Source organism: Ischnura elegans, assembly GCF_921293095.1.
Source record: "Ischnura elegans chromosome 13 unlocalized genomic scaffold, ioIscEleg1.1 SUPER_13_unloc_4, whole genome shotgun sequence".
NCBI lineage: Eukaryota > Metazoa > Arthropoda > Insecta > Odonata > Coenagrionidae > Ischnura > Ischnura elegans.
The window spans coordinates 2042238-2158946 of NW_025791660.1; the positions used below are offsets into that span (position 1 = coordinate 2042238).

The 116709-nt window shown below is 37.0% G+C and overlaps 3 protein-coding genes and 2 long non-coding RNA genes across 9 annotated transcripts; 3 read left to right on the plus strand and 2 right to left on the minus strand.

The window, feature by feature from the left end:
- Positions 1–16303: 16303 nt before the first annotated feature.
- Positions 16304–40576, plus strand: LOC124173022. Of its 4 annotated transcripts, XM_046552546.1 has the most exons (7): positions 16305–16471; positions 18759–18846; positions 21283–21372; positions 26333–26438; positions 29426–29505; positions 36964–38425; positions 39248–40576. In XM_046552546.1, the coding sequence occupies exons 6-7, from the start codon at positions 37103–37105 to the stop codon at positions 39251–39253; spliced, it is 1329 nt and encodes a 442-aa protein (XP_046408502.1). In that variant the 5' UTR covers positions 16305–16471; positions 18759–18846; positions 21283–21372; positions 26333–26438; positions 29426–29505; positions 36964–37102; the 3' UTR covers positions 39254–40576. The 4 variants fall into 4 exon arrangements, with proteins under 4 accessions (XP_046408499.1, XP_046408502.1, XP_046408501.1 ...); XM_046552543.1 differs by lacking the exon at positions 39248–40576 and having other exon boundaries at positions 16304–16471; positions 36964–39220; XM_046552545.1 differs by lacking the exons at positions 16305–16471; positions 39248–40576 and adding an exon at positions 16962–17023 and having other exon boundaries at positions 36964–39220.
- A 23095-nt stretch (positions 40577–63671) lies between these two features.
- LOC124173034 lies at positions 63672–70077 on the minus strand. Its single transcript, XR_006868340.1, has 4 exons — positions 69578–70077; positions 68961–69182; positions 64123–64630; positions 63672–63982 (listed from the first exon to the last, which is right to left on the minus strand). It is a non-coding gene; the product is annotated as an uncharacterized LOC124173034 (long non-coding RNA).
- A 9-nt stretch (positions 70078–70086) lies between these two features.
- Positions 70087–75876, minus strand: LOC124173039. The gene is made up of 4 exons (XR_006868350.1): positions 75664–75876; positions 73561–73667; positions 71229–71308; positions 70087–70121 (listed from the first exon to the last, which is right to left on the minus strand). It is a non-coding gene; the product is annotated as an uncharacterized LOC124173039 (long non-coding RNA).
- A 2122-nt stretch (positions 75877–77998) lies between these two features.
- Positions 77999–104794, plus strand: LOC124173025. Of its 2 annotated transcripts, XM_046552549.1 has the most exons (5): positions 77999–78081; positions 79382–79427; positions 88362–88441; positions 94725–94804; positions 102936–104794. In XM_046552549.1, the coding sequence occupies exon 5, from the start codon at positions 103078–103080 to the stop codon at positions 104455–104457; it is 1380 nt and encodes a 459-aa protein (XP_046408505.1). In that variant the 5' UTR covers positions 77999–78081; positions 79382–79427; positions 88362–88441; positions 94725–94804; positions 102936–103077; the 3' UTR covers positions 104458–104794. The 2 variants fall into 2 exon arrangements, with proteins under 2 accessions (XP_046408505.1, XP_046408506.1); XM_046552550.1 differs by lacking the exons at positions 77999–78081; positions 79382–79427; positions 88362–88441 and adding an exon at positions 94263–94454.
- Positions 104795–106587: 1793 nt separating this feature from the next.
- LOC124173238 (trihelix transcription factor ASIL1-like) lies at positions 106588–107882 on the plus strand. Its single transcript, XM_046552765.1, has 3 exons — positions 106588–107197; positions 107475–107734; positions 107814–107882. The coding sequence occupies exons 1-3, from the start codon at positions 107140–107142 to the stop codon at positions 107844–107846; spliced, it is 351 nt and encodes a 116-aa protein (XP_046408721.1). The 5' UTR covers positions 106588–107139; the 3' UTR covers positions 107847–107882.
- Positions 107883–116709: the final 8827 nt, after the last annotated feature.

Genomic DNA, 116709 nt, shown 5'->3' on the forward strand with positions numbered 1-116709 from the left:
AATGTTATCTACGGAAGGTTATGCCATTGTCACTGTAGCAGGCGAAAATAACATACCATGGAACGTGAACGTAGGATTCAAATGTAAATGTCATATTAGAGGAACAAGTTAGGATATTGTTATAAAAATATGGAGCTGGGTGTAATTAAAAGAAGTGTAATGACGAGGAAGTAAAAAATTGTGATTGGGTGAAATACATATGTATAAGTGCGCATTCCAAGTGAGAGAGATAATATTGCGGTAAACCTCATACTTATTAACAAATATCTTCTTTTATCGTCAAGGGAATCAATGGCTGACGATGAAATGAAATATAGTTGCCTGTTACAAATGAAAGAAACTGATACCGTTGTGGCGAAATTCATACTTAAATAAAAAGATCTTATTTCTATGCCGAGAGAAACGCCAAATGATGATTGAGTGAAATAATAGTTGCCTTTTCAGAGTGAGATAAAGTGATAACATTGCGGAAAAACTCATATTTAATCAAAATTATCTTTTTTATGTCAAAGGAGCAAATAAATGACGATAGAGTGAAAGAAATCCTATTACAAGCGAGTGAAAGTGGTAGCATAAATGAGAGAAAGTCATTATATAGTGGCAAACCTCATGTTTATTAACCAATATCTTATATTTATGTCAAGGTAATCAATATAGATGATGATACAGTGAATTATAGTGGCCTATTCGAAGGGGCAGAAAAAGATAACATTGCAGCAAACCTCATTATTTACTCGGTGATGAGATAAAAACAAAATAAAACGTACAATGCGCACCGGGGAGTTGATGAAACCCACTAGTCGGTGGCCGCACCGACACCTTTTTGCTGTCGGTACGGGTACCGACGATCTCCCGTCCTCTCGTCGGTGCCGCACCGACCGGGTTCGTACAGAATCGCACGACTTCTTACCGGGAGTCGGTGTGACGTCGCACCCGACGAATCGGTGCCGCACCGATCGGTTTGGAGTTACAGAATACGGCCCCAGATCAGAAGCTGGAAGAGTGCTTAGGACGCGAACGAATTGCCACGCAAAGAAAACTTTTGGTCGGTGTAATATTCATACGAAATAATGGCAATTATTAATCCGTTGATGATAGCCTTCAAATGATATTGCAACTGAAGTTCGATCACATCCTGATATAAATAAAAACCAAATGATATTTTTCCTATCTTAATTACCCTTTAATGATCTGTGACGTTAACCATGGCTTAATTACCTTACGACGGTCAGATCTTAACAATGAAAACCTATAAAATTCTTCCAATTTGATTTTCTGTGGATGTAATAAATTTTATTTTAGTGGGCTTAAGTTACTCACTTCCTAGGAAATTAATTCAAGCCATCCTTCCCCTGGTCTTCCTGAGGTGTTGACCTGTGCCTTGACGAGACGAGCGCGAGAATTTGGGGAAGTCTGCGGGTAGACACGAGAGCGACGAGGTGTGCCTGCCCGTCGCAGTTACACGTGTAATATCATCACCAACCTCAGTCAATGAAACTTCTCTGAGATGTGATTGGCGTGGATTTCAATTCCTTTTTCGGGAGACGATTTGCCACTCGAGTCTCCCTCCATGGTCGTGACGATCACGACAGAATGCTGCTACGAGGGTGGTACTACGACCTGGAGTACCAAGGGATTTTTAAAGCATTTTTCTAGTGTTCCTGAGACCAAATGCATCCACTCTTGTTGAAAATTCAATAGCATTAGCGAAAATAAATTTCTAGGCATAAATGGATTAATCAGAAACGAACTCTCCCGCCAGACACGTTCCAAACATAGAGGACAGCGAGATGAGGATCAGATGAGAAGCTGGAAGAGGGATTAGGACGCGAACGTATTGCCACGCAAAGAAAACTTTTGGTCGGTGCAATATTTATACGTAAATTTGGCAGTTATTAATCCGTTGATGGTAGACTTCTAATGATATTTGAAACTGATGTTCAATCACTACCTGATAAACATTAAATAAGATGTTATTTTTCCTATCCTAATTACCATTTAATGATTTTGTGACGTTAACCTTGGTTTAATTACTTTACGACGTTCAGATCGTTACGATAGAAACCTATAAATGTCTGCTAGTTTGAAATTTCTTTGGATGTAATAAATCTTTATGGGTTTACATTTCTATCTCAAATCCTCTTCTATTCTACTTTCTAGTATAGTTTCACAATCATTAGCCTTCACCTGATGAAGAGGATATTTGTCCGATGTTCAGCAACCTTTTTTTTCTTTCATTACTTCATCTACAACTTCATAATACCTTTTTCTTGCATGCTGCATGTTGGTGATTTGTCACCCCCTGCCAAACACCCTAGAGGTGGCTCGCAAGGTATTATGTAGGTAATACCTTGCAAGTAACGTCAAAGGTGTTTTGCAGGGGGTCACCTAGCAGCTTGTAAGAGGACCGCCACATGCACCCTGTACGGTCATGGAAATATTATGCTTATTACAAATAAAGTCGTGTACAGTCATGCAGATACAAAACCATCCAATGGTTATGTATTGCCATAAGAATCCATGCAAGGTTATACTAATGGATAGATTTTAATAATCCCCTTCGTAGAATCCATGTAATTGCAATGAAGGCAGATGGCCGCTGTATTCCGATCCACAACTTCTCTCAATTGTATTGTTGTTGACAGGACAAAGGAAGGAATGAATGGAGGGGAGGTGAAGAGGAGAACAAGGCCTTTTCAATGCTTTCATAGTTTCTCTCATCTACATCTACATTTACATAATAGCGTGCGAGCCACCACTAGGGTGTTTGGCAGGGGGTGATCGATCACCAGCATGCAATAAGACTCCCACATGCACACCATACGGTGCAAAAAGCGTCACTAACAAATTATACTACCATATGCTGTTAGAAATAATAATAATATTTAGAAAAATTCATAAAGTTTCACATAGATTGATAAAATATCCCTCAGAAAGTAGTCAATTTCACTACTTTGAAACATTTATCTTTAAAATTCCGCAATTAATTAATCTCGCACTTACCGCTTATCCTGGTGAGTATTTCATGACACTCCACACCTTGGTATTAGTTGCATCCCCCCAGCCTTAATTCCTAGCTGCACCCTTGTAAGTTAGTAAGCTACACCACAAGTCAAGCAATCTATTTATGAGTTCTATCGCTGCCGTTATAATCTCGTATTGATCGTGGAAAAAAGACATCCTGAACCTGTCTGTTCTGCAATCTATGTCTCTTATTTTATTTATATCATCTGATCCTCCGTAGCAAGTTGGCGTCCGCAAAATATGGATATCTTCGTAAGAAAAGACAATGAAAGAAGAAGCTGACTAGATTCTCCGTTGCGGAGCAAATTCTTTTCGTGATCCCTAGTTGAACGTCTTTTATTTGGAGACGGTGGTATATCAATTCACTGACTTTCTGACTTTACGCATGTTTTCAGGGGCAGAACAAGGATTTTTCTGGGGGGGGACAAGCAAGGCCTTATCAAAGGATTTTTTTCAGGGGGGGTCAAAGGAATACCTCGTAATACAACAGGAACGCAATGTTAATTGGACCTTCTTAAAAAACTTGCATATTTTTAAGTGTTAGGGGGGCACATGCCCCCGTGTATTCCCACCCCTAGATCCGCCTATGCATGTTGTAGTAGCAAATGTATTGAATCTATCGCTATTTTTTCCATCCCGAGTAAGTAAGTGAATTAATGGGATATAAAAGATATATATGTCCAACATTGTCTTTAAACGGGTAAGTACAGCATATTGGGGAGATATTAGCATCTAAACAATAGACACACGAGCAATGAAGATACAATGACGCATATTGTAGTTATCGTCAACAGTATAATGTAGCTCTTATAAGGAATATGTCGTTTTAATGAAAACATTTTGATTTATTTACGATAAAAATTTTGCTCAAATGTTGCTAATTGTAATAGTCAATACCGTATGAATAACACATTCTCCGCAAATTACTCCTCTGGTTTCACCTAAATATGAGATCTGAGGTTCTCATGTCTATTTATTGAAGTGTGCCGTCTATGAAAAAATATTCTCTCAACTCGGGTTATGATCTTTGGCTAGTATGATTAGTTTGATGATGGTGGGGCTTTGCTCAGCTTCATTTGTCCGCGCTTTCTATATAAATTCAAGGAACAAATATCATACTCTTATATTCTGTATCTGGTGTCGTCAAGTGAGTACAAAGAATTGCATTAGAAGATCGCTCCCTGAGTTTACGGATTGAGACGCGACCAGGCGATGAGGATGTTATTACTAGGAGTCTGCTTCCGATTACGCGGCCCCCTCCGCCATGATGGCCACCCTCAGTCTACATTAACCAGATAAGAACCGAGCCATTGCGATGATAGCAATTAGGAGACGCAGCATTCCTACGCTTTATCTCAATGGAGTTCTTGGTGAGTCAAAACTCGCGTCTGCACTCATCACGGCTGGCCAGTGGTCGTCCCTGCCACGATGAAGTTCTTTGTTTCAGAATTGGCCTCATAGGTGGAGCGGAAATTCTCAATTTGGAGTCTATAGGTTACGCGATACATTTACACGATTTATTTAATGCCTATGAGTATGAAAGGGAGAATGAACGCCGATATATACCATCTGATATAATGTTGTGCGAATGCATGAAGAGGTAATGGAATCTGTTGCTGCTTGATTAATGCATTCGTACATGTTGCATTCCATTCCATGGGCGTACTCAGCGAGGGAAAGGGGGGGAAGAGCTATAACCTCAAAAGTCCTTAAGGAAAATCAGTACTGAATTTAAAAGAAAGTGTTCAACGAGTTTTCTTTAAACCCGCGAAAAATGATGTGCATGGTATAAGATATGCAACTAAAATAAAACTATTTTTTCAAATGTCACAACTTGGCTTACCTCCCCCTGTACCATGGCTTCCCACCCCTAGGTATGATCCTGGGTACGTATTTGTTCCAGTCCACAAATATCATTCACTCAAACAAATTCACCAAACTCGCACAACAAATCTATCATGTAAACAGGCCAAGATATATGTTCACTTACTTCCGTTGGGTAGTATTTTACATTATTTTAATTTAATATATAACGTGAATTGATAACATAACTGCGGTATATTTCTTAAGCTACTAGTTTACATGGGCGTAGAGAAAAAAAGAGTCGATTCCGATGAATACTGACCAAGTGCCTAAAAAAATAGTCTGCAAATAAGCTTTTTCATTGTGAATCCGGAGTCAATTCCTTCACACTCTCGAGACAACTAACTTAAAATGTTTTTTTGTCGAGAAATCTCGGGCCGGCCAACCTGAAGGGGAGGTGGAGAAAGGTGTTACATTTCCGTTATTACATTATAAAGAAAGTGAAATTAATCTCACCGCCCATAAGAATTACAAGTGCAAACCAGTAATGGGTTCATTACAGAAATTTGAAATTGTTAGCCATCAATTCCAGCAACTTGTACAATGCCACAGCAAATACCTCAATTATGAGTCTTCCCTCTGTCTTCACTTATTATTAGTTTTTAATTGTCAATTATATTAAGATGCTTAATGTTCCAGTACCATGTGCAAAATATAGTTAAACGGAAAACCAAAAAATAAAATATACAAAATTATTTAATTCTACTTTCATTACGAAAAGAGGCCAAAAATAATAAAAAATACAAAAGCAATAAAAACAACAATCAATATCAATTAATTCTTTTGCGCCGGAGCCTCGTTGAGGTAAATTCTTCCACGATACGAGTCCCTTGAAGATATTTATCCCTCTCCTGTAGGAAGCTCTCTTGCATGAACGAAAGGCAGAAACTTGAAGCCGTCCCAAGGCAAGGACCCGATTCAGAGGGACGCCAATCCCTTTCCTCTGCCGCTGAACGAGAACATTAAAGAAGGATTTAAAGATTCCTTCACGGCGCGAGTCCACGATCAACTGACTGAAACAGCCGCGTTTTATAGGATCATAAATTTGTTGTTACCGTAGATTTAAAAACACATAAAATGAAATCCCTGCGTTTTTCTCAGCGTGACCACATTTTAAACGAAGTTCGGATTTAGTATATTTATATATTCCATATTAACTGATATAAAACTTAACTGGCATCAGTTGATATTAACGCTAAAACTCCTCTTGAAATTTCCATCTGATAGGCGAAAAAATAGAATTCGTTTCTATCTTCATTAGATACTTGATTTATAAGATAAGCAACAAATATTAAAAAAAACACTGCAAATAGCATTGTTTGACATCGTGGAGGGGATGGGGTATGGTAGACCTTAGCGGCCGAGGAAGGACATTAGGCCCATTGGCAAAGCTGCGTCTATAGGGTCGAACAAGTAGATATTGGTCTATTGTGGTGATTGGCAGGGGGTGATCAATCACCAGCATGCAGAACGAAATAGCATTCTCACATGCACAACTATACGGTCCAAATATCGTCACGGACACTAGCAAATTTTAATACCTCTTTAATGCAAAGGCAATATTTTTTATCTATTCATAACGGTTATCTGCCAAAAAAAGGTGGAACACACAAAACACACCGATAGAAATAATAAAAAAATTCAGAAACGTGCATTAAGGTATACGTAAGATAACAATCTACAATACATTTACATCTACAAAGTACCCTGCGAGCCACCTGTAGGATGTTTGGCAGGGAGTGATCAATTACCATCATGCAGAATGAAATTGGATTCCCACATGCACACCACACGGTACATAAAACATTACGCATAATTACAAATTATTTAACCACATGCAGTTGGAGATAATAACAAAAGTCGAAAACGTGCATTAAGGTACACATAAGTTTCAAGTGGCGCAGCGAGGGGGGGTTTTAGGGGATAAACCCCCCCCCCAGAGCTCAGATAATTTTTTAAGTTTAATCCATTTTACTTAATTGGATTTATATTACTAACATAATAGAATAAGGATGAATAAAATAACCCTCAAAAAGCCGTAAAGCTCACTATTATCAACCATATATCTTTAAAATTGGCAGGGGGTGATCAATCACCACCATGCAGCATGCAATTAGACTCCCACATGCACACCACACGGTACAAAAAGCGTCACGTGTACTAACAAATTATACTACTATTTGCTGTTAGAAATAATAACAAAATTTAGAAACATGCATTAAGTTTCACATAGATTAATAACATATCCCTCAGAAAGTAGTCAATTTCACTATTTTTATCATTAAAATTCCGCAATTCATTAATTTCGCACTTACCGCTTATCCTGGTGGATACTCCATCCCACCACACACCTTGGTATTAGTTGCACCCCTCCCAGCCTTAATTCCTGGCTGCACCCATGTAAGTTAGTAGGCTACACCAAAAGTCATTTAATCTTTTTTGAGTTGTAACGCTAACGTTATAATCTCTCATTGATCATGGAAGAAAAGACATTCTGAATCAATCTGTTCTACAGTCTATCTCTCTAATTTTATTTATATGATCTTATCTACCGTAGTATGTTGGCGTTCGTAGAATATACCTTACTTCGTCAGAAAACACACTGCTCTTGAATTTACCTATAGATGTAGTCTATTTTTCAACATATGGTTTGACCTAGGTTCCCACCCGAGTTTATCTAAAAATTAATTCGTTGGAAAATTGAAGACGCAAAAAGGCGAAGCAAGGCACGCGATATCTCCCTGTACGACATGTTTAGCAGGAATTCTTCATAGCTTGCTAATTATTAGATCAAAATCCTCTCTTGCATTCTATCATTCAATAATAGCAATTTTATGTTTAGTTACATCTCATGCCCAGTCTGCCGTAATGTGCGCATATCTGAATGCTCTGCGAAGCAATTATAATCCTTTGATTACAGCCAGGATAGGGACAAGGGGGGGCTGAGATTATGATTCTATAAATTGTGTAATCAGTGTAAATTGGATACCCAAGGGGGAGTACAGGCCCCCATGAAACAAGGATGCCAACTTGCAAAAAAATATTGGGGGGCCCAAACCGGGGATCTTGCCGCGGGAAATTTTATGTGTAGTGAGTTTGAAGATTTTTTTTGAGAATTTTAGAAGAGTCATATGATCAACATTAGAACCATGATAACTCGAATCTCGACACTCCAGTGAAAATTGACAAGCCTGACACATTTACTCCTCACACCCTTGCAGAATTTTTGAGGGGGCTCGGGCCCCCTCAGACTCCATGGAGTCGGTGCCACTGAGAACATGTCTGCATCTATAACTCGATTGTAGAATACCAACAGCAAGTAAAATGGGTTCTAGTAAGTAGTAAGTCCTCCTAAGTAACTTTGGAGCTAATTAGTAGTATTTCAATTCGTTAACGTTGGTAAATATGAAGGAAGATATGAAGAAATATGTCTGTACCAAGTGGTAAACCCTACTGAGTGTTTCGACCCAATGGGGGTGCTATTGCCCCCTTTACCACCCCCCGCAGATCCGCCACCGAATACAGCCTCCCATTACTTATTATTATGGATTTATGGGCTTCTCTTGTCATTTAATTGTTTACAGATCTCCGTCTACCTCTGCATCGATTTACATTAATTGACATCATTCTCCCGTGATAAACCTTGATAACCTACACTTTGAGCTTCCTCTTGGAGAAATATATTTCAAGATTTCTCATTTTAAAGAAATGAATACATTTTACTGTCTCATAATTATTGTGGCAGCTACATATTCCGCCATTAAACTTAGCAGCACAAAATAACATGTAGTTTCAATTTTTACTGAAGAGAGTTGATTACAATAAAAGCAAAGGATAACATTTTTTGGAAAGTGCGGTTTGCCTGTAAGAATCCAATTGCATGCTTCATGCTGGTAATTGATCATGCCCTGCCAAACACCCTAGAGGTGCATCGCAGGGTATCATGTAGCGTAGATGATAATGAATATATTTTGATGTTACTTCAGTCCTTTTTCACGGGGCACGTACTTGCACAATCTGAAGTGCGTACCAAGGCGCAGTCATGATAGCGTCGTGTAAAGCGGTGAATTGCTACAACACATGCGATAATGCGTGGACGTGAGATGGCAAAATAGCCCCTGCTTTAATTTCATTCATGCATTCGCGCAATTCCACGACATTTTAGAAATAAATGCAGGTCTAACCTTCGCAAATCCGAGCCCCGTGTAAAACGACCCTTAGAAACAGCAATGGGTTAACCTGTATTCTTATGTCTTCTCATCGTCTCTTAGCTAAATTTCCCTTGCTGCTGAGTACATCATAACATCTCCAAGCGATATTTAAACTTTTTCCTCCGGCATCCAAGCTTAAATTTCCAACAGCAGTCAGGGAGATTACCTTTACTAAATACCATAGTGGTTTCGTCTGACGTCCACGGGGTTACCTCCGTTTCTCTTTTTCCTGGGTAATTGAGCTTTGAGGTAATAATTATTCTCTGACATCTGGGGGTATCTATCCTCCAAATCCTCCCATAGCTATGTCATTGATTAGAATAAATTTTGAATAATATGAGTCATTCAAGACAACTAAAGACGTATTTTCTACACGAAAACGGAAGGCTTGTTTACTTAAAAGATTAAAAAGTATATGGAACATGCATGAAAGATTTCCGTGGACCGGAGCATGTAGGAATTTATGAATCAAATTAGAATAGGTTATATTTTCAAGTCTTGCATTCGCACAAGTTGGGCATACCATGGCCCATTTTGGCGTACATTCTGAATGTCATACGCACAGACATTTACTATTGCATGTTAATGTGTTAGATGACCAAAACTTTGGACTTCAAATTTATATTATTCCGCTCCACCTACGACGCCGATTCTAAAACGAAGAACTTCATCGTGTCAGGGACAATCACTGGCCAGCCGTGATGAATGCAGACGCGAGATTTGACTCATCAAGAACTCCATTGAGATAAAGCGTAGGAATGCTGCGTCTCCTAACTGCTATCATCCCAACGGCTTCGCTCTTATCTGGTTAATGTGGACTGAGGGTGGCCATCATGGCGGAGGGGGCCGTGTAATCGGAAGCACACCCCCATTAACATCCTTATCACCCGATCGCGTCTCAATCCGCAACCAGGGAGCGATTCTCCCACTCATATGCTTTGTACTCACTTGAGCAGCTTGATGGCACCAGATACAGAATACTAGAGTATGGTATTTGATCCATGAGATATTGCAGAAAATCGGGGACAAAGGAAGTGGAAGTAAATAGCTTGCATCTCCAATTATCTTCAGCTAGGTATACATAAGTACTTGTAATGGATGGATTATGTACATCTTTGTTTTAATTCTAAGAAAACGAGTAAAATACTAATGCAGCACATTGGTAGAAGTGTTCCTTCGTGAAACTAATCATTATAACCAAAGGCGACAACCTGAGATGAGAAAATTTTGCTACATTCCATGATACAGCAGCGAAATTCAGCCCGAAAAATTTGGCAGCGCAGCAGACTTCATGAAGATCGTCTTATTTATAATGCCCTTCGAAACAAGGTTCAGCGTGCCATCAAAGAACTGCGAAAAAACAACTGGAATAAAAAAATTGAATCCCTCCGTAGTGAAGACGGCTCCATTTGGCCGATGGCTAAAGTCCTCAAAAAACCTCGCCGACCAACGCCTGCTCTCAAAACCTCTTCGGGACTGGCAGTTACAAACGAAGAAAAGGCGCAAATATTCGCTGATTTACTTGAAAAACGCTTTCGCAATGATCTCCCGTCACCGCGCGAAGAAGAATGCTGCGAATCTTGGCTCAGTTTACTCCAATGCCCGATATCAGAACCAGATTTCACTACGCCGGCTGAAATCATCGCCATCATCAAGCAGCTAAAGAGAAAATCAGCGCCCGGCCCTGACGGCATCGGCAACCGCCTGTTACGCAATCTTCCAAATCCAATCTTTAAAATTCTGGCCCGGCTCTTCAATAGTTTACTGAAAATTTCATATTTCCCAACTGCATGGAAATTGGCAAAAGTCATCATGATTCCAAAACCTAATAAACCGCCTTCTCAACCGTCCTCATATCGTCCGATCAGCTTACTAAATACTTTATCCAAATTATTCGAATCAATTATTCACATCCGTCTACGCAACTTCGTTCATGACAACAATACTTTGCGTCCTGAGCAAACTGGCTTTCGAAACAACACGTCTACAACTCATCAAGTGCTGCGACTAGTTGAAGACATCACTACTGGCTTCAATTCTAAGCTAATCTCGCACTGTGTATTGCTTGACCTTGAAGCTGCTTTTGATCGAGTATGGACCTTGGGCCTAATCAAAAAACTTATTGATCTCAACCTTCCTCCTTACCTTACCAAAATCATTCAATCCTTTACCTCAGACCGCTCATTCTTTGTCCAAATTCATTCCTCAGCATCCTTTTTCCAACCCATCTCTTCCGGTGTCCCTCAAGGCGCAATCCTTTCACCAATCCTATTTAACCTTTATGTAAATGATACCCCTTCCCTTCCTCAAACCCACTTGTACCAATACGCCGACGATACCACTCTACTGGCCCAAGGATCCGATCCATACAAAACGGCAGACATACTTCAAGATCACCTGGACGACTATGAGGACTGGGCATCAGAATGGAAGCTGAGCGTCAATGCGCAAAAATGCAACCACATCATCTTCAGCCGAAGACCAAGAGCCGGCGATGGCCATGAAGTATACTACGGAAACAAACGCATTCCAAAATGCACCACAGCTAAATACTTAGGCGTTCTGCTTGATAAACGACTCACCTGGGCTAACCATATCAACTCCAGCATTAAAAAATCAAATGGAATATACGCTGCCCTACTCCCGTTGCTGAAATCTAATTCACCGCTGGCGCTAAAAACGAAACTTCTGCTTTACAATTCATCAATAAAACCACTTTTAACGTATGCCTCTCCAGTATGGCTCCACGCAGCCGCCACTCATCTAAAACGCATACAAACTTGCGAAAACAAAATTATCAGAAAAATTATCGGAGCCCCGTGGTTCATCAGCAATAGACAAATCAGACGTGACTTACGAATTACCCCTATTCTAGCCTTCCTCAAATCTGCAATAGAAAAATTTCAACACTCATTCGGCAAAACCAATAATGAACTACTTATGAATCTCTGGGATTACATCGTTCCGAACAAACCAAAACATAAAACTCCTAAATTTGCCCTCAATCCTTCCCACATCCCTCTACCTTAACCTTATGCAATGCATGGATTGAAACTTCGAAAGAAAATGCAAAGTATAGTATATAAACCAACCCAGTTCGTGATTCGCTAAGAAGACAGCTGATTGGCTGGGAGCTTAGAGGAACATATATAAGAAAACTCCGTAGCGTAGCGTAAGATCGCTATTCAGTATATGGGTATGAGAACCTCAAATCTAAATTTTTGGTTCAAGTATTTTGAGGTTAATTTGTTACTCATACATTACTGACTGATTTCAACATTTGAGTGACATTATTTATCGTAGAATAGATTTCATTTAGGCATCGAGTCTTTGAATTGATTTTCCGCTGTTTTGTTGGACAAAAGAAATTCGACTGGCGGTAAAAAAAACAATATCCTCTGCAAGGGAGAATTTAGTCAGCGTTCTCTTTGCGTGCGTCGCCGTGATCGATAGCGAAGTGTGGTCGGAGAGGGGATGAGAATAATCTCACACTTGCACGTCACAGCGGGCGAATAAACTATAAAATGCGTAGAAAGAATTTGTTCTCCTCTACACCTCTTCTCCATCCCCTCCTTCTTTTGTGCCATCAACAATAATATTACGGAGAGAACTGATTTATTTATTCCCTGTATCGGCCATTTTCTTGTCATTGCAGTCACATGGAAACTACGGAGAGAATTGACACCAGAAAAAAAGAAATGAAGTGGTTGATGAACATTGGACCAATACCCTCTTTGTCGAGCAAAAGAAAATGTTTATGCGACAACACTTGGGAGAGACAACTGATGATGAGTCAAAATACACCAGTGGGGTAGCCAGGAATTTCGGGGGGTCCAAAACCAGGGGGGGGGGGATTTTTTAAAAGGGTGTAGCTGGTAGATGGTTTAAACCAAAACTTTACACATTTAATTATCGAAAGAAACTTCTTCGGTCAAATAATTCTTTCGAAAATGAATGATTTTTCGATATTTTGATTTCTTTTATGAAGCGAAGTGATAGGGTTTTTATATTTTTGGGGGGTCCGGATGCCCCCTCCCTCGCTACGCCGCTACCATTTGCTCATCATAGCAGTTGCATGGAAACAGCGAAGAGCATTGACATACGAAACCAAAAGAAAATATAGAGGTTGATGAATAATGGACGAATATCATCTTAGTCAAGCAAAAGAATATGTTGGTGACGAAAGCAGATTCGGATAGGATTTAGGATAGAAAAAAATGGTATCAAGGATTTACTAAATAGACGAAAATTTCAAATCGGAGGTAATTTATAGCTTTTGAAAGTGAATTCCTGACGGTTGTAAAGAAAATAAGCCATGCTAAGATCACTTAAAATTATAAATGGGTAATTATCATAGAACAGAGGCTGATACAGATGGGGGGCGCAGGGGGCGCGCGTCCCCCCTTTGCGGGGCCGCTCAAATTGCCGAACATTGTAGAATCACAGTTGTAACTTTTTTGTATCGTATATATTGACTTCTATATACTATAGTATATAATAATGTAATGCGTATAATGAGTTTAAATAAAACTTAATTCAACTTCGCACGTGGCTTGATTAATTTTTTATTTCGATGAAAGTAAAGGTAGCTCAAGATATCTTTTGCGCCCCCCCATTGAGTTTTTTCTGTATCCGCCATTGTCATAGAATAAATATGATTTTATTTTGAATGAATATCATGGTCGTAATTTCCGTTCCAATTTCATTAGCCGGCTCCTACCAAGGAATTAATAATTCCTAACCCTTCATTTAAATATAGTTAACTAGTAGTTTTATGGTTTGCATGGTAGCATGTTCGTGTCTTGAATACTATCCCCGTTTCTGCCAAGAGCGCTCCTCACTGTCCTGTGTGTTTGGCCTGTGTCTGGCGAAAGACTGCGTTTCATTTTAAAGCTAGGATGAGTGCTGCTTGCCTCGTGTGGAACCACCCCGTCCACTTATAGGGGGCGCGTCCCCCTCTAGCGGGGCCGCCCGCATTGGCTAACATTGCTGAAACACCAATGTAACTTTTTATTATCATATTATGGCATTGTCTTGGGCATGAGTATTGTCAATAAAACTTTCTTAGACTTTATAAGTGACTTAATTATTTGTCTTTACTACAAAAGCGACAATAGCTCAAGATATCATTTGCACCTTCCCCTTGAGTTTTTTCTCTATAAGCAACTGCCATGGGCGACAATGGCTGGGGCGTGGATGGGCACAATACACAGAAATTCTTGTGAAAGTTGATATGTACGCCCTCAAATTCGCGTGGTAAGGCGCGATTCGGAGACAAATTTAAAATCCCTAAAATAATGTGAAAAGATAGGCAGATCTAAGGGGAAAATGGGGGCTTGGGGCCGCCCAGACCAGGAAAAAATATGCAAGATTTTTAATATGGCCCCATAATCATTGTGGTCGTTTTGTATTACGGGGTATCCTTGTGCCCCCCAAAACAAAATCCTGGATACGGCCTTGCTTATGCCCCCCCAGAAAGAAATCCTGAATCCGCCCGTGGGAAAATAAAGAAATCCTTAATAATTAAATAAAACGAATGTGGATGAGCTTCAACAACGTTTTCAAAAATTTTAAGAGAGAAAGAATTTAGGATTGCAATGAGACTAATCTGTGTCCCACGAACAAAGGCACGGGAATGAAGAGCCTTTATCCACTCGACTACCATATGGTATTTGAGAGGGAGGGATTATTCAAGGGAAGTCATGGCGCGCGAAATCTTTACATAAGAAAATCTCTCGAACCCGGGCCTATGTGGAGGAAAGGCGTGATGCTTTTTATGCCTTACCTACATAGTTTCAGAAAATGATATCGACACTCTTGTCATTTTCAACATTTGCTCACTAAATATGGAATCCTCTCCCGATATCAGTCAGTTACATTTTTTATCGATCGGATTGATAATTCAATTGTTTTTCTTAAGTTTTATTGCCATATTGTCGTAATTTTCCAAAATATCTTATCCGGAACATCACTCTCGCGATGTCTCCCGTGTGTAAATTTAACTTGGAAAGGTAGAACAAATATGAATACGCAATGATTTTTCCTCATGAATGACGCAATCAATTTATTAATGAAGACACCACGCCTACTTCTTTTATTACGAGAAATAATGGAATTTTAGATATCTCAGTTTAGAAGTGTGTTTTTTATTTTCGTCTCATAATCCCGTATTCATTAGTGTGACCGAAATCGCTTATAGTCCACACTACGCTTGTGTAGAGATTCCCTTCCTAACTCGTTTGAAATATCGGAAACACTGCAATTTCTTTATATCAACTCATCTCAAATTTGTTCGCACTGCGCTGTGATGCGTTGATTTCATCTTCCGGTCCCACCTCGTACGAGTACCACACTTAAGTGACGTACACAATGTGCGATCTTTCTATAGTCAGGTTATTCTCCATTGCCATGAAGCTTTGCTTGCTTGTTATTGCTTACTCTTCCGTCATCCACCAAGGAAGTCATGGTCGTCATTGGTGAGCTAGGCATTCAAACGAATAAATGAGAATCACAAGAAAGATGTGATTGAATCAGTGGACCGAATCACCCAATTGATTTGATTCATAAATCCGGAATCTTTGAGAAGAACTGTAAAGAAAATCGGATGGGTCGCCAGTATGTAAGGAGAAGGAGTTGTTCGCAAATGCTGGCCCCGCCTGCAGCAAACAGACTGCTTTTGTGGGAAACTGCGTCGTCGCCGTTCCCAAGCACTGATCCAAGGGGGGTTAGAGAAGGAAGGTGTTGGGGTGGGAGGTTGCTCGTGACCCTGAGTGAGTCATTCCCACGAGGACGGAGAGGGACTTGGTTTTGGCAGTAGAGGGGGGAGGATTATAGAAGAAGGGGCGGGGCTCTCATCTCGGAGCTTCGAATTTGGTGTATTAGTTCACGTTTATGGCGCTGGGAACTGTATGAAAATATTCTAACTATCTAAAATAAATTCCTTTCGTTAATATTATGATGCGACTAATTACAACTGCTGCTAATTACAGCTCTAGGTTTAGCAGTCGCTGGACTCCGAACATAGAATGATTGAACTCTCATCTGAATTAATGGTGACGTCCATGACCAAGGGCGGATCCAAGATTTCTTTCTGGGGGGCAGAAGAAAGGTAGTAGGCCTGTGGGAGGGCGAGCTAAGCTGAGGTGGGGGAAATTTGAATTTGTCCGCCATCTAGCGGAATATTATGGAAACTCGTTCTGACTAGCGCCAGCGCCCTGCGCGCCAATAGTAGATCATTTCTTGCTCGTCGTTCGGGGTGACACCATCGAGAGAGCCGTCCTCTTCTGAGGATTTATTGCATTCTTATCGCTGGGCCTTATATTCTTCATCTTCCACCGCAATCAGAGCTTGTAGGAGTGCGCATCCCAACCTGAGTGAGTTTAAGTTGTCATTTGTATGTTGCGGTTTTGATCAGAGGTCATAGAACTAAGATTTTGGCGCCACTACTCCTGCTCCAGGAAATTTAGAATGGTTATGCTCTGCCCGGGTACTTGCTCCAAATGAATTTTTGCTCGCAATGAGAGAAGTTGCTTTGTATTTGCTAATTTATCACTTTCTTTTGATTTATGTTGTATCGTATTATGACTTCGTTTGCATTTACAGCGTACTTGCTTTCACCGTTCAATTCTACCGTGTGTAAAGCCCTGTTTACACGGTACATTAACACGTACGGGTTAATGTCTAAATGTATGAACGCCCAAAATGCACCGTGTAACCACCCAACTTGTGCGAATGCATGCACAGAAAATAGAACCTGTTCTAATTTGGTTCATGCATTCGTACATGTTCCGTTCCGGTCCACAAAAATCATTCACGCAAACGTACATTAACTCGTACGGGTTAATGTATCGTGTAAACAGGCCTTAAGAATACGTACTTTGCAAGGGCCTGAGTTGTGTGCTTCTCGTTTAAGCCAGATGGATCAGGTACGTCGTGTGATACTTACTCATAATTTCTTCGACTAGATCACTCCTTTTGTAGTTTCCTAATCACTGTAAATGCGCCACAATTATTTCATTAACTATTTGATTGGTCATGATTCATGTGATATTTAGTTGTACAAGGGCAAAGGCCGGAGGTATGTGTTTATGAATTTCAAAAGTGAAAGGCTCGAAATGAATAACGCATGTCTCTCTATTAGTTCCTTTTCGGTGTCGATTTATGTTGGTGCTAGCAATTCGCCGGCATTTTTGTAATTCCTTCATGATTCGGTTTAATTTCTATGTAGTGTTATACCATTTAAGGAAAAAATCCATGTCTATACATGTAGTTGCATTTGTTTGTCAACACGGCGTCACCTTATTTTGTCAATCGAGCTCGTTTCTACTCTTCGGCGAGAGCTATGATTCCGATGTTTTTCGTCGAGTACAAATTAGAATAGCTACGAAATTTTAATCTGTTTTTTTTTGTATGTAGCTGCCGGTTAGTAGTCAAATCGTTACTTCGAGGCATGTGAAATAAGTAATGGGACAAAGAACTCCTTGTAGATTTATCGTTTGTGTAACCCATGTAAGGAGTGTTTTTGTTATTGGCTTGTGCCTGAACTAAAAGGCTTTTAGGAGTCGTGAACAAACTTATTCTTGCCATTTATTAGATATTTTGTTTTGGCTTATTATTCTTCTTCCGGAGGGCTACAGTTATCGACCTTCAATGACGAATGTAATCGTATTTGGTGGGGTAATTTGATGTGGTAAGGATCTGTCTACTGTGGATCCAACGTATTCAGTTGACGTTTCGTCGGCAGTTGGAAGGTTTGTAATATTTCTGAGCTGCGAGCATCAGTAACTTCGTACTTATGAATGCTATAATAGGTAATATTTGACAGCTGTTCAACTGCATGGTTTCCAACAAATGAATTGCGGTTATTTTATGTTTGTATTTGGGAAGGGAGTGCTTTTATGATTGTTACAATTTTCCTCTGTACATTTTATCTCTTGGTGAACCATGTTTCGTCCGTTATTTATAATCTTTTGGTTTTCACAACCTAGGCGTAATTGACGCTGGAAGTCTGGATTTTTATATTTTACGATTGTCTTACGTTTGTTACACTTATGCCGTTGGTGCTAATTAGTCGTAAAATCATTTCAGCCTGTTTTTGCCAACTATTTCAATCGATTTTCGCCAGTATTAAGACAGTATTCTAGTTTTAATGTTCCGCCTGCTACAATGATTTATTAATGGGGTAAATGTTTTCGTGTCATGATGAAATTTTAGGAATTGATGAGTAGGCAATCGTGTGTATCATCAATCTGCTATTATTTCATGTTGGCAATTTTGTCTCTGTGATAATATGGAAACGCTACAAATTTTGTCTCCGATATTGGGCGGTAATTAACTGAAGTTTCTGCTTAGATTCTAAAAATGGCATTATGTTTTTCCAGCGGTGTAAATATAACAAATTTTTTAGCATAGCTGCACACAAGTTAAATTCGTTACATTATGATCCCAACCTTATTGATTTTGAATTAGTACCTAAACAATAGTTTGCCTAGATGAAATTGTAGTTAATGGTTTATTTCAACGTTACCATTTGTCCTACCTTAGGACGGGTGCATATTACTCAGACGTATCTGCAATTAATATGAGGAATGGTACTGCCTTTGTGAATGTTTTTTGATACACCATTTTATTAATATACGGTGACCTTCTTTCCTTTTCAAGATTCTCCTGTGGTGGCTGAGCTGTGGATATCTAGCCATACCAACTGCTTTAACTTAACTCCCCTGAACCGAACCATCACAATCTCCAAGTGGGTACACTTATCAATTTCTTATGACTTTGTTTTTTGTATCTCACAGTGTTATCTTGTCAGTGTATAGAACAGGTTGATTTTTTAGCCTTAATTTCTATGTAGAAGTAGAACATCTTACCTACTTTGTGCCCTTAACGTGTAATGGGGGAAATGTTACCATATGTTGATGTTGCCTTGTGAATGTTTTAGTGTGTCAATAGCTTCTTTTTTCTCTCTCTTGGTGAAGTTACCTGATTTATTATTGCGAATAAATGCAGCCTAAATCTAATTTTATTATACACATGTAAAAAGCATGTTATTGCTGTCACTTATCAGAGTGGGAGGTTGGAAGTTAGTAATTTGTTGCAATTGTGTTCTCTCGTATTATGAGGCTTTTGACAGGCAGTTGAGGATCTCATTAGAAATTTCTCTCATCTGTATATCAGCCATTCAGCAGTGTGAGGCAAAACTCGAATCCACCTGTAAGAAGTTTGATGTAGATAATTTGTCACAACCAAACCAGTTACAATTAAATTCATTCGTTGGATGTGATGGTTGTTAAAGTTTTGACAGTGGTTGAGGATAAAGGATTTACATTAGTTGTTAATTAGTTTGTAAGTAATTGAATAGATAGGTATCCTTTACCTCACTTTTATATGATGGTTTGAATTCAGGCTTGGAGTTCAAATGCAAAGTTGTTTGCTAACATTTTGATTTATTTCTTATATTGCCACAATGGCTATGGTAGAAAAAGGTTACAATAAATGAATATGTGGAGGCATGAAGGATTGCTACAATTTCTTTTATAGTAGTGACATGAAAAATATGAAAATAATTCAATTGTTCGTACCTGCAAAAGAAACCCGGGGCAAGAATTATATACTTAGTTAAATCAGGTTTCATTTATGTTAGTGATCATTGTAGTGATATATCACAATTTCCATCAATTAGATGTTATTGAATTAGTAGAGATATCACTCATTCCTTAAGTTTTTGGTTAGTTATGATGAAATAAAAAAATTTCAGTATTGTTTAAGCCAAAGTTATCAGCCATTCCATACTATACATGGGTTCACATTAAAATTCCATTACTTATGCACTATTAGTGCTGTACAATTCGGTTCCTTAAACAATTTAATGTGTGTGCTGTGCTGCAATTTTCACTATTGAGATGTGACATTTAATATATTGGAATACTTGTTAGATTTTCAGGGGCTTGTGGTTTATTTGTGTGCAAGGAAGCGTGTTCAGAGTCTAATTATGTCATTAAGTCTTATATGTGAGTTAAAAATCTGTTGTTAAAAGTATAAAAAAATATTTTCTTAGTTTTTTTAAAAAATACTAATGTGAGTATTTAACTGTTTTGTAGTGGAATTAATGTGATCTTCTGCATGCACACACAACTGTTTGTTTCGTACAATAGGATAGCCCATGACGTTTGATCCATGGCAATTTATTATCAGCCGTTCCTGTGTGTTAGTGGTTATATAAAAAGCATTTTTTTGGGAAATGATTCCTTTTATGTCTACTTTGATCTTCGTCTTGAGCTGAGATTTATATTTTATATATACCATGGGCATCACTTTTGCCCGTAATGTATCATCCTGTGGTTTGTAGAACTTCAGCATAGTTAATGTTGGAAGGTAATAATAGTATTTAATGGTCCTACTTACAGTGTTTCTCTGAATATAGTCCCCCCCTAGTTTTGAGGCTTGAGTTTCAGGAAAAAATGAAAAAAAAAGGGTTTGAATATAGTCCCCTCTTTACTTTTACCATGGGTATTTTTGGAAAAGAAGAGGAGACTATATTCAGACAAATATGGTATATTACTTTGCCGTTGTGCTATTTAGTCATGTCTTCATTTCAGTTTGTTTTTCATTGAGGATTTTAATGATTTTGGCTAGTTTAATGTCAGTACTTTGGTTTACATGTAACATGTGCTGTGATAACTTCTTGATGGGTTGAAAGTTTTTGTATTATAATGAAGTATTGGAAGTCACGAGTAGGTTGTCATATGTACCATAAATCAGCTATCATTTTCTGTTGGCATATTTGGCTCTTCTGTGATGACATGAAAATGTTTTAAATATATTAGCCAATATTGGTCTGTGGTTTGCTGTAAGTGTTCTGTGTAGATTCAAAATAAGGTATTATCTGTTGCCTGTGGTGTTACCCATTTTGGATTAGGGTGGAATCGCTGAAATGAAATTTTTTTTGGTCATAATCCTAACGTTATTCCTTAGAATTATTACTGCAATGACTACTTGTCTGCCCTGATGACATTGCTATCTAGATTTCATCTTAATTTTCCAATTTATCTTGCCATAGGATGACAACATATTACACAGTTGAAGCTGTATGTACTGTTTTTGTATGGTGAGGAAAGGTACTGCCAACGTGTTTTTTTGTGATACTCTGTTGTATGAATATACGGTTGCTTTCTTTCCTTTTCAGGATTCTGTCCTGGTGATTGAGCTGTGACGATCTAGCCATCCCTTTCTACTTTAACTTAGCTTCCCTGGACTGAACCTCCACAATCTCTAAGTGAGTATCATTATCAATTTATTATGAGTATGGTTTTTGTGTTATAAGGTATGGAACTGTTTATTAGCACTCATTATTTGTCTTGGTTTTTATTTGTTAAAGAAGAATAATGTTGACTCCTTAATTTTTTAGTGTGGATGGCTTCTATTCTAACTCTCTCTTGGCCAAATTCATTGCATTAATAATGGGAGAAAAATTCATCCAAAGTCTAGATTATTTAAATGCCACCATCACATTGTGGCTTTGACTAACTGCAGTGGCAAGATGGAAGTCCAATGTAAGGTTGCGATATTGTTTATAAGAGAAATGGTGCTTATGACTGCAAGTTGATTAGCTGGGTGGAAAATTTCTCCCATCTATATAATGTTCATTCAGAAGTTTGATGGCCTAATGGAAGTTCTTGTGACAAGTGTGATGTGGATTTTTTGTGTCCTCCAATATAGATAGTTTTGAATTCATGTGGGAGGTGAAAGTAATAGAAATGAGTTCTACATTTGAAAGTGGTTTAGTATAAATAGTTGACTTGATTATTTTACCTCCGCAATTACAATCTCCATGTGAGTATCATTATCAATTTATTATGAATATGGTTTTTGTGATGCAGTGTATGGCACTGGTTAATTGCACTTATTGTTTTGCCTTGAGTTTTATTTGAAGATTAAGTCTTAGCTTCGTGTTTGCTTTAATTTTTGGCAATCGAAATGCTAGAGTGTATTGAGGTGGCCTGATGAATGTTTCGGTTTGAGAATAATTTCTGTTCTTTCTCTTTGCCAAGTTCATTGAATTAATAATGGAAAAAATCCACCGTGCGTTGTTTAAATGTCATAATTAGGTATATTATAGCATTTTTTGCCATATAGAGTGGTTTGAAGTCTATTGCGTAGTTGCAATTTGTTCACAATGATGATGGGGCTTGTGACAGGCAGTTAAGTAGCTTAGTAACTGACAGGGATACTCTTTGTAAGTGAAGTCAATAAAGAAGATGAAAACTTTTATTTGAAAGGAATACTGTTGAAGGGTTAGTTCAAGGGGTTTGTCCATATATGCCCTGGTTTGAGAGAAAAAAGCATGAAAAATATGGTTACGTTGAATTAAAAGAAAAAATTTGCCTTTAAGGTCGATTTGGCCTAGTGGTGGCATTTCGCGTTTTTGCTTTGAAAGGCCGGGGTTTGAGATGGTAATATTTTTCTAGTCTGCCACTTTATCTTTTTTTTTGTATTATATTCCATCTTCAGATATGTTGATTACAGATGTTTTGCATTTTTATGAATTAAATGAACATTCATGTCACTTGTTAACCCTATCTTCGAATTACTCACCCCGTCACCAAGATTTATCCAAGTGGGAGTGATAACGTTGTGTAGCTCGCATCAAAGTATAGGGAACTCATTTCCAAACCAAATATTTAGAACATACATTGTGTTAGAAAATTTCTCGGGTTCCTCCTGAGGGAAGATTTTTACCCATCTACCTATATGATCAAGGTTGAGCATTCCAAGTTTTAATCATTGCTATTGCTGTTTTTACATTTATTTCTGTCCAGTGGTCTATTTAACTTGGGAATTGTTTGGAAATGCCCTTTTAACTTTATTTATGTTGCTTAATAACTTTTCCCCATGTATTTTGTTTCCAAGAACCTATTGAAGCAGATTGGATAGACCAGAGATATTGAGTTCGATGTTAAAAGGCTAAGATTTTGTGCGTAATAGGATTTTGGAAAGGAAGAAAGGAATGTTGTTCTCAACACTTAAATAGTTGAAGAGCTAGATGAATAGATTGAAGCTCTTTTAACTTGTAATAGCTTGGACAGGAGGTTGAAGTTCTGTCTTTATGCTTTGTTGGAATTTTTAGTTTCCAAATAGCCATTTTCGGCTACCCTGCCAACCATTATTCCCTATTCCGACCAATAGGTGAAGTATGCTTTCCTCCCTCAAACTTAATCTTCTCTCTTTGTGAGAGTCCTTCTTTCCTCATATTTATGTGCCTAGAGCTTTCAAACAAGCTGTAAACGTTAGGGAACGAATTGAAGATACATGTGAACTTTCAATTACCTGTACTTTGCTACTTGTCCAACTCAAAATGGTTCATAGCCCGCACTGGTTGACGTCTATGTTCATTTGATGGTCCTGTATTTAGTTTTGCTTGTCAGCTAGTCCCTTTTCTTTTTCCATGGCCTCCACAGACTCCCACTTTCTCCACTTTCTTTGCTTTTTCCTGCAGCAATATTATTTGGTTTTCTCTTCCTATCTTCAGACCTTATGCCCACGTGTAGTTGTTGTTGCATGAAAGGTCATTAATTGGAGTACATACCTCCATAATATAATGCACCATAGTATAAAATTAAACAATACTGAAAAAGGCTCTGCCTTCTTCAATTTTTCATTATTCATTTATTATTTAGCCTCTTCAATTCATTCAAAGCATTTGAATGAGAATTGTCATGAAAAACGAAAAGCACAAATTGAAAAGCAACATGGTCATTATATAAAACTGCCACCTGAGCACTAGCATTTGTGTTTCTTAAAGTCTTTAGGGAAACCTATTTTCCTCACACGAGGAAATCTCTTTTCTCTCGAAAGAGGAAGATTTCTGGATTTGTGCAATAAACAGCCTTACTTGTGTGTAATAATATGCATCGCACGGTTGGCACACGGATGTGCACTTCGGTATTATGATTTTTTTGCTGCTTATCGGTTCTCCTTCCTCATCGATAAATAGTTCATCATAAATGGAAAGTTTTGTTTGTCCCCCAGGAATCAATATGCAATAAAAATGTATTGTTGTAAACGTATGGCTTGAGAACATATTTTATACAACTTGAAATGCAACCTTTTCGTAAGTTTTCAAGATTTAGAATGCACAAAAAACGTTTTACAATGCACTCTCCAGTTTCTTAACACACTCATGGACTAAAATCACCTCCAGGTTCTGGCATGGACAATAAAAACTTAAGGAAGCAGTTTTTCTGAGGCTGCAATGGCATATTGCGCTGTGTATGAGTGTGTTACTTAGGTCACTCTCCGAAGAGCCTCCTGAACAATTTTCTCATTTCTGGTGTGTGTTCCCTTATATCCTCCTCTACAAACACCCGGTCTGATCAATTTTTATTATGAAATCCCTGTTATATTTAGAGACCCGGCTTTTTGTTTGCTGCTGAAAGGTCATTACTGATTGCAATATTTCTTCAGCTGACACTTGCTTGCTCACTGACATGTATATTTTATTTTAAATTGCACGATTAGGTATCTCCTCTTGAAATATGCAGCCCATGAAGTACTGGCAGGGAATTCAAATCCTGGAGATGTGTGCTGAAATTACGCTGAAATAGCCTATTCTTGTAAAGTCCAGGTCATCACTCCTGTTCCTGGCTTCCGCAAAGTGATATTATACCCCTCTGTCATTCATTCCAAGCTTGTAGAGTTTTGTGCCTCCTGATTTTATATCTCTCTCTCCCATATGGAGCCTGGGAAACTCTTGGAAGACAGTATGTTTAAAATCATTTGCTTTGGAAATGAGTTGCTGTCACTTTGATGACAGCATCACAGTTTCATCACTCCAGCTTGGGTGAATCAATGGGAAGAAAAATTCGAAGCAAGGGTTAGCCAGTGGCATAAATGTTGATGTAGTTAAATAAATGTAAAACATCCGAAATCAAGAAATCTGAAGAAGATGGAACAAATTTAAAAGAATGTAGAAAATGGAAGACTGGAAGAAATTTACTCGGGGGCTTGAACCCTTGTCTTTCAAAACAAAAATGCGTTACGTGACCACTAGGCCAAAACAACTGTGTAACAATAGGCAAAAGTTTTTAATTGAATTCCATGTGAGTGTATTTTTAAATTATTAAATGTTTTTCTCTCTCAAACCCAGGCATATGTGGACAAAACCCAACAGTATTCCTACCAAGGTATCTACTTTCAAATGAAAGATATTTCATCTTTTTTCTTGACATCACTTACGCAAAGTCTCCTTGTTAGTGTGCATTGTTGTTGTAAGAGTTATAACTGTCACAAGTTGAGAGAGTAGATCATTGGTGGTGTGGTTAATAAGGAGGGGTTAATGATTATTCACTATTTAAATGAAGACATTTTTAGTTATATTAAGATATATGATATGTGAGGGACAATCTGAGAACCACGTTTGCAAACAGTAATCAGTGAGAGGAAGAACACATTAAGAACAGACACATTTTAGATATAAGGACTATGTATTTCTGTAAATGTGTGTAAAAATAAATAGCAGTACAAGTTGCATGAGAAATGTCAATTTGAAGAGGATATTTTTCTTATTAGAGTGTGTAATAAGTGGTCGAAAGTAAATGTTGAGATTTCATGTTCGAATTTGGCATTAACCCCTTAGTGCCCAAAGGATTTTTTAACAATAATTTTAATTTTTTAGCCTCAATTACTTTATATGAACTCATTGAAACAAAAAAATGATTTTTTAAATTTTATGCATTTTTCAATCTAGAAATATTTACATGAAACTCCAGTTGTTTTTGGTCACTTGAGTGAACTACGTTCAGGGTTTTCATCAGTGAGAAAGATACTTTTTTAAATGTTGTATGTTAGTCATTTTATTTTTTTTTATATCTTCAATTTGGATGCGTCATAGATTAAATGAGTTACATTTTTTTTCAAGAGTTTTTACCGGGTGTGTCCACCATGACACTTTTTCTATCTTACCTATATAGTTTTAGTAAGTAACATCGGCATCCAGATCCCGAGCATCACTTTGGCGGTCTCCTTGTTAGTGTAGGTAGCGGAGAGTATCATCAAATCTATTCCTTCTCATTGTGTCTCTGACAATAGTGACATATCAGTCATCATCTGTTCCTAAAGAGGCATTTTCTGGGTAAAAAATATTTTTCAGAGAATAGCAATATGCCAAGAAATGCATATATTTCTTCCCTTACAACGCTGATTCCATAATTTTCTCTCAATTTTGCATGCATATTTAGGTATTTGTTCTACTGTGTGAAACACGAAATCCTCAAAAGAAAACCCTCAAGAAACCAAAGGGGGACTTATTGATTGAGGATCTACTTGGAGTTAGCATAAACTCAGGTAATTTAAAATTTAACTCAGTAAAATCGTGCAACCATTTTTTGGTTGAATCTCTTAACTTGTATTCATTGGCCATCCTCTTGCATCCTTTGGCTGTCCACGGTTGCTTTGACTGTGATTCTTCAGGCTGCGTTTCCCTCGAATGAATCTGTCCCTCTGCATCCAAAACACGTCGTGGTAGATGCGTTGGTTCCCCAATCACTTCAGCATCTGATTCATCACTATCTTCATCCATAATAGCCTCAGTACCTTCCTCCGCTCCAGTTATAATTATTGTTTTTGACCTGTGTTTGTCACCCTCTTCCTCTAGTGTATATATATAGTATATGGAAAGTCATCATGAAAAATCATATGATATAAATAATGTGTTAAACGAACTTACATTTTAAAATAATGCCTCAATGGACAAATAGTCTCAGCAAAAACAGCCCTCACTGCAAATCACACGGCACCTACAAATGCTAATAGCAAAAAAGTTCATAAACGTCATAGACGTTAAAAGCGTGGAATTTATCAGTATCACATAAAATCATTTAGTAATAATAAATACCTTTTTTCAGCTTGTTGAATGCGTGGGAAGAACTTAAACTGGTATTCAATCTTTCAAGGCAAAGGAGGCAAAGGGAACTGCAAAAATTAGTACTACTGCGTGTCCACAGGCAACTCAAAAGTTTGATGATCAGTAAAAAATTATTTTCTAGCCAAATTTTTATAAAATATTTTACTCAAAGGGAATTACACATTTACTCGCCATTTTGCAGTATTCAAATCTAATATGCATTTTGCGGAGCAGATTGTATATACTCCCGAGCAGCACAGGGTCAGAAGCACAATTGGCGGTGACGGACCATAAAAGGGTCGGTGTAGCAATGCACCGTAACTCTCTTTGTCCGGTTGCTTTCTTAAAATAACCTAGTTAAAAGAAAAAAAAACAACCCTTAAAAAATTCACTCTCCAGCATATTTGTGAGCTTCCAGGAGGGTAGGAGAATTTTTTTCCTTGATGCAACTTAAGTAGCTCGTTGGCTTTAATAGGTTAATAAAGGCTTCTATTTTATGGAAGTATTTACAGCAGACCTTCAAGGAGATCTATGGTAATGCTTAAAGTATTGAATGATGTGGCAAACAGGCATTACTATCACTCATAGGTGGTGAGTAATGATGTTTCCTTGCCATAATAGTCCTTTTGGAAGAATTAATGTAAGTCATGAAATGTGTTGAAGCATTGGAATAGCATTAGGTAAGCTGCAAAGAATGATGAGAATGGGACTTGCACACTTCCAGCATGGAAAGCAGAGAAATCTGATCTCAAGCATTGATAACCCCATTATAGTGTGAGTCCACAATCAACTTCTTGCATTACAAGTGTTTCTAGAGCAAATATTGCTTCTGATTTTCAATAATTTACTCTGGCTATGAATGTTTAAGCATTGTGGAATTGCAAAGTTAGTGAACAGAAGAGGAGAAAACTTTATATTCATAAGTCTACTTTAATGACATTTAAGTTATAGTTTAAACTTATTTACTCAGAGAAAAAAACGAATTCATCACTTCGAAGTACAAATCACCTTTAAATAACCCTCACCGCATCTTCCGTGGGGGTTACTGGGAGGCAACCCAATATTCGGTATAGAATTCATTTCCTTCATCTTCATCTCGTGATCCTACATCTCAATAATCTCTCAAAGGTGTAGGTGATCATTTGAGACACATCGTTTAACAATCCTAAGAAAAGGAGTAAGAAAACGATATTTATCCTTCGTATCCATTATATCCAGTTGAGAGTATTGAAATTATTTTTGCTCAAACAATGACTGGCAGTATCGAAAATGGGTAATCCCTTAACTTTCATTTTTTATGACACAAAAGATTAGGTAAGCCTACTCTCGGTGTGCATGAAGGCCTCTTCCTATTTAAATGCCATAACTGTATGCATTTTGAGTTGTTCATTATTGTGTGATTGCCTTGCTTTAAATAAGCATGTCAGTCAAGTGCATGATTATATCTAATGCGATTGACCAACAGACTTGGAACGTAAAGTATGGTAAGGATGGCTAGTGAATATTTCTTGTTTTATATCCATAAACAGTTCTTAACGGTGTATGAGGTACTCATTGAAAATAATACTGTCATTCCTAATTAGCTATTCCAAAACCCTGCTTCAAGTGAAATTTCTAGTTTTATTTTCATGGAGATATAGTCATATTGCAACATTAATGCATACAAAATAGCTTGTGGGCGATCTAGATCTCCTTGATCAGAGTCCATCATTAGTCAATTCTTATGAGGGCATAAGTGTGCTCAGGTTAGATTTCCGTGCATTAGTTTTTGTTTGGACATGAGATTGTATGTTATGACATTATAACTCAATACTGATGTAAAAATATATATATCAGATACTCATGGATACAGATTGACACTTACTTGTGGGGTATGCTGGTTAGTGCGTGGCATGTATCCCAGGAGCAATACAACTGTGCACTCCAATGCCACCAAGTGACAGACTGATTAACTAGCGGCCCACCAAGGCACCCATTATGAACCTAACAGTCTTCATCACCTGAACCCATATCTCAATCTCGCAAACAATCTGAAGAAAAATTGATATATATCTTTCCTATCCTTGAAAGTCAGGTGAGAGAATTGCAATTATTTTTGCCCAAGCAATGACTGGCCGTGTCGTAAATTGGCAATTCCTTAACTTACAATTTTTACAAGGCAATAATGATTAGATAAGTTGGCTCTCTGTGGGTACAAAGGCTCCTTCCTGAGGCACAGGATGAGCGGACGTCGTGCGACAAATGTTCCATGTGACAAATTGTGATCTGCCATATTTTTCTTCAAATCCTGTTATCTGAGAAGTATTTTTCAATAATTTTGGATTGAGATTTCTGTAAGTTTAAAAAAGCGTTGAATAAAGAGGTTTGCTTTACATGAGTATGATACTGTTCGCATCTAAGTAAGAGAATATTTTATTTTACATTTCAGGATTGCCTTTTCTGTATCGGGAATAGGGAATCCAGGGAAGGAGCAAATACCTATTCAAACCAGATTTCCCAACCTATTGAGTAAGTATTTGCGAATACATTACATATATGCTTTTCTATAACTCATTCATTTTTGCGTGTTTGACTTTTTTTAAATAAGCATACCTTCCAAGCAGAAGATATTATCTACTTCAATCGACAATTAGATTTTGAACATAATGTGGGGTAAGATTGGAGAGCAAATATTTCTTTTGTTATGTCCAGTAAAAGATTTTCGACAGGATATACCCTGTACTTATTCCACAGCTGCAAAGCTCCATTCCGAAAATCTAATTCAAATGAAATCCGCCAATTTCAATTCCACGAGGTGTAGTCCTATCACTAACAAGGGATATCACCGAAGTGATGTTTGGGATCTGGATGCGGCTGTTATTAACTGAAACTATATAGGTAAGGTAGAAAAAGTGTCACGGCTTTCTTCCACATAGGCCCGGGTTCGAGAGGTATTCGCATGTAAAGATTTTGCGCAGCATGACGTCCCTTGAGTAATTACTACCTCTCAACTACGGCCATGGTGGTGCGGTCTAGGGTGCTACTCCTCTAACCTGTGTTAGGTGTCCGGGGTGTGAGTCACAGGGTCGTCAATATTTTTTTCTCTTTTCTTATTTTTGAAATCATTGTTTCATGTTATCCTCATTTGTTTTATTTAGTTGCTTTTTGGTTTTTCATATTTTTATATCAATTTATAAATTTTAAGTGAAACTCCAAATTGTGCCTTACAACGCAAATTAGAGGACCTATGTAACGTATTATAAGCTAATTTTCGGGGAATTTGATCATCCTTGCCCCAGCCATTGCTCCCACATCCTCTTCGTATATTTCTTATCTCAAGTTTTCTTCTCAACAAATAAACACCATTGACTATCCTTACATTCAATCACTGATCCTAGCCAGTTCCTCCTCCCACCCTTCCAGTACAGTACAGACCCTGCTTTCCAGCAGCGTACTCAAGCCTTTCACGATGACTTATTTGGTTAGCTTTCGCAACAGTTTTAACACAGTTTGGCCTCATCGCCTCCTTCAGGGATTGTCGAGGGTCAGCTGTGAAGGGAGTGTTGTTGGGACGTATGTCTTTGAATGACGCTAGAAGGCAGGTCATAATGGAGGCATGGTGAGTGGAAGGATACTATGTCGAGAAAATAAAATGAAATGTAATATAAATCCACAATTTTTCAATCTTTTGTTTCCTTTTATGAAGGAAGGTAATTGTGTTTTTATATTTTGGGGGTCCAGACCCCCCCAAAATCATACGATTTCCCCCTTTCGCTACTCCACTGGTCAGCAGTTTATCCTAAAATTTTCCTATTTTCCTTTCCAAACCTATGCGTAACAGTTAAGGTCCTATGCATGTAAAGATGTTTAAAAAAAACAACTTGAAAGCCTGTTAAAATGATTTTTAATTTATGAAAATATTAAAAGCATTCCTTTGATTGTATGTACCCATGATACACTTGAATAATTACTTTGTTTAATGGCAGGAATTTGAAGATGCATTTGGATCCGAAAATATCCGAGCTGAAAGATATGGCTCCGAAAAAAAAGAATCCGATCTGGATCCGCAAAAAATCCTAGATCCGTCCATCCCTATATAAAACTTGAATCGAACCTATTTATTTTATTTACCTTATTTTCCTTCAAATTTTACTTTGTGGCATGAGACAATGTCTCTAAATATGTTCCTATAATGGTGTCTACGACTGGACACCCCTTTTAATAATTATGTTGCCTCCTGTGTGCAAATGATGCTTCCAGGGGCATTTGAGTGTATTTTAGGGGAGAAAAGAAAATCTGCATGGAAAGGTAGTGCTTGCTTTATTTTCATTTAAATCACAGTTAAATTAATATCCTACCTGTGAGTGCCAGTGTCTTGTTATTATTGGGATTATGAACAACGTACGACAATTAATGTACCAAAATATTCTCTTTATTATTAATATGATATTTTATGATTGATACACAAACCAAAACAAATGCAATGATAACCGTACTTAAAATCTTGTCTATTTTCAAAGAATCAGGGGCACCACGTGAACCGGTACCCCTTCCCAATATCTGCATCTGTTCTGTATTGTCTGAGCATTGTGCAACTAATAAATTTTACTCTTCAATTGATGACAGAATAGTTCTTATTTTTAGGGAAAAATATTTAATGTCTACCGAGTTAAAGGTAGAAAAGTAGTGCTCCAATGTAATAAATGTAATATGAGGCCGCCTCTAATATCTGTGTAGACTTTTTTACTGAAGAAACTGAATGAGATCATGTACTATAGGGGAAAAAAGTATCCCAACAAAGTTTGTGCCGCCACCATCGCTTCACAGGAGAATGGGTTCCCTTTCTAACAGTACATAATCCTTGGAAAGAGACTAGGGAAATTCAAATACGGTCTTTTTTCAGCCACCACTGTCGTGACAGTGAATTTTCCTGCCTCGAACCGAGGCTCGAACGTATTTCGTACTCCTCTCTACAATGATGGCGCATTCGATATCCCTAGGAAAAGTGCCTTACTTTTACCCGCTATCTCACTCTAACCCTCATTTCCTTTCCTTCTTCGCTCCTACTCCGGCACTCGTAATAAAATTCACTGAAAGCCCATCTCCACTTCCTCTTTTTCTCGTCTCTGAAAATTTACGGGATAAATGTTCGCTAGACGTAATCTGCAAGGCAGCAATGGCACGGAGCGATTTTGAGCATCAGAAATTACTCTAAATACAGTGTTCTACAAAACCTTTTCTATGCTAGAGATGTTGTTGGATGATCCTTGAGGTGCTTTTCGTCCTGTTTTTAAATCTCGGCTCGGTTATTTTCTATCACGTCTACTTTCTTTAAGACAACCGAACTAAATAAGGGTTCAAGAATATTTAAGCAAATAAATCGTGATTTTAAAAATGTGAAAAATAGGTACTTTTGTAGGATTTTATTATATATTTAGCATCTGGTAAGATCCTATTCAGTGTCAATCAGTAATCTGATAACATGTTGCTGAAATTTCCTTGGTTCTATTTTTTCAAATGTAAAATATCTTGTTCGAAACCCTCTCTTTGTTCATCTCTAAAAGCACTTAGGTTTGGTGGAAAAAGGCAGGGTTTGAGTCGAGAAAATAGATTTTAAAATTCATATTGCAGTCCATATTATGGTACGATTTAATTATATTAACATAGCCACCAGATCATGATAATTTTCTGCCATGATATTTCCTAAAAAATGTCCCGATACATTTTTAAATGCATTCCACGCACTTTTCTCCATTGATCTCACTTGCTATTGAAATTCTGTATCCTTCAATTCCTAATCTGTGGCCCAATACATATTCCTTATTTGATCTCACTTAATTGAACGACTTTTTGTTTCAAGTAAGTAAAACCAGCACCAATTTTGTCCATGGCTTCAACAAAATTAAAAAAAGTCCATATTTAATAGGAGGACGAAAAAGAATATTTTTTTGGATCAACCAAAGGCTGAAAAAGGTCATTTTAAGATCTAGGGACGACTTCTTAACGTTCCGGACAAATTGTTTTCAAGCAACAATTTTTTCTGTCCCTGATATCCCATTCGGAGATGAAGCAAAAACATTATATATAGCCATTATCGTATAGCCAAGCTGTAATCCTAGTAACATTGCAATTACTTTAATTGGCCACTAATTTTCCACGTATATTTTTGGTAGAGATTCTTTCTACAAGTAACTGCATATTCTCGTAAGATTCTTTTATTTCAGTTTCATGAGTTGACAGTATTGATGGGAGGTCAATGCCATTACGTAAGAGATTAGCCTTTAAAATAAGCTAGGAGGAATAAATGAGCAAACGCTAATCATCTGTGTTCAATTCAAAATGAAGAGTATCCATAACAGAGAGAACATCATTGCAAAAAGCCAATGTTTTGGTGAAGAAACTAAATCAAATTCGTCATGGCGAGAGCGGGATATCAAAAGTTTCGAACTTGGATCCAACAATTTTCAACCCTTAAATCCTGATCCTAATATTTTACCATGCTTTCAGGATAAAATTTGAATCGTGAAGTAGATCATTTAAATCCTCTTTCGTCATAAAATGAGGTACAGCAGATTTACTCGAACCAAAATTTGGGTCCTTCGAGTTTCCGAATCCTTCATTATCATGTTCTTGATTACTTTCTGAAAATTTTCTAGGATTAACATACTCCATTGGTTTCGGCACTTGTAAATTATCGGAGTGAGGGAACGGTAGTATCGCTGATTCAAAGTTGTCAGGATTTTTTACAGTGTGTTTTGACTTCGTTGTAATTCCTTTCATTTTTTCAACAAAAATAACAGTCTGAACAATGATCTGCCAAATTACGGGGACGGCAAATTCCTTATGACATTTTCCATTCGACCAACCAGTAAGAAGCTCTACATTGGTGCCGCACAACACATGGGGATCCCATTCTTTATCTTAGCCACCCAACAGGCCGTCAAAATAAAGTTTATAGCCCTGTCTGAAAAAGGGAGTAATTTTCCACCTTTGAGCCTTAAAAGTAATTTCACCGTATACGTAATAAAAGTCATTAGGATGGTTCACGCACTATCTATGCCTAAATTCTGATTAAAGCTAAGCCACTTCTCAGCGATTACGTTGTAACAAGCTGTAATTTCTTGCGAGCAACAAAAGTCTATCTTCTATTATCTTCAGAGAAATCAAACATCTTCTCGCTCCTACAGATGGTCACATGCTGATGTGAAGTTGTAGGTGAGGCAGCATTGCTTTGAACAAAACGATTAGATAGTACAATTTTAAACATAGTTTGACAGAATAGGAACGCATGACATCGTAGGACAACATGTTTTGGCTGGAAAGTTTTATTTACACTTTCTCACACACACTCACTTTCTCACGATACATAAATGTATTAAACTACTACGTTGGTAAAAGCAAAAACATATATTAAGCTGTTCTAAAGAAGCTAAATGTGATAGAAAGAATCTAAGCACAGATTCGGAATCAGCGCAAAAAATACGCCTAAGATAATTATCACTTTAAAATGAGAGCGTTTAAGATTTTTGATTAGGCTACACTGCCTTGCAATGTTTCCCTGAGGAACGAATTTGCGCTATATCGAAATTGCGTTAATCGAAATTGCGCTAATCGAAATTGCGCTATACGAGACATGGGTGTATCTTATTTTCCTTCATGTTTTATTTTATGGCATGAGATGATGTGTCTAAGTATGTTCTTATAATTGTTTCCACTACTACATGTCCCTCTTCATATTTCTTTGTCCTTCTGTATGTAAAGGATGCTTCAAGAGGCATTTGAGTTTGTTTTGGGGGAGATAGTAGAATTTGCACGGAGAGAAAGTGCTTGCTTTATTATCATATAAATCATAGTTAAATTAATATATTACCTGTGAATGCCAGTTTCTTATTATAATTGGGATTATGAACAACATACGATAATTATTGTACCAAAATATTATCTTTATCGTTAATATGATATTTTATGACTGATACTCAAACCAACACAAACGCAATGATAACCGTATTAAAAAACTGGTATAAGAATGTGAACCTGTACCCCTCCCCAATATCTACATCTGTACTCTAGTTGTCTGAGCGTTGTTCATCCAATAAATTTTACTCTTTAATTGATGACAGAATACTTTATTCTTATTCTCAAGTAAAAATATTCATCGAGCGCTGAGTGAAAGATAGAAAAGTTGTTCTCCAATATAATATGAGGCCGCCTCTAATATCTGTAGGGACTTATTTTTTACTGAAGAAACTGGACGAGATCGAGTATGTGAGTAGGGCCAATATCGTGAAGAATTTAAATCATAATTTATGCTTGAAAAAGCAGATAACTTAAATTTCCAACGGTGTTATACATAGCTTTGATTTTGGTTTCAATTCATGTACACTAAGACTCTGGCAATGAGAAATTTCGAAGATACATTAATAGGATATCAGAGGGAGATAACAAGTTGACGGGAAGAGCATGAATGGAATATAAGCATGGGCGGTGTGGGGTGATAGTGGCCCTTGGATGGGGTTCAAGATCATCGTTGCGGCGCCCTGCCTTGGAATATTTAGGATATCCCTTGCTAAGAAATGGATTTTATAGGGTTCTGCTTTTCAATAACTGGATATAAGTTTATAAAAAAATAACGATTTCATAAGATAAAGTTCTGTGAAAGGTGGGAATATCACAGATCATAAAATTCAATAGTGTAGTAGGGCTGTTTTTCTTCAACTTCCGATATGAACAGAAGACAAAGTGATTGATTAGGAATTATTCCATTGCTAAACATTGAGCACACTTGTGGTGTTCTTTAGACATGATTGTCTCGGTGATTGAGGAATTTGTCGTGCCTGTAGATGTGATTTGCTACACCTTCTGCATAGGATGTTTCCCCTAATGACTTCCATTAATTTTGGCTTTGTCCTGAAGCTCATCACCCTTTTGAAAATGCCTCCATCCTAGCCACATCTTCACTTCAGCGTAAAGATGGAATGATTGATGGATGGAGATAAGAGGATCACCAATTGTGCATGTCAGATGGAATCTTTTAAAATGAGCTATTGTCCATTTTCAACATATTTCAAGGTTACGCAGTCGATTCGGTGGTCCCATGATTAAGTTAAGTAACATAATATAAGCGATGGTGTGTATGGGGAAGGCAATTGAGAGCTATGGTAGTTAACATTTCTTAGAGGAGATAAGGAAGTGAGGAGGAAAACCTGGCGTAAGAATGCTTTCAATATAATAATTCTCCAAAGGGAATAAGATTGCGCTTCATTTGACGAAATAAATATTACTCTTGAATTGCCCTTCAGAAAGTAACAAAGCAAATATGTATAATTTTTTTATGTATTTCCATTCATGGCATCTGCTATTAAGTTGTTACTCAGGAACATTTTTTCTATTTGAATACAAGAGGGCAGCACATTTCTACAGCATTTCAATGCGTATGATGCATTTCGGCTCACAGAGTTATCATCCGGTACAAGAATTGTACATTAAATACTGTGGAAAAGACTTACCATCTGTAATTTAAACATTTCGATTTTCCACCATGTTGCACCTGCATCTGTTGATTTGCATCTATTGTTCTTATTTCTTTTTTCTGTTTTTTTCAGCGGCCTATTTTCCCATCTTATCATGTCACATAATAGATTTTCGAGCATAATATCTCTATTTTCATCCTAATCTCACTTCCCTCATTATTATAGGTTCCGTAAGAAACGATCGGTACTCCTGCTTGGTAGAAAACTGTCCCGACATGTTCAGCGTAGATATGTCTGTTTTGGTCTCCAACGGAATTTTTATTTCCTCATAAAACGGTGGTTGTAAGTGATTGAATTTCAAAAATGCCATTCCAGAGCATTTTACTTTTTAATTAATGTTGCATAGTAAGCGAGATATTTTTTCTCAAGTCACGCTTGTGCTTTAGTTGTTATGTTCCCCATGTGCTATTGACATCTTTTAAGGTAATAATTTCATATTATTTCTTTTTCTTTGCAGTCAACATTTCATCCTTTCGTAGCATCACTGAGATCGTGTTACTCCTCGCTGACCAACGCCATCACGCCTGGTTCCCATTGGAATCTTCTTGTATTCTGAATCCAACACTCTTAAATAATTATTTCATTATTTCGAAAGAATGGCAAGGAACATTTCTGCTAGCTGCGCTGAGCAATTTGTTGAGGAGAGGCTTTTAAATGGATTGTTTACTGGTCCATTGCTTCAGCATAAAGAGCTGTTGAACATGTTGGAAGATGTCGATGTTAGGTACATACGTCAAAAAACACTCTTGCATGTCGGTGTGGGACTTGGAAAAACTGACTGGGTGCAGGAGTTATTGGCGAGAGGGGCCAACACAGACATTACAGATGACAGTCAACAGAATGCATTGTCTTCGGCTGAGGAGATGGTGCGGCAGTTCCCTGATGACGTAGAACGCTCAAAAGTGCTGAATTTGGTGAGGTTGGTTCACAGTAGAGACCAAGTTATTTTGCGTCGTCTGGAAGCATCATCGAGTAGGTGCACTGACAATGTAACACCCGTGGCTAGCCCAGAATGTGATATTGCATCTCTCAAGTCCTCTGTGGACTCATTGAGGCGAGAGATGAAATCTATTGTGCGACAGCTGAGCTCATCGTTGGAGGAACTGAAAGCGCAAGTGTGTGGACGCGATGCACTGTTGCGTTGTCTGGAAGAATCCGTGACGTCAACAGCGGAGGATGTGACGTGTATCAAGTGTGGTCTTATTGGGGAGGCATCTTTAAGTCAACCTACATCCGATCCGGTCGTAGCAAGGCAGGAGTGTGTGGATGCCATGATGCAAAAGACTAGGATAGTGTATGGAACTGGAGTTGATAAAATGCGTAGATTGTATGAGAGACTGTATGATGGAGATGAATTTACTGCTTGCATAATTAAATATTTGTGTGGGGATGATCGGGTGAAGGTGATAGTGGACATGAAATCTTGGAACATTGGAAGGATGAAGGAGAAGGTTGTGGATTTGGATGGGACTCAGTGGAATGGGAGTAATAGTCATACATTTTGTGATTTTGAGAGTGAGACTGTATATTTGGGTGCAGAGGATTGTTCTGGTGTTCTGGAGAAATTCGTATGTGCTAGGTTAGCTTGGGCCCTCTCGCAATTATCCCTGAAATTAGTTTTTGGTAATGAGGGGAGGCCGTATAGCAAGGGAGATGTGGAACAAGAGCGTGAGTGGAAGAGGGCTATAGAGGAGTTGGAGGAGAGGAGGAAGAGGGGAGGGAGTTTACATGGATGGATCCAACGTGCAGTGATTGGGGAGACACTGAAGGCAAAGGTATGTTGGCTTGCGGCAGCTGTCCCTCCAATCATCACTTATTATGGATCCACAGAAGGAAGAGCTATTCTGCAGAAGAATTTCCCCCTCCTCTTCTCTCTCTATTCTAACAATGTGATGGGAACACTTCTAGCCAGTGCAAAGGTGGGTCCTGTGTCTATTTCTTACGGTTTTTTCTTCACGTCATGGTCTTCATTAAAACATTGAAATCATTATTTGAAGCTGTTTTAACCAATCAATCGGTAATTTATAAATGTAAATGTAAACAAACTTTTCAATTAATGAGAGCTTTGTTCGTAAGTTAATTTTCCATGATTTCCCAAAAGTGGGCAACTCAATGGTTTTGCAAGTAGAGGTGAAATGAAACTTCAGGTACATTGGTTGGCATGTAGAGGTGAAATGAAATTTCTAGTACGTTAAAGTTCATCCTCTCATGTGTTCTATGAGTCGTTTGATTTAATGAGTGTCGGGTTTTGTAGTATTAGAATATTTAAATGCAATTCATTTTAGGCAAACATTCTACTTCTCAATATTCCAAGATGAAGATTTCTTGTAATAAGGTAACTTGTTTTTAAGATCTTATATGTCATAAGTTTAAGAAAGTGGCTTCAAAACTAACAAACTCTAATCTAATGGATAAATATCGAAATTAAAGATAAAATAATATAAGGAAATTGAAGAGTCCATAAATTCAAATCTATGATATATGAATCTAGTGATTTTTATGTGAATTCCAAACAATAGTGAAAGTCTTCCAATATTTTTCACTTATAAAATGAATGATTCTTGTAGAACATGGGTTTGTTCGAGGATGTTTAATAATTGTTGCTTATGGAGACTGCCATTGCATTCTTGTAAATGGAAGTAATATTTTATCTCACTATGAATATTGACCTAATTTTGACATTGCATTTTGTTAGTGATTGCACTACTTTTCATTCCATTAATTTATATTTTCTGTTTCAGAGATAAATTTGGCCTGGTATACATAGGAGATTGTGATGGAGCCAGTCCTGAAGATGAAATTTTCTTCATATTCATTTATTTACTTTAAGCCTCTCAGTTTTTATTGGGTTATTTGAATAACTTGTGTATTTAGTGCAATCGTAAAACCTATTTTATGATTATACTCAGACATTTATGTTGATTTCTTGCTTGCTACATGGCACTTTTTCGTTCGGTAGGTAATCACATTTTGAGATGCATATTGTTTTAATCTTCTGGGCACACAATTTAGTCCGTCTTTTCCTAGTCATGTCGTTGGGATATTTGTATTTTTGATAATATATCATATTGCATCGCATTTGCGCTATTAGTAAATGGAAGGAATGGACCATTTTAGCTTACCAATGTAATGCTACAATTTATCTGAAAGCCATTGTGCACATAAATCTATTTGGAACATATACAGCTCTTTCCAGATTTATAATCATATTTTGCCGGATGTACTCATGTTTGTTTAGCCCATTGATAAACATCAGTTTGTTTTGGTTCATTGCTCTGACCTTGTTTGGCCTAATTCACTTGTGAGACATTTCCCTGTAGTTTGCAATTATAATGATGTAGGCATAACATTGTGTAGTAGGCAAAACACTATATTTGTCAAAGACTATTAATTTCAAAGATATGCTATACAATTTAAATGTGATGTAGAATATCAATTTACAATCTTGTCATATTTGACATACAATAGTTTAGATGGGATTTTTTTCAGTTTTTACAAGTTGTAAGGCATTTATGAAATGTCGTAATTAAGTAATTAGGTTCTGAAATTCATTCTCCTACATGTTTGTGACCTTAGTCCATTTATATTCTTGCTGGTCTTTTTCAAACATTCACTGACGTTAGAGAAGATCATTGCAATCATTCATGCACGTATATATTTCCAACATTCACATATCCTTTGTATAGTATTCAGTTGACTGGAAATGTGCATTTGCTTATTTATAAGCAAACAGTAAATGTCTCGAAATCCTCAGGATTGCTGCTTGGTTTTCAAGGATTTAAGTGAATATAATGGTTGAACATGTTACCAGTTATCTTCATAAGAAACATATCTATTCCTATTTCATGGCTTTGTGATACCTCCTTTCTTTGAGTTTCATCGTATGTCTAGTTTTTTTTTCTTAAATGGCTCTTCATTTGTCCAATCTCCATTTGGTAAATGAGTTTGGGTTTTTTTTTATTACTTTTCATGTTTCACAATTTTACTTTTTCTATTTTTTGCATTAGTATTTGTTGCTCATTCGTGTCTGTAATTATATAATTTGGTGTTATTTTATTGTCTCTCTGCTACCTGGTGGCAACAGAAATGTGGTTGTTATGATGTGTAGTTGTTTCCAAAAGAAAATCCATTTACAATTATTGATTTTTTCTAAGGTATTTCTGAATTGATAATTTTACCTGTGCTACACCACTCTAGTTGGTAAGGTAAGATTAACCATCCAGATTTTGTAAATATGATCCATTAGATATGAATATAATATATTTATGTCGTTAACTAATCTGCAGTAGTGTCATTATATGTGGATTTAAAAAAAAATTTTATAATCATATCTGATGGTAAATAATTTACATGTAAATTGCTTTATGATTATTACTTGTAATTGATAATCTAGGATAATGAATGCATATCTATGAGAAAAACAATGCATTTCTGAATAATTCTCTTTTTAATTTTTCTCAGTTGGCTTATCTCTGAAGAGGAATCGCAAGATATCCTCACTTGAGGTATTGCTTGTTCTAATTTATTTTGCATTATTTTTCATCACATTTATTTTTCTTTTTTAAAATGTCATGATACCATGAGGAAGTAATGTATTTATTTTTTAAATAATCAAATGGATTATCATGTAGTTGTAAATGTATGCATATTGTTTCTATAATTAAATTACTTATGTGGTATCACACTATATTCTGTATGATGACATTCAAGGCACATTTGTAGAAATAGCATTTCATTGAATGTGATATGATTAAACCGGTTTTTTTTATTTTTGCTGCAAACTGTTATGGACCTTTATCCAATATTGCATTTCATGCTCCACACAGATCAAATAAATTTTGTAATGCTCAAAGTTTCAGTGATTTGTTTTGGTTTGAAATGAGTATATCCCGTAAGGTGTATCAGATTCAATAATGACAAATTTTGTAAGAAGGTGCAGAAGGACTTCCTGATGTTCACCTCGTATTTGCCATGCTTTTTAGTGCTGTGCTCCATAACCCACCTTATCCTTAAATTTTTTAATCTAATCGCCTATCAAAGGTATTATTATACTCTTCAATTTTGTTATGCATATGATATGAATCCATTTTAAGAGTAAAAGTAATAATTACCCAGCTCAACCCGCAGTTATTGTAACTACATTGCATTTACTACCAATCATGAGTTTATAAACTAGGACCTCCTTTCCCAACGAATTTTAATGTGGTATTTTGAATTTGCATTATCATTTATGTACAGACCTTTTATCTATTTACTACACTCCCCAATAACTCGAGGCAGTGGAATAGTATTTTTGTCTGCTGAAACGTTTCCCTTTTGCCCAATGTAAGCACAGAACGTGTATTGCTGTCTACAGTGACATTCGAGTTATCATTCCATCAAACAATACTGACCTACAGCTTCATCAAATGCTAGTTTTCACGTTTCCCTCGGTTTTATACCGATTTTTTCACTAAATTATATCAGGCACCCCCTATCTATTTTCACGTATGAAGGCAGTGTAAAAAATCCTTTTTCTTTCAAAACAAATGTAGTTCTTTAAGATGTAAGGAAGTTATTGAAAAACATATGCTGATTTGTGGGATCAGGGAAAAAATTGAGAAATTTGCTTCATTAAAAAAATTGCTTATTTTCATGTTTCTCTCGGTTTTATGTCGACGTATTTACTATATTCTATTAGACAATTCCGCATTCCAGTGCCAAAAATCCTTTTTCTTCCAAAACAATAAATAGTATGCGCGATATAACGAAGTCATTGAAAAACATGCGATTGTTAGTAGGTTCAGGGAAAACCTTGAGAAATTCCAGAATAACACTTGCTCCCTAGCCTTACTTTCGATCAAAGTCGTTTACCATCGCCTGGTTGAATCCTGATGTCGTCTAAAAAACATAATCACCGAAGCTTAAAGCCAAATCTAAACGGCTTGTTTTTTAAAAAAATGTTTGCACTGCGGCGAAGTGATGTATCATTTGCTCATCAATTGACAAATGAGGCGCAAGTATTCCGAATGTAAAAAATTTAAAATTCAAGTCATCAAATATAGGCCATGATTTATAAATCTGTCTTTTTTGTCCAGACAGGATGTGTTTGAAAAGTGTATTTTTTCAAAAATATAAATATGCTTTGGCTCAATGATTTCCTAACTAAATCCACGCCTTATCGTCGTCTTTCGACCAACATATTGTTGTGAAAGTCAGTGATAACTTAAATCACACAAAAAAACGGAAATTTTCTGATATATTTTATTGACAGACGCAAAATATGCCTACTGTGGTCAATAGAATATCTACTTGAGAAATACGTAATTTTTCTTACACTAAATCATTAAAAGACCTGGTGAAATTTTTTAATTGAAGGGTGTCAACTCATTTCTTTTTTAATTTCTTTCCGCACATTACGATTAAAGAATTAGGAGAAATAATTAATGCAATATTTTAGTTCTTCCTCTACTCAGGACACAACTCCGATTTTTGAAAATGAGTTAAATGAAAAGTACTAATACCTTTTCGTAATTGTTTAGAAAGAGGACCGCCATGATGCACTACACCACATGTCTCTTCCTTTATTTCAAAGGCTCCGTCAATATCAGCATCTATATGTACGTCACCAACCTCATTTTCAAAATTGATATGAATGTACAAATTTTGTGTTCCATTGCCCTTAAAAGCATTCATGTATTTCATAAATACATGTCGCGCGTTCGAAGTGCGAAGCGCTTCGTTCGCGTGGTCAACTCAAAGGTTGTTTTGGCGCTCTTACTTCGCAGTCCTAGAGATTTTCCGCGTTGAAACATTACCTTCGATGAAGTATGGATTCATCAGTATACTACGTAGGCAAATGAACAGGTAAAACAAGGGATTTTTTGAAGATAAGGGCTACTTAGCAGGCGAAGATGGAAAAATGGGCCAGTTAGGTCATGGCAACGACGATTTGGATGCATATGGAATAATCTACATCGAATACGTGGAAAAAGGAAAAACGGATACAGGGGAGTTTTATGATCGTTTTTCGCATTGGTGCAGCGAGAGGGGGATATGGGGGATACATCCCCTCCCCCCAAGGCTCAGAGAAATTTTTAATATTAATCCATTTTACTTACTCGGATCGCTATTACTTATAGAATAGTGTTAGGGTTAATCAAACATCCCTCAGAAAGCCGTAAAACACGCAAATTCGAACCACTTTTCATAAAAAGTTTTGGAGGAGAGCCCCCTAAACTCCTGTTTATCCTGGCGGGTATGCTTTACCTCCTTTCCCCTAAGTATTAGTTATGCCTAAACCACCCCTAGCCTTAATTATTAGCTGCGCCCCTGCAACGCTTAAAATCGTTGGCAATTTGAGTTATCTGCTCATAACAGCATAAATCGTAGCTTTTTTTCCTAACATCCGTGATCTCGGTCATATATATTCATCCATGAAAGGTCTTGTTTCGGACTTAAAGGAGAGATTTTATAGAATAATATAAAAAAATTCTAATCTATTACAGGTATGTAATTCGAGTCCGTGCGTGGAAATGTCTACTGAGGTATTTTTTTAATATTACTTAAAAATATCCTGCTATCCAGCAACCACGTAATATTTCTTGTCAATGGTAAACCTACCACGGCTGGCAATGAATTATAAGGAGAAAAAAATTTTAGAGAGTAAGAAAATTTTCAAAGGGGCAGAAAAAGAGTAAACGTATTTTAAATAAGAGTGGTCCAAACAGATTGCTCTAAGTTCTGTGATCAATAGTAATAAAAGTTCAGCGTAAAGAGTACTCTTACTACACTTTTCGCAGAGATTGATCTGACTTCTTCTTTGCCAATTTCACTTGGTTAGAATTTCTCGGAGTTTAGCATTTCATATCTTTTGTTCGAAAAATTGTACAGGGCCAGTGCTATGGAAATGTAGTCCTAAATTATCAAGGCTTTCATGCAATGAGTTAAGTTGACCACAAACGAGAACCCTTGTGACGTCATCGACTCATGGTAGGTGGGCAGCAGCCTTTGGGTTTTCTTGATTTTCGCTTGCAAGAAAATGGCTGCAGAGGGAAGACTTTTATTCGTTGGAACTTATCTCTGCCCATATAGCTATTGTTTCTGTAGCTATACCTGTTGTTTAATGCTTCCACATGAAAAGGGTATTTTTCCCATCATTCCTAGAGAGCGGCCTTTGAACGAAAGAGAAAATGGGAATTATTTCATCTTAACACGTTCCCTACCGCTGATTTTTAAACGAATTCACCCATTGCGCCGACGTTCTTTTTCTCTTCTTCCTTTCCTTTCAATAATTGGATACTTTCCATTTGAGTTTCGTGTGCATTCGCCTATGTGCGCCGTGTCGGTCAAATCATATACTGAAGCAGCCATGATCAACCCCGTACTACGAGAGGCTAAAAGAAAGTGACTCACTCTTCAATCGTAATGACCGAAACGGTGCGAAGAAGATGAAGTACGTGTTTCGGTCATTATGACCGAATCGGCAGCGAACTTGTTAAGAGACAAAAGACAGGTGAAGGCAGAGTGAATGTGGTGGGGAGATAAGATATCAGGAATGGAGAGATATCCGAATCACGACCTCAGTGCTTCTTCATTTATCTTTGGACGCTGAGTTTAGCCACGAGAGGTGATATACTCGCAGTGCGATGAGAATTTGGAAGATGGGCTAGAAAATAACTTCCTGGATGACTTCATACCAACCAAAAACTACATAGATAAGAAAATCTCATCAGCGTTTCAAATACAATATAGATAAGGATTACGGTCAGGTCTTTTTTATGCTCTTTTTACGGCGTAGTATAAGAAATCTTCCATCATTCACGGTTGGCATAAAATCATCGATGATCGTCTAAAGGAGCAAATACTTACGACCCTACGCACTCGATACTTTTCGGTGGATTTCAAATCGACCGAATCGTACGGCAATTTTCCTCTTTCTTAAAACAGCTTTCATGCTAATTTTTTCGATGCTTAAACAAACTGCCATAGTAATTTTTCCTATGAACGTTGGTCCATCGTTGATCCCGCGCAAAGTAATCTTTGCGAATAATTAATGGCCTTTTCCTCAAGGACTAAGAACTCAGACTCATGTGCAATTGACAGAAATTTTAATTAAAACTATGAATACTCTTACTTAATATTCGAGCCACTTATATGTATGTTCCGTTCGACGTGTATACCACAGATTTTTGCATGTTGGCGTAGTAAATTTTTTTAAATATTCCTCTCTAATATTCGAAGGTGACTAGGCAGGGTCAAATATTATGCGATTACGCAGAAGGTCATTGAGTTTATAATTTTCTAGTATAACTAAATGAAATCATAAATTCGCATTTGCGAATTTTCTAAATTGATTTTGTTGAGACAACTCTTCCTGTGTACGTTTTAATTCTCAGTACAATACTGTAAAATGTAATTAAATGTATAACATTAGAATTAAGTATTTGCGCAGTTGTAGTGAGCTCTTAGCAATCATGTTTCGCTCCATCCAATCAGGGGCGCAGCTAGAAATTAAGTCTAGGGGGGTTTAGGTGCAACTAATACTAAGGGGTGTGTGGTTGTATGGAATACCCACCAGGATAAGCGATAATCTTTACAATATTCTTAAAATATCCTTACATATTATAATATAATATGCATTAAACTGTGGCATGTTTTTAGGCCTTAGTATTGGATTTGGAGTGAGAAGTATTACCATTGTCCTATCACAACTCTGTCTCCCTCCAACACCTCACCCCAGTATCTCCCTCCCCTCCATGTGTTCCAATGAACTATCCCTCTGTTTCCTCTGATGTCTCCAACCCAGAAGTTGAGGGCAAAATTCTGGGTGCAGTGCTGTTGTCTCAAAACCAGGGGAAGGCTGATTTTTTGTGGAGCGGCCGTCCTATGCAGAGTGGCGCCGTAGTTGAATTCGCCTGCCTACCCCTCCACTCCCTGGAAGAATCCCTCCCCTCAAAATACTGTTTGTCCTGAAATGGGGAGCTCTCTTTCTGGTCGTGACCTTCTGGGAGTCACATGTCTTGTGAGGCATGAGATTTTTAGAGCAATTTTTTGCTGGTATTTAGCTGGTAATGTTTCCTTTGGGATCATGAATTTACTATCATTGTTTTCTGTAATACTTCTGATTTTTTGAATACTCTACTTTTGAATAGATATCGAACGGTAATAACTCGTAAATTATTTTTGGGTACCTTTTCTTGTGAGCTGTTTTTCTTGTTTTTGGAGTTTTTCCCTGATCCAGCATGTGACCGACGGTTGGAGTATTTCCCTTGTCTGGACTTACGTGAAAAATCAAAGAGATTTACGACGTAATGTTACACATTGGTAGCAGAGCGTGGTTCGATTTCCTGTCCTCTCGTCGAGGTCTCCGAGTGCTGGACAATGGTGACAATTCTCCACTATTTCTCCACTTTTTGCAGTTTCTGGTTGTTTCTCCTCTTAAAAGTGAGTTATTTTATGTTCCATTAAGTGCTTTTTGGTTCGTGTGGGATTACGTGACTAGTGTTGCCGACTTTTCCTCGTGGTCTTATGCCATTTGACATTTTTTTTTGGTAATGTTCTTGATAGTTTGGATAGCAGCTAGTTATTCTCGCACCCTTTGTTTTATTGGATTCTTCCAATAAAGAGAGATAGTTTTATTTATCGCTTTTTCTCTCTTTTTTTTCTCGTTGTCGTCACTTCACTTTTCAAAATGCCTGGAGGTACTGACAACCCGTACAATAGAACTTATTTAACCACGGGCGAGGATCGTAAGGCTAGGGGTACGGCTAATGTGTCCGTAGGAAGTGAAGTTTCTATTAATGAACGGGAATCTTCTTCAGAAGTGGTTCCACCTCGCCCAACGCACGAGGAAAGTGGTGAAGTTCACGTCTCTCACGAAATGTCTGCTTCTCAGACATTGCCAGTTTCTGAAGGGTTAGTAATTGTCAAACAATTACTCAGTGATTTTCCGTTATTTGAAGTGTCAAACAGTGAGAATTGGTTTAATTTCATGTTAAAAGTTAATGAAATTGTTTCTTTGTCTTTGGTTCCTCTGTCAACGTTATTGTACCTTGTAGTATCTAAACTTCCGCCCAGCTCTCGTCATTTTTGGTTGTCTATGTTAAACTTGAATCTCGCATGGCCTCAAATCACAGAAAAAGTTTGGGCTAGAATTGTTAGTGACAGACAGTTTGATCGCTTGATCACTACGAAAGTTAAGAGATTTCAATTTCCACGTGAAACGCCGCACGATTTCGTGTGTTCTGTGCGTAATGCCACTCAGGTGCTGGGTTTGCAGTATTCCGAGTCTTCTATTGTGCGACTCATTATTCAAGGGTTAAATCCTTTAACAAAATCTGCAATTATGTTCTCAAATCAGCCCAACACATTTGAAGAATTGGACTCTGTTATCACGCAGGCTTCTAAACATTTAATGGACTGTGCTGAATATTCCAACACTTTCCATCGTATCTCTAGGAATACGTCTTCTCCTGCCTCTTCCAGTGCGTCTAGGGAAGTTTCTTTTCCTATTAATTGTTCTTACTGTCATAAACCTGGCCACAAAGTGAACGAGTGTCGCAAAAGACGACGATTTACTCAGCCTGCCGTGAGTTTGATGAGTGTCCGTGACAAGTGTTCGACTCGATTGCCAATATTATCTATTAATCTTCATTCTATGCCATGCCAGGCTTTAATTGACACTGGGTGTTCAGTTTCACTGTGTGATGAAGATTTCTTTGCTTCTCTGAAATGTTGCCGGAGAAAGGTTATTCGTAAGAATGTTGACGTCGATTTAATCACGGTGTCGGGGCAGCCTTTTCATATTAATTCCTCTGTCTCACTCAAGGTTCAAATAGGCAAGTTTTCTTGGAACCACGTGTTTTATCTAGCAAAAATCCCGTTTCCCGTGTTACTGGGTGTGGATTTCATTTGTAATTCAAAGATGATCATTCGTCCGACGAACGTCAGTTTTGAAAATGCCCCGAATTCCCTCTTTTCTTTTACGGACAATTGCGAAGCGTTTAAATCGGCGCCAGTTAGTAACTCGTCCGAATCACATGTTCTGTCGTCCACTGAAATTACGTTGTGTGATAAGTTGAAGGGTTTATAGTCAAAGTTTCCTGATGTGATTTCTCAAGAATTGGGGGTCACATCTGTTATGACATACGAAATTGAACTGCTAGATTCAACTCCGATTCGATCCCATCCTTATTCGTTGTAACCTCCAAAGGCTAATTTAATGAAGAAGCACATCCAATCTTTACTTGATAAGAAAGTGATTGAGGTTTCCAATTCAAACTGGTGTTCGCCAGCTTTTCTAGTGCCTAAAAAGGATGGATCTGAAAGATTAGTGGTTGATTACCGTAAGTTGAACAAAGTTGTTAAATCAGACGGTTATCCAACACCTTCTGTTGAACATGCATTCCAATATCTTGCTGATGCTAAATATTTCACTGTTCTTGATCTCAATTCTGCCTTTCATCAAATACCATTATCTGAGAATTCTAAGAAATTAACCGCTTTTGTGACGCCGTTCGGAGTGTACCAGTATAATAGATTGCCATTTGGTTTTGTAAATTCTCCTCAAATATTCACTCGTCTCATTAATGAAGTATTGGGCGATTTGAAATATTCATGTGTCTATCCATATATTGATGACTTGTGTATCTATTCCAAGTCTGCTGAAGACCATGTATCTCATGTTAATGCTGTCCTCAACAAACTACGCAGTGCCGGTTTGACGGTGTGCGAGGACAAGGTTAAGCTTGGTGTGGAATCACTCACTTTTCTGGGCCATCTCATCACAAATGGAACCTTGCAAGTTGATCCTGAGAGAGTGAGACCAATTGAACAATTCCCAGTTCCCAGAAATGTGAAGGAAGTGGCCAGATTCATTGGACTTTGTGGGTTTTACTGCAAGTTAATTCCAAGATATTCTGAAATTTCTATGCCACTGAATCGCTTGAAACGTAAAAATGTTCCTTTTCAATGGACAGCCGTTGAAAATGAGGCTTTCTGCCAGTTGAAGAAAGCTCTCACCAATCCACCAGTATTATCTTTCCCTCGATTTGACGAGGAATTTCATTTATTTGTCGATGCCAGTAATTTGGCGGTTGGTGCCGTTCTGAATCACAAAGTAAATGGTGATTTTGTCCCTGTGGCTTTTGCTAGTAAGGCACTCTTGGAACATGAACGTAAATTTTCTTCTTATGAATTGGAGTGTCACGCAATTCATTTTGGAATTCAAAAATTCAGTGTTTACTTACAAGTAAAACCATTTCACTTGTACACTGATAATGGTGCCTTGACATGGCTTTTCTCTCATCCTAAGCAGTTGGGCAAATTAGGCAGGATGGTGCTTAAATTATCCTCTTATAAATTCACTGTGCATCATGTTCGAGGATCATCTAATTCTGTCGCAGATTGTCTTTCTCGCATTCAGCCATCCTCATCTACTAATAGTCAATCAGATGTGGAACCTAACACTCATAAGGAGTCAGCTGTTCCTTATTCTTGTGTGTTACATAAATTGACTTTGTCATTTGTCGACATTCGAAAACACCAAGAAACTGATCTCGTTCTAAAGGATATTTTCAATCAGATTAATAATAATTCCTTGAACGACAAAAACTATTTTCTGAAGGGACAGCTATTATGTTATGGGAATTCTAAAATTAAGCGAGGAAGAGCTGTTTTGCCTACGGTCTTGAGGCCTATGATTTTTCAATATTTTCACTGCTCTAGTCTGTCGGCTCACTTGGGCATGGCTAAAACTTATGATAAGATTAGCAGACACTTTTGGTGGAAGGACATGAAGAGAGAGGTTTATGACATGGTCAGAAAATGCCATCTGTGTCAAACTTGTAAACCCAGAAATGCTCCACCTCCTGGCATGCTATCGTCGCACAATCCTTCTGAAGTTTGGGAAAGACTTTATATTGATTTTGTGGGACCTTTACCTTTGACTAAAGGTGGACACCAATATGTACTTTCTCTTATTGATGGTTTTTCTAAATTCTGTTTTCTTGAGCCAGTTCGTAAGGCTACGGCTGGTTCGGTTGTTTCAATACTCACTCAAAGAGTGTTCCCAAAATTCGGTTTTCCAAAATATTTGGTTTCTGATAATGCACAAGTTTTTAAATCTCATGCTGTAAAGGAGATGTGTTTGCAACTGGGGGTTAAGCAAATTTTTGTTTCTCCATACTATTCCTGTTCTAATCAGGTAGAGAGATTGCATAGAAATCTAAAATCTGCACTTGCTATTTTGTGCAATAATGCTCACCATATGTGGGACTCTATGCTTGCTGACTTAAATTTTGCCTTGAACACTGCCTCTCATGAGAGCAGTGGTTATTCTCCTGCCAAAATAATTTTCGGCAGAGAACTTAAGCATCCTTTAATTAATCAGTGGGACATTCCAAAATCTTTATTCGAGAATGATCTCAGCGATAATGACAGACAAGCCTGCCTGAATCATGTTATTGCTAATTTAAAAAAGGCCAGAAACAGGTATAAAGAATCCTATAATAAATCTCACTCCCAAATCACTTTCTGTGTGGGAGATCTTGTTCTCTGCAAGAACCATCCTGTCAGTTCTAAAGGTGAACAGAAAATGGCAAAACTGGAACCTCTGTGGAACGGACCTTTTGTCCTTAAAAAGTATCTCTCTCCTGTAACAGTTATTCTGGAAGTTTCTCCTGGGAAAGAGAAAGTCTGTCATGTTTCTCATTTAAAGGCATATCATGGTGGCATTGCTAATTCCAGTAATTAAAAGGAGAGAAATATCATTGATTTTTTTTATTCTTTTTTCTCAATGAATGCTAATGTTTGCTTTCTCAAATACTATTTGATGCTTGATTTCGGTGTTGAATTTCTCTTGATTCCTAATAAAATTGTTTTGAATAATGAATAATAAGTCTATTTCTATGCTTGTAATTGAAATTGTTCTGAAATATTGTATTGTACTTGCTTATTCTCATCTGCTTAATTCACTCATGTAATTTAGTGTTGGTCTACTGTGATTGTGAGATGGGGTAAGGTGGAGGAATTATGGGTGCTTGGAGGGAGAGGACGGGAGAATAACTTGGGGGGAAATCCCCGAGATGGCTCGTTTCCAGATAAGCTGTGGAGGTGGCCCCAGTTATTAAGATTCAATTGTGTTTTGTGTCACCTTTCCTCCACCAAGACTTTATGGACATTCTCACAATTAGTGATTCTTGACAGTGATAAGTGTCGTGATTTTGCTGTGTTCGATATTCTATCGATGCCTGAGTGATTGAATTGATCAGCTGATCTTAAGACTGCCTACTGTGTTTTAGTGTGGCTTTTGGCGTTGAGTTGCGACCTTCATCGCCCGACAAGTATGAACTTTCATACTGTCGCAAACAGCACGTAGCTCTTCAAGCTATTTCTATTGTTAATTGAAGAGTGAAATTTAAGAGTGATTTTTTTTTGTTGATGCAATATGCAGTTCTCATTTTGTTAGCATCGCCTATGATTCTTTTTTGACTTGTTTAATTAATACTGAGAGATATATATACACATCTTGATTACATTTAGTCAATACTTGATCAATATCTGACATGAATACCATATGCCTTGTAAATTTGTTAATAATTATTGGAAAATCGAGGAAATTAGTGCAATCTATTGTTATTTATGTAAATCTTGTTGAAGTTTGGAGGATTCTTTTTGATAATTAATTATGGACTGATAATATTTGCAAACATGGAGGGTTTAAAGGGAGAATTAATAATGCCTACGTATATCAATTGAGTGAGACACATATTATGCTGAAAATTTTTGCTGCTATTTTGATAACCAATAATTATTTAGTGAATAACCGTATATTTGAATAACCTTGTACTTAATGTTTATATAAATTGGGGTATATTTTTTATTGGTCGACCCTAAGTTTCTCTTGGGTTGCTATATCCATATGGGTAGAAGTTAAAACCCATTTTTGTCAATCGTTGTTTTTTGATAAGGTGGTTGAACCCAACTAATGGGACAACCCAGGGTTCCCATGAACCCAACTGCTTCACCAACCCAATCTTGTCCATTTACTAAGTGGTTGGTTATTGTATTGCTTTACTTGGTTTTAAAAACCACAAAATATCTCTGATGAGAGAAGGAACATTTGAGTTTGGTAAAGTTATCCTGGTGTTATACCAATAATAATCCTCCCAGTTCCTTCTTGTCGCTGATGGTAATTATTTGTAATTTTAATTCACTGTTCACCGAAACAAGCATCACATTATGAGATATTGATTATTAATTTTATTTTCTTGCTATGTAATACTAAATAATTTACTCTATATCATTCAGCAATATTTCTTGTCTCACTCTTGTAATTATGCCATGTTACTCACTTAAGAATTCTGTTGAATTCCAAACATCACTCTTGAAGTTATTATTTAGAGTGATAAAATGTATGTTCTTGTCAAAACTATTTTTGAGTGATATTTCTTGAAAACTATTGTCTCAATCAATAAACTTTTTATATTCAGTTCAATTCTAACCACTGAATAATGGTTTTTGTGAAATTCATGGGGGTTAAACAGTGGGGGTTCATCCAGTAAAAACCAGTGGACCTGTGATGCCTCGATAAGTTTTATAGGCATTAATCAGTTCTTGGTGGACGTGTCTTGGTCAACAAGTTCAAGCAATTTTTGTGGTCATTTTCCCACAGAGGATGTGGCATTTTTTTAGTGTCCCCCCCCCCAAAAATTTCTGGTACCCCCCCCCAGAAATTCCTCGAATTTCCTCGAACTTCCTCCGAACTTATCCGCAGAACTTCTCCCGCCAAGAACTTTTTCGCGCTAAGGTTTTTTCGCGCAAAGGATTTTTCGCGCAAAGGGGCCCTGTAGCAAAGTGCCCTGTCTCGCAAAATCCTGTCTCTGGAAAATCCTGTCTCTGGAAAATCCTGTCTCTGGAAATCCTGCCTCTGGAATCAGCCTCTGAAACAGCCCCGAAACAACCCCGAACCAACCCCGAACCAACCTACCTGCAATGCAAGACTTATATAGGACGACTGCGGAGAAATACTTCTCCTTGGCAAGCAAGGGGAAATCGGTGCTAAGGCCTTAGTATTGGATTTGGAGTGAGAAGTATTACCATTGTCCTATCACAACTCTGTCTCCCTCCAACACCTCACCCCAGTATCTCCCTCCCCTCCATGTGTTCCAATGAACTATCCCTCTGTTTCCTCTGATGTCTCCAACCCAGAAGTTGAGGGGAAAATTCTGGGTGCAGTGCTGTTGTCTCAAAACCAGGGGAAGGCTGATTTTTTGTGGAGCGGCCGTCCTATGCAGAGTGGCGCCGTAGTTGAATTCACCTACCTACCCCTCCACTCCCTGGAAGAATCCCTCCCCTCAAAATACTGTTTGTCCTGAAATGGGGAGCTCTCTTTCTGGTCGTGACCTGCTGGGAGTCACATGTCTTGTGAGGCATGAGATTTTTAGAGCAATTTTTTGCTGGTATTTAGCTGGTAATGTTTCCTTTGGGATCATGAATTTACTATCATTGTTTTCTGTAATACTTCTGATTTTTTGAATACTCTACTTTTGAATAGATATCGAACGGTAATAACTCGTAAATTATTTTTGGGTACCTTTTCTTGTGAGCTGTTTTTCTTGTTTTTGGAGTTTTTCCCTGATCCAGCATGTGACCGACGGTTGGAGTATTTCCCTTGTCTGGACTTACGTGAAAAATCAAAGAGATTTACGACGTAATGTTACAAAACTAAAAAATTTCTCTGAGCTCAGGGGGTGATTTTATCCCCCAAACCCCTCCCTCCTCGCTGCGCAACTGCATCCAATGACAAGAAAGACATTTATGTTTGAAATTTATTGAATGTAAATGCTAAAATGTTCCATCTTTAAAAAATGTTAATGCGTGCCAGGAATGTATGAAGCTCGCGTAAATGAATCATAAATACACATAAATCTCGGACATAACAATATTAGAATAAAAGGCATTAAAAAGACGATATATGATAGATAGACTTAGAAGGAGAGTAAGAAATGTGTTCCATGAGTCGTGTAAGTTATCACTGGGGTTGAGTTTTTCGATAACAAGTACGACGATTATCTCAGAGGATATAGGAATAATCTCAAAGAAATAATGTCATCTCAAACATGTGCCAAGTGTAATTCTCTTTCCCATATTGTTCTCTATAGTGAACCCATTGCACTTTCAGCCCGAAGGAAAAGAATTTTAACTTCGCCGTGATTAAGGCTGTTACATTTTAACAAAACTAATGTAAATAAGTCGTTATGCACAAAATTGTTTACATTGTTTATGATTTGTTCGCCGTCGTGTATAGATGACGCTCGGATCTAGCGGAGGGAAAGGTTTCGGCGCTAGGAGTACTCTTGCGTAAATATCCTGCGGAAACTTATTGAATTCTTATTTTCAAACTATTTGACATTTTTTACGTCTATGATTGATTTATAAGGCTACAGGTTAAGAATTAAGTATGCTTTTAGTTTTTCGTCGGGAATTTTTAATTTATTATAATAAGCTATTATTCCTTTTTATTATAATATTTGATATATACGATTATTCATTTTACCGTTCTCTGATGAGAAAGAGCAGCTTTAATTACTCGTTACTTCCTACTTATGAATATGCAGTTTGTATAAGTAGTGCTTTCCCTTACGACAAACGATTTATTTTCGTTCCACTGCACAATGGGCTGAAAACGAAAACAGCTGGACAAAATTCAAAATGACGTTTTTTGAGATGTAGACTTAAAAGTTAGCGTAAATACTTTTAAATGATTACCAACTATATATTCATAAGCCATTTTACATCAATTCGACCCGTTACTGAGAAACAGTGGTCCAAACATGACCCAAATTTTTAAAAGACGATCGAAAAATCGCTCTCATTTCCTTCGTCGCTGACTTTTTTTTCCAAGATTTTTACTCAATATTCTTCAGAAATCTCTATTTTACACCGAGATGCGAATTTTTCGTGTTACATATTTCGTTAACGAAAGATAATGCCTTTTTCGCATGGACGTGGCCGGTCTGCGCTCCGCAGTGGGCGCGCGAATGCGATTCCATTGTCGTCAGTGGAAGCTCACGCAGAGAGTGAGTAACCACACGGAGGAGACATCCGCTTTGCCCCTCCGCCGCCCCTTTGCCCCGCCTATCATCCGCGCGAGTTAAGGCCACGGAGACAGGGTTTTGTGCTTACATATTGTAGCCGTTGCCGTTTGGCTAGGTACATGGTGAAGTAAAGAGGCATTTACGAGGTAGGGAAGGCTTGCGTAAATTATGAAGGGTCTAATAAATATTGTAAAGTGTTTTTTTATGTTATGTAAATGATTATGTAATTTTGTGTGAATGTGTGTGTGAATGTAAAGTGACGAATGAATGACCAGATTTTGTATTTTCCCGTCCCCCTCAATCCCTCCCAAAATTCTCCCGTCTACGAAGTGGAAAGTTCCGGTCTGTACGTGATGCGTAGCAGGTTTCTCCCCATCCCACTGTGAAGCCGGAACACCTGCGCACGGAGATTTTGAAATCCTCCAACCCCCACCCTCCACAGAAACCACCCCTCCTCCCCTACGGAAGAATAGCCGAGAAAACCCGATGCCCGGGGTTTTTTCCGCTCACCCATCCCACTCCCAGAAAGTGGCTATATAAGCGAATTGCGGACAACATGCAAGAGTCATTCTACTGAAGATATCGGCCGGAGGCTCTGCACAACCGACCATCCCATTCTGTAAGGGGAGAGAAAGAGAGAGAGGCAGCCCAGCGTGGAAAAAGACGCGAGTATTAAACGGCGGTGACTTTGGAAAGAGGAGATAAGACGGTATCTTCCGAGCACGCGCAGCAGAAGACGTCAATCCACGGCGCCAACACAGGAGTTCTCTCATCCTACAGCAATACTTGTCGCAGCATCGATCCAGCCGAGGAAATCTTCTCCACCAACAAATCAGCGAGTGATAAGTACTCTAGCCACCAATATCCCCAAATTTTCAACAAAATCAGAAGAGTCCCACTCCCCATTCCCCTCTTTCTTCCGTTCAAGAGAAGAAGAACAGTGATACTTTCCCATACATTTTTTTAAATATTTTTTTTAGTTCCCCCGTGTCCCCGTGTGTGTGTGTGAATGACTAATGGTAGTTTGTAGGACAATAAGAATTTATTTGAAATTGGCGTTTGTCGTTTTTCAAGCATTTTTATAATATTTCACGCCAACAATTGTAATCAAGGTTTATTTTATTTTCTGTCATTTGTTAATTAATGTTATTAGGTTCATAACTGGCCAGTAGCAGTAATTTAGTTTGTGTTATTCAAGAGATTAATTCATTTATGTATTTTGTGAAACATTTTCTAATTGAAGTGCTCATTAAACGTGTTGGAATTGTAAACGGTTACGTAAGCTTTCATTATTTCGTACGCGCCAGCCTCCATTCAGCAAGTGAACCTACCCCAAATTATCTTTCCCTTTCTTTTCCCATCCCTCCATTTCCCCTAGCCATCGGACCCCGGCTCGCTCACCTTGAGCAATCCCTCCAAACCATCCTCCCCCACCCCTCAGAAAGTGAACCCGGACGGACGACGGAAAGGTGGGTTACAATATGAACGCAGTATACATGCTCCAAGAAAGCTTTTTTTTAACGCGGTTTGCGGCATTTGAAAGCTTTTTTAATGGAACAGCTTTCCAATTGCTTTCAAGGAAGAGAAAAGGAGAAATGACGTAGATTTGAAAATTTCTAACGGACGTTTTCATAAAATATTTTTTAAGGACCATCAATGAAAAATGTTTTCAGGGGGCGATTGTTAACACCTTTGGGATAGTGTATCGGAATTTCTTCTAAGGTGGTGGATCATCGCGGAAAAATAAGAATAAAGGATGCGATTTTGTCCTGTTTACTCTATGTTCTGGCCCTCCATAACATTATACAGACCATTTTATAAACATTTACTTCTCTCGCAAACGGAAGTCTTCATACCGATTGTAATACGCACCAAAAGGGAGTGATTTTAGTGAAAACTGGTCCCAAAAATTGCTCCGAAAACTGCCGAATTTCGTGAAAATGTAGATTATGAAAATGAGCTCAATTTGAGTTCTCCTCTCGATTTATCTACGCACAAGTGCGGATGCGTCTTTTCACCATGTATAGTGAAAGTGGACATGCGAATAAAATGTTAAATTAAGAAAGTATTTACTTTATTTTAAAAACAAAGAAAAAATATTATAAGGAATTTGCTAGTGCAAATGTGTGTGTGTGTTGATTTCACTACGTAGAATGTTATAAACTGAATAAACTTTGACGTTATCGCATAATATTCAACCCTGCCGAGTCGCATCTGAAATTTTTGAATGAATATTTAAGAAAAAGTACGTTCCGCCTATGAACTAAAATGTGTGGTAAATTTCTCGAACGGAATGGAACTAGCTGATGGAATGTCAACGAAGAATATTAATAGTTTTTTTAACTCCAAATGATGTCTACGGCACATTTCTCTGGTCCTGAATTAGCAGAAAAATACGCTTCTTTGAGAATGTCGTCATACATCGCAAAATCAATGATCAAAATATGACTTTAAAAAACTATCTTTGGATTTAAAAAAACGTTTATATGTGCAGCCAAGAGTGGGGACTCCAAATTAGTCTTAGCAAATGCACGGCGGTACATTTCTTGCGGAAGTCGTGCAACTATCCGTATGCTTATGCTGTGGACAGTACTGTAGATTCCGTTTAATGGGTCCACCGGTTACTTGGGGCAGCCGCTTGATTGGGGCAGATCTTGAAGAACAGAACCCAATAGATAGGAATATCCGAGAGGGTTCTCCGCTTATTTGGGACAGAGCGCCGCTTTATTGGGCCATGAGTCGGCGACATGGACTCTATTTGCTTAGCGGCTGGTGTCCTCACACCCTCTGCCAAATACCTTTTTAAGCGACTTCTGTAGCTCTAGATGAAAATGTGTGCTGTGCAGACAGTCATAGGCGCCGACTCCATGGGGCTTGAGGGTGCCTGATCCCCCTCAAAAATCCGTTATGGGTGTAAGGAGAAAATGTGTTAGGCTTGTCGATTTTCCCCTGAGTGTCCAGATATCGAGATTCGATTTATCAGGGTTCTGATGTTGATCATATGACTCTTCTAAAATGCTTAAAAAACTTAATACTCACTAATTATAAAATTTCCCGGGGCAAGATCCCCGGTTTGGGCCCCCCCAATAATTTTTGTAAGTCGGCGTCCCTGCCGACAGTGGATGTCATTTAGATGTGAATTATTACAGGAATATTGATTTTAAATCGTGAGTTTATTCCCTGAAATATTTATTATTTTTATATATTTATAAAAAGTGTTTATTTCTGACGCATACGTTTACTGAACTCCAAATCTTTATCGTCTCGACCTCTTGGCAACGCGTTAAATGATAATATCATTCGAATGCACAAAGGTTAAGAAAATACTTAGCTGTTTCACAAAATAAAATATATTGCGACCGGTTTCGATACAGCGTATCATCATCTGGCAATTACAAGTATCAGTACACAGAATTTATACCCTTGAAGGCGTTAGAGGGGTGGTAGAGTGGAGGTGGAGGAAGGGGGGAACTTCGGAGTACCCATTATTGGATGCAATTAGTTTGTGTTTAGATCCTTCATCCTGTTGTAATTCGACAATGGAATCAATCATAATCTGTGAAGCATACAATGTATTGCTGATAGTTTGTGAGAGAAGTGGTGTCTTGAATTGAAAACGGTCGGAAAAACGGAAAAAATTGTTGTCGAAACCGGTCGCAATATATTTTATTTTGTGAAACAGCTAAGTATTTTCTTAACCTTTGTGCATCATGAAAAAGTTTCACCATGTTACGCCAACCACCATCGCATTTCGCATATATCATTCGAATTTGAGCCACGGCGTTCCTATCGTGAAAAACCTATAAAGCATAAGAAGCCATATTTATAAACTGTACTTTTGGATGGCACTCACTAAAACAACTTCTTTTAACCTCAAAAGTGTTGTATTTCTCCCTTATTTTCAGTGGCTTCTGCACAGGGGGTCTTTGCTGATCCGGCAGGCAGCTAAAATCGTTAACTCCCGCATCCTAAGGGATAAGCCGTTATACTCATATGACTCAAATTAACAATGATGTTATGCATAGGATGCATTTCGGTATGATTGCACTTGCGGTTGGACACAGTCGAAGGTGGTCACGTACTAAAGATTCAACCAGGAGGAGGCGACAGAATCGACATATCCAAGAAAGATTATGAAGGGATGAGAGGGAGGAGGAGGATACAAAGAAGATAAGGGATTAACACACGATGGAGATAAGCAGAACATCGACGGAATGATGGAATCTTCTCAAATCGGAGTCTCCAACGTCGTTATCATATTCAAAGGTGACGTTTTCGAGTCGGCAGTCTGACTGTATTGCATTTGCAGAAGTCGACTGAGAGAGTATAGTGAATTTGCATTTCTTAGAGGAAAGGAGAGAAGGGAGTGTGGAGGGAAACCCGGCTTCGTCATTCATACGAAAGGCACGGTAGGTATCAAGGCTTAAAGTACCATCCGAGGGACGGAATATCATAAATAAATTGCTCCCTGGAAAGTAACCAAGTAGAGAAGTAGGAATTTCCTGATATCAGCCAGCGTTTGCTTTTGATACAGAATCTGCTGGCACGACTTCTTCATGTTTTCTACCGAAGTAACTTTTCAATTATTTTCGTATTTTCACCACCTATTTTTTCATCATATTATTTATAAACATAGATTTTCATATACAACTTAACGAGTTTCATATTTGTCAGGCGTGGATAGGATGACAAACCAATGGTAGATTTTAGTTTTCAATGTAGACGTATTAGTCTTTCAATCCTTCAGTTACTGGTGCGATACTAATTGGTAAGTGGTACCTAGTACACTTCAGCTGATGGAATATTTATGTCTTCTTTTATTAATAAAAATATACATCACCACGATGTAGGCTGCCTATAGGGTAATGATGGCCTGAAAAACATATTTGGAAGTAGAAAGTGCTGACAAATTCAGCTTCATTTACATTAAAAAGACATGGAACCCTTAATTTTCAGCTTGATAGCATGAAAATTTATAACGCCGAATCGTGCTTTAAAATTTGGACGGTATATTTACGACGATAGGGTATTTCCTATTATTTTTTTATTGCCTAAATCGAAATATTTTTACTCCTGGAGTCCATATTTCACGCTTTTAGATTTTTAAATGACGATATCTATTTTTCGCGATTAAATGAAAAGTGAAAAATTTCAAGCGCGCGAAAACGCGACGGCTAAGTATGAATGCCGGGAAAACTCCGAGTGACGTCGTTCTGATGCACGTTGCTGCAAGTGAAGTGACCTTGGGGCGAGGCTTTGAGCGATGATATGACGCAGGCTGCTAGCAGGTAGCCGAGTACCCTGCTAGCTGGTAGCACCTGGCTTAAATAAGGATTATTAATACCTTACTAAACGAAGAAAGCTTTCCGACCTTAGCCAGCTTTAATAAGTGATCATTAAGAATGTTTCCCTGAGCTCTGTACCTCATGCATGCATTGATAATCTCTGACGATGTATAACTCCTGTCTACTCGTTTAGACACTAGGTCCCTGTGACGTCATGTGGAGTGGAATCGCATGGGCGCCAATCTGACCTTTTCAAATGAGGATAAAAATTGACCATTGCCATTCGTCTAAACCGGTATTTCTAAAACCAAATAATTTGTATATTATGAGTACACTAATGGTGGGTAACGAATCGCAATCAATGCCTTTCGTTTTCTTTGATGACGGAAAAAACCCTATTATCACTACTACCATATTACCTTTGGATATAGGTTACATTAACTAGTCGTGGTGATGAGTTATAAAGTTAAAGTGAGATTCTAAAATTTCAATTTGCTAAAAATGGTTTGCAGTGACACTCTCTTAAGCTAACCCATAATATTTGCGCAGTTAAAATAAATTTCAAATTCCGATACTGCAAATTAAAATATTAAACCATTGAGGTTATATATCTTGGTTGTTTGCTTTCTAACGAAGGAATGCCGATTGAAACTAAAAGCTAAGATGCAATTGGATAATTTATTTTAATTATTATTTGGACTAATCTAATCCTTGTTTCAGACTAATGATTAATCACCCCAAGCCAAACACCCTAGTGGTTGCTTTCTGGAACCTATGTATGCATAGAAAAAATAAGTCATAAATCCATCGGAGGGAACACTTAACGTGTGGAAAATTAGAATGGAAACTTGTTGAACTAATGGAAAAATTATTCGTGGTTTTTGTAGACTATGGAATACAGGGAAAATTTTCAAATGCATTAGGGTCGTGATAATTCGTTCTATCATCTGCTGTACATTAGGCCGGCCCTTATTTTTCAGAATTGCGAAAAGTTATGTTTTCCAAGCCGCAAAATGAGATTTACATTCACGTGTTAAAATTTCGTTACTTTAAAATAACGGCAACCCGTCCCCAAGGGCCCTAAGTACTGAGGACCCTTAATTGAGTTTTTTGGAGCAAAAAAGTGCTATTTCTATGTAAAGCGTGAAAGTAAAGACCTTCGGTGCCGATTTTCTGTTTGCTTTGACCTGTCTCTAAGCGTTTAGGAGATATCGTCCGTCGTAATGCAATCCACCCCCCACGGCGCCACCCCACACCGCAGCGCCGCTGAAGTACGGCCCGCACCACTTACTAAACTCAATTAAGGGTCCTCAGTACTTAGGGCCCTTGGGGCACAGGTTGCCGTTATTTTAAAGTAACCAAATTTTAACATGTGAATAAATACCTCATTTCGATCATTTTGAGACTAGGAAAACATAACTTTTCGCAATTCCGAAAAATAAGGGCCGGCCTACTGTTCATCATTGCTGTTTTTTTTATTCAAACCGCGCATCACCGAAGAGTTCTCCCAATCCTCGACTACTGCTCCGTTATCTACTCCAAAGCCTGTCCCTCCAACCTTAAATTTCTTCAACATAAATTCCGTCTCTCTCTCCCTCGCTCTACCAGAGATCACTCTCTTACAGACCCCCTACCTTTTTCAACACACTTTCGACCACTCACCCTTCCCTGGATATTTCAGTTCCCATCAGATGATTCAAGAGGCAGCTTCGGAAGGCCATCTTCTGAATCTCTGTTTTATTCTACTTGTAATTTATATCTGTTAAAGCTGAAGATTTTAAGTTTTCTATTCAATGAAAAAGCTCTGTTGGCTGTTTTTGAATAATATAATAATAAATATAAGAAATTCTTTTCGAGGATCGACTTTTAATACAGTAGAAAAGATAGACATTGTCTCACATGTAAGCTGAACTTATTTTCTCTCATGCAAACTGAAAGTTCGACCAGAAGGCTCTATTAAGTTTCTGGGCGATATGAATTGTTTGCAGTGGTGTGCTTGTTAAAAAATGACTCGATAATTAAATTACACTTTTATCAATTTCGGTGCCTCAAAATGTCTAAAATTCATGTCTACCAAGAAATATTCGTGACCAAAAAAAAGGTTTATTTAAAAATATGCAGACGTCACTTGCAACAAAAAGTACAGAGTGATATTTCACTTGTCAATTAAGCCAGGTGTCAAGGAAAAAGTGTTCCCTCACTGCAAAATTTGCCATGACGTCACTGAGTTTTGGTGCCATTCAATAGAAGTTTGGTGAGTCCAGCAATCCGTTTCTCATTGCTCTCAAATACTTAAACATTCGCGACAAGCATCATCGTTCAAAGAGGAAATGGAGAATTATTGAGTCCATAAAGGTGGACAGTCCGCGATATCTTATCTCCTCCTCACATTGACTCTGCCTTCACCTGCCTTTTATCACTTATGAGGAAATCATTCTTAACATAACTGCATAGACCTTTTTATAGAATTGACGAAAAAATATCATCACTATTGGAATTAATATGGAAAATTGGCTCAGCTAATGGATATAAGATGACGTGTTTTCTTGGGATTCCACCATTACTATCGGCGATAATTTAAGAAACAAACCCAATGGTCACTAACATACTCATAGTACTACGGGGAGTGAAGGACCCAAAAATAATACTAGGGTCGTTCAATAGTTCCTTATAATCTCTGATAAACTGCTCTCTTAGCATCAAAATCTATGTTAAACAGAAATATGCACTCATGAATAGTCAGCTGCAAAATTTTCAGATTCCTCCATCCCATAAGAATTACAGACATAAACTAAATGATCTTAGATCATGTTGCTTTTTTATTCACTTACTTTTACATTTCTTAAACATTAAGATGAAATCCTTCTTTTGTCCCAGCAAAAATTTCTCACACAAAGACTTCAAATACATTCCAACCTGTGATAACATGAATTTTTGCTCTAGCTCTTCATTTCTCATCTTTATGCGGTGGAATTTCACTCTGTTTCTTTATATTCTTCAATCTGTGTATTGTATTCAGCATCATTGGAGCCATTAAGTGTTTCTGAGCCTTGGAATACTTCTGGGTCCATTTGAGCAACATCATTTCCAGGGACTGTGAGCTGACCAAGAACTTCAATGCACAAAAAAAGAATGTATTGGTATAATAAATATGTAAGAATAACCCAATGAGTGTTTTTATTGTGGATAAAATTAGCCATAAAACGTAGGAAAACGATATGTAGGCATGGTGACAGCAGTAAGCATACTTACATCAATCTTCCAAGCCTGAAGTTATTCTATTGGTATTTTGCTTCTCCGATGAGCGAGGATGGCTCTTTTCAATGAGGGGTCACCCGTATTTAGGGAGATAGTTCTGACTGCTCACCACCGACTGCTCACCTTCCATAGTGAACAGAGCCACCCAACACAAATCCTCCAGGACATTCTCTTCTTGCGAGGAAACCATTTTTCGCAATGCATCTCTTTTGACCCCAAAGAGGGGACCATGTATGGGCATCAGGAGACCACATATCCATCTGCATCTCATGAGACTGCATACATCCATTAGCGTCTTCTCATATACACATGTTTCCTTCAAATTATTAACCAAGGATATCATGCTGATCTGTTTCCGTGAGAGCGCATGATCCTTAGCTTTTCAAGCGGAAATACCATGTCACCATGCCACAGTAATCCGTTGTCAGTGGTAAAGCAGATATGCCACAGAAAATTTTTCATGAACATATCCATGTTATTTTTGGAGGCGACATTGCTGTCCCTGGAAAGGAGTAGTATTTCTTTAGTAAGCTATTTTTTATATTTCCACAGGTGAAATAAGCTCTTTGAATGTATTATCTAAAGCATTACAATGGTTCCCTTCACTTGGGACTTATATTGACTGTGACTGGCCTATTATTTGTTCCTATCCCCTTATCTTCTTACCTCGACCTCCTGCCTCAGCCCTTACGATGCCGAGATTGGAATCCCTCCTTACCTCACTTCCCCAAAACACCGTGCAGACTAAAAATTTCCCATAGGGGACCATTTCATTAGTGCTACGTGAAAAATGTGTCCTGAACTACCCTCCTAGTAAACATACCAAAAAGATGTAAGGAGAGCAATAACAGCAGCTTTTTTCTCGCATAAATTGCATTAGTAAGTGGCCTACTTGTATTCATGCAGGAAGGGCTTCGGAAAATAATGGGAAGCAGTGGCATTATTATTCTGCCTAGGCTTGCAGCAGTTAAAATTCATTAGTTACAAGCACCAAATGAACAAAATGAAGATACAGAAATACACCATAGTGATAGAGCCCTGGAAGACTATTCTCTAACTCGAAGCATGGTAGCTTTCTGGCGCTGAGATGCTTAACTAAGCTACTAGCTCCCACTTGTATTTCCTAATGCAGAAGCACCGGTGAAAGAGCTAGCAGAGGCTACCAGTTACTTTTGTGGCTTCAACCCGTATTCTCTATGGGATGTGGAGCTACTACTTCCAGGCTTCAAACTAGATACTACGGTTGAAGAAATTCCACAAAGGGTAGTTTCTCGAAGCACACCCTTGGGACTCTGCGCTTCAGCTAGCTACCATCAAATCAAAAGAGAATTCCTATGAACCGCCGTAAAGCAAGTGGTGCATGTTGCTAATCTCATGTTCTATCCCATCAGTATTTTTCTTGGAACAACTTGCAATGGATTGGTAAACAAGAAAGTTGTTGATTATTTTTGCTGTTGTCCATAAATATTTTCTTTGATAAGGTCGTGAATGCTGCATAAATTATTTTTAAGTCTTTAATTATTGTATTCTTAACAAAGTAGTGGGAATGAGTGATAAATTTCTTGTCTAAACATGTATGTTTCGGAGTGAACTATCAATCACGTTAACTAGTTGATTACATCACTTGGAGAAGAAAAATGTTGCTTCTAATCATTTTATTTCACGTGAAGTCTTATTTTGCATGAAGTCATTACTGATGTGGAGACAAAACTCGCATTCAGTGATTATGATATATGTTGCGATAAACACTGTTGTAGTGACGGTACAAATTGATGCATTGAAGTGATTACCAATACCAATATATCCACTGCTAAGAGATGGATGTCTTATTTTTGCAAGTGTCAATGCATTTATGTTAAACTTTCCCGTGCATTTTCGGCAATGATCTTTGTTTTCAATTTATTTTGTGAAGAGAGTTTAGAGCTGCATAGATGCAGACCATCGAAGAGAAGGCAATTATTATTTTGTGTAGTAATGTAAGGTGTTTTATGATAGATATTAATACATTTCTTGCTCCTCCAATGAATGAATGCATTCATGATCTCATTCTGCTCTCATTTGAGTGTCTTAGGCCTTTTATACCCATTTAATTTCAGTGCCGGTTGTTAGGGTGGAGTATTTGTTTTGAAATTTGAAAAAGTGTAATCATGGGCATTCATTAAGTCCACGCAGAAAGTCATCACAAGAATAATGATAGTGCATGACATTAATATTGAGAGAAGGAACAACGTAGGTTGGTTTATCATTGTGATGGTCAAGTTATAATGAAATGTCCTCACTTGCAATAGTGCAGGGTTGGCTGTTGGCATGTAAACTGATTCATAAAACCTTTTAAAAATTGAATTAGCCATTGTGAGAATGGCATGACAGAGTTTTGTGTCAATATTCTTTGAAGTATATTGTGAGTCTAAAATGAAATAAATAAAAACATTAAATAAATGATAAGTGATAAAAATTAAATAAAATGAAATTGAAAAAATAATACTACTTATCATATACACCTGTAATTGCGATATTCTTTCGCAGTGCAAGAAGGAACAATCTCTGCTCAGAAACAGATGGTAATCAACATTTTTGTAGCAAAGTGTGACACATTAGTGAAAAATTCTCAGGCATTAGAACGACAATTTCCTTGCTTTGGTTTTATGTCTTTGTAGTAACTTGTATTTTCACTTCACGATAATTACATGACCTAGTGGTTATGATTAACATTAGTGACATAAACTGCTCCATCGATCAACACTATTGAATTGATACGTATGCCATATAGCCTAATACATTTATTTTTATGTATTTCTATAACAATGAAGATAAAGGCACTCAGCTTTTCATAATTTTTTAGTTTGTTAATTTGAACTACAAGAAATGGCCAGCCAGGAGTGACATTATGATTTTCCTGCAGGTAACACAATGAAACAAGCCAGTTCTTTGGTTCTAAAAGTAAAAACTGAGTTCACGTGAAATATTTCTCATATTCCATATACCGTTTGAGAAAGCTGCCAGCAATTTTTGGTCTGAGGTAGCCACCCCCACTTAGGGAATACGGTAGGTAGCCAATTGTGGTAGCTAGTTCGAAGTTACCAGAATGGGAGCTTTGAGTTAGTGAATAGACCCACTGAACCATGCAGGGCCATTCTGCTAAATGAGGCCATTCTATACACTGGGGCCATACATGAGGCTGGCCGTAAGTTTCGCATGGACTGACCCAAAATTTTGGCCTACACCGATTCCACTCTCAAGAGGCCATATCGTATGGCCCGGCAAAAGTTCTTAACACCCTTTCTGCAGGCGAGTATGAAAATTATAATTACTACAATAATTTCTTTTAACTTTTTTTGAACACTAGTCATTTTCTGAGAAGGAAGTTTATTCCAACCTGGAGAAAGAATTAATGGGTTGTACGCTGACTGCGGGAAAAACATTTTTCAATGTCTGGCCATTGCTCAACAACCAACACCAGTCGCTCAAAATTTTTATTGCTATCTGGGTAGAGCCAAAGTTACTTTCCCTCAATGCAGGGATTGCTAAAGCAGCTTAACTATCCCCATCCTTCCCTCACGGCCTCCCACAATTTTCTTTCTCACACTCATTTTGTTTTGTTTCCTTCCCGCTCCATGCTATGAACGCATTTGAGCACCATGACAAGTGCCCCAATGTCGGCCCATCCTTTTGTAAGAAAGACAGAAGGGTTTGACTGGATTTTAAGGGTCCATTCCTTACGAGACACTTGGCCATTCTAAAGGTAAGAGTATTTCTTGGTTCTATCCCGCACAGGGTGTTAGCTAAAATCAAGTAATCCCACAGCTAAGGGGTTAAACACCAGTCATTTTTTTGAGATGGAAATTTGTTCCAACCTGGAGAAACTATTATTTCTATGGTTCTTAACTGAAATGGACTCTTATTAAAGGGTAAATTTGGCCTTTCTTTAAACACTGTTCTGGTGGCAGATGCTGGAGAACTTCAAAAAAGTGAGGAGTGAAAGTCACTTACCAGAAGAAATTTGCACCGTACAACAATTACAATATTCGTGAGTTGTACATGTAATGAATCGACTTAGAATGTGAGATCCCCTTGTAGTTCTAACCGCCTTCCTCTCCTTCCAGTGGTGCAACTATTGCCTCATGGGTGCAATCATTGTGCAATGCAGCCAATGCACTAAATCTCAAGATGAAATTGAAACTCTAATTTTGATTTATGAATTTTATTATGGGAGGCTTAAGTTAAGGTAACTATAAAATTATAATATCTATATGAAATTATCATTTCCTTCATTGATTTGTGGACGGCATTTGTCCTTTATGCATCAACTCATGGCAGCTGTTTTAGAATGATATAAGGCAAGTAAAAGTATATGTAAAGATATCTAACAATTGTTGACCATGGGTAATGGCCACGTTCATATCAACAAACAACCAGATTCATTTATTTCCTCGGAATTTATGCAATTTCATGTTATGAGGATCTCATCAACAAAGTGTTCCTAAATGCGATGAATAACCACATAAAATCATAAATATAGAGTGAGCGAACAATAATGGCTAAGACGTGGATGATGCAAGCTTCCTAATTCATAATCAAACCACTGGTGCTCTGCATTCACTTAAATCTATTGACTGTCAACAAGTTAACAAACAAATGCCCTTTGAATGTAAATGAATTCCATTTCCAATTTGTGTTTCATTTAGGTTGATTATTCACAAATCACAAGCTAAGTGTTTGTGCCCTGAATCAAGAAAACTCACTTTCTTATCACGGTCAGCTTACCAATTTTTTTCTGAGAAAGAAAAGCAAGGTACAACAGAAATAAAATAGAGTATATTAAATATCCTTACCATATTTTTTGAAATGGGCTCATTTTAACATCTTTTGAAATAGAAAAAGCTAAAAGAGGTCTAATAAAATTTTTCCATTACACGATCCTGCAATGTTTTATTTTGTCTCAGTCCCACTTTCTTCAGCAAATCATGTACCAATGATTCTAAAGTATCTATTTTTTTATTTTAATGGGCTCCTGGTTCTGCTAGTGTTCTCATTACTGAAGTGAGTCCTAGTACCTAAAACATAGGTTAAATAAATAAATTAGTGGCTCTCACAAATAAAAATACTAAATATTCATTTTAAATATGTGCTCTTGACCAGGGAACCATGCTAATCACGGAATGAACCACTAAATACTTTTTTCAAAGAAAGGGAATAAAATAATTTTAAATTGCTCAACATAATGACCTATGAGACAAAATTTACTTTCAACGCATACAAATACCCCTGAAACAGACATAAACTTGAATCATATGTACTTAGTTGACAGTCCACAGTCTCATAACCATACTGGCCTTCATTGCATCACCACCCATCATTTCTCTGATGTCCCAAATCTAATCCCACACATCTAATGAAGATGGCCAATTAAAATATTGATAGAACGTATTAGTCTCTGTGGATATCTTACTGTCAAGGAATGTTCCCTCACTTTCTCGTGCATGGAGCTCATTGGCAGAAGATGCAGGTATTGGGGGCAAAGTCCTACTCCTAAGGACCTTTTTACTGTCAGTTTCGGCTGGCATAATTCTCTTACAAAAAGGTCAATGCATTGGTTTCGATGGCTAACTTTGTTGAAAAATGAAGAAAATTCATTGCTGAAGAATGAGAACTCATCTCTGGAAGCTAAGGAGGAAAGTTTGGAGGCTAAAATAAAGGAACTAGAAGAAACTCTTCAGGATGGAATGGATGGACGTGGAATTTTCTTCTCTAACTGATACCCTGACCATATTAGAAGGAGAACTGAATGATAAAAACCAAATTATTGCAAGAATGGAGATTGAAAATCTACAAGATGAAGTCTTAGATGGCACAACCCTCTCTTCATCAACAGTGTCCTCACTGTAAGGGATATATCTTTGTGCCCTCAACTCATCTCCCCTTTCTCCCTGACTCAGCCACTGCATTTGAACAGATTGTCTTCCTTTAATTTTGTTTTCCCCTGTTGAAGCAATCTGGAATGAAGAATAGAGAGATACTGTTCACTTTTTAGATACTTAAGAAATTTTTATGGTCATGAAAGCTTTCATAGGTATGTGCTCCAACATTGGAACATTGAAACAATAATTGTTTTGCTTCATAACCAGTGGCATGCAGTCCGGGAGACCACGACAACTCAATGTTCAGAAAATGTTGCAAAGCCATTTTTCTTGCTTAGTTTTATATGATTATAACTGCTTAGCTATTCATGAACTTATATTTGATTTCAAGCATCAACTATAGAGATCAATTATTCAGTAAAAATATTTATTTGCATAAAATATAAAACTTGATGTCTACAACACTAAATAATATCGTTTTTAATGATCAACTTTTCGTTATGTTTAAAAATTTAGGCATCAATATTAAATTAAAATGGCTAATTATTTGGAAACAATTGTACATATTTCGTTCATTCCTTTTCTCAATGTATTCTCCCGGAGTTGTGAGTGGTCTCAAAGACCATTAATGGAATGTAGCCGGATATTTAGAGACATAAAAAACAAAATCGTTAGTTTTCGAGACTTTGATATCCGTAGCATGAAAATATGAAGATAACAGGAATTAATGACATACGTAATAGTCATTTTGAAAGCATTCATAATTAAAAAAATGCAGATGTCTCTCAGACCACACGCCAATGGTTATGGGTTACAAATCCATCAAAATAAAATGACAAAAATAATCATCTCATTAGCACTGACAAATGTTGGCCTCTGATTGAGACTGTCTGGAGCGCCCAAAAGATATTTCGTACACACAAACATTGCGATACGATTATTTCTTGATGAATAGAAAAATGGAGATTTTGTTTGAATTAGTTTCGGAAAAGCTTTCAGAAAGTGTGTAAACTTGGGAATAAGAACGAACTATACCATGGCAAAAATTTTTATGGATGAAACACAAGAAATATTAGCTATCCATTCTTAACTTACATTACATTCAAACTTTGTTCATCCATTATATTTTTTTTAAATTTTGCTCTTTACAGGCATGCTTTTTCATACAAGGCAGTCACACAATAATGAATAATTCAAGGAAAAGCATAGATTAAATGCATTCGCAACTACATACCTACTTACCGAATAGGTTACGCAATCTGGTTGGAATGGGTAATCGCTCCTTCCTTGACGTGCCTATCTCCAGCACATAAGAGGCAATCCTGAAACATAAAATAAATTACTTCTGTTTGTGCTCCCACTGTTTCTTTTTTTTAGTTACTTCAGTAGACTGCAGTGGAGGCCTCTGCAGGAGAAGGAGAGGGGAGGCAGGCAACCCCTCCAGCCCCTGAAGCAGTAAGACCGACGGGAGGCGATAGGTAGTCACGCATTGTCGGGATTTTTGGGAGCCAGACTTCATCGTTTGGCTTTGCCATCTTCACAGGTGGTGAGAGCCTGAGTATTATCAATTGGTTCTACTTCCTACATTTTTTTTTCATTCATCACCCTGTCCTTCAGCATATCCTCCTCTGAAACTCGCAGATGAACAGGTTTAAGAGCCAGCAAGTAGTAAGTTGTCCGTCCCCACCTACTCTGAGAGACTTAATACTAAACTAAAATTCCATTATTCCTCTATAAGAAATGTCTGCCAGGAGAAAGTGGTTTTAGCATGCTTAAGAATTGACAATGCTTATTAACCCATTCATACCTCTTCACCGAAGAGAGAATACAGCCCCAATGCTTAAATTGTATTTGTCCACCAACAGTGCAACATATCCTGACGGACTGTGCGAGATATCGGACTGCACGGGTGAATCACAAGCTCGGAGATAACCTAGCTGAGGTATTAGGAGACACTCCCGAAAACATTTCCCGACTGATAGCATTCCTACACTCAATTCGACTTTTCAATAAAATATAAAAAATATAAATGACACCTCTTGTAAATTATTGACACGTTAATTTAAGAACGGGCCTATTCCCCTCCATCAATTCCAGTCAGTGAGTGGTGCAAAATGGCCTTAGCCGCCGACGCACCCTCTAAAGGAAACACTACTACTAATTATTCCTACTTTCAACGTAGCATCCCTTTCATTGTGAGTGTGGGCGGTATTTACCCACACTGGCACCCAGCATACCGCCCAACACCACTTAGGACTCCTGGATAAGATATTACATTACATTTAAGCAAATAGTGTTAGTTTTTGTAAATGGCTTTACTGAGATGTTTCCCCTCTAGAATGTGCAACACTTTCACATTCAATAGTAATTTATAATCAAAGTCAACAATATTTGTGTTTATTAAAGTAACTTTGCCTTTTGAAAAAGTAAAAAATACTTATCATTTGTACTTTTAGCACTTATCACAGTTGGAAAGAAAAAACTAGTCAAAATTGACACATTTTCAGGATTTTCAAACAATTATGAAATTTTAAATGCACCTCCCAATCAACTATATATAAAATATGTCTTGCAATTTAGATAAAAAATTTAGAAACCAATGTAGAAAAAAGACATTTTTACCATTCCAGTTTCATCATTAATATTACCACATTATGGACAGCATACAATTGATGTTTCCCCTTAACACATTTAGCCCGAGAGTAAAATTTTAACTTTGCCCAGATCCAAAAATTTTTCAAGCCAAGCCTGCCGCCATCTATAGATGACGCTGGGTCACAAAGTGGTAGCATAATATGGTCATCTTTGATGTTTCTAGGACGTCTATAACTTGATTAAAAAATTGACACTGTCAACAGAAAAAAGGCATGGTCAACATTCCCATTTAAATATTAATATTACCACATTATAGACAAAATAAAATTAATATTTCCCCTCAATTTCCACAATGGCCATTTCTGATGTTTCTAAGATGTCTATGACTTGATGAAAAAGTTCTTTGAAAATTAAAATCAACCTATTTAGAAATAATATAAATGCCATACTGCACACACAAGTTTTGAAATAAAAGCCAAGGTGCTGATGCCAGTTTTCACAGGGTCCTACATGAATTATAGATGAATGGTCGTCAGGTAAAATTTTAATTTAAATTGCGTGGATTTGAATGACCCATGACAAGCTTCACCTACATGGCACCTCAACAGTCACCATAATGAATGAAGACACTAATTTAGTTGCACCAAAAGATTTCTTTAAAATTCAAGACTATTTCGCCGACGGAAAGAATAGCATATACTATAGGTATGTCTGATGGGTTTGAAAATATTTTCCCAGGAAAATTGTTTCAAGACGAAATCAAAGATTGAAGCAATGCTCAATCAAAGATATCTTTCACTTTTTATATATTTTTTTTTTCTTATAGCAGGTTTTTAACACTTGTCACATTGTCATACCTCATTCATTCACACAATGCCAAAGTATAAGCAAAGATCAGCATGAATTGACGTAAGAAGAATGATGCAGGTTAGAATGGAGCAAAACTGACAGGGCGGATCAAACCGGCCCTTTAAATCACCTGGTAGTTGTTGCTTTCAAGCAGCAACATTATAAAGTAGTTGAAGTGGCTGCCATTACCAGCAGATGGAGCTCTTTTTCCTTTTTGTAGAGGCCGCCGTTTAGTTTCTGTGAATATTTCGAATATTAGACAGTTTTATTAAGGATTTTTATTTGTTATTATTTCTGAACGATTTAAGTTTGTTTTGGATCTGGCAGCTTATATGCTGATTTGATTTACTAACAGTAAGTTAATATGATAGCTTAGTGTTTTTAGTTGTGTTTTAAGCCCGTGTAGACGAATAATTGATTATGGATACACGATATTATGGATTACTTTTATTGGCACATTTTTTGTGCTGTGTGTCGAGGGGCAAAACCGTCACGGGAGAGTGGGGCAGGACCGACAGAGGTTGGATAATCTTAAGGCCGGTTTACGCAATGCATTAGTACGCATTGGTTATTGTCTAAATGTATGAACGTGAGAATGAACGCCAAAATGCACCATTAACCACCCAATTTGCACCAATGCATTCACAGAAAATAGAACCTGTTCTAATTTGTTTCACGCATTCATACATGTTCCGTTCCGGTCCTCAAAAATCATTCACGAAAAGACATTAACTTGTACATGTTAATGCATCGTGTAAACAGGCCTTTACAGATAGGGATGATTGTGATGAAGGAGACGAGTAGGCTTGCAAATTTTTCAATGAGTGGTATTCAAGTTCCAAGAATAAAGTGGATTGGATACAATGTTTGAACTGCAAAGAGTGAGCTGAGAGTCGTGTTCAAATTGTGAAGAAGATGACAATTTATTTGTGATTGCTGCACACAAGTTAATATCCAGCCTCACATATAGCTAATCTACTATTTCATGTTTAGAAATATCACACCTTTTTAAAGTGTGCTTATAAAATTAATCTTTCAAAATTGTACAATAAAAGTTTTGTAAATGCAATTTCAATGGGTGCCTATTTTGCCCCATCTTTGGGCAATCATATGCATGGTTATTACTGCTAACCACATTTTAAAGAATATTAGCAACAGCGGGTCAAGTTTTAAATGAAACAGTGTTAACCGGTCTGTTTTGACCCACTTTCCCCTGCTTAATAAGAACACACAACAAAAAATGGACAGAGGAAACAGTAATGTAGCTGGTTCGAGAGTATTAAATAATTCTACAGAAAAATTCTACGCCGGAAAAAATAAATTTCATGTTATTAAATCCAAGATGAATCAACTGATATTCTCTATCGAATTTCAATTTGATAACTAATGGAACACTTTTGAAGTTCCTACCGGTTATGTTTTCAAACATCATATCCTACTACTCACAGGAACTGATTTATTTAGTTTGGAAAAGTATACCACTACATGAATGTAATCACTTTTTTTCTTATAATTATCACAATTGATCTCACAAATTAGTTGGCATTCGTTGAGGCTTTCCAGAGGCTGGAAGAGAATTATAAGATGACGAATTAAATTACCATATCTAAAAAATAATATCACCAAATTGGTATTGGATTGTTAAGTCTGGCATTTTATGTTCCAGGAAAGTATACGATTTATAGGATACTAGTTCACTGATAGAAAAGGATACTAACATAGTGAACACACGAAAACAATTATACTTCAGGTCGTAATCAATTTGCATGATGTGGAAAACAGTTTACGGATCATGTATGATTTGCTATGCACACGACGAAGGAAATCGAAATAGTTGAAAAACTGTTTGGATGGCTTAGTTCGAGTAGTTGTGATGAAAATGAGTTCCTTCAAAACTCAAGGGAAGTAGCAATTAGCACTCAATCCTCCGTCATCATGTGGATACGTCACAAACATCGATTCCACAATGATAAATCAATGAAGTTTATGAAATTAGTATTCTCAAATTCAGGCAACCTACGTTGCATTAAAGAGTGACCATTCTTCTCACCAAGTTTACGAAAAAGATCCAGTCTCAACTATAAAAACATCTCTTTAAAATTCCAGACAAAAAATTGTTTCTAATGGATCCGATACACCCTTCTTTCGAAGGCTCGAGGAATTTCTATGTTCCAAAAACAACGCTAACGCCTTTAATACACCAGAATTAAACAATAACATAGAAACCACGTACCTCAATTCGAGCCAAGCCCGAAATCATTTGTCCAAGCAAATATTCATGCCTTTCGCTCACATCAAAAATTTCGACGGGGTCATCACATTTGTGCAATCAAAGCCTACGTAGAGAATGAAATAAACAATTTGACAAATTGACTAATGCTTGACCTTGACCATGAACTTGTCACGAAGCAGTTCCCTCCTCCGATCTTTAGTGACCATACATAGATCTGACCGACATCCGAGACGATAAGGGTGCCTTCATAGCTCGGCGTTGCGTACTTGGGGGCGGAGCTAACTCATCGCAGCAAGCTGGAGCCCTTCACAGCTCTGCGTTGCGAAAACAAATGAAAGGCAAAAAGCGTCGGCTCCTAAAAATCAGCCTGTGAGCATATCATCTTATGATTTCGAACTAAACGCACAATACATATGTTGTTTTCTGCATGTTAACACAATTTCATTTCTTAAAATATTCTTCTTAACTGTAAATAGCATTTGAAGTTAATATGGCGACCACAAAGTCGATAATAATGCATGTAGTGATGGCCCTTGCCTATGCATTATTATGACCTTTAAATTATATTTCCTAACTCGGAATATTCGAAAAATAGCTAATTACATACACTCAATGAACATGAGTAACGTGGAATGTTATCAGGAATATTTATTAATGATATCTATTATTCAAACAGATTGTCCTAGTCATGTTATCTAAATAGCTCTGAGTAGATCATGAGGGCACAATTATTGGATATAAAATGGAATTTTAACGACCTTATTTCTGCATGTTTACCCAATTTCATTTCTTAAAATGTTCTTCTTAACTATAAATAGTATTTGAAGTTAATATGGCGACCACAAAGTCGATAATAATGCATGTAGTGATGGCCCTTGCCTATGTATTATTATGACCTTTAAATTTTATTTCCTAACTCGGAGTATTCGAAAAATAGCTAATTACATACACTCAATGAACATGAGTAACGTGGAATGTTATCAGGAATATTTATTAATGATATATATTGTTCAAACAGATTGTCCTAGTCATGTTATCTAAATAGCTCTAACTGAGTAGATCATGAGGGCACAATTATTGGATATAAAATGGAATTTAAACGACCTTAGCTACCAACAAGCACCTCTAACGCTGTATTTAGCTTTTGATATAATTTACGGGTATGAGTTACGCTAATCTATGCTCCTCAGTGATTGTAATCTAATTTAGGGTTAACAATTGTCTTATGTTTAGGAAAGATACGAAATATCTAAGCTGAACACTTCAAAATAATAGTAAATAAAGAAATAAATAGCATTTGCCACTCCCATTACAGCTAATCTTGCATATTTGCATACCCAGAAACAAACACCAATTCGAAATCGTCGGCGTACTGCCGCCTTGACGCAGAGAAAATTGAACAGGTTCAGTTTTTCTGCGACGACGCAGCGAGCTGGAGACGTGACGTCATCAATTCTCAAAGACGGGCTCTGATTGGCTCGCTAGCCGCGGCGTCAACGCAACGCCGAACTGTGAAGGCCCCCTAATGCATGTTCACTCGGCTTGTGACGTCACTTTTAGGAATCCAGGTGTTTCCCAAGTTTTAATCCCTGTAAAAAAACTAATCAATTTCCCGATCAGCAAACTCATACATAATTACTGAAATGGCTTCTAAGATACTATGACTTTAGCATCTTGCCTCTTGGTTTTAGCTAAAGGTGAACAAAATTACTATTGTTTTCAAACCGAGGGTAACACTATTTGAAGGCTTGTTATAATATGAGTTCCTTAAAGTACATTTATTGACGTCATTATAAAATGAAATATGGCTCTTGAAATCCAGTATTATTTCTTATTTCTTACATCCTGTTCTTATTTCCTGGCGCAAGAGAAAATAAAGGTCACGTAAAATATATTTTGGTCTCCTATTAAACGACATCCTTTTTAATAACAAATTGGAGCCTTTAAAAATTATTTTAATACTTTTCCCGAAACTGAAGAGTATTTTGCCTTCGAAAAAATATTTCAGTGTATATCACCATGTTAGCTAAATACTGCAATGTTTTATTTTACGAAATTAATTTCATTGGTGTTATTGTAGTCAGTGGAACTTATAGGCTTACTTTAAGGTTGGCTATAAATTTCTCGAAATATAAAATATATTTCTTTTTAATTTAACAGCCAACTTAATTTAAAATGTATTTTAAAAACGTGATATATCATATGTTGTCGTCGCAATAGCCGCATGCATGCCAGCTTAGGAACAAACTGCCGCGCAAACTGCCATTGCTTCCAATCATCGTAATGCGGTAATGCCGTCTCTATGCTTTGAGTCTTGACTTGCGTGGTATTATGGGTATTTTGCCACGAGTGCAATGATAGCTCGTTTGCTTCTGAGAGAACCAGAGAGAACAGCAACGAGAAAGTAAAAGTGGTCTGGTACGTTGTTTTTAGGATTCTCTGCATTCTATGTCGCTTTTGAGTTCATTTATCGTCCCTTAATCCTATGTGTTTGTAATCTGGATCCCACATTCGTGAGTTTTAATTATCAATGCCATGTAACGAGGCGTAGTGACTTGTGTTTTCAGACTTTGTACTACTCGTTTCTAACGTGTTTACTGTTACATAACCTACTTATTTGCTATTGTTTGCTGTTAGTGTTTCATTTATATGTGACTACGTTGTTAAAGCTTGCCTCACTACAGGTTATATTATGGTTGCAATGCGACCCTCGAATACATACTGGATTTAGGTCACGTATACTACGTGTTGGCGAGTTGATATTCGTTGTCTCAATGTAACTTTGTTGTGTTCTACTAATTGGATTTTATACCACACAGTTGATTGTCCTTTGTCCATAATTTATAATCTTATGATTTTTAGGATTTGCTTGAGAGTAAAACGGATAAATTTGGGTTTATATTATTGGTAATAATATGGGTAGCAGTTTACTTTAAATTATGAGCCATTCCCACATGAAAATAAGTAGCGTGTATTGTGTTAATTCGGTTGCGGTCGCTGCGCTTTCTCCCGCCCGTAATATTGTTAAGAATGCGACATAAGTTTTGAATCCATAACATGGTGAAGATCTGCTGAAATTAGTATTCGATAAAAGTATACTGTGAACGCCTAAGGGATATTATAACTTATGCCGTTGCTGCTGTATTGTCGTGTACGTATTGTGTCTACGAATTTCTACCATTTCTATCGATATTTGCCGGTGTTGTGTCAGTATTATTGTGTAAATGTAATATGTTAAATGTTGATTTGGTACCGGGATAAATGTGTTGTCACCAATGAAATTCCAGGTGGAGTGGGTAGAGAGTAGGATGTGCAGTGATTGAGCTATTTTTTTTCTTTTGGTCTTTTCATCTATTCTATGATAATCGGGAAATGTTTCTATTTTATTCACTGAGATAGGGCTGTAGTCAGTAAGTTTCTGCATATATTATTTTTTTTGCTATATCCTCTGGCCCTCGATATGAAAAGATGCCCATTATAGACCATAGGTGTGTCATTATTTCTATTTCGTTACTTGCTAATTCTACCTTTTAATGTATTGAATGAATATTATTTCGCCCTGGTTGTATTGAAGTTGTAACGGCCTTATTTCAACCCTTTCAATGGCTTTTTACTCCTTAAAATTACGTATCTGTAGCTGTAGCATTTTTTCATGGAATGACGAAAAAGTATTCAGCTGCCAATTTGTTAATCTTCATCTGTCCAATTTCCTTTCCAGGATTCCGGTCGGAAAACTTTCATTCCAGAACCTCCTGAGTCTCAAAGTGAGTATTTTGATCAATTTCTTATAATTCTGTCTTCTGCAATAACAGTGTATGAAACTGCATAATTCCATTTGATGTTATGCCATTGTTTGTTTTTAAATAAGTCGTGTCACCCAATTGGTGTCTCAGTTGTGCTTGTCTTGAAAGTTTGTGTCATCATTTTGATGGACAAGTTAACAAAAACGGTGACGATGAAATATTTTGGCTTGAAGCTTTTTTTTTCGGTCGATCGTGCCAGCTATGCGTAGTATTTGTTTTGAAACTGGTTAAGGTGGTAGTTTGTCGTGTAGAGCATGTAGGTAATTATTATCAAGTTGTCTAAAGGGCAAGTCTCAATTGCGACTTTTATTGTTGTGAGTGAATTATTGTTTTGTATGTGTTTCCTCGGTTTAGGCATTTTTTATAGCCTTAAATAGCACAATTTGATCTTAAAGTTTTAAAGTAAAATCTCTCTAACATTTGCATACAGGGTTGTAACCGTGTGAATATAAAATGTGTTTATAACGCTTGAGGTGAATCATACTATTGAAACGTTCATATTCATTGACGAAATGGCTTAGAAAATCTAAAGATTAACATTATTCACATTTTAAGCACTTAATTTTTTATTATTTTCATTAGAAAATCACCATCTCGTGAATGGTAATAAACACTGTATGAGTGTAGTCCAGTACACGCTCCCAATGCTCCGGAGTGCTCCCTTTTCAGACGCTACAGATTCGTGGTCCACTTTCATTCCTATCACTACCTGCTGGCTCACGGCAGGAGCGATTGTGGCATTTTATTAGTCATTCGTTTTGCTAGTACGGTCTACATAAAGGAATGGTGTAGCCCCCTATACTTTACTAGTCAGTAATATATATGACAGAAAGAATATGGCCCAATATTTATCCATGTGGTACACCTCAAGAAACCTTAGTTATCCATTAGTGCCCAGAAGATTTTTTTTTAATATTCTACTTTCCTTGCCTAAATTATGATTCGACATCATATCTGATGAAGGGAAAAATGTTTTTTTTTTTAATCTCTAACATTTGCATTGCTTAATCTTATATGTATCTTAAGATACATATTGGCATTTGAGGGATCAACAATGTACAATATCATGTAATTTGATTCATGCACGTTTCAGCTAAATAATTCATTGCTTAAGTCTTCAAGTAGTCTTTTATACTTGAATATTTATGCATAATATAATATAATTTTGAGCATTAGGTATTATAGTATTATGGTATAAAGTATTATTACGTGAACAATAGACATTAGGATTTTGAAATTTTACAGCAGCATGTCCCTGTATCTCAGTTTTCTATACCCAAGCCATCCCTGTACAATCGATACATTCAAGTCCCATCTAAAATAGGTGAACTACCATTTTGTATTCCTCATCGTTGTCCGTTAATTTGCCAATAATTGAAACTATAGGTCTACTCCACCCATGTGCGAATTTTGCGATCGCCACTGGCATTGTAATATTATTTTTTTTCTTTTCGGTGATGGAATAATGAGCATCAGTTTTCATTTTATTATGCATACAATTAGTAATCTTTGTAATTGGGTTTTTATCGTTCTACCTCATAATTTGTTGGAAACTGTTTGATTTAACCTCAGCAGACCCCGTTTTGATTTTTGAAATGCAGTTTTTTTCTGGAAGGTTATACTCTTGATTCTATTTTCACAAGGGGTTCCATTGTCATGCAAGCTTCTTCCTATCAACTTTTTTGGCAGCTTTTCTGATGTGAATAAGTTGTCAACAAATATTTTTGTGTCTGGTGGTAATTTAATCTCATCCACTAGTCCTAAAAGTACATCTCTTCCTTTAACTAGATCTGTTCTCTCAAGGTTGGTGTTAGCTCCAGCATACAGCTCCACATGATAAAAGTAGGCACTAGATTAGGCAATAGGGTGGTGCAAAAAAGCTCATGTTTCAAATTTCGTTTCGCTATAGTGCGGAAAAGTTGGCGATACATTAGTACAAGAAAAACAAAAGAATTATTTAAATTGGACGTCATCTTCCGATCCCTCAAAGCACCTGAAAAATGGCAAAAATGAAGAAAAAGTTTTTTTTATCGTTGTAAAAAAAATTAAATTTATTTAACATCTTTTAATACTATAGCAGAAAAAGATAACAAATAATATAGGTTATATTAATATGTACATATTTTTGGTTTTATACGGTCTTTTCTGATCAAACAAGATCATTGATAATGTATTAATCCTGCAATTTAGCCGTTTTTTCAGAGTTGTGTGATGAGTAATTACCTTAAAAGGTAATATTTCATGTTTGATTATGCAGCTCTTCCTTTGTTTATACATGATTTAATCATAGTAAGCAACCCAGAACTCACTGCGGAGAGGTGACTGCACTTTGAGTTCTACCCACACCCTCCATCCATCCAACCCTTGAGGGTTACTGCTATTTACAATAATTACAGTTTTTGGCCTCCTTTTAAATTTAAGCTTTCGAAAGCTACTTTGTATTGCGATTTAGTGGTGAAGTCTGACATAGTGGACCTTGATTTGAGTAGAGCCTTAATAAATCCATCTCTTGATCAATAGTCACAAAGCTTAATGGATGCCTCCGTTACCAATTTCACACACGACTCCATTGGTTGCGTGCGATATGGGAAGTTGAAATATCCCAATCTTGTTTATCGCCTGATTCAATAAGGGAAGTTATTTCTTCATTAGTAATTAATTTCCTAAGAAGAGGTGGAGTGGATAGTTTGACTACATTCCAGTCAATCAATCCTATGTAGTCAGTTACTTCAAAGTTCTTAGTAGGAGTGATGAAGTTTACGAAGTTTGCCTTTTACTTTAATTTGTCATCCTTAAATACTCTTTTTAGCCCTAGCTCTCTAACGTGCCTTCTGTAATAAAAAACCGTCGCCATGAATACATTCTCTGTTAGATCATAGTTAGAATTCCGTTCATTAATAGGTATAACTACTTTCTTTTAATATTCAGGTATGTATCAAGAGGTTTCCATTGCTCTGTTCACACGAGTCATAGAGCATGTGAAATTGGGTCAGGATCACGGTTTGCTAAGTAATTTGGAAAGTCAGCATTTGCGATTGCTTGACTAATGTCAATAAGGTATTTTTGGTCCTTGCTCAAAATTTATCTATCAACTTGTAGAATTTCATATTCAATTGTTTTGAAATGCAGCATTGGAAGCTTTCCATAACCATTCAGATTAGTCTGATTGGCCCATTAAATGATTTTTGGCTACTTGTTTCACCATCTAAATACTAAAAAAGATGACTGAAAAGTAATTAAATGAAATGAAGTAAACAAACATCCCACTGCAGCAGGGGTCCAATGTTTTCTGCGAGCTTTCTAATAGTGCAACCTTTCCATCCAATTTTGATGTTCGTGCCATCACAGCAAACTGACTCTAGGTACTCTAATGATGCTCCTTGATCAGAGAGATTAGATAAAATGGAGACCACTTTATCTTTAGCAGGCACGGAGCGTGGAGAAACATGACTCAAATACACAAAATCTGGTTCTTTTATTAGAGAATGGTGTTCCGCTTTAACTGTCTGACAGTACTCCTTCAATTCAATCATTTCTATTACCCTGGTATTGAATATCCTACCGTCAAAGTATCACCCATGTAGCTCACCTAAATCAAGATGGATTTGCTGTAAAACGCTTATAATATTTCTCTTTTCCCATCTTATTCTACATCAGTCAACGAACTTAGAAGTATATTCTTCATTTATAACACCATTGTCTACAAGTACACTTGACGTTATAGTAGCAGATGTATGGTGAGATACTCCGTATTGATCACAATGAAAGATGTACTTAATAATTTTACCCTCATTTGCCATGGTGATTTAAATTTTTTTTGAAAGTACTAGGCATGTGATCTTTCTAGTCTACAAATTTCTCCTTGATTGTTGAACTTAGCGTTTTGTCATCTTCTTCATCAACCTCAGCATCTTCACTTTTGGTTTCAATAGGGTTAACTTGCTGTCTTTTTAAAGTGTGATTTTGCCTTTCAATTCTATTGGCCAGTTTTTTTAGTCATTTTTGATCTTAATAGCTAATAAAAACTTATTCTCAAGAAGTTAATACAAAACTCTGAAAAATCGGCTAAATTGTAAAATTAATTCATTTTTAATGATCTTGTGTGATCGGAAAAGACTGTATAAAACCATAAATATGTATACATTAATAATAACCTAATTAATTTGTAATCGTTTTTGCTATAGCATTAAAAGATATTAATTACATTTAATTTTTTTACAATGGAAGAAAAAACATTTTTTTTTTCATTTTTGTCATTTTTTCAGGTGCTTTGCGTGATTAGAAGATTGTCCTATTTTAATAATTCTTTTTTTGTTTTTCTTGTACTATCGTATCACCAATTTTCTGCGCTATAGCGACACGAAATTTGTAACTTGTGTTTTTTTGCACCACCCTATTCGTCAATGCTCGATAATTAAAACCCAAATGTTACTGGTTTCCCTATAATACATTGCTTGCAGCTTGTAGCGTTGAGATACTGTACTTTCCTGAATCCACGCGATCGGTCAATTTGGGGAATAATATTACGCATTCTGATTGACAATGCTCAAGATGCAACTCTCAGACTGTATATTAATGTTTATTGATTCTGTATCTAATAGCATAAGAATATGCGGAAGAGTTCATTAATATCACAGTGAATTGCATGAAACTTAACCAAAAATTTAATGCGAATTTCTCCATCAAGAATTCACTGCACCAATCGAAATCTCTGATGCACTAATGCACAATTTTCAACTTACGTAAATTTCGACTTATGCATAGTCAGCCGGAACGCGTCTTACATAACTCGGGGGATGGCTGTAGCTATGAGTTAAAAATTGAATTTTTAGTGCCACTTGTACCCAGAGGTATCTTTAGATATGCCAAAACTTTACTGATTAGTTTTGTCATGAGATTTAAAGAAAATTAATATCTTTTAATAGATAATGCTCCTCATTATTTTAAAATGAAACAGAATAACTCGATTCAGAGAAATCTGATTAATAAGAAAGTTTAATTTTCACGTGATCGTACCGTGGCAATTTCTATGTAGTTCGTTACCAGACATCTGTAAGTAAACGTAACAATTGCAAATTTTGGCTGAAATTATCTCATTACCTTGTTAACCAGTTGAATACTTCCTTTTTCATATAACGGAAAGAAATTGCGTAAACAACAAACAAGAGAGTATTTAGGAATTTTTAAAGAATGAAATATCTATAGATACGTCTTGGCTTAAATGGGTTAATATTAGATCTCCATTGGACATCATGATGGGATTCTACAATAGACCCATGCTTGTACTGAAGAATTTACCCACTGGTTTGCAAATCTTGTAGCACCGAAGGGATAATCTTTAACTATAAGAGGGGATCATGATACATATAAATGAAGATAATCCCAATCAATAACACTGCTTAAATATCTTATTAGAAAATTTTCATTTAAATGAAAAGTAAGCCTAATTCACAGCACTGGACTACTCTTAAAGACCTGTGTGATTTATTAGGTGACATTATTTTTTTGGAAATAATAAATTGTTCATGGTATAATTCTCTGCCAGCCTCTCCAATGCCTCAATGAATAGCAACTTATTGTAGGCTCAAATGTGATACTAAAAAAATAAGTGATTACATATTGTGATATACTATTTCAAGCTAAAGAAATCAGTTTCTGTGAGTAGTAAAATTTAATGTTTGAAAACAACACCAGCAGGAAGTTTAAAAATTATTTCATTAGAGTGCTGGCTAGTGGTTATTTATCCTGGGTGTGCATTAAAGGAGATACAGGATGATTTATTTATATTATGCTAATTATTATGTATGAGCATCGTATTTTGTCGTAATATAATACATAGCTCATGCATGACAAACCACTGGTACATTCTACCCTTAAAACTGCATTAACAGAAGTAATATAAGCATGCAAATGAAAACAGTTATTCTAACCACACCTTTACAAGTGACGGTAGGTGAAATTCATTCTCTCTGAAAGTCATTGAAACCTTCAACCAAGTATGCCAACCTAGAATTCTTTTCAATTGACAACATCACCATAGCAGTGAACTGGTCCTCATCCATCTGGCTATGTAAGAATGTTTTAACATGTTTAAGGGTTGAAAAAATCCTCTATGCTTCACTAGTTGTCTTCGGAATTGTGGCAAGAATTTTCAGTGCTTTAGTTGTTTCACTTAATGTATTTTGAATGTTATTGTCAACTATGAATCCTAGTAGGCAATGACACCCGAGACTTTCCGGTAGTCCTCACGCATGTAAGTTTTGAAGCTTAGTCTTCAAGCTTCATTTTCAATTGACTCATTGGTATTGAAGTTATCAGAGATTTGCGTTCTTTAAAACATCCGCCAATTTTTGTCATATAAACAGTTGTTTTCTATAAGGTGTTAATAATAAAAGATCTGGCTTTCATATATCGATATTTCAAGCTATTGGAACAAAAACTATGGGAATACCAAGAGCTCAAAGCGGGGCAACTTGATTTTACAAGCAAAAATGGGAATTTTTTTAGAAAAAAATAAAATACAAGAAATACCATGGCGCAAAAAATTTGTTGATGTAAATTATCCAAAGTAGAAATAAATTCTGCCTCATTTGCTTTTTGTTGTATTGAAATTGATTGCTTCATTTGGACGATAGAACTCATCAAACTCGGGTGTGTGGCCATTTTTTTTTTACAGACAATAGGATCCTGGGCACAGGTAGTGTAGGCAGCAGCTACACTACCTGTGAGTCACTCAATAAACATGTGCATGCCCACTCGCGTCGTTTTATGAGTCTGCTCCCAGCGTCCATTTGAACAGCACATTCCCCCTGCTTACCTCGTCCCGACCGAGCCCCCTCAAGCGATCGCATCGACCGAATTTGCACCTGGCACGATGCCAAGGGATAACATACTTGCAGCGTGGTGAATTTGCCAAGGAGATAGCTGTAGCATTCAGAGCTTCATATCACATCTATAAGTGGACTGGATTTTATCCTTCTCGTAGTAAAGGAAAAGTTACATTTCTTATTTCATTCATCTTTGGGTGTGCGCTTGCTAGCATGTGTATATGCACATGCCACCTCCGCCATTAGTTATCAACTTGAAATTTGCTAAACAATATCAGGTGATTGATCTTGGAGATCATAACATGATGATTTTTTCCAGCGTGGCATTGTTCAAAAGAATTATTCACTTTTCTCAAACCAGCTACATTACTGTTTCCTCTCTCCATTTTCTGTTGTGTGTTCTATTACATCACTCTTCTTACCTCTATTCATACTAAGGTTTGCTTATACTTTGGCATTTTGTGATCGAATGAGGTATGACAATGAGACAAGTGTTAAAAATCTACTGTAGCGTTGACGAAAGATACCTTTGATTGCCCATTGCTTCAATCATTGATTTTATCTTGAAACAATTTTCCTAGCGAAATATTTTCAGACCGAGTCACACATACCTATACATGTTATTCTTACAATTGCGGAAGTAGCCTTGTATTTTTTTAAATCTTTTTGCACAACTAAATTAGTATCTTCATTGGTTGCGGTGACTATTGAGGTTTCATGTAGGTGAAGCCTATCAGATTCATTCCAATCCACGTAATTTAAATTATAATTTTACCTTGGGGCCATTCGTCTAAAATTCATGGAGGCCCCTGTGAAAACCAGCATCAACACCTGGGATTTTGTTTAAGAAATTGTATGTGCAGAACAACTTTTAATTTTTTTTCTAAATTGGTTAATTTTAATTTTCAAATTTTTTTTATCAAGTTATAGACGTCCAAGAAATATTTAAAATGGCCATTATGCAATCACTTTGACACTGAGTGTCATGATGGCTTCGCTTGGCAAAAATTTCAGATCTGAGCAAATTTTTACCTTCAGGCGGAATGTGCTAAGAGGAAACATCAATTTAATGATGTCTATAATGTGCTAATATTAATGATGAGACTAGAATGTAAAAAATGTCTTTTTTCTTCATTGATTTCTAATTTTTTTCTCTAAATTGCATGTCATATATATATAATGTTGATAATGAAGCGTATTTTAAATTTTGTAATTGTTTGAAAATCCCAAAAATGTATCAATTTTTACGAGTTATTTCTTTTCAACTGTGATAAGTGCTGAAAGCACAATGGATGATAGCTGTTACTTACTCAAATTGTAAATTTACTTTGATTAACACCTATATTGTTGACTTTAATAAAAAAAATACATGTAATGTTAAAATGTTGCACATTCGAGGGAGGAAGCATCTCAAGAAAGCCATTGTTTAACAAATCAGAAATTGTCAACCATATGAAGAAGATTTTTCTATTTACTATTTGCTCTGCATCAAATACTATCATTTTTAAAAAGAAATAAATTTACATATAAAATATAAACATTTATAAAAATTGACAATAATAGCTGAAATACAAAGTAAAATGTTATAAAGGAGTCCTAAGTGGTGTTGGGCGATATTGTGGGTGCTAGTGTGGGTAAAATCTGCCTACTCTCGGAAGGGGAAGGGTGCTAGGTTGAGGGTAGGAATAAGTTAACTTAAGTTAATTGATCCTCCAGAGTAGGTGGCGACGGAGAACTTACTACTCACTGGCTCGTAAACCTGTCTGAGTTTCGGAGGAGGATGGGCAAAAGGACAGGATGTGTGAATTACATGAAGAATTTGGAGATAGAACTAACTTAGAATACTCAGGCTCTGGCCAACCTTTACGATGGCAAACCCAAACAACGAAGTCTGGCTCCCAAAAATCCCATCACCAAGTGACTACATGTAGTCTCCCGTTGGTCTTCCTACTCCAGGGGCTTTAGGGGTTGTCTTCCTCCCATCCTGCAAAGGCCTCCACTGCAGTCTACTGAAGTAACTAAAAAAACATTTGGGGCACTAACAAAAGTAATCTATTTTACGTTTTAGGATTGCATCTTCTGTATCGGGAATTGGAAAGTCAAGGAAGGAGCGATTGCCCATTCCAACCAGATTGCGTAACCTATTTGGTAAGTAGGTAGTTGCAAATGCACTTAATCTATGCTTTTCCACGAATTATTCATTATTGTGGGACTTCCTTGCTTGAAAGATGCATGCCTACCAAGAACCAGATTTTATCTAATAAAATAAAGAAACTGAGTTTGAACGTAATTTATGGTTAGAATGTATAGCATATATTTCTTGTGTTTCATCCATAAAATTTTTGCCATGGTATAATTCGTTCTTATTCCCAAGTTTACACACTTTCTGAAAGCTTTTCCGAAACTAATTACAACGAAATCTCCATTTTTCTATTAATCAAGAAATAGACATATCGCAACGTTTGTGTGTAGGAAATAGCTTTTGGTCACTTGAGACTGTGTCAGAGCCCAAAATTTGTTAGTTCTAATGAGCTGATTATTTTTTGATTTTGTTATTAAAGGAGTTTCGAACCATAATCTTTGTCATGCGGACTAAGAGACCACTGCATTTTTAAAATTATGAATGCTTTCAAAATGACTATTGTGTCTGCCAATAATTCCTGTCATCTTCATATTTTTATGCTACAGATATCAAAGTCTCGTAAACTAATGCTTTTATTTTTTATTTCTGTAAATATCCAACTGAATTCGATTAATGGTGTGTGAGACCACACGCCACTCCTGCGAAATGCATCAAGGAAAGGAATAAACAAAATATGTTCAATTTTTTCCAATTAATTACGTTTCAATTTAATATTTATGGCTATATTTTTAAACATGGCAAAGTGTTAAATATTTAGACATATTATAAAGTGTTTTATACATCAGTTTTGATTCTGTTTCAAAGAACTGTTTTTGCTGTAGAATTGACCCATATAGTTGATACATAAAATCGATTATAACTTTATGATACCTCAGCAGTTAAAAACATAAAACTAAGCAAGAAAAATGTTTTGAAATGTTCATAACTTATGTAAAAAACAATATATTATTATTTATGCTGTTATTTAAGAGTTCTCCGGTCTCATTGAGAGCTCACTTCGTGAGTACACAATCTATAGGCAATAACAAGGTTTTACTCGTACTAATACTGCTCCATTTAAGAGCTGGTTTTGAATTCCACATATCCACGAGATTACATGTACAGAAAAGTGGTTTGCACGAATACTTCAAAACCACTGCGTGACATCAGAAATCAAAATTTTAAGGCACCACGCCTCTTAGTCGCGTCTTTCATATGTTGCTCGGTTTACAACTGCTGTGGGGCGTGTATCAGTGAACACGTAGCGCAATTGCACACTGCGAGGATTCGAAAAACAAGACCACTGAGCTCTCGTGAATGCAGCTGGCGCGTGATCACTTCCGTTTTACGAAGGGGATTCTCGTGGAAGTAATAAGCGTGGAGTATCCTACCATTCAAATGCTGTAATTCTGATGATTTTGCATCCGATTTAAATTTTCATAAAGATTGCCGAGAACACTGAGTGAGAGTGAAATTCATGCACGGATATACTGCAGCCGTATTATCGGGAGTCTGCTGTAATTTCAATTTCTTAATTAAAGTGTTTATGGTAACATTTTATAAAAGCCTTCTGTAATTGTAAAAAAGAGAAAATATTGGACAGGCGGTCTCACTATTATTGATAGAAAATATGTTCATTTATTTTTACTGATTTTTCCTTATCAAAGTTAAGTGGGAGATTCATCCCCCAAAAAGGCTTTTTCTCCACCATGTGTGTCCATTTTTACCATTGAATTACTGAACACATTCCGTGCTCACCGTTTTGTAAAGAAAATGCTCAATGGCTGACATTTTGGCAAAAAGTTGTATTTTTTATTATTAATGTAGCGACGTGATCTTATGAGTTGTGATTCTTGGTACATGTATTTACTATTTTTCCCAAAAGTAACCCTCCATTTGTTAAAAATTTGAAAAAAAAATTTTCCAAGTATCCGGTCAATCTTGTGATACCTTGCCGCAATACATGTATATGGTTCCGATATTTCTTTGCTTTTTGTCAGTACTGCAGCAAAAACCGGTTTAGACCAAATCATTTTGTGGGAAACTCTAATGAAAATAGTAATTCAGCTAATTTTTTTATCTGGAAATTTTACATTTGAATACAATTTTAAATTTTTAATTGGGCTGAATGAAATATAATAAATATCAACAATATTTGTGGCAAAAGTGGTGTTCCTTATCATGGATAATGCGACTGAGCAATTTCATAACCTCTGGGAAAATTTTGTGATGGCATGCATAGGTTAATTAATAAATAGGAAAAGTTAAATGAAAGAAGAATTATATTGATGAAACATCGTCAAACAAATCAGAAATTGTCAACCATAGGAAGAAGATTTTTCTATTTACTGATGAACTGAATTGTTGAGGCCTTTACTTTGTAGAATTCCATATTTAATGTTTGGAAGGAAATTTCTTAGCTTTTCTACAAAAACAAACACTTTATTGCCGACTAGTTTCGGTTACACTACCATTTTCAAGACTTCACTTGCTTCGGTTACACTGTACCATTTTCAAGACTTCACTAGTCTTGAAAATGGTACAGTGTAACCGAAACTAGTCGGCAATAAAGTGTTTGTTTTTGTAGAAAAGCTAAGAAATTCCAAACATTCCTTCCTTCCTTCCAAACATTTCTATTTGCTATTTGTATTGCATCAAATAATATCAATTTAAAAAGAAACAAATTTACACATAAAATATAGACGATATAAATTTTATAAAACAATTTTGTCCAGCTGTGTAAATAATTTTCAGCATTACAAATTCTTGTGATACTCCAGAAAACACTCAAGACATGATCATGGCTCAGCCAGACAGGTGAGATAATAATATGAAGTGTCCAAGCAGACATTCTTCTTGGTCTTTTGTTTTAGTCTTTTCTATCTTTGTCTTTTAGTCGGGGAAATGTCTTGATTAGCCGTTGGTTTTGAATGAGGTGTGCTGGGTTGATGGTGGTCTCTTCAAGGGAGCTGGAGTTATTGATATTGTTAAAAGTGATTCTAAAATTTGAATTCAAAAGTCGATAGAAGGAATTTTCAAAAAGATATTCTGAGAATAAAAAGTAACGGTTCAGTAACAGCAATATTAGTAGGTGGATTCCAAAATTTTTGTGCCATTTGATGGTTTCTTTTTCATGGGATAGGAAGACTTCATTTGATCCAAATGATGGATGCCACTCATATAATTGTTGTATTCAATCACTTCCTGTGGCTTTCTTGGTGTGCAACTTCGTCTTTTTGTGGATTTAATAATTTTTTGCACTGAATTCAGGGCTGATTGTCCGCACGTCCCTCTTATCCTCCCACCTTGGGATAAAGGTTTCACCCGCAGATAAGGCCTCCACCACCTCAACCTTTCTTTAATTCCTGGGAGAGCACAACAGGAGAAATACCTTTCTTGGCTCACAGCATTTTCCCCATATCGTAAGTTTTTCCATTTGGATGGGATCTAGAAGTGGCAACACTTTTATAAAAGTCTTCCATCCAATAGGATTGGCTGCAACCAAAATGATTCTCCGTCAATTTTTCTACCATCTTCTCTGAATGCTCTTTTCCAGACAATTGGTATTTGAAGACCTGCAGTGCCAAACCCTTTGCTTACGTCAACATATACAACTTTGTTGCGTACCTTTGATGCTTTGTCATATATTCACTAAATTCCAGTGTAGCTCTCTATGGAACCATAGAGTCTTCCAAACTCAAGTCATGTGAGGGGGTAACTACTTTGTCTATTTCTTCATTGAATGCATTAATAAGGGGCCTGTGGTTTTGAATAAACAGTCCATCAGAAGGGTGTTAGTCCATCAGTAAGGTACTCTCTGACTCAGGGTCCTCGCTGAAATAAACGGCATGGAGAATTAACATCATGCGAGTTTTGTCTCCTGAAGCAAGACAATTCATGCGAAAGATCCACAGAGGAAAAATCATTCGCCTTGACCGGGATCCGGGTTCGAATCCCGGTCAAGGCGAATGATTTTTCCTCTGTGGATCTTTTGCACGGTTGTGCATTGCGGGCAAGACTATTCATATAAAGGATGCATTTTCGAATAATCGTGAATACGGGCTATTTTTTAATCATTCCTGCATGAAAAATAAGGCCAAAAAGTGGTGAAATTCTTCTATAGTTAAATATTTCCATCTGATAATTGTTGCTTCAGGACTCGCTCTGCTCTGCATGTATCCTCCATTATATATATATCCTTTGGCCCGGTCAGTTTCTCTGAGCTCGACAGCATGCAACTTGGTGAGGGGAGGGTTCTCTCTTTGGCATTTTTCGTTGCAGTGAATGCCAAATAAGATACTGATAAGAATAATATAAACTAATTAATGTAAGGGTTGTGAATACTGTGGAAAAAATTCTAGTAATGAGTCTCCAATACAAATGCTAGTGAATGTAATGATGGGGAAATATAGCTCTTGTGCATAAAATTTAAATAGGAAAAAATAAATTGTAGTGTGGAACAAAGACTTCACCAAAGTTAATGTCAAATTTATGCAAATATGGTTATTATCTGGAGTTTGGCAGCTAATGTACATATGATAAATGCAAAATAAATTTTGCCATGATGAAATTATAGCGAATGAAATAAACTCGGAACTTATTATTTATCATAAAAATTGAATCACACATGCCTGGATTCTGTCCAAAATTAGACAACCAGAAAAGCAATTAACCACATGAGAGCCACAGCAAGGAAAAATATTTCTTCTGGTGGAACCAATTAAATAAAAAATGTCAAACATTGTGTGAAAAATAAAATAAATAAAGTTAAAATATTTTGCAATAAGGTATCTTACTTCTCGTCAATTGCAAAGGTATTTTTTTATTTTAGTTTGAATATTTATAAAATTTTTTTTGCAAAAAACGGATGAGGATAATTGAGTGAAGATATTATTGCTTTAGGCATCTTAAAATAAAATTAATTATGAAATAATAAGTTGCTTCCCTCTACCCATAAATGTCTCCCTTATCTCTATACGTAGTACACATTGCATTAAATATATCACTTACGCAATCCGAGAAAGGAAACATATGACATGGATACATTAAACATTGAGCACACTTGTGGTGTTCTTTGGACATAATTGCCTCGGTGATTGAGGAATTGGTCGTGCCTGCGGACACGATTTACTATGCCTTCTTCATAGGATGTATCCTCCAATGACTTCCTTTAATTTTGGCTTTGTCCTGAAATTCATCGCCCTTTTGAAAATGCTTCCATCCTAGCTATGTATTCACTTTAGCGTAAAGATGGAATGGTGAATGGATGGAGATAAGAGGATCACCAATTGTGCATGACAGATGGAATCTTTTAAAAGGAGCTATTGTCCTATTTACAACATATTTCAAGGTTACGCAGTCGATTCAGTAGGCCCATGGTTAAATAAAGTAATATAATATAAGTGATGGTGTATTAGGGGAAGATAATAGAGAACTAAGGTAATTTGCATTTCTTAGAAGAGAAAGGAAGTGAGGAGGAAAACCTGGCGCAAGTGAACCAAATTAGAACAGGTTCTATTTTCTGTGAATGCATTCGTGCAAGTTGGGTGGTTAATGGTGCATTTTGGCGTTCATTTTCGCGTTCATACATTTAGACAATAGCCCATGCATACTAATGCATTGCGTAAACCGGCCTTAAGATTATCCAACCTCTGTCGGTTCTGCCCCACTCTCCTGTGATGGTTTTGCCCCTCGACACACAGCACTAAAAATGTGCCAATAAAAGTAATCCATAATATCGTGTATCCATTATCAATTATTCGTCTACACGGGCTTAAAACACAACTAAAAACACTAAGTTATCATATTATCTTACTGTTGGTAAATCAAATCAGCATATAAGCTGCCAGATCCAAAACAAACTTAACTCGTTCAGAAATAATAACTAATAAAAATCCTTGATAAAACCGTCTAATATTTGAAATATTCACAGAAACTAAATGGCGGCCTCTACAAAAAGGAAAAAGAGCTCGATCTGCTGGTAATGGCAGCCACTTCAACTACTTTATAATGTTGATGCTTGAAAGCAACAACTACCAGGTGATTTAAAAGGGCCGGTTTCATCCGATAATACTCATGCTCTCACCAACTGTGAATATGGCAAAGCCAAACGATGAAGTCTGGCTCCCAAAAATCCCGACACTGCGTGACTACCTATCGCCTCCCGTCGCTCTTGCTGCTTCAGGGGCTGGAGGGGTTGCTTTCCTCCCCTCTCCTTCTCCTGCAGAGGCCTCCACTGCAGTCTACTGAAGTAACTAAAAGAAAGAAACAGTGGGAGCACAAACAGAAGTAATTTATTTTATGTTTCAGGATTGCCCTCTCTGTACTGGGAATAGGAAAATCGAGCAAGGAGCGATTACCCATTCCAACCAGATTGCGTAACCTATTTGGTAAGTAGGAAGTTGGGAATGCATTTAATCTATGCTTTTCCATGAAGTATTTATTATTGTGTGACTGCCTTGCTTTAAAGAAGCATACTTGTCAAGAGAAAGTTTTTATCTAATGAAATGGACAAACAGAGTTTGAACGTAATGTATGATAAGAATGGTTGGCAAATATTTCTTGTTTTATTTGCACAAAATGTTTTTTGCTATAGTGTACTTCGTACTCATTCCCAAGTTTACAGCCTTAAAACACTGCTCTGAAACTCTTGTCTTAAATGGAATCAGCATTTTTCTTTTGATTGAGTAAAAGTCATGTCGCTATGTTTGTGTGTACGAAATAGCTTTTGGTCACTTGAGGCAGTGTCAGAGGGCAACATTTGTCAGTTATAATGAGCTGATTATTTTTTGCTTTTGTTTTAAATGGAGTTTTGAACCATAACCTTTGTCATGTGGTCCAAGAGACCACTGCCTTTTTTAAATAATGAATGCTTTCAAAATGACTATTTTGTTGTTCAGTAATTCCTATTATCTTCATATTTCTGTATTCTATGGATTTAACAGTCTTGAAAACTAACATATTTATTCTTTATTTCTTTAAATATCTTACTGAACTCGATTAATGGTCTGTGAGACCACACACCACTCCTGGCGAATTCATAAAGAAAAGGAAAAACGAAATAAGTTCAAATGTTTCCAATTAATCAGCCATTTTAATCTAATATTTATGGCTATAAATTTAAAAATGGTGAAATGTTGATTATTAAAAACCATGTCATTAAGTGTTTTACACATCATTTTTTTATTCTGTTTCACAACTATTTTAATCTTTTCGTCACAAAAAACGTAAATATATATATAGACGTTTCTTGACCTGGGAGACGAAAGCTGTATATTTCCGTTTGAGATTTTCCTGACCAAGAGAACGAAAGCCGTATATACCGTATTTGCACGAATCTAAGACGAGGTTTTTTTCCCACCCAACTCCTGCAGAAAAGAGGGTTCGTCTTACAATTGGATGCAATATTCTCGACGCCAATCGGGTTGCATAATTTAGTTAGGAAAAAATTATGGATACCTGAGTTTGCCAACTCATAGGTGTGCCATGAAAAATCATTGTCAAAAACAGCTGAACGGTAATTTAGCTTATTTGATTTTGCATTTACATAAAAAAAACATTTTCATTTTTAGGCAGCAGGCAAAGATTTGGTGCGTGCCGATCAGTCACCAGGTGCACTTTGCCGTGTCCACGTGATTGCCCGTTTTACCCTGGGTAAGGCTCCATCCAAATTAAAGCTTGATAAACTCACAAAATGTCCGTGTGATTGGTTACAATTAAGGTTACTTTCCCGCGGCACTGAGCTCCTCCCTATGGTAGTTCTATCTCCTGGGGAGATTCAAAATGTGTGCCTGTTGTTATTAGCCATAAATAACACAGTCATTTCGTCTCATTTTCATCAAATGATGGATGCGGGAATAAAGTAATTAAACGTTAAAGCCTCAACACCGTCGCGGAATAAACTGCTACGAAGTTGTTGCATTTTTTCAGAGCAAGGGTAAGAAGGCAGCATAATTTGCCTCTGATTAGAGAGATTGATTCAGTTGTGATTCCGTGCCATTCAGATTGTTACGATGGCAGAGAAAAGAAGTCAATACACTGCTGCTTTCAAAAGAAAATTTATTCAGTGGAACCCCGATCTATCGTTCCGGCATTCATTGTTTGCCGCTTCTGGTCCCAAATAAAGTTCCATATGGACAATGTAATTTTTTCCTGCATCTACCGTTCCTCGAAGTATCGTTTTCCCACATTGATCATTTGAAGATCAAGATCCCAACGAAAAGTTATTCCCTCATCCATCATTTGACGAAAATGAGACGAAATGATTGCGTGTCATTAATGGCTAACACCAACAGTCACACATTTTGAATATTCCCCAGGAGATGGAACTACCACTGGGAGGAGCTCAGTGCCGTGGGAAAGTAACATGAGCGCATTACCCAAGATCCTTTATCCCCCTCCATTCAGCACTCTCCTCCCCCCTTTGACGCTTTCCTCTTCTCCAAAATCAAACAAAAGGTCCCAGGTCTTGCAGGGATTTTATTACAAAGACCTTAGCTTTGAAAGAAAATATCAAGTTATAGGAGAATAATAGAATCTTGTTTCACCCTTCCCTCTTTCTCCCCCACTGACCTTTTTCTGCTTACCTGCTTCGAAGTTCCCCATTTCTGGAAGTCAACTGCTTCATGAGTCACCTATTAGACCAAAAGGTGTCTGAAAATGACTTTCGGCAATTGATATTACACCTTCATTGGATTGAAATATTAGTAATGTGCGTGTAATTTAAAAAAGACTAAGATCAACCCGACGTATTTCTGACTTCATTTAAGCATTTTACGCAAGAAAGTAAATGTCAAAATATGACGGAGACTTAGCATTCTGGCGAATCTCGATATTCTCGCAGCTGAGCTTCTCAGAAGTTGATGCGGCATTTTTTTTTCCTGAAACATATATGAAGTTACAAAACACGATTTATGTTATAAATCTCTATTGTTACAGTCACAGACGAAGGGATATTTTTTCAGGGCATTTGGTTTCTCGCTTCTAGCAATTTGAATTCATTTGCCCTTCTAGTGCTTCGCTAATTAAAACAAAATGGGTATCTTTAGGGTAAAAAATTTCATGGCGGAGTCATATGGTCATGCTTCACCCTCTGCAGTATGCTCTGCATTCGCCATATGCGATAGCATCAGTTCCGAACTTCACCTCATACGAGTGGTTCCCTACTTTCCAGGGTGGCTTGACTTTAAACCACCGATTGTTTTCCACGTGAGTTTTATAAAGTCAGGTTTCATTTTCACTAGTTTAATCTTATTATTCGTCTTCTGACCATGGCCCTCCCGAAGAAACTATTGAGAACTTTAAGAGGTGAACTGAAAATAATTGAACATGAAGAAAAGAATCCGGGCTAGAAGTGCGTGAATATTACTGAACGCCTTGGGTCATAGGATCTAGGGGGGGGGGCATGTGCCCTCCCCCCAGATCCTTATAAATTATGCAAGATTTTTAATACGGTCCATACGGTTTTTAATACCCATTATCATTGCGTTCGTTTTGTATTACGAGGTATCTTTGTGCCCTCCCCCAGAAAAAATACTGGATACTGCCTTGCTTGAGCCCCCCTCCCCCAGAAATAAATCCTGGATCCGCCCCTGCCTTGGGTAATGGCAACCTAGATACTCAGTACTCAGTATGTTTGAGTTGTTACAGCGAGTTACCTGAGGAAAACAAGTAGAGAGATGAAGCTGAGGATCCAGGTGGGCGTGCCGCTGAATATTAACACAACATTTTTCACGTTTTCTACACTGCCTCAATTATATTAAAAATATATTCATTTGACAGGAACAACTCAAATAATACACTATTTTTGGCCTTTTTGATCCATCTCACAATCAATCACTGCGCTGGCAAAAGTGGTTGATAATTAAAGTCCATAATAGCATAAATGCTGAGTGAAGAAACATTTTTTAGGGAGGTGGCGTTTTTTTTTGTTGGCATACTTGAAAGAGATATTAGTCGAATTAGCAATATGGACTAAGTGTCTCGATAAAGTACTAGTATTCCTGTATTTCGCTAAAATCTTGTTTGAATCCTTTAATGAATATCATAATTACTCACCAAAATCCTGAGTTTCCTGGGACATAGGCAACCTAACGAAACATCACCGCATTGATCGTTTTCCCTCATTCATCATCATTTATTCGTATCGTTATTGGGAAAAAAATTTTTTTCCTTCGTGGAGTTTCAAAAAAGAATTTGACTTAGAATCTTGTTCGTCTTAGATTAGTGCAAATATGGTTTATACGTTTTCTAGCTCTCCCCCTTTTATAACGGTCGCGGGTGTACGACGTCTTTGTTTCGGGACCAAACTCTGCAGGGTTTAGGATTTACCCTCGGAATCCGGGAGCAGGTACCCTGACCTCTTGTCTTTTATTATCCCTCGTAGCGGTAAGGTCATGCAATTGTTTATCCAGTCAGTTTTCGAAATAAATATTTGTTCTTTGGGCAAGAAATATAAACAAAGAATTTAATTCTTTGTCTTTTGAGCTGAGTTTACTATTTTTAAATGCAATTCTACGATAAATATTAACTTATACCTAGAGTTCTGTATAAACATGAACATTGAAATTGATGCTGCATTAAATGCATTAATATTGACCTTAAAACTTGTTTTAAATTTGACAATGCTCAGAAAAAAAGAGGAATTCATTTCCAAGTCTGCATTTACATGCAAGCAACAATTATCCATGTGCTAAATACATATAAGCAATACAGAAGTTGACCGCGAACCAATACGAGAGGATTGTCATAAACCCGGAAAGGAGGGAGCATGGCGGATCTGTTCCATATCTTTCCCTTGTCGGAAATGGGAAATGGAATATAATGTGATTTGTTATATGTATAGTGATAAGGGAGACTTATATCAGGAGGGGAGGTAAATTTTGATATTACTCACAGATTCCGGAATTTCTCACCATGGTAACTGAGATGACTTAATAGTTTTACCCACTTTCACAACTCTGTTCACTATCAACTCACTTTGAAGAATTCTGCTTATTTGGATTATATGTTTACTTTTTGAATCCAGCGTTACGTTTACGGCGTATTGGGAATGGTGCTAATTATATGAAATGGAAGAAACCTTAGGTCACACTTACAAGACCTCACATTATGCGGTCAGACATTCGAAACCATTTTTGAGATTTTGTTATTTGAGTACTCTTTCATTTGAGTTGCTGGGAAAATTCAGTATCTCTGCTTCTTTAAAGTAATTCTGCAGTAAAAATGGACACACTTGATAGAGAAAGTCTTTTCAAGGGACGTATTCTATGCAGCAAAGGGAGAATTTTACTCATTTATACTTGGTCAAAAGTTGGTGTAAGGGATAAGTCGAGAATTCGCCCATTTTAAATTTGGGCCAACTCCCTTGACCCTCATATACAAAAATATGAAACAAAATTTAGTACTGCATATGCTGTAGTCAGCAGTAATCTGTCCAATGAAATCTGAAAATACTCTGGAGTGCCTTCAATTAGCTACTAAGTGGTCTGTTATTTGCTACCAAGCACAACAGCTTAAGCTGTGATGTCACGGTAAACATCATGCACCCGTTTCCTGCCTTGCTCTAGATGCTCCTATTAAAATTAGGGTCAGGGAAGGAGCGAGTCATTTTTTGCCAGAAATTCAAAGGGAGTGCACAGAGCCAGTGGTGATATTACTTGAGCTGCAGTTATTGGACATGGTATCTGGATGCATTTTTGTCTCCAAACTAGCGGGGATGGAATTCACAGGGAGGAGATAAATTTAACTGTGATTTAACTGAAAATACAGCAAGCACTAACCCTCCTTACACATTCTCTGACATCCCCCCAAAGTAAACTCAAATGTCTTGGGGAGCAGCTTTTACATTCAAAAGGCAACAACAAATTATTAAAAGAGACATGTAGTATAAGGAACAATTTAAAGTACATATTGCAATCATCAAATCATGTCAAAAATTATTATCTGAAGAAAAGTAGGATGGAAATGAAATGGATTAATGTTTTATAATAGTCGTTAGCCATAGTAAGTGAATATGTTACAAGTGAGTAAACACTAGAGTACCTTCTTTTTACTTTGATAGGGTAATGAGTTTCATTCAGAAGGTTTGGGGGGATAGGTGTGAGAAATGATGCGCCATGTTTCTTAATTTACTTTGTGGAACCACGATATTGGAAAATTAAGAATATTTAAATTACATTCAACCATATCCATTAATATTCGATGGCCATAATTTCCTCAATTTGCAATTAAACCATCCCCACAATCTCATAATCTGGTTAGTCTGCCATCATTAATTCTACCACTTTGACTTTTCTCCTGACTGGTCCGACAAGAAATTTTCGTAGCAAACGTAGCGTCTGTGGACCAGTGCTCCATTGCACTTCCATCAGAAGGGTAGTTAAGCAAAAGTAGTGTTCTTTGAACCGCAATCCATGGTAAAAAAGATGCATTTTTAGTCTTATCTACTTTCAGAATTCAATTTCCTATCACCTCACTCACTTTGAATAAAGCAGCTCACTTGGATCATATCATGGACTTCTTAACACAATGTAATGTTTTCAGGGTATGGGGAAAGGCACTAAGTACATAAAATCAAAGACAACTTTGGGTCTCACCCATATAAGACTTCGCAATATCCAGTAAGACTTTGAAAGTCCACAGAAATCCATTTTCTAGATTTTTTTATTTCAGTAGGTTTCTTTTTGTTTAAAAGCTTAGGAAAATAGTGCTTTTGTTTCTCTAAAAAAATGCAATAGTAAAATGGGGACTCATGCATTTTCAGGACATAAATCTCGCCCAATTTTCTCTGGCAAAATTTGAAGCTAAATTAAACATATTTTCTATCAATTATTAGTGAGACTACCTGTCCAACATTTTCTCTATTTTTGCAATAGCAGAATTCCTTCCCAAACGATTTATTTAAACACGCGTTGTTAGAAAATTGAAATTGCAGCTATCCTCGATAATAGCATGAAAGTATGTTATGGATTTTAATACATTCACTGCCACTTCGATCATAATAACCGAAACGTGTACTTCACATTGACGCAATTTCGGTTATAATGACTAAAGTATGAGTCGCTCTTGTGGAGTCTCGTGCCACACCGATGGTCACAGCTACTTTGGTGATGGGTATATGACGTGACCGACCTGCCATGACATAGCCGAGCCTGTCTAAGGGAATATTTTGTAGGGGTGCAAAATGGCAATATGACATTTTTCTTGTTCACTGTATCATGTAAACTCCACTGCTGTCATTTTAAAATTTGTATTGCAAAAATTCATTTTGTTTTCTGTTGAAATCGTTATTTATTTGCCTCGAAATCTCAATATACCTAGAAAAGGAAAAACATATGGGCAGGATATGTTCTGCATCAAGTCGTCTTTCTTATTTTCCCAAAACCTCTGCTATGATTGAGACTTTATTTCTCACTGCTTGTCACTGTAAACACTGTAGAAAACATAGAATTTGCCCTTTAGCTTATTACTGTGCAGCTTAATATTAGTTCATTTATATATTTTTGGTAAATCAACATGTTATATCTATTATCCAAATTGCAGAAGTGGGCAAAAAAAGTCATCTAAACTGAGTTTGCAGTGTCCATTTGGAATTTGAAACTGTCCTTATAGATGCCAAAATTCTATAAATATTGAGGTTTGCCACGATATATAATGGTATTTGAAGTAAGCTGTTTTTCACTATTGAAAGGAGATAATATGTATGAGGGAGATAAGATAGGAAGCTCGGCATATCCATGAAAGGTGGAATCTTTTAAAAGAATGTATTTGCCATTGTCAGCATATTCCAAAGTTACGTTGTCAATTTTGTAGTCTGATGGTGTAGTATGGTAACATAATATAAAAGATGGTATGTGTGTGTGGGGAATACAACCCAGAGCTTAGGTGACTTGCATTGCTGGGAGGAGAGAAGAGAAGGAAGTGTATAAAAAAAACCCTGGGTGAACCTGCTTTCAACAAATAGCACCACGGGGACTGCATTCCATGCGACAAACTGAGTGTTTTACTTGAGGTGTCCTCAGTAAAGTATCCAAGTAGAGATCACCAATTTTCTGTTGAATCTCATTTGCCAGCTATCTTCTGTCGCATTTTTTTTTAGGATTATGTATAATATAATTATTTATATGTCTTTCTCTTTTTTCACTGCCCATTTTCCTATCTTATCAAATCAAAGCATAGATTTTTGTGTATACCTTTCCTATTTTTGTGCTAACCTGCACTTCCCTTGTTCTTGATTCCTCAGGTTACTAGGTAATCCTTGCTTTCACGCTCCAAACTGTACTCAAAACCAATTGATATGTTGGTCTGCTGTAGAATTGTTATTTCATCATAAAAATGGTCATTTCATCTGATGACATTTTATTTAATGGCACTCTGTGGCAGTTTTACTTTCATTCTGGGTTGTGTATTAAGTGTGATATTCTATGCTTCTCAAGTCAAACTTACGTTTGTTTTATTGTTCCAACACTGATATTGACAAATTCAAAGGTAATTATTGATATTAATTCTGTTTCTTTGCAGTCAATATTTCATCCTTTCCTGCCAATGCTGAGATAGTGTGTTTTTTGTCCATGATCATCAGAGCCACTCCTTTTATCCACTGTCAACTTCTTGTCTGCCATATCCATATAACAATCAAGTAATTATTTAAGGTTTCCCAATAATGGCAAGTAATGTGTCTGATAGTATTGCTGAGGAATTTGTTGAAGATAGGCTGTTTTCTGGATTATTTACCGGTTCGTTGCTCCAGCATAAGGAGCTACTGGATATGGTGGACGATGTGAATGTACGAGGCGTGCGGCAAAAAACACTCTTGCATGTAGGGGTGAGGCTTGGGAAGGCTGATTGGGTTGAGGAGCTGCTGGCAAGAGGGGCTGACACAGATCTTATGGATGACACTCAATTGAATGCACTTTCTTCAGCTAAGGAGATGGTTCACCGTTTTCCTGAAGACACGGAACGCTCAGAAGTTCTGAAATTGGTGTCATTGGTTCACAGGAGAGACCAGGTGATTCTGCGTCGTCGGAAATCATCTTTGAGTAAGAGCACTGGCCTTGTAACACCCGTGGCTAGCCCAGAGTGTGATATTGCATCTCTCAAGTCCTCTGTTGATGCAATGAGACAGGAGATGAAATCCCTATTGTGTCAGCTGAGCTCATCATTGGAGGAACTCAAGGCGAAAGTGTGTGGACGTGACATTTTGTTGCGTTGTTTGGAAGAGGCGGTGACGTCTACTGTAGAGGATGTGACGTCAATTAAGTTTCGCCTAGGAGGGGATATTGCAGTGAATCCATCTCCATCCAGTGCGGTCAGAGCTAGGCAGGAGTGTGTAGATGCCATGATGTGTAGGACTACGATTGTGTGTAGATATGGAGCAGATATTATGCGAAGTTTTTATGAAAGACTGTATGATGAAGATTGTTACACTGCATATATTATTACTTGCCTGTGTAGGGATGATAGGGTGAAAGTTATGGTTGACCCTGATTCTATTCACATTGAAAGAATGAAGGATAACGTTATGGCTTTGGATGGGACTCAGTTGATGGGGTTTCAATGTTTGTCCTTTTGTGATTTGCAGAGTGAGATTGTATATTTGGGTGCTAAGGTTTGTTCAGATAATAGTGAGAAAGACATATGTGGTAGGTTAGCTTTGACCCTTGCACAATTATCTCAGAAACTAGTTTTTGATAATGAAGGTTTGCCGTATAAGAAGGGAGATTTCATAGGTGAGTTAGAGTGGATGATGGCTATAGCAGAATTGGAGGAGAGGAGGAAGAGGGTATGGGGATTACATAGGAGGATCCAATATGCCTTGGATCGGAGGACACAGTTGGCAAAGTTATGTTACCTAGCAGCTACTGTCCCTCAGATTATTACTTTGCATGGATCCACAGCAGGAAGATCTATACTGCAGCAGCAAGCCCCTCGCCTCCTCTCCTTGTACTGTGACTACGTGATACCAAAACTGCAAGCCAAGGTTAGGGTGAGTCCAATTTCCGAAATGACTTCTGACACGAGTTTCTATTGTATGCCATCATGATACTCTCATTCATTGCAAGCCACTGTAATAGTAGGGCCTGTTGTTCACAATGGCTGTTTAATCAAAATTTTCAAGGGACTATTGTGTGAGGTATTTTTAATTTTTGTATGTTGTACAATTTCATTGCATTTTTTGTTTTTTCGCCTTGTTAATGATATCCATTCAGTTTTTTTATGATTTCACCTTCTGTGACTAAAAATATTGATGGTGAATCAGTTCGCAACTTTTTTCAGTTGTTGGTACAGGTATGGTTCTCCCCATTGGTTATCCATACTCGGTCCTGAGGATAAACTCTTATTATCTTAATGTATGGCAAATTTTAATAAACACCATTTTGACCCTATCTGGGTCGTATCTATTCTTTTTTGACAGAAAATTTGTCTGCAGGACTAAACAGACATTAATGTTGAAGGGCTGCATGAAATATACTTACAGTTAGAGTACAGTTTACAGAACTTAACATTAACACTAGAACGTCCGGACATCCACTTCACCTTCAACGGCCGAGGGGATCAAATTGATCCCCTCCAAGTTTTCCGCATATATATACAAGTAGTTGTGGGTAATGAAATTAAAACAAAAATTGTTTTAACTGGTCATTTATTTTGTTGTACTTATTAGCTTAGCTAATATGAAGTCAATCACACACAGGGCAGGATGTTAAAAAAAACTCACTTTTATGACAATATTCTCTTTGGATTTTTGTTCCATTTATTTTCAAAAAATGAAGTTGGAGAAGAGATTGGAAGGATTTCATTGGCGTTTGCGTTATGAAAATATATATTGTTAACATTGTAACATATCACTCTAAAAATTGTCGTTCACTAATTAAGACTCCAAGCTGACAACACAAAAGTAGTTCACTTTATCAGTGCATCATCCACAAACCATTTTCCTGCACTTGATATGCATCCCTCTTGTTTTATTTATTTTCAGTTTTTCTGCACTTGGCAATTATGCCTTTTAGCACTGCGTTGTAAATTGTTTTCATAAAGTTCAGGAAAGGTTTTAATGCCAACACTTTTTTCTTTTAAGTACCTTAATCTCACCTCTTTCATAATTTTTGAAGAAAAACTTTCCTCGACAGCTTTTCTCCTGTGACAGCTTTATATATCACGAAAGCATTTATTGCAGTGAGGTCCAGAATATTGTAGAATGCATGCACGGGCCACCTTGATGATGCTTTTACCGAAAGGTGTCTTGCCATTTGGTCAACGATATCGACACCGTTGTGTAGTTGTAATACTTTGTTCCTGGTGCCCTCTTCTTGTTTGCAAGGATGCTTACTCTGGGGTGTAGGCTGCTAAGTAAGATTACATTCTTATTTTTCTTGCTCTGATATATTGTAAGTGAAATTCCGTCATGTGTCATTACCCGTGTACTGTGAATCACTATTTTTGATGTTTTCACAGACTCTGGTATTTCACTTCTAACCGTATTTATTGTTCGTTGCTCAGGCCCTCAGTCAGCCAGGGACCTGGAGTCGGCACCACTGTTTATACCTGATATTTGAAACAAGATGTAACAATTACCATATGAAATATTCTATTTTAATACGATACTCATTTATATGAAATTAAATGTCTCCTTAATACACAAAAAATGAACATAATGATAACTGTATAAAAGATTTTTTTCTAAATTTTTAGGACCAGGGAGGGCATGTGCCCCCCCACCTAAATACGCTAATGGATTATTAGGTTATTATTAGATTATTACAATGAGTATTAGGTTTAAAGACTGATAATGATTTTAGATATAATTAAAACGGTATATTAATTCATCTGCAATACAACTTCTCAATTATCAATATTGTTCATTAGTTACCCTTTTTATTTCCTTACCACCACCTATCGAAGAAAGGTATCGAAAAAAGAAAGTTGCATTTCTGGTCAGAAAAGTCAGATTAAAAAAGAACGATGGACTTATCAGCAAATTTTCACAAATGTTCCACTTAACAGCACATTATTTTTCATGGAAGTGTTTACAAAGTTATCTCCAGAATTCGCCTTCAAAACTATTAACAGAATGTAAAAAACAAAGAAATATTTCATAGAATATGTACAGAAAATTATTGGCGAGGGTTGCAGGTTACGTTAATAATTGAATTTTGAGAAATAATAGAAAAAATACATATTATTATAATTATTATTACTTATATTTCGGAAGGTTTTCAAATAGGAAAGTTTCTTAATCAGAAAAAAGGGACCAACAACGGTGAAAGACTTTTCAGTGCATTTTCACTACTTTTCTATTTAATAAACAAGTATTTTACATAATATTATTTTATAAGTTATCTGGTTACATAATTTATTAAATATAGGGTTATAATAGAAAGTAATAGCACATATTATGTGATGTTTGATGAGCATGTACGATGCTTGTCTCATACAGCAGAGGAAGACATAAGAGGTGGATAAAAGAGTCAGGAAACCCAATGGAATTTGTAGAGGAAATTATTTCCATTAGTTTGACTTTGAGGTGGCGTGGTTTTGGGCAGTAGGAGGAATTGGCCATTATTTAATGGGATGTGACTTAATTAATGATCCAAATTTTTGAGGGCCTATCCGGTAGAATTTCTTCGATAACAATGATGGAATGAAATGAGTCATACAAGAATTTTATCTGGCGTTATAATTTTCTCATGTGCCCACTTCTTTCTTAGATCCCCAGTTCCTGCATATGCTGTTACAAAACAGATTTGGAGGGAGTTCGAATCAGGTGGACCTGGCATCGAAAGGTAAGATGATCATTAGGTGTTTTTAATTTTAAAACTTTTTTATTTTAACAATAATATTTATATTAAAGGGCGCAAGCAGGAATTGCACAATTATCTGTACAATAAAAGGTACTTCCTTTAAGAAAGCATACAAGGAATACTAGACATACCTATTGTGATATTTGTCTCTTCTTGCCCATACCTACTTCAAGTCAATGATAATTTCCTTTGACCTAGGGCATATAATTCATTTTATGGAATGTGTATTTTGATGCTGGCTATTTTTTTTCATTCCCAGAAAACCTGGGATGCTCTTGGAGCCACGAAGACACCCTGCTTCTCCTTGAAGTTTATAGGGAGAACGAGGGTGCCTTCCATAGCAAGCGTCATGGTAACATGTGGGAGGGAATAGCAGAAGCTGTTTCCTCGAAAGCAGGACTTGCGGCTACTGGTCGCCAATGCAAGGCAAAAATCAGTGGCCTCAAGCAAACGTATAAGGAGGTGAGGGCGAGGAAAGCAAAGTCTGGCAACGGATCGTGCCATTGGCGATATTTAGAGGTGAGCTCACGTTGTGATTTCATTTTCATTGTAATGCGTGTGTATGTCTTCATCATTAACTGCTTCTGAACCTTCACAGGTAATGGATAGTATATTTGGAGAGAAGGCATAGGTGGATGCTCCTGCCACTGCTGGGAGTGAAGGCCCACCACCTCCTAAAAATTTGACCACAAGTCCAGGTAACTTCATTCTTTTGACATAGTCCATCAAGTGTTCTATAAATTAGCATGTATTGTTATAATTCCCAAGTCAAGAAATATAAGTTCCATTCGTAATTATTGTCCAACTGCCAAACAATGAATACAAGCACGAATATTTGAGTTCGTAGTCATTGATGATGTAACGTCTTATTTAAGTAGAATACCTGAATAACATGTAGTAACAAAAGGCAGATGAACTTCTAATCTTTCTTTCCATCAGCAAGTATATAAAGAAATGGATCTTACATCAAAGTATCTATAACATACAAATTCCAAGATTTTCTATTTGTAAGCAAATGTTTCATATTTAATGGCTATTTGCATATGATTTAGTTTGTACTGAAATTATTTTATCATCTTAATTATTAATTAGTTATTTTGCTTTACTTAATGGTACAACAAATGTATGTGTTCCTGTTATAACAGCTTTGCCATGCTGTTCTCGGTGTGCCAAGCATATTTCAAGGCATCAAATCAAAAGTGGTTGTTGTAGATTGTCAAGTATATTGGGAATCATTTCGTGGGTGAGATATGAGCCTTAATTCCACATTCTTGTATTTGACCTGTTCAGGGAACAGCAAGAAGAGGAAGGAGGAGGGGGTGTTGGAGGAGCTGCTGGAGGAGTGGCGGAATGTGAGGGTGGAGTTAAAGGAAAGAGAAGAGAAGAGGGATGAGGAGAGGAGCAAGCGGCGAGAGGAGAAGGAGAAGAAGCTGGAGGAGCAGAAGAGGTTGGAGCTTAAGGAGTAGAAGATAGAATTGATGAAGAGGAGATTATTAATTGAGGAGCAGAAGCTAGCGATTAAGGCAAAGAAGATTGCCATGAAGGAGAGGAAGTTGCAGAAATAAATATTTGAAAAGTTTACCTGGCTCTGGAGGAAGAGTTCTCGGGTTTCCTGCCGGGTCCAAGGGTTTATCAGCACCGACGTTTCGAAGGCTAAGTCTGCCATCGTCTTCAAGGTCATTCACCCTGAAGACGATGGCAGACTTAGCCTTCAAAACCTCGGTGTGGATAAACCCTTGGACCCGGCTGGAAACCCGAGAACTCTTCCTCCAGTCTATTCGCCGGGAAAACCTTAGATCCTTCTTTACCTGGCTCTGTTTTCATTGCATGTTTCCTGGGGTATTCACTTTTTGAGTTCCTACTATCACAGGCTACCTTGGTCTCTGTGAAAACAATTAATAGTTATATTATCACTTGTAGTTCAATGCGTCAGTGCTAACTATTCGTTATGGGTACCGCTAACATGTTAACTTATTTTTAACCTCCATGCAAGTTCACCATTAATGCTGGATTGGTACGGAATTCTATTGCAGGAAATGAAGGGCATCTCCATCAAGCATCAAGTCTTTTTAAGTAATCCATGTAGGAATGTGGAAAAGTGTACTTACAAGTAAATTATATATATACGTAGCAATATTATTGTGACTAACTACAATCCCCAAGCGATTTTCAGGGATGCTATGAAAACAAGATATTCTTAAATGCAGTAAATCCTCTTATGTAATGAACCTCTTCATCTTGTAAAACCTCCACTTATACCAAGGAGACTTTCCCGAGACTGTCTAACTACCTCCGCAAATTGTGCCGAGGCAACTGGAGATCATTGATGCAGCTGTGATTACGTACACGGAATTACATTTTCAGCGATAAATGTTGCACGCAAATTATTTTTCTTTTAAATCTTTAATGTGCTGTAATTTTCACGCTAACCATTATTATGGTCATTTATTCCATGTAAGAGTATACGTCCCGGTAAATGAGATACAAGATTTCCAAATATCTGTAATGAAGTGTTTTCATTATAAAGAGGTTTTACTGGACCTGGCACAGGGAAAGTTACAAGTTTCTTCTCGGAAATGGTTCATAAGGTCATTGTTTCGGAGTAATTCAATGGAATAAGGTGTCGTATACTAAGACATGAAGACAGATAATGAACTTTCATCTGGCAAACAACTACTGCATGAGGCAGTTACGAGAAGAAATGGGTAGGGCCACTGCCAACTCCCTATATTAATTATTTGTTTTAAATGTACTATGGGGGAAAAAGTATCCCGACAAAGTTTGTGCCGCCACAATCACTCCGCGGGAGAGTGGGTTTCCTTTCCAGTGGGCTGTTATTCTTTGGTCAGTGAGGGAAATCCAAACAAGGCAAACCATTTCTTATCTTCGTCGTCCAAATACGCGACCGACTACCGAGTCTCCCGCAACCCAGAGCATGGCTGGCGATGAACTCCGTAGAATTTGAGGCGCATTCGACGGCATCATGTGCGCGCATTGGAAACGCTCCTCTGAACTTTCCTTCGTATATCTCATTGAAACGACAAAAACCCCTATAAGCCGTAGCAAGCTTTCCCTTAACGTAAACAAGGCAGTTAACGAGAATATTCGATGGGCCACGCATTTGATTGCAGTTGGTTTTGAAGAAGTTACAGCTTTTCCGGAAGGACTGCCGTGCACATAGCCAGAATGCGTCGGAGAAGACCTCCACCTGAGATTTGACCGGCTAGCTCCTAGGTTTACAACCGGAGATGTTGATGCTGACATATATTACATCAAACTGCTGCTGAGATTCCGAATTTAATAAAAGGAGAGACATAGTCCCAAGTGAAGTGTGAATCCATTGGAGTATATTTTTCGTCCACATTAATTTAGATATTTTATTTGACCCTTATCTATTGTCAAAAGTAATTTGACACCAAAATAGCATGAAGTTTTAATTTTACAAAAATGGTTTCCCAATACATTAAAAAGAAAGTGAGGTATCAAATTGGAGAAAATAAAGTTTCTTGCCAATGGCTAGGAAAAAATAATATGTTAATTTTGTTTTTCGATATGTGGAATTTAACTCTAAAAATTGTGTGTCTATTAAATTTGTAGCAATCACGTGCATATCATTGAGGATATTTTCAATCACGATTGACGAACTAAAACCTTTTAAGGTGATAATTGTCTCAGGGGTATTTTTCGCGCTGATTCCGAATCTGTGCTTAGATTCTTTTTATCATATTTAGCTTCTTTATGACAGCTAAATGTAAGTTTTTGCTTTTACGAAAGTAGTAATTTAATTCATTTATTTATCGTGAGAAAGTGAGTGTGTATGAGAAAGTGTAAATAAATCTTTCTTGCCAAAACATGTTGTCCTACGATGCCATGCGTTCCTATTCTGTCAAACTATGTTTAAAATTGTACTATCTCATCGTTTTGTTCAAAGCAATGCTGCCTCAGCTGCAACTTCACATCAGCATGTGACCAGCTGTAGGAGCGAGAAGATGTTTGATTTCTCTGAAGATAGTAGAAGATAGACTTGTTGCTCGCAAGAAATTACAACTTTTTACAACGTTGTCGCTGAGAAGTGGCTAAGCTTTAATCAGAATTTAGGCATAGATAGTGTGTGAACCATCCTAATGACTTTTATTACGTATACGGTGAAATTACTTTTCAGGCTCAAAGGTGGAAAATTACTCCCTTTTTCAGACAGGGCAATAAACTTTATTTTGACTGCCTGTTGAGTGGCCAAGATAAAGAATGGGATCCCCATGTGTTTTGTGGCACCAATGTAGAGCTTCTTACTGGTTGGCTGAAGGGAAAACGTCATAAGGAATTTGCCGTCCCCATCATTTGGCAGATCATTGTTCAGACTGTTATTTTTGTTGAAAAAGGAATTCCAAGGAAGTCGAAAACACTGCAAAAAATCCACACAACTTTGAATCAGCAATACTACCGTTCCCTCACTCCAAAAATTTACAAGTGCCGAAACCAATAGAGTATGTTAATCCTAGAAAATATTCAGAAAGTAATCAAGAACATGATAATGAAGGATTCGGTAACTCAAAGGACCCAAATTTTGGACCGAGTAAATACTCATTCTATGACGCAAGAGTATTTAAATAATCTACTTCAAGATTTAAATTTTATCCTGAAAGCATGGTAAAATATTAGGATCACGATTTAAGGGTTGAAAATTGTTGGATCCAAATTCGAAACTTTTGATGTACCGCTCTCGCCATGACGAATTTGATTTGGTTTCTTCACCAAAAAAATTTGCTTTTTGCAATGATGTTCTCTCTGTTATGGATACTCTTAATTTCGAATTAAACACAGACGAATAGCGTTTGCTCATTTATTCCTCCTAGGTTATTTTAAAGGCTAATCTCTTACATAATGGCAATGAGCTTCCATAAATACTGTTATCTCATGAAACTGAAATAAAAGAATATTACTAGAATATGCAGTTACTTTTAGAAAAAAATCACTACCAAAGATATACATGGAAAATTTGTGGCCACTTAAAGTAATTGCAATGTTACTAGGATTACACCTTGGCTATACGAAATGTTTTTGCTTCATCTGCGAATGGGATATCAGAGACAGAAAAAATTGTTGCTTGAAAACAATTTGTCCGCAACGTAAAGAACTCGTCCCTGGATCCAAAAATATCCTTTTTCAGCCTTTGGTTGATCCAAAAAATATTCTTTTTCCTCCTCCTATTACATAAGGACTTTTTTAAAATTTTGTTGAAGCCATGGACAAAAATGGTGCTGGTTTAACTTACCTGAAACAAAAAGTCGTTTAATTAAGTGAGATCAAATAAGGAATATGTATTGGGCCACAGATTAAGAATTGAAGGATACAGAATTTCATTAGCAAGTGAAATCAATGGAGAAAAGCTCGTGGAACGCATTTAAAAATGTATCGGGACATTTTTTAGGAAATGTTAGGCAGAAAATTATCATGATCTGGTGGCTATGTTAATACAATTAAATCGTACCAAAATATGGGCTGCAATATGAATTTTAAAATCTATTTTCTCGACTCAAACCCTGCCTTTTTCCACCAAACCTTAGCGCTTTTAGAGATGAACAAAGAGGGTTTCGAACAAGATATTTTACATTTGAAAAAATAGAACCAAGGAAATTTCAGCAATATGTTATCAGATTACTAATTGACACTGAATAGGAACTTACCAGATGATAGATGTATAAGAAAACCCTACGAAAGTACCTGTTTTTCACATTTTTAATATCACGATTTATTTGCTTAAACATTCTTGAACCCTTATTTAGTTCGGTTGTCCTAAAGAAAGTAGACGTATTAGAAAATGTCTGAGCCGAGATTTGGAAACAGGACGAAAAACACCTCAAGGATCATCCAACAACATCTCTAGGATTGAAAAAAAAAATTTTTGTTGACCAGTGTATTTAGGGTTATTCCTGATGCTCAAAATCGCTCCTCGCCATTGCTGCCTTGCAGATTACGTCTAGCGAATATTTATCCCGTAAATTATCAGAGCGTATTACGTATCCAGCTGCACCGTTCAAGAACCACACCTCGTAGCTCAACCACTTAACTTGCCACGTATAAATTGCTTACATCCATGAGATCCGTACTCTCTCACCATACTCCCACAATTCCCAACAAAACTTTTTTTTAGCTCTTGAAAGAATTGTTAGGTGAACGGCAATTACAGAACAGAGATGAGACGAGAAAATGAGGAAGTGGAGATGGGCTTTCAGTGAATTTTATAACGAGTGCCGGAGTAGGAGCGAAGAAGGAAAGGAAATGAGGGTTAGAGTGAGATAGCGGGTAAAAGTAAGGCACTTTTCCTAGGGATATCGAATGCGCCAACATTGTAGAGAGGAGTACGAAATACGTTCGAGCCTCGGTTCGAGGCAGGCAAATTCACCGTCACGACCTTGGTGCTTGAAAAAGACCGTATTTGAATTTCCCTCGTCTCTTTCCAAGGATTATATACTGTTAGAAAGGGAACCCATTCCCCTGCGAAGCGATGGTGGCGGCACAAACTTTGTTGGGATACTTTTTTCCCCCATAGTACATACATAGTTGAGACTGATACGCCGGTACAGATTTGATACACAGCCGGTTGTGCGGCATAATTTATAGGCCATAGGTGTTGAGTTCCTATTGTCAATCGTAAAAAAATCTGCTACAATACTTCGAGCTTTGAAAAATCACACTGTAGACATTGAAAATAAAATATAGGAATACACGAGGCCAATTTAGACCAGAATGTAAGTTCAACGATGAAATCCTTGGTTTTCGAAGACTGGCGAACTTTATTCGCCAACAAGCAACATAGCTCGAGTGTTAATAGTATGTATTTGCATCCTGCCGTATATGCAACACACAAATTCACTATTGTATCGCCGCGCAGTCTGGCGCACAGGAAAATAAAAAGACAAAGCAGCGACCCCTTTTGTTTGGTGCAAGCCGGCCAAATTGCATTGAGGGAAAATAAATAATACTCGATAATAAGAGCGAAAATTCCACACTTTAAAGGTATGTATCACGGAATCAGTAAGTTAAGGAAACGATATAGTTGGGTTTCAAAGAGAGAAAAAATCGTAACATAAAGTACTCTCTGTACTTTTTCTCTTGCAAAAATTCAGAAAATATATGAATACGTTACAGACATGAGAGTTTTTTACCACTAGAATTGTTAATGGCATCTGTTAATGGGTAATGGCACGCAATTCACAAAACTTTTTTTAAAGATAATACTAGAAGTAACATTGTTGTTTAACATTTTTCAAACTTCTTAGGTTTTATTTTTAATATTTTGGCGTGCTTATGTTAAGTTTCCCTTCTTTGGTTTATTTATGGGCTTCGCGGGTTTTTAAAATTTTTATTGAAGTTTAGAATAGAAAAATGTGTGGTGTCGATGTGCTTCCATATGAAAATAATGGAAAATTTCAAGTGACATTAAAAGTAAAATAGTGCAATTTAACACTTTGCGTGCCATGGACGTAATATTACATCCTGCTAATCCTTCTGAGGATTGCCATGGACGTAATATTACGTCTTTCTACTTAATTGGCTTTGTATGGGTGAAGCCCTTATATTTCGCCAATGGTACTTTTCCAGTTTACTGCTTAGTGGTTCTGTTTTTTTTTCAAAAATCAACTGCTCGATAGAAAAAGAGTTCACTTTATGTCTTGAGGACGAAAAGCCCTCTGTAGCTACCGGCATCCTCATCTTTGGCCACTTAGTGTGAAAATTCTTTGGGCCAATCGAATTGTTCGTTGAGGGTGCATTGACCCTTTTTGTCATCCAGGATTTATAACGCTTTGCTTGGAACAATGCTTTTTTATGATTTTCATGCTTTAAATAGTTCAAATTGATTATTTAAAAAAAATATTATGCATGTTATGGCGGTACATCATATGTTGCAACTTTTTTATTTTTCGAAAACAGTAGGTTTTCATTGTTAAATTATATATTTAAAAATTAACAATACATGTTATTCAACTCATTCGTAAATAAGAACAATGTCCATTTTTATTGTAATGAACATCGATATAAACATATTTTTTATGCTAATGTTTAAAAAAAATTTACCACTATAGTAAGAATGGCTGGATTTTTCAGTAGGGCTTTAACTTTAGCAGCCGGTACCCGAAGTGTTTAAGGGGAATACATATTTAAACCAAATATCAAGGAGTTATTCCGCTATTTTTGACATTTTTTTCATTTTCATGCTAGAGGACCGCCACATGCACACCACATGGTCATAGAAATATTTCGCATACTAGTAAAATATACATGCTTATTCATAAAAAAACTTGCATAATTTTTGCTCTAGGAATTACTAAGCATTAGCAAGGTTAGAACTATGAAAAAAACATGCAATGAGTGATCCTAGCAAGCGACGCCACTAATACTATCAATTGAGACAACGTTGCTATCCTTGCCAGTGCGAGGGAAGAATGACATTTTTAATCTCTATGTTTTGCAGTCTATTTCTTTTATTTTATTCTCATGATCACGTCTACTATAGTACGATGGTAATACATACAGCGGGATGTTTTAACACTGAATGGGGGAAGGGGTGGGGGGAGGTGAATTTGTCGATTCTTCTAGGCACACACTATATTTAAGATTAATAAGGTAGATCATGCGAAACACAGCTCGCGCTCTTTCTTCACGGCGTTATAAAATCTGGTGAATCGAAAAGACAAGTTGACCCATTATTTCAAGATTTTAAGTATGCTTTCGACACTGTACATCACAATGAACTTTTATACAAATTAGAGTCATGCATATTAAACGAAACAGTTGTAATCTGATTACGTTCTGGAGTGGACTTGGACTTCGCTAGGAAATCATTGAGCCGAAACATATTTATATTAATGAAAGGTACACTTTTCAAACAATACCTGTCGGGACGAAAATGACAGATTTGTACATTTAAGCCTCTAATTTGACGACTTGAATTACAAATTTTTACAATTTGGAATACGTCGCATTATAGGTCAATTAGTGAGCAAATGATACCTGAATTTGGTTGCCACAATTCAAAAATATTATTTGAAAACAAGCCTTTCATTTCGCTTGAAACTTTGGTGATTATGGTCTTCAGACGGCTTTAGGATTCAACCAGGCGATGGGAAACGACTTCGATCGAAAGTTAGACCTGGAAGCAAGTGTTATTCTGGATATTTTCTCAAGGTTATCCCTGAGCCCTCTAATAATCTTATGTTTTTCAATGACTTCTTTTTACACCATGCACACTATCTATTGTTTTGAAAGAAAAAGGATTTGTTGACACCGGAACCCTGCGTGAAAATAGAACAAGGGCGTGTCTGAAAGAATATAGCAAAACCATCGGCATAAAACCGAGAGGAACAGGAAAACAAGCATTCAATGAAGCTGTAGGTCAGTATTGTTTGATGGAATGATAACTCTGTCGTCACTGTAGACAGTAATACATGTTCCGTGCTTCCATTGGGCACAGGGAAACGTTTCAGCAGAAAAAA

What these genes read in the sequence shown, in the direction of transcription:
- LOC124173022 (XM_046552543.1), top strand. Translation starts at nt 37,103, where the DNA reads ATGGCAAGGAACATTTCTGCTAGCTGCGCTGAGCAATTTGTTGAGGAG.
- LOC124173025 (XM_046552549.1), top strand. Translation starts at nt 103,078, where the DNA reads ATGGCAAGTAATGTGTCTGATAGTATTGCTGAGGAATTTGTTGAAGAT.
- LOC124173238 (XM_046552765.1), top strand. Translation starts at nt 107,140, where the DNA reads ATGCTGTTACAAAACAGATTTGGAGGGAGTTCGAATCAGGTGGACCTG. An exon ending in GGTGGACCTGGCATCGAAAG is followed by an intron (nt 107,198 to 107,474) that starts GTAAGATGATCA and finishes TTTCATTCCCAG; the next exon opens with AAAACCTGGGATGCTCTTGG. An exon ending in GCCATTGGCGATATTTAGAG is followed by an intron (nt 107,735 to 107,813) that starts GTGAGCTCACGT and finishes GAACCTTCACAG; the next exon opens with GTAATGGATAGTATATTTGG.